The sequence below is a fragment of the Macrosteles quadrilineatus genome, unplaced genomic scaffold, assembly GCF_028750875.1.
Source record: "Macrosteles quadrilineatus isolate MER2022 unplaced genomic scaffold, UCM_ALF_1.0 Scaffold_2__2_contigs__length_208266976, whole genome shotgun sequence".
NCBI lineage: Eukaryota > Metazoa > Arthropoda > Insecta > Hemiptera > Cicadellidae > Macrosteles > Macrosteles quadrilineatus.
In genome coordinates this window covers 24,171,949-24,301,520 of record NW_026542595.1, presented here as the reverse complement: position 1 = coordinate 24,301,520, position 129,572 = coordinate 24,171,949, and the positions used below count along the sequence as shown (strand labels likewise).

The following is a 129,572-nucleotide window of genomic DNA, read 5'->3' as shown; positions in this document are numbered from 1 at the left end:
ATGTTACGTCACGACTCACACCTCTTATTACTCTAATTTTACCCACAAACCCTTTAAAAGTAGAGTTTAAGCTAGGGCCTATTTATAAGTAATGAAGGGTAACTGTGGAAGCAAAATAAAACAACTTATCATGCGATCAAATGGCATAGGTACTGAATAGCCTTATCTTGCAATAATCAGTCCTGATAGGAATGTTTTTATTTCAAGACTTTTTTAACCACTAAACATATTTGTCCACGTCTTTAATCTCATCGTTCTTACAATCATATTTTCTTCCAGTTTTACAAAATTGTCGATAACAGGTAAGACGGAATCCCAAATTCCCTTGCTATTACACCAACCATTGTAAACTGCCATAATCACTCTTCTTTTTTGGTTGTACACTGTACGTCAATGTGTTACACTTAGGCACAACATTATGTCCAATGCACACAAAATAAACACTAATATTGCAAAGTAATTTGGTTATTATGCAATATAAATGATATAAAATGAGGTTTTAACTTATATCGTCAGAGATTACATATTAGACTTTGGTATATTTTATTATTTCTTGGATTCATTATACTGTGTAGAGAGTAATGAGGAAATTTTGTATTTTGAGGGTCAAAAACAGAAAAACCATTTTTACCCCATAAAACCCTGTTCCCATGGTCCGATCATGCTGGTTCGCAAACTCATTCAAGTTTATCCCGCCTCCACCTTTAAACCAAATTTCATAAAAATCAGACAACAATTACTCAAGTTATCATGTTTACGGACGTATATAACTTATATAACTTAGCCTATGTATATAAAATACCCCCGCCACAGCAAACCTGTCGACTAAGCGAATTTCCATTTGTCTGAATTGGTTTTTCAATTAAATCAATTTAAATATCTTAACATTAGGTTTAATGAGTACCCTAGGTTTGCTGCTATAAGGAAACTAATAAAATGTATTTTTAGTATAAAATATTAATAGCTTAGTATAATAATAAAATAAATAAATTCGCCAAGTTTGATCAAAATATATCCATAAACAAGCAAACTACAACATTTTACAATATTCTTCGTAAGAATAACATGGGAATTTTAAATTTACCGGTCAACAATTTTTTTAATTTTCTCCATTACCTACCAATAATAACCGTAGGCCTACAAAAACACTTTGATATACTAAATTATTTGTTTTTTAAGCTCTTTAAAAAGGTCTAGAGAGAGAAATTGGGAGATTTTGTGTTTTGAGGATCAAAAATGAGAAAACCAATTTAGAACTCCAAATAAAAACCCCGTAAAACCCCGTTCCCATGGTCCGATCATGCTGGTTCGCAAATTCATTCAAGTTTATCCCGCCTTACACATTCAAACCAAATTTCATCAGAATCGGACATAAATTACTCAAGTCATCACATTCACGGACGAATATATATATATAGGCTACTAGGAGTGTACCCGTCCTTCGTACAGGGTTGGCGTATAAGTATAAAATTAAATGCAGTTACACTCGTGCTTTGCGTTTGCAATGGGAGAGGACAAGGTTTATGAAAATTATGTTATGGTATGCTATTATAGTACAGCACATCTAACATTGCCATAATGTTCCAAACCACTGCACCTAAACAATAAAACAGTGAAATTCTCATTCTTTTTAGCTTTTTGTTGCTAGTTGATTCAAATTAGATGTTGTGATAAATGCAAAATAAACTAATAGTGCTGCACCCTGTTTTTAAACCGTATAACTTTTTAATGCCATTTAATATCACAGAACCAACTTGTGTCTAGTTGAAACAGCTGACAAAATTCTTTTTATTCCTTTTGAATATGAATACTTACTCATAAGGTCAACATGGGAAACTCCAGAGCCACTGGGGTGGAGCCTGAAAGGAGTTTAGAGATAACAATATGTCTAGATATGTTTATGCCTATATGTTAATCGGGAATGTGAACTATCATCACCCCAAATTTCAGCCCAATCCGACCAGTATTTCTCGCGTTTACTTGTCACAAACATACATAGGCCTACATCCATACATCCAAACATTCTCACTTATTAGTACCGGTAGGATAAATCGATATATATATATATATATATCCATATATAAAAAATTTGAAAGAATGATGTTTTTGGCCTCTGGGGACATCAAAATGAAAATGTAAATCGGTCTTACCGTGCCACCTGTGACGGTAATAGCTACTTCCCTAAGTATAGGGAAATTCGCTAAAATGTACTTTATACATAGGTTAAACATCAATATGTGATGTTCCTACATATCCTCACTAAGGGAAGGGAACTAGTAGCACTTAGCCTACTGTAGAATAGTATTACGGTAATGAAGAAAAGAACACGGCACTTGTCTCTTTGAACTAGCTTGTTTGAGTCGACTAGAGTTAGTTTGGGACCTTAATTTAGAAGCAAGGCTCACAGTTTAATACAGGAAAATTAATTATTCAGTCTACTTCCATTTTACAGTAAGTATTAGCCTACAGTATTACAGTTTGTACTTAGGATGAAAAAACTGCATTTTCTGAGTCAATGATCACCAGAGATCATAACTAAGTAACCTATTCAAAACTCTTGTTGGTCACAAAAAGTTTTAAACATTTTGATTAAACAAGGCTTGAAACAGGTGCAGTAAGCCTACCAGTAAACAATAATGTGTAGGCCTAGGCCTATAGTAAGGCCTAGAATTATTATTTTTTTTTTTTTAATAGAACACTGAAAACTATTATTTTTTGTACACTTTTATTTCAAACCTGTGTGAAAACTCCGGTGAAAGCATTACTTAGGCTTGCTATAAATAGGCTTTATGAGCATAAGCTTACAAGCATTATTCAGCATGTCTTAATTGCTTACCTAACAACATGTCTACTAATCCCAGCTTCCTTGCAAGCCTCATCCACGTCCATTACACAGAATTGTTGATCTTTTGTCATTAGAACACCATGCATCAACCGAGGTTTCTTGGAGTTAAGTGGCTGCAAACTGTATTTTGATGCTTCTTCTTTCAATAATGACAGCTTGACATCGGTTGTAAGCCTATAAGGAGTTTCAATTACACAAGTTTCACCATTGGCAGGCATAAAGCATTGGAGATCAAACTCTTGCTTGATTTTATCTTTTAAAAATGTCATCTTTGATGCTTCCCCATGAACCAACATAACATTTTTCGGTTCACAGTATTGGATAAGTTGCATAATCCCTTTGGCATCAGCATGGGCTGAGAAAGACATATACTCTACATCCATTTTGACCTCAACAATTTGTCGATTTTCAAACTCAATTTTTTTTGCTCCACTCAAAACTTTGTGACCCACAGTGCCTACAACGCAAAATCCAGGCATAATAACCATATTGTTTTCATTTGGAGCCCATTTTTTGAATATCGCAAGGGACAACCCTGCATGAAGCATTCCAGGAGAGGCAAAAACAACCATAGCTCCTGGATTGTCCATGTACTGTTTGTCAAATGGTTTTATATGTTTGAAATCAAACATATTTCTCTGAACAAAAGTTTTTCTTATCTTCTGGTTTGTCCAAGTAATAAACATCTTGTAGTAATTGTTGGCTTTTTCTGTAAGACCAGCAGCAAAGAAAATTGGTATCTTCAGATTCATTCTTTCCCAATATGTTTCCAGCAATATGCAAAGTTCTTGAGCTCTACCTAAAGCAAATACTGGAATCAACACTTTTCCCCCTCTGTCTACACATTCATGAACCTTTTTCAGGAAATCACGCTCACGACAACGTTTTGAATCTCTTATGGTAGTAGCATATGTAGACTCAGTTATCAGAAGGTTTGGTCTACATTTGTCTATCCAAGCAGCTCCTAAATGTCTATCAGGGGTCATGTTATAATCACCAGTGTACACAACGGATTGAGTTCCAGACTTAATCCAAAACATTGCTGCTCCAAGGACATGTCCAGCATAGTAAGCTTTTATTTCTAAGTCTGGATCTACCATTACAGACTGGTGTAAAGTAACAGCTATCACTTTTTTCATACAATCTTTAATCATTTGAGAAGTAAAAAAATTACTCTCACCCTTCTTTTCAACCGCTACTTTTCTCATATCTTCAAGCAAGATTGGAGCTATTGCTTTTGTAGGATGTGTCATGTAAATTGGACCACTGTAACCAACCATTTCAGTCATATATGGCAAAGCCCCACAGTGATCAAGGTGAAAATGTGATATTATAACACAGTCTATAAATGAAGTTAGAGAACCTTCATTTGTAATAAAACTAAAATCAGGAAATCTTCTTTCATCATTGAAACCCATATGCATACCACAATCCAGCATTATGTTTTTCTCATTGATTTGCAGCAAGATGCAACTTCGACCAACATCTTGGCCAGCACCGAGAGGAGTGACTTTGAGTTCAGGCATGGCTATTTATCACTAGATTAAATCATGAATCTATTGATCACTAGAGAAATAAAAAATCAATATAGGCTTTATAATTAAGTGTATAGATCATCTCTCGATTTAAAATGTATGGTTGTAAATTTCCTGATCACAACACATTCTGTAACTTACCGTAAGTTACTTAAGCCTAAACACATTGATAAACCTTATTATTAATCAACAGCCATAAAATTATAATTCAAAATTTTAGTTTTTATAGATACAATGGCTGTAGTTCACTTAGCATTTTGGAATAAAATAACTTAATTAAGATAAAACAACTTAAAATAACCTCGCTTTTTGTTCACACGACGTACGAACTCAGTACACAGTACGATGCATGCACGAAGTACGGCACGGGGACGGGGGAACTCGACGTTCTGTACCCACGAGCACCTCAGCTTCCACATGCACAGGATAACAGCTATTTGTGTAATAGCTTCACTGTATATCTTTAATTGGACCTGTTTAGTAGTTGTTTCGTGTCAACGTCAACAGTTGCAGTTGCGAACTGTGCATTGTGATTTTAAGGTGTTTATTCTTTACTGTTTGTTTATTTTTGACTTGAGCTGCTTGAAAAGGTGTTTTATGATTATGAAAATTAAAGTGTTGTGAGTGAGCTGAAGCTGATTATTTGTTATTAGGTATTAACAATTAAATATTTTGCGTGCATGAATTATTTATGAAGTTTTAAATGTTCACTTAACCTATCGTTTTCGGATTCCTCAATAAAGAGTGATTTGCTAATGTTAGGTTGAGTTGCGTTTGTGTGTGAATTTGTTAGATTGGAGTTTTGGTATTGGTAGTGGTAGGTCTAGGTTTATTTTGATTAAGTTAGTTGGGCCTTTCAGTGGAGTTTAGGTCTAAGTTATTGCCATTGAAAAAGTTAAATTAATAACTTATCTATTAATAAGAGTATGCCTAAGTTAAGTTTACCTTAGAGGCTAACTTAGACCTACCACTACCAAAACTGCAATCTAACAAATTCACACACAAACAAACACCTAACCTAACCTAACAATCACTCACTTGAGTAATCCGAAAAATATAGGTTAAGTAAACATTTAAATCTTCATAATTAATTCATGCACGCAAAAAATTTAGGCTAATTGACAATACCTAATAACAAATCAGCTTCAGCACACTCACAAAACGTTAATTTTCATAATCATATAACACCTTTTCAAGCAGCTCAAGTCAAAAGTGAACAAACAGTAAAGATGAAAGAATAAACAAACACCTTTTCAAAATCACAATGCACAGTTCGCAACTGTAACTGTTGAAAAAAAAACAACTATCTAAACAGAAACAGGTCCAATAAAGATATACGGTGAAGCTATTACACAAATACCTGTTATCCCAGGAACTGTTCGAAGGCCTTCTGTGCTTGTGGAAGCTGAGGTGCTCGTGGGTACAGAACGTCGAGTGACGGGGGACGGGGCACGACGTACGACAGACGACACACTCACTCAGACACTCACTGTTTACACTCTCACTGTCACTCACTTCACCCAGTCACCCACCACACCACAGTACTATCTCAGTTTCCCCACCCGCAAACTCATGAGAACCTTTTCTGCTAAAGAGTGGGGATTGTGGGAGAGCCCCTCGCGTCGATTTAAGAAAATCTGTAAATTTATTTTATAATATTTTAGTTAGAAAATTAGCTTTTTAACTATAAAATTAATTTTAAAATATTTAATTATAAAATTAAACTGTCATAACCTTACCTAACCAACCAAACTTCCTGATAATATAAAAAGATATAAAATAAAAATCTAATGAAGGTTTACTTATGATAAACTTTTAATTATAAAATTAATTTTAAAATTTGTTATTATAATAAATCTATATACAGGGTGTTTTTTTAAAAACTTGCATCTTTATTTATGTGAAAACCGCAATAGATAGGAATATGCAGTTTGTGGGAATCATCTATTGAAGTAGGGGGCCAAATTGTTTTGAATTCAACATTACATTCACATTCCCCCCCTTTCCCCCCCTGCCCCCCACTTATTTTTTTTAAATAGCAAGGTACCCCTTGTGACATATCAAATGAAAGAGCATGAAAAAAGAAAATGTTTGATGAAAAAAAATTCAAAATCGGTTAATAAATTTGCGAGATATTTCCCCCCCCCTTCCCGGGAACTTGATTTTTTTTAATAGCAAAGTACCCCTTGTGACATATCAAATAAAAGAGCATGAAAAAAGAAAATTTTTGGTGGAAAAAAATTTAAAATGGGCTCATGAATTTGTGAGATAATCCCCCCCTTTTTCCCCTACCCATAACTTGTTTTTTTAATAGCAAGGTACCCGCCCTTGTGACATATCATATGACAAATAAATTTCACCAAAAATTTTCTTTTTTCATGCTCTTTCATTTGATATGTCACAAGGGGTACTTTGCTATAAAAAAAAATCAAGTTCCGGGGAAGGGGGGGGGAAATATCTCGCAAATTTATGAACCGATTTTTAATTTTTTTTCATCAAACATTTTCTTTTTTTATGCTCTTTCATTTGATATGTCACGAGCGGTACCTTGCTATTTAAAAAAAATAAGTTGTGGGCAGGGGGGGAAAGGGGGGGAATGTGATTGTAACGTTGAATTCAAAACAATTGGGCCCCCTACGTCAATAGATGATTCCCGCAAACTGCATATTTCTATATATTGCGGTTTTTACATAAATAAAGATGCAAGTTTTTAAAAAAACACCCTGTATAATACGCTAAGCCGATTTTTGTGAACAGAACTCCTCCAACATTTTGGGGCCGATTTTGATGATTAAAGTGTCTAAAGAATAGCCCTGATCTGTAGTATTGCAAAGTGTTTTTATTTTTTTGTAATGTTTATTAGTTCGGGCTGGATCTTCCATCAAAGTTGGGTTTTCTCACTTAAGATTAACATGGAGGAATCTAGAAATTTAATTGGAAACTTTGTCTCCACTAATTTAGGAGAACGACTGGGCGTAGAAACTTGGTAGAGGTGTCCAAAGAAAGGTCTTGGTATGTAGAGGAGTTATCAAAAGAAAGAAGGAGTAAATTCCCTTAGGGCTCTGCCCCAGAAGCCTTTAAAAGATCCCTCCACAGATTTGTTTACATTTTGGCCATGTGGATAATACTTTTTAATGAAACAGCTGTTAATTTTTAAATCTATATACTTATTTAATACGCAAGCAGGTTTTTTGTGACAATTACTCCTCCGAAACTACTGAACCGAATGACATGTTTTTGGTGTCATTGGAAAGAGAGTAACGTGAAGTTGTGCAGGAAACTTTCTTTTTAGGGAAATAATGAGAGAGTGAGGCCATGGAGCCCTTTAAAGTTTTGTATTTCTCCATAAGATTAACATTGGAAACAAAAATTGTTATGAAACTCCAGCTGTTGTCAGAAATCAAAAGTGAGAAGAAGAGCATATGTTAATTGTAAACAGTCAATAAGTTTGCTAATTTAACAGTTTGCTACAAACTTGCTGACTTGGTTGAAATTTGTTTTAAAATAACGCCTGTAATACTTAGCAATTGCTCGAATTCGAGCAACAGGGACACTAGTTGTATTTCAAACAACACACATTTATTGAGAGTTACTGAATTGTCCAAAGGAAGTATTTGCAATGTTATTTTCTTGAACTCTTAGAGAGCCTTTGAATGTTATTAGACCAACGAAAAAGGGTTGTGCATGTTTACTAGCCCTTCTCAACAACAAAATAATCCAAAGAATTAATTAATCCAAGAATTTAATCTGTGAGGATCATTTCCCAAAATTTCATTACTTTTAAAATGTTTTTTATTATTATTTATTAGTTTCATTAACTAATCGAACAGGGTTTTAATATTAATTTTGAGATTCGAGTGTCAGGATTCGATCTTTGAAGCCAACTGTTGGTTAATATGATCAAAATAAAACAGCGAATTCTGTTTACTTAGTTGAGATTACAAAATAAATAAATAAAGATAGGCTACTAAATAATGAAATGTTTACAATTAATTAAAAACAGAAATAAGAAATTCAATCATTTAATTTCTAAAATTCCGGGGGGTAAAATTCCGGGGGTAAAATTCCGGGGGGTAAAATTCCGGCCCGTACATCTTCAGTTGCCTAAACGCTAGTTATATGGACAGGGGGTAAAATTCCGGTTTTTATCGCTAATCTAATTAATCACGCTCTGACTATTTTCATTAGACTTCCAAATCCGCGGGGGTAAAATTCCGGCCGCGAACAAACTATTGGCCCCTCAAGTTACTACGTCATAGTGACGTCAGCTTTGCCCAGGGGGTAAAATTCCAGGGGGATAAAATTCCGGCGACCCGCTGTGGCGGCTGCTCACGTGGACTACTTCAGCTCCTGTTTTTAAAAGATGTGCCGATGTGCCAGTGCCTTTTCAAGCTAGTAGCTGCCTTAAGGTTTGTTGTTATGTTTTTGCACTTTATATTCTACATGTTGTTGTTATTTATACGCCATATTATTTGCTGGTTAGGTCTTTTGCATGTTATGCCTGCTTTTAACTTTCATTCTTATTTATTGCACGTATGAAACATAAATTTAATCAAATATTAAAAATAAAACATGCAGAATTGAAAACCGAAACAATATGAATTAAAATCTATATCTGTACATTTTTAAGCGGAGTCAATATTGTCATAGTCTAGTAACCAATCTTTCGTAAATACACAATTACCATTAGCTGCTTCCAAACAAAAACAGCTGTTACAACACCACTTGCGACGTTGCCAGTTCGATGGCCGCGGCCTGTAGTTAAAGGCGGCCGTGGCTGATGACACCTGTTTGCCATGTTATCTTATGGGACATCTGTCAATAAACAACACCACTTGCGACGTTGCCAATTCTACCAGGCCGTTGCCTGTAGTTAAAGGTGGCCGTGCCTAACCTCTAATCACAAACAAAGCAATAACAATATGGAGTTGACCACGGCCGCCTTTGGGCGGCCGTGGTTAAGGGCGGCCGTGCGTCGATTCAAATAGAGCAATTTTTGCCGTGAGATGAAGAAGAAGAAGCAGTCAACCGTTCACTCGTTCACTGTCCGTACCACTGAGCTATAACATTATAACTGGAGTAACCACTCTGTGTTCAAAAAACGTACCACTGTTTTTGCTGGTTTTGTTTTACGCCTCTTTCACACGACGCGGCGCGCGCCGTGCGGCGCCCGCCGGATCCGGCGTAGGGCTATGGGAGTATATGAGTCCTTTCACACTATGTCCGGCGCGCGCCGCGCGGCGAATTCGCCGCACGGCGCGCGAGTTACCGCCGGATGCACCTTGAGCCGGACGACAGCGACGCGCGGCGTCCACGCCGGACAACTCGGTGAAGGTGCATTGGTTCTTATGGGAGCTTTCACACGGTGCGGCGCGCGCCGCACGGCCCAGCACCTACGCTGCCTCATTTTAGGCAAACTACCTGACCAAGAGGGTGCAACAGTTAATTAAGAAATTATATATCGTTGTATCTGAAAATAATATATTTAAAGTTATTACAAAACATACATTTTTATGTTAATCCCATGCAAATCGACCAACTTAAAGTATTAAAACAAAAATTTTCCTTTAATAACTAGAGGAGAATATTTAGTATTAAATTAATAATTTAGTAATTTATACGTAATGAAACATTTTTTTAACTTCTAGAATACAATATTTTCAGATATGACGAATACTTATATATAATACGTGAAGGTGATTTCTACGAAATACTACTCCTCCGTTAATAATGAACCGATTTTTACAAACGATGTGTCAAAATTAAGTATTTGTTGTGTACACGCCCCCTTTCACCAATTCCTGTAGTTAAAGTCCTCGGGCTTTGCCCCTCAGGCCATCAAAATCCCAATGTATATCTTATGAAGACAAGATTTTGTTTAGTTAAACGGACGAATAATTTGTACTAATTACAACTGTTCATAGTACACACATGATACACACGAGTTTTCGTTTTCAGTTTCGATAGATGGAGTGGAGTGAGCGTTCGTTTTCAGAGTGAGTTCGTTTCCAGTTTCGATAACTGGAGTGGAGTGATTGGTTACATTATCTTTGAGTTGACTCTCACACGTCAACGGAAATAGTGACAGTTATTCGTAAAAAAACTCCTTTAATATTTTGCAATTGCCCAAATTCGAGCAACAGGTGCACTAGTTTATTATATTTAAAATTATCCTATTCATTTAATTTGAACTTTTAAGTGGAGTATTCATTTAAAAGCCACAACTGAACAAAAAATAATAAATATTTAGGAGTGCCGGACGGTGCGCGCCGCACGAAACCGTACTAGTGTGAAGACACACGCTTGTCCGGCGGCGCGCGCCGCTTCGTGTTAAAGAGGCGTTAGAGTTTCGTTTTGTTAGGTTGGCCGGGTGATCGGGTTGGTGGGACTTGTCAAATTACAGGTAAAATCAAGATGGCGTCATCCTGTTTTGTTGATATGTGGTAAACAAAAATCTCTGCCAACTCAACATTATGATTGCAATATAAGTTTATTTATTTATTTTACGAACAAGAGCAACCCATTTAAACCGATGGTCGTTATTTAATCAAATGCCATAGGCCTATTGGCCTAAACCAATATCTCCAAACCAGGAAACTTGACTAGCCTATATTTACCACATAGTTTGAAAAGAGGTAAATAAGTTGGTATTTATTTACTATCAAACAAAAACCATTTATAATATAACTTTAAATACAGAGGTTTTAACGTGCAATAACTTAAATTAGTTTTTGATACAAGTCCTTGAAATAACGGATAACATAACCCCAAATGAATAGTATGGTTAGGTTAGAATGAATTGGAATTATTTGACAGCATCCCACCAACCGATCACACGGCCAACATAACAACACGAAACACCAATACCCCCGCCGCAGCTAACCTGCTGTCTAAGCGAATTTCCAATTGGCTGAATTGCTTTTCAATTGATCTATTTAAATAAAATTAGGTTTAACGAGTACCTAGGTTTGCTGCTACATGGAAACTAATAAAGTGTATGTTTTAAGTAAAATAATAATGGCTTAGTATAAAATGAATATATTTGCCAAGTTTGATCAAAATATATCAATAAACAAGCAAACTACAACATTTTACAATATTCTCCATAAGAATAACATGGGGATTTTAAATTTACAATTTTTTTAGTTTTCTCCATAACCAATAACCGTACAAAAACACTTTGATATACTGAATTGTTTGTTTTTTTAAGCTCGTTAAGAATGTTTAGAGAAAAATTGGGAAATTTTGTGTTTTGAGGGTCAAAAGTGAGAAAACCCAATTTTTACCCCATAAAACCCCCCATAAAACCCTGTTCCCATGGTCCGATCATGCTGGATCGCGATCTCATTCAAGTTTATCCCGCCTTACACCTTCAAACCAAATTTCATCAAAATCGGATAGAAATTACTCAAGTTATCGTGTTCACGGACACACATATATATATATAAATCTATATATATATATATATATCTATATATATATATATATATATATATATATATATATATATATACATATATAAAAATTTGAACGAATGGTGTTTTTGGCCTCTGGGGACATCGAAATGGAAAAGTAAATCGGTCCCGGGCCTAAGTCTTACCATGAGACCTACGGTAATAGCTACTTCCCTATAGGGAAATTCGCTAAAAACAAACCAGCCAAAACAGTGGTACGTTTTTCTCTAACGTTTAACCAGAGAGTAGTGACTCCAGTTATAATCTATATCTCAATGGTCCGTACAGTGTCCAGTTTCCACTCAACATCTCAAAAGGACGATCGTGTCAATAGGTTGGATAGGATAAGTCAACTGTCAAACTGTCAAAAATACGAAACGATTGGACTTGCTAAAAAGTGTCAGCTGTCACTTGTCAGATCCTCCAGATGTTTGTTTGAGTCTGGTCCTCGGTGTCATGTTGTGTCTGTGAAGTTGAAGTTAAGTGTATCGCATCGCAGTTAGTTAGTGGCAATTAATTTTGTTATTTTAGCCTATTTGAAGTTTTCAACAACACTACACCACGATTTCGTTGATTTCATCACAACAAACCCTAAATAGGCCTAGGAATAGTTGTTGTGAAAAATCATTTTTACACATTTTAGTGAATTTACAATGAAACTGGTATTTTGAACTCTTCACAAGAGAGATTAAGTTATGTGGTCCTTTTTCTCAAGGGATGTTTCTAAAGATTTTCAATATGAAATTTTAGACAAATGTGTAAGTTTGAGTGATGATGTAATTTGGACTTTGCATAAGGCTAAAAAGAAGGTTTGTAAATTTTACAATTTGAACATGCTAATAAGTTAGTTTTTATTAGGCCTATGTTTTTGAAGAGTAGCCTATCTTAATTGAAATTTAGTAAACAGTAGGGATGAGGATCGATTAGGTCAACCATCGATCTTCACTATCGATGTAGCCTACCGATAACATTGATGTTTTTTCATTTTTTAATCCGCTTTTTGTTATTTTTGTTACTTTCCAGTTATGAAAAAAATTGATATCTCAATACTTGGCCAAAAACATGTAACTTTAAATAAAATGTCGGTAATCTAGGCCTAAGTACCGTCGATGTAAAAAACATCGATTATCGACAGAATAACATTGAAGTTGGTTTCGAAAACTATCTCTCGGCTCATCCCTAGTAGGTTAGACAGTAAGCTGTTGTGTTAAATTTTAGGATTAGGCAAGGCCTAGACGGCAGTTACAGTTTCCCAGAAAACCTATGATAGACCTACTGTAGGCTACATAAAAATTGCATGAAATGTCCATGTTAATGTAGGCCTAATGCAGCTTGGCCTAGACTTTTTTTTTACTTGTTTGTCAATCTCTAACTCGCTACCAGATCAAGTGAAATCTCTTCCAGATTTAAAATTATCCTGAAGAAGTGGATATTTTAATCAAACTTAGCAAATTTATTTATTTTATACCTAACTATAATTAATATTTTACTAAAAAAACACACTTCATTACCCTCCCTGTAGCAGCAAACATACTTATGTACTCATCAAACCTTATTAAAATAGATTTAGGCCTAATTGAAAATCAAATCAGGCAAATGGAAATTCGCTTAGTCAGCAGGTTTGCTGCAGCGGGGGTATTATTTATATCATATGGTATTAAATTCAATACAATATTAATATAAAACCAAATAAATATTGATATATTTATCATTATTCATCCGATAATATATCGCAGGCTCTCTGCGGAACTGTAGGCCTACCCTTCTCTTCCCGTGGCGAGGCACAGGCATAGCAACTAATAGGCCTAATCTTAAATCCAACCAATTTCTTAATTAATAGGCTTTAGAAATTGTACCCAAACCACCTAAGTTATATGTGTTCCAGTAGCTGTTTAGACGAACGTCACCTTTGAGCCAATGTTATTTGTACTGGGTATGGATTTAAGAGGATTTTTTATTTTACTTACACAGCCTTTTTCAATACAGTAGACTCCCTCTCAACCGGACTCCTCTGGACCGAGGCCAGTCGGGATAACGGATTTTACGGTTAAACCGACGTCCCCAAAATCTTGTTAAAACGGACCGTTTAAATGCATACTCTATACAGTATTTGACTTAAAATTAGGAGAGCATTGTATTTAGACACGTAATCAATGGTCTCAAATCTTTCCCACGAGAACAGTCGTTTCAGTACCGCCCACTTCCTGCCAATCTAGTCCAGTTAAACCGATGTGCTGATAAAAATTATCCGGATAAAGAGATGTCACTTCTACAGAGTGTAGTCCGGTCAAACCGATGTCCGGATAAAAGGTGTCCGGATAAGAGGGAGTTAACTGTATCCTAGATAAGTTATTCATTTTTTTTACTAGGCCTACAGAAATTAACTTAGTTTTAACTAATAGCTGGTTGAATATAAAAATACTAGGTGAACCCCGTCGAAATCGACGGTTACTTTCAAGGCTTACGTTAATTCATCTAACTGCGATAAATTGGGTGAAATATACATATTTTGAGCATATAGCAATAAGTGTAAAACAATAATGATATTAATTGCATTAGTTGCCAAATTTGGTTGATTCAATGAATAAAATATTCCCCGTACCGTACATCATCGGAGTTATTGTTAGTCTATCTGGTATCTCTTCCTTTGGAAGAACCTTTAAATAGTATTAAAATCGTATTTTGGTGGATCTTTCGTAGTTAAACACTTCCGTGATTTCATCAGTGTAAACTAATATAATTTTATTTCAAGAGAATATTATATTTTTGGGAAGACATATTCTAACTTCAATGGGAGGTATAGCCTATCCTTTACAGTGTAAGTTAGATTTTTCTTTCGTCACGTCGCGTCAGTTCTGTGCTAATGAATGAACCCTCTAGCATAGTTCTGAGAAATTGGTTGCGTGGGGTTACTGTTAAAGCTGTAATTCCTTGACAGTCAGTGGTGTCAGTTAGTTGTCTCAGCCTTATCAAATACCTGAGGTGAAGTTGGATTTTATTTTTGAACTGTTAGGGGCCTCTTAGTTTATACGGCCTTGCGGCTTCATTGGCAACAAATAATACAAATTACATAGTAATAGGACATTTCCAAAAAGCAAAAATACTGTAAATTGGCTGTTACGTAAATATTGACGTTTACATGCATTGTTAATCAACGTATCTTATAAAGGATTATGTGATCTAGTATAAAGGAATATGACCTTTCTGTCATGACAGTCTCTTTGTACCATATTTTACAGACAAAATGTTGTGTTATTTTCAATAATGTTACCGACCCAGTGTGCCAAAGTCCGTAATATAGGCAGGTGCAAATAATTTGTCAAGATGGGTTCCATTTTAGGCAAAGTCTCTAGGCCTATGTTTGGATTTTATTAGACACGATATAAGAGCAGATATTTCTAGTACATAAATATTTGATATGTTAAAATGTAGGCAAAAGTGGTGAAAAAGGCAGACACCAACCCGTACAATAGATATAAGATACAGTAGTTCAATAAGGAATGATTTAAGAATTACTGTGATAAATGGATTTTCCACTGATTTCGTTATGGAACGTTAGGCCTATATTGCAAAACATGACATGATAAAGAAGAAAATCAATTTTAAAATCAGAAAATAACATTGCAAATACTTAAGCCCCCTTCACACTGGGCCACCATGGTGGTGACACCGGTGGCGACACCGCTACGTTACATTAGCTACGTTACACGTTACGTTGGCTACGTTACATTAGCATTGATTTAAATGGGACATCTTCACACTGAGCTTTGGTGGCGCGTCTGGCTGCGCGACCAGAAATGCGGTGGCTCGGGGTTGCGATTTTCAGAGACACCAGTCTGGTGGCGCCACCACGTCGTACCATGGTTTCTTATCGGACTGTTCACATTGGAGCGACTGGCAGCGCCACCAGTCACTACCAGCGGGCAATACTCAGTATACTAGTTTACTAATCTTTTGAAGTTGTTAAGGTAACAAATATGGGGAAACGATTTTATTGATATAACAAAATGTATAGGTACTCTATTTCATTTACATCTTTTCGTCATTGCAATATATACATTGAGTCAAGGTATTACAGTGTTATTAATAAATGGTATATTAACTATGTTTTTATTTATTTTTCCACAACGTTAGTAGCAGTTTCTCTTCTGGAGATATTTTATCTTTCAGACTTCCCAGAAGCTCATCAAAACTTAAAACACTCATTCTTAAGTAAGTAGTAATTGTGAAACGTGTCAGTGTTATTTCTAAGGTCTTGGTAGTGAATGAAAAAAGTCTCTCAGGTACTTATATCTCATAAAAACGGATGAACAAAAAAATAAGTTTTTTCTTATGTTTTCACAATTTCAAAAAATATATATACCTATACTACGCTAAGCACCTGCCTCTTCGACGTCCAACTGTGAGCTTTGTGGCTGCAGCTGCACTGGTGGCTGAGCTGGTGGTCCATGCGCATTTTGACCGGCCACCAGTGTCGCCACCATGGTGGCCCAGTGTGAAGAGGCCCTTATTTGGTAGAATTCAGTAACTCTCAATAAATGTGTGTAGTCAGGTTGGGTAGCAGGAAAATATTTCAGTTCTGGCGGAGAGGCTGCAATTTTAGGTGGTTATAGTATACAAGTTTCTGAACCTAAAAACGCCCAGACCCCAATTTTTAAGGACCTTGGTCGTCCGTAATGACGTCATCAAAATGGCGGCCGTAAGAGGATGCTGGGTCCCCATGAGTTGGCTATAACGACCGAATGCCTGAACCGATTTTCATGAAATTTGGCACACAAGTGCTTGAATACATTATCTCGGCCTGGGTTGAAAATGGTCAAGTTTCATTTCAAAATGGCGTCCGTTAAAACCTAAAATAAAAAAAATCATTCAGTGTTTTGTGTTCTCAACTCCCTCCAGAGATCTGCAGCAACCTATTCACTTTCCTTGCAATCAAAGGTTGCATTACCGTCCCTGCATTTCATGGAATAGGCAAAACACCCCCATCACAGCCAGCCTGCAGATTAAGTGAGTTTCCATTTCCCTGATTTGATTTTCAATTAAATCAATTTCAATAACATTAGGTTTCATGAGTACCTAGGTTTGCTGCTACAAGGAGATTATTAAAGTGAGTTTTTATTAATATATTAATAGCTTAGTTTAAAATAAATAAATTTGCCAAGTTCCATTAAAATATAATCATAAACAAGCAAACTACAACAGTTTGTGTACTCTCCGTAATAATAACATGGGAATTTTAAATTTACAATGTTTTAAATTTTCTCCGTAACCAATTACACCTTATAATACCCCCGCCGCAGCAAACCTGCAGAATTAGCGAATTTACATTTGCCTGATTGGATTTACTCTAAAATATCTCCTTAAAAATATCACATTTATTCCCCATTTAAAAAACATTTTGTTTAACGAGTACTTAGGTTTGCTGCAACAGGGAGGGTAAAAACGTATTTTTTCATGAAATGTAATAGTTTAGTATGAAATGAATAAATTTTACAAATTTGATCAAAATATGTTCATAAACAAGCAAAATACATCAGTTTACTTATTCTCCATAAGAATAACATGGGAATTTTAAATTTAAAATGTTTTTGAATTTTCTCTGTTACCGTTAGGCACATAATGACACTTCAATATACTAAATTATTTGTTTTTTTTAGCTCCACAATATGGTTTGGAAAGAAATTGCTAAATCTTATGTTTTTTGGGTCCAAAATGGGAAAAACCAAATTTCACCCCATAAAACCCCGTTCCCATAGTTCGATCATGCTGGTTCGAATAAAAAATTAATTGGTATCTTCTACTTTTACATACATACCAACTTTCATAAAAGTTCAGTCAAAATTATCAAAAGATAAAATAATGAAATGTATAATTAAATTTACAAGTTCAACAAGCCATAACATTAATCAATTTATTTTATTTTATTTGTATTGGCCTTGTTGAACTTGTAAATTTAATTATACATTTCATTATTAATTGCCAATATCGCCAATATAAGTTATAAAGGACAAAATGTTAATGAAAAAAATATAAAATGATGGATATCTATTAACGAAGCGATTTTGTAAAAATATGTTATTCCTTATGTTCTTTTTATTTTGATCCAATGAATCAATTCGTAAACTTTGTCCCTACCTTTTTTGAACACACTGTATATGTGTGTGTCCGTTAGCAAAAATTATCCGATCTTAATGAAACTTTGCAAAAACGTGTAAACCAACGATTCTTCGAACAAGTTCGCGAACCAGCGTGGTTGGACCATGGCAACGGGGTTTTTGGGGTGATTTAAGGGGTAAAAATTGGGTTTCCTTATGTTCGAACCTCATGTTTGACCCTCAAAACATGAAATTCCCTGATTTTTCTCCAAACTATTATGAAAATCTTAATCAAACAAATAATTTAGTGAATTGAAGTGTTTTTATGAGGTTATTGGTTACGGAGTAAATTCAACATATTGTAGTTAAAACTCCTATGTTCTTATTACGGAGAGTTCATAAACTGTTGTAGTTTGCTTGTTTATGATTACATTTTTTGGAACATGGCAAATTTATTTATTTTAAACTAAGCTATTAATATATTAATAAAAACTCACTTTATTAATCTCCTTGTAGCAGCAAACCTAGGTACTCATAAACCTAATGTTATTGAAATTGATTCAATTGAAAATCAAATCAGGGAAATTGAAACTCACTTAATCTGCAGGCTGGCTGTGGTGGGGGTATTTTGCCTATTCCATTAAATGCAGAGACGGTAATTCAACCTTTGTTTGCAAGGAAAGTGAATAGGTTGCTGCAGATCTCTGGAGGGAGTTGAGAACACAAAACACTGAATGATTTTTTTTTTTATTTTAGGTTTTAACGGCCACTATTTTGACTTGATGAAACTTGACCATTTTCAACCCAGGCCGAGATAATGTATTCAAGCACTTATGTGCCAAATTTCATGAAAATCGGTTCAGGCATTCGGTCGTTATAGCCAATTCATGGGGACCCAGCATCCTCTTACGGCCACCATATTGATGACGTCATTACGGACGACCGAGGTCCTTAAAAATTGGGGTCTGGGCGGTTTTAGGTTCAGAAACTTGTATACTATAACCACCTAAAATTGCAGCCTCTCTGCCAGAACTGAAATATTCTGCCACTATATGCAGCTATACGACCCCACTAGTGTTGTTTGAAATACAATTTAAAAATGAACAGCTGTTTCATTAAAAAGCATTATTCACATCGCCAAAATGTAAACAACTCTGTAGAGGGATCTTTAAAGGCTTCTGGGTCAGAGTCCTAAGGGATTTTGCTTAGTTTTTCTTTTGATAACTCATCTACAGACCAAGACCTTTCTTTGGACACCTCTACCAAGTTTCTACACCCAGCCGTTCTCTCAAATTAGTGGGAACAAATTTTCCAATTAACAATTTAGATTCCCCCATGTTAATCTTATTGGAGAAACTCCAACTTTGATGGCCTGTGGGGCAAAGCCGGAGTATTTTTATTACAAGAATTGGTAAAAGGAGGTGTCCACACAAAAAATACTTCATTTTGACACGTCGTTTGTAAAAATCCGTCCATTATCAACGGAGGAGTAGTATTTCGTAGAAATCGCCTTCACGTATTATATATAAGGATTCTATAGAACTATCAGGTTAGTTTATTATTCTGTGATTTTGCCATTTATTATAGGAAATAAGTAAGATTCTATAACCACTGATACAAGTTGAGGCTCTGGCCCTCGAGTCTTCAAAGGAAAGGTTATGCAAATTATTTCTCTCTTTGACTTTTTGAGGAAAGAATAGGAAGATAACAATGTTTACATTTGTTTTAATAATTCATCTTGGCAGCTTTTTGTTTACAATAAATGTTTAACCGGTTAAACTTTTTTTGGATTAGAGGAAATATTGACATAACTTGTTTAGATGAACGTCACCTTTGAGCCAATAATGTTATTTGTACTGGGTATGGATTTAAGAGTATTTTTTATTTTATAGGCCTACACAGCCTTTTCAATAGATAAGTTATTAATTTTTTTTACTAGGCCTACAGAAATTCACTTAAGATATGCCTAACTTATTGTTTAGGGCTCTGGAGAGGAAGTTTCAGTCTTTGTATTTGATATCAAGAGTAGCAATGAAATCCAGCTGGAGTTAGCAAGATCTGCTGTAAAAAGACTGAAAACTCTGAGACATCCTAGTGTTCTTACATATCTTGATAGCATAGAGGTAAGTAAGTGCCTTTTAGCGAATTTCCCTATAGAGAAGCAAATTTGTATAGGGTGAGTGCACCAGTGAATGACCACCCCCTAGTGAATGACCGATTTGTATAAAAAACATCATATCAGGCTTTCTGTTTTTCCTAGTCTATCACAAACAGTTTTACAAGTAATTTTGAGGTCTTATTAATGTACACTCTTTGATTTATTAAAAAAGAAAGTGTCAATCATCATTTTGTAACATAAACAAAATTAGATGTTTCAAAGCAGTTCATTATTAAGCTTCCCACTATGGCGTCTCGCCCAAACATGGTTGGTTGTAATTTGTCATGGTTCCTTAATTATTGATTGGAACTGTAAGATATTACATGTAATTCACAGTTAACATGTTAAGGTATAATTCTGTACTCATTTAAAGATCAAAATCCTAACCAATCGTATATTTAAACAGCCAGTCAATTACTGGTTCACAAATTAGGGTAGGCTATAACCAGTGAATGACCATTTCGTTCATTAACTGGATTTTAGTCAATTTTCTTTATTGATATTGATGACAATGTTTTCTGATGGAGTAAACCATTGCTAGGAAACACAAAATCTCATAAGAAATTATGTGGATACACTACAACCAAAGTTTGAATGCGAGTTAAATCTTACAGTCAATTCCTAGATAAAAAGTGATCCTTCACTAGAACCAATATTTTAACGACCCTGATATCGTTATTTTTCACTACAGGGTTTACAGCTTCGATGCAAAAATCTAGAACGAGGGTCATTCGGTGAAAAGGAGGAGGTTTAATGCAATTTTAAAATTGTTATATAATATGCGGTCATTCACTGGTGCGGTGATTTATGTGCAAAAAATTTTATTTTTCGATACTTTTTTTAACATAATGTATTAAGTTATATCATCGGGAAGTACAGGGAAATATGGGCAATACATTTTAACGATTTCGTACAATGTAGCTTAGTAGTATATTTTCCCATGTCGTTTACAAGTAGAAAGTCAACCTTTAACGGTCATTCACTGGTGCACTCACCCTATATGTATATTTTATATATATGTATATTTTATATATATATATATATTTATATAGGATATATACATATACATAAGTGAAATAATAAAAACCAGAGGACCCTGAAATTCATTTTTTTAAACTGACACGTATTTTGGCACTAAGGCTATGATCACAGTATGAGTTATAAAAGTATGTAAACAAATAAAATAAATAAATAGGTAGCCTAGTTAATAACATATGTTTTGAATTAATAGTAACCATTTAATCAAAATCATATCTACTGGTGTACCTGTTGCTCGAATTCGAGCAATTGTGAAGCATTACAGGCGACTCACAAAGATTATGGAAATACTCACGATCTACACAACAGTTAGAATAATCAAAATCTTATCTTTTCTCAAAAAGCTGATCTTGTTTTTTAGTATTTCTACAAATGTTTCCCTCTCATAGTCGCATTAGGTTGTCTAAAATAACGATTATAAATGAAAAAAAAAATTATTTCTTTTCTTCTACTTGGTTGTGTTCTATGACATTTTTGTTTCCATTGTTTGCAAATTTCAATGATTGCTCAAGAAATGTAGCATATTGTTAATTGAGTTTTATTTTTAGCCTATATCAAATTGTCCAGTATTTCTAGCTTTTTTCCATTGTAATAATTTCACCAACCCAAGTTTCGTCTACAGATGCAATACACCAAAGAATATCACTTACGTACAATCTCCAAGAAGTGGTAAAAAAAAGCAGAAACCAAGCCATACAATAGATATAAGTTAACTCCATAAGAAATAATTTGAAGAGTTACTGTGATATTATGATTTTCCACTGATTTGGTAATAGAACATTATATTGCAAAACAAGACACGATGCAGAATAAAATCGATTTTAAAATCAGAAAAACCCATTGCAAATACTGTACTTCATTTTGAAAAATTCAATAAATCACAATTTAAATATTAACAGCTGTTTCATTAAAAAGTAGTGTAGAATTATGCATATGGTAAACAAATTTGAAGAGGCAACTTTAAAGGCTTCTGGGGCAGAGCCCCAAGGGAATTTACCTTGTTCCTCTTTTGATGGCTCATCTATAGACGAAGACCTTTCTTTAGAGACCCCTACCAAGTTTCTACGCCCAGCAGTTCTCTCAAATTGGCTGGGACAAAAACCCAGTTTTTCCTCCATAAGAACAACATGGGATGGGAATTCAAAGGCCACTGGGGCAGAGCCCCATGGGAATTTACCACGTTTCTCTTTTGATGGCTCATCTACAGACCAAGACCTTTCTTTAGACACCTCTACCGAGTTTCTACGCCCAGCCGTTCTCTCAATTTAGCTATGACAAAGAAAAACAGTTTCAAATTAATATATACACAGGCGATCCAGAAAGTAAAGAACGTTTCATTATGACGCCGCTAGGCACGCGCCGATCTCGTACATTTTGGTGCATGCACACTCGGCAACTCAGTCGGCGTCCAGCCGTGACAACGGGAGCATTTTCACGCTGCCCATTTTTTTACAATATCAACTTAAGATGAACGCTGCAATAAAAAATCCCGCCAGTTAAGGGGTGCGGTCAGTGATACGGTTTTTGTTGGAAAAACTTAAAACCGAAACTTCTCCTCAAGTTTCACGGACTTTGTGGTTTGAAATTGTCACGCAACAAAACGAAAGACCCGTTATCGGGAATCGGCGGTTTTTGCGAACCTTTTCATCAACATTAGCGACAAGTTCCATCAGTCACAATGCTCGGGCGTCCGCCCTTCGCTTCGTCATGACTCATGAGCGTCAGATCGGCCATTTTTAATCTGAATGCACCATTTTCTCAGAACTTTCAATCATTAGGTTTTTTTCCTTAAACTTCATACCCTTGGCGATAAATGTCTATCGATTTTAAGTTTAATGCCAACACAAACCGTATCACTGACCGCACCTCTTAACTGGCGGTATTTTTAATCGCAGCACACTTTTTAAGTTGAAATTGTGAAAAAAGGGGCAGCGTGAAAATTCTCCCGTTGTCACGGCTGGACGCCGACTGAGTTGCCGAGTACCAAAATGTACGAGATCGGCACACGCCTAGCGGCGTCACAACGAAACGTTCTTTACTTTCTGGATAACCCACGTAGAATACTATTACATCATGACAGGGTTTTTTTATTTCACGATTCTGAATCAACCACTTGACGGATTTTCATGATTTTTGTGTTGAAAGAAAGATAATTTTGAAAACTAGGGAATGTCGAAGCCATAATCTTAGTTTAAAGTTTCAGTTTTATAGAAAATTAAAATTTTAAAAGGTCTAGCAGCCGACGCTAACATTCTCTACACGAGCTTTTGGTAAAAAACCATTTGCTTAACGTAACAGCTGTAAACATTAAGTGTGTGTGACACAAATTCAGCATTTGGATAATAATGACATGCATAGGGTTGACTTATTTATACTATGTGTAATGCTATACTCATTGATACGTTAATTTATTCCGTAAAAGGATGACAGACTATTTAAATATACTTGGTAAAATGCTAATTTTATATTTATTCTATATTTATATTTATTCTAATTTATATTTTAGACCAGTCTTAAAAATTTTAAGTTTGTTTTAGTGCAATATAATTTGTTTTAACTAATAGCTGGTTGAATATAAAAATATTCTGTAGAACCAGTGGCGGTTCCAAGGGGGGGGGGGGCTACAGGGGCTAAAGCCCCCCCCCTTGGACCCTAGAAAAATAAATTTAATCGTACATTTCATCCTTAAAACACGCAATGCCATAAACAGACATCAGTGTAGTTTTTGCACTTGTGTTTTGACACATCTTGCTATTGTGTTGGTGTCTGTGTAGGGTGCAAAATGGTACGTTTTTGTTCTCTAGAAATCTGAATATGATCAGAGAGAAAATTGTCCACCTTATTTATAATTTTTGCTTCTTTGAATGAATGAATGAATGAATAAAGTGCTTTATTTTAAAATAAACATTCCCCTCGTAAACATAATCAAACACTTAATAAACAATGGTCTACGACCGTCTGTTTGGTTGACACACCTGGAAAACACATTTATGAAAATGAAGTTGAAACAAAATACACTTAATAACATACACAATAATGTACATACAATTTTACATCCATTTTTAAACTAAACTTTAAAAAAACCTTTTTTCATAATATTGTTTACATAACTTGTATTATTTTACTTTTAAAATTATTAGGTTTTAAAAGGTTTACGCATAATGAAATCTATAAAAATTACTATGAATATTCAATAAGACAGGCTGACAATTTATTTGACATATTTATTGTTTTGCTATAATTTATAAATTAGAAAGAGAAAAAAAACAATTTTGAATTTGGAAAAAAAAAAAAAAAAAACTTCACTTGATTTATTCGTAATTAAATTCTCTAATTAACTCCCACCTCCTTCTCCACGCCTCTCTCATAAAGTTTGCTAATTTACGCCAATCCCTACCATTTATGTATTCTATGTGTTCGTCCCAATGCATGCTTCGTTTCCCAAACCAATACTCCCTGATATCACCTAAAATTGGGCAAATAGAAACAAAATGAAAAACTGTTTCAAATTTGCGCAAATTGCATAGACTACAAAAATGATTTTTATTTGTTATCCATGGTTTGTGATTCAAATCAACCAGCTCGGCTCGGGCCTTAATGACCCATGAGATAAGATTTATATTGATGCTATCAGTGAGAAAACTCCTGGGCCCTAGGTCAAGGTCAACGGCAAGCAGTTGTTGGTGATATTGCGATGTACGCGCTCTGCCAACCATATCAATTCTCCAGCTATCTCTTTCCGCCTCAATTATCTTCACTAATCCCTCAAAAACATCTGCTGACTCGAAATTAATATCCAAACCGTGTTTTCGCCCTAGACATTTCCACTCTTTGGCCCAAAAAATACCTTTTCCAATTACAGATTTAGCAATAATTTTAGGTAAGCGTGATTCTGGCAAATTAAAAACCTTAAAAATGTATGTTGCGTTAATTTGTAGATTAAAGAAATACAACTTTTCAAAACATGTTTCTAAGTAAACAATATAGTTGGGAGTGTTATGTGGCAATCTAAACATCCTTTTAATAAACGTTTTCTGAGCATTTTCTAACTGAGAAATTTCTGAAAACCCCCAAACTTGTGCGCCGTAACACAAAATAGCTCTGAGAATAGATTCGAAACATAATATCTTAATATGCAGCGGGACTTTGTTGTTGTCTACTAGCCTTTGCCATACTGAATTAATTGCATAATTAGTTAGCCTCCTCTTCTCTATGAAATGTTTTTCCCATGACAATGTCGTTGTAAACAACATTCCCAAATATTTATAACTATCTACCACTTCAACCTGTTTGTCCTTATACCACCATCTATCATGTCCCGATAATCTACCACCTTTCCTAAAAACCATTATTTTGGATTTAGACAGATTTACTGTAAGGTTCCAAATTGCACTGTAACACTCCAAGTTTTTAATCATCATTTGTAACACTGTTGCTGTGGGGGCCAACAATACGATGTCGTCTGCATACATCAAAACATTTACTCTCTTTCCACCGAAATTACATCCACCTTCCAGCACCTCTGGCAAATCATTTACGAATAAGCTGAACAGGAGAGGACTTCCTATACATCCTTGTCTTAAACCTGTCTTTGTCTCAAACTCATCTGAAATGCCGCCCTTACACCAAACCGCTGCAGATGTGTTACAATAATAACTCCTCAAAACATCTAAAACGTGCGTTGATACGCCGATTGATGAAAGTTTTAATATAAGCGATCTTTTGCTTCTTTGTTTTCTTCCATCTTTGCTCTTCTTCGTCTCTTATTGGAATTGTTTAAAATTGCTGCTGAGATTGCCTTACAGAGTTTTTGACTTTCCCAGATCTATTAAGATGCAATCCATGCCTAGTGCGATCCTTAATATTCAATTTACTTGTTAAGAGGTATTATGTTGTCATTAGTTGTTGTTAGCTGTTGGATGTGTTTATTCACACTTCCATTGATTCCAATTATGGTCCCGTTCAGTGGCCAGTCAAATCTTTTGGGTATGCCTAGAACTAAGATGCATGTTTTCTTAGAGATCTCATTGATAAAGGTTAAGTCCAAATTCACTGATTGGTTGTTCTTAACTGTAATGTCGTTTGTACCACCGACAACCACCACATAATCTTTAGTACTGAAGTCTTTTGACAGTTTCTCAGCATCTGAGGTGATTTCTCTCAGAGGTGCGCTAGGCTTTACTCTAGATGTAACACCACAAGCACTACCCAGCTGGCCTTGAAGTAACTCTCCACACTTGCGTCCATGACTATCAGTCCACAGCAGTATTCTATGCTTTTTCTTATGAGGAACAAATAATCTTTTTTAGAGAGGCATGGGCAGTGATTCTGATCTATATGGCAGTTCCGGATTATTATCACCCACAGTGTTAAGAACGCTGAACCTGTTGGAACACTTAACAGTTTCATTTTGCATTAGTTTAGTGGCTTTAGGACCTTTATCTACTAGTACCTAGTTATTTTTTTGGGATTTGGCAGTATTTCTTGAGTACTCGGTGAAACCATATGTTGTTTCAATAAAGATTTCACCAGCTGTTCAGAATAGTATATTTCGTACCTAGGGCCGAAAATGAGGTTTTGCCGGCTCGAGATAGTTTTTAAGTTCGAGACGAAGTCGAGAACTTAAATCGATCGAGAGCCGCAAAACCATTTCGGTCCGTGGTACGAACGCTATTTTTCACCACACTATACCCTATTACCACTATTCACCACAATAATAATGCACACTGATAGTCAACACAACTACAACTTTAAGGTTATGTGAAGAAATAATTTGAGGAATCAGCAAAAATAAAAATATATAGTTGCTAGGCAACGGTGACAATAACACAATTCTATTGAAATGCTATGGATTTTGATTATGTATTTAAAATGCATTCATGTTTTAAGTAAGTAAGCGGACAGCTGATTTTGCGGCCCCGGCCTGTAAAAACCTGCTCGGTCCCCAAATTATGGACAGCTGGCATCGCCAGCAAAACCTAACTTTCGGCCACCAATTAACGTATGTAATACAGCCAAAAACATGATAGTGTGGTGAAAAAACTATTTCTGTTTGCCAAAAGAAAAGCAATTTGAGATCTTTTTGTAACTAGTTCCACAGCAGTAAAATGTGTAGGTAGTTTGAGGTTGGTTAGATTGACTATTGTATTGCCACCATAAAGTAGATGACCAATGACAAGGTCAGTAATCGCAAGAATTAAAACACCGCAGTCGTAGCTATTTTGTTGTTGGGGTGACTGCTTTACTACTAGTATATCAGCTTACTCTCCTGGAGTGTGATACAGAAAATTTTAAAACTTATTTGCAAGAGTCTGTGCAGATTTCAGATTATAATTCTTCATAGAGTCGTAGTCAAAAAACTTGGCATTATTTTTCCACATTTCAATGGTTCTGTTGTTTTATTGTTTGTTACGTCCATTGCATCTGGACTATCATTAACAGGAATGAATACTGTGAACTTGTTACTTACTTTATAATCAATCTGCAAAATTTAGCTTGAATGATGCCATTAATACCATGCTTTTGATTTACCATGTTGTTTACTAGCGAAGGATATGTTGGTTTTTTGTGGTTTATGAGTTTTGAGATTTTAATGCAACAGAAAACTGCAGTGAAAACAGTAGCCTAGCCAATATCCAAACAGAACGCTCCCGAATAGTCAAACCTTTGCTAACGTTCTTTGTTTTTTACGTGAAGTGGAAACTTTCCAATCAATAACCGTTTAGTAGGGACCATTGTGCAAGATGTAGGAGTTGATCTTTATCAACTCCTAACTCCTATTATCAATCGCTTGAGACCCAAGAAAAATGAGCAGTTTCTCGTGAGTTTGGGGTGTCCCAATCATACGTTAGTAGGCCTTACCATTTTTGTGTGTGCAGGGTCTAGAACCGAAGATCGTCCTCTATGAGTTAAATTTTACCATCAGATTCATCAGTTGGATCATCATGATTTCCTCAGCACTATTTTGGGGACAAATCAGTCTACATTTACCCAAAACGGACTTCACAAAAGCATTACCTATGTTTCTGATAATCTTCACCGTGTCTAGAGTTTTCCTATCAAGTAGGATTTAAAGTGAATTTTTGGATTGGACTCATTGGGAACAGACTTATTGGACCTTATCTTGACCTACAAATATCCTTAAAGAAATCCAGTACTTGGAATTTCTAACAGACGCGTTACCATTGCTCTTTGAAGGCTTGCCATTGGCAAGTCAGCTTGGCAGAGTTGCGTGAGCTTGGCGTCTTCAACGCACCCCCACACTATGTCGAGGTCCGAAATCAAATCAATGATACTTTAAACATGTAGATTGGAAGAGGGGGGTGAACAGTTCTTTTGCCCCAACAGAATACCAAACATTTTACTGACTTTCTTTAGAATACAATTGAAACAAAAGTTTTGATAAAAAAAAATTTTACATTTAAAGCTATTTTCAAACTATTGTATTAAGAGTTGTTACTTTGTGGTATTGTGTTTAATTTGTAGTAAATTAAACCCCCTTTCAAATGCTATCAGTTTTAATGTCTCTCATACGTGGGTTTAGTTTATAAACATAAAATTAACAGTCAAAGTTCATGTTATTTTCAGGGCCGTATTTAGCATTTTGGCGTCCCTAGGCCCAATAATTGGTCCGCCCACTAGTTTAGTTAACACGTTCGCTACTGCAATAGTTCAAAATTTTCCATTCACTTGGACCAGCGACGCACATATGCGACGGCCGGTTTCCACCCATAGACTGTCGTCACATATATGCGTCGGCTAGTCACATTAAAATAGACTGCCGCTGCATATTTGCGTCGGGTTCTAATGTTATTAAAATGCTTATATCTTTGTAGTGGTCTATTTGAAAGCACTGAATTCCCTGCAGTGGTCTACAGAGATGTCTGACGCACAACTGCGTCGCTTGGTCTGTGGATATGATGATTGGTGACGTCATATAATAGTGTGAAAAACTGGTCTTTACTTTTCTGCATCACTGTATGTATGTATGCAGTATGTATGCTGCATTATTCTATGCAGCTTTTATATTTGTTCAGTTATAAACCGTTCTTAAATACTCTTGTTTTTTTTTTTACTTACTTTCACCTCAAAATACAAAAAATGAACTGTCGCATATATGCGACGTTTAGTCTATTTCAAGAATACTATGATGATTTTCACTATTGTCACTTCGCTGTAGACCGGGCGTACAAAAGGTTATAAAAAATACAAAAAACAAGAATAAATTATTTACAAACATGATTGTAGCGTATTTCAATGTAAATGATCACTGTTTTACAGGTTTTCGCCCGTGGTCTGTGTGTACTGTTATCCAAGTGACAGCCAGTCTATATGTAAGATTCAAACGTATACCTCAGTCTGTGGCAATGACCGCGGCGTCGCATATATGTGACGCTCAGTAGCGAACGTGTTGAAGTTACTTTCCTACAAACCTTTATTAAAAATATCCCAGGCCTAGCCTACTGCTGAATACAATTTTATCATTGCAAGTTTTTTGAAGAATTTACTTGGTTCTGGCCTTAAAAAGCCGTCTTAAACACTTTTAGAAATGTTATGTAATAATGGGACTGAAACAAACTATCTAACTAACAGAGCACTCCTGCAACAAAGCATGGCTATTGCTGCTGCTGCAGTGGCTTCAAATTGCAGGCCCAAAAACATGAACTCCTTACAGTACTATTCAATTTATGTATCCACGTGATACCAGATTAAACATACTGCCTTAGTAGATTTGTCATCCTTTTGGATCAGCTGAGGAAAGACTCATTATTTTAATTATTTAAAACCTCTTTTAACCAAATAAAACCATCTAATCATTAACAATAGCTCAAAACCTGGTTCTACAGTATTACAAGAAATTAAAACACAAATCTTAAAATTAACCCTAAAATAAAATAAATTAATTTTGTCGTCACTAGTGCCAGTATCAAAAACATGAACTAGACATCAATAGCAATAGCAATCTTGTAATTTACAATGTGAGGAGAGGTCCTACATAAGTTGGTTGTCTATGGCGATAATTTAGTGGCATTTTATTTATTATTTAATTTCTATGGCGATTCTGCATCTATATAGATTATAATGATTATATTCGCAAACAAAAAAAACAAAGCAAAATCTTTTGACCAATTGTACCCATCCACAGGCCTGAGAAGAAAATGCAAGAATTTAAATGACACTTTGGAGAGTATTTAAATTAATATTTTTTTTTGTTAGTTAGATAAACTCATTGTTTTTTTTACATTCAACACAACGTACATTTTAACTTGATTCTGTAGGTTGTTGTAAGCTGATCAAAAGTTTGGTTATAATTTTCGTTTTACGAGGTGAGGGTGGTAAATAAGGTCTCAAAAATAACATTGGCACGAGCATGCACCCCTATTAAGCAGTCCGAGCAGTAGCGCCGAGCCAGCATGGTGGACGATGTGTAGGCCTATTGCTAGACACCATCCCTACAGCCATCTCCCGTGTTAAATAAGACCTCGAAGTTGATGCGTATTGTCGAAAAATATATTAACTTTACCTTTACCACAATAGTTTGTTCCAATGAACTTCAAAATCATAATGCTTTATTATCCAGGATTTTTGAAAATCAATTTGCAAAATACTTTAAGTTATGGCTTTTTATTTTTATTTCTAGAAATTGAAAAAAATCTTTCCTCTTCTGCCATGCGCCCTCTGGGAGCTTGCGCCTATAGGCCCCTAATGTGTACTTAAGTAAATTTGTTTACCAGCCTTACCTCAAAATTTACATTGACTGTTTTATTAACAGTCAATGTAAATTTTGAGGTAATAAAAAAACATGCTATTTTTTAAAAATAATTAAGGTACAGTAGAGAGTCAAAAATCCGAACCAATTGTGACCGTAGTTAGTTTAGATTACCGATTTGTTCGGATTTTCAAACATAGCCTTGAAATGCTAATAGACACATAATTAGGCCTACAGTATTAAAAATACAGTTCTAGGATACAGTACATGAAATAAAAATAATGATTTTTGTACTTGGGTATTTTCGTTACATAAATGTAATTTGTTTCTTTAAAAAAATATGTAGAGCTTATACATTGGAAACACACAAAACACAGACTGGCTCGGCGCTTTCACTCATTTCCCTGCCAGGAGCCGACTATTTGGCCCGCGAAATTGTAAAACACCTGTTGTCTCTGTGGTTATTCAATATTTTAAAACTCTCAGGAGCGGTTCGGATTTTTGACGTTCGGATTTTCATAACAACACTGTGTAGTAAACATTTTGATTTTAAATACTGTTATTTTAGGAGTATTAAATTAGGGTATAAGGGTTTTGTTAGGGTTTTATTAACCTTACATCAATCGAGACTAGTTTTATTACAGGTAATGGCCATTAATTACTAGTGTTGGATTAGTTAAGAACACAGCAACTAAGCTTTGTAGATTATTTGTTATGTCATAGGACATCTTTTAAAAGTTTCATAGTATAATTAGACCATGTTTGTTGTAGTCAGACAAAGTGCTGTATCTGGCAACTGAATATGTGGAGCCGCTGCAGCACCATTTAAATGCCCACGATGACCAGCAGCGAGAGTTGTATCTAGGATGGGGGATCTTTCAAATCACGGTACCTAATGTATTTGATTTATTATCACTTATAACACCCAAAACATGTAAGTTAGTTTATAGAAAAATTACAGATCTCTTGCTGGAGTTGCGCTTGGATAGTTCAAGACCTGTACGTGTTGCAGCGCTGGTGTCGACATGACCCGAAAATATGGCAGTGACCACCAGCAATATGGCGGGATCCGGTGATTCCTGTCTTTAGACAAAGCTGTTTCTGTCCGTAGTCACTGTCATAGGCCACGGAAAAGGCTAGCGCACGCTGCCTCGCGTAATGTCGGTAAAAACAGAGAATTGATATAACAAGTAGCTTTTTGTTTAATGTCCTTAATTTATTATTAAAGTAAATATGTGATTGCAATCCAATTAATAGTGATCATGACATTAATAATTTAATGATGGCTATTAAGTTGGTATTTATTTGGACTTCCACTTCTGTTACATACAGCATTTTCGTAAATTGGAACAATTTGCTGCCTATTGATCTAACACAATTAATAATTTTATCTTGATATTTTAACTTTATCTGCAGTCTATTAACTAAAAGTAGGTTTTCTAGATGTTTTCTTTCATTGGACAGTTAATCTAACCACAAGAATTGTTGTTTACAAGCTCGTTTGTAGCCAATTTTCCATATAAGTTAATAATAATAATAATAATTGATCTTGGTGTCGTTTGATAGGGAATTAGAAATGCTAAATAGGAAGTGTTCCTGACACATATTAATAAAATTATTCATTTTTGAGTAATTTAAGTTATACAAATTAAAACGACTTCTATTTTGAAATTTCTTATCTGACAAACTTGATTAGCGAATTTCCCTATAGGGAAGTAGCTATTAGCGTAGGTGGCACGGTAAGACCTAGACCCGGGAACGATATACTGAACTATTTAATTTTGATGCCCCTAGAAGCTAAAAACACTATTTGTTCAAATTTTTATTTTTATATATGTATATACTACCAGAGTACTCGTCCTTCGTGGCGTATAAGTATGAAATGCTTATTGCAGTTATACTCGTGCTTTGCGTTTGCTCTTTAATATTTATTTAAGTGCTGATGACCAGGTATGCCAGCCGCAACAGACGGTTTTAATGATCATTGTTGTATGTAGTGCTGAGAATATCTTTGTACTCACTTATTTTGTAAATAAAAGCACTATTTCATTCATTCATACTCGTGCTTTGCGTTTGAGAACATTTGGTTCTTAAATTTTCAGTATGCAATAGTACAACACATCTACCATAGCCATGATGTTCTACCACTGCACGTAAACAATATAAAAAAGTAAATTATCAAACATTCGCACAATGTCACATATTATTAATTTATTAAATTAAAGACATAAAAATAACTGTAAACAATACTACAAGTCTTCGCCCGAATGGTTGTCTTTTAAAATACCCCCGCCGCAGCAAACCTGTCGACTAAGCGAATTTCCATTTGTCTGAATTGATTTTCAATTAAATATATTTTAATAACATTAGGTTTAACGAGTACCTAGGTTTGCTGCTACAAGGAAACTAATAAAGTGTGTTTTTTAGTAAAATATTGATAGCTTAGTACAAAATAAATAAATTTGCCAAGTTTGATCAAAATATATCCATAAACAAGCAAACTACAACATTTGATAATATTCTCCATAAGAATAACATGGGAATTTTAAATTTACAATTTTTTAAATTTTCTCCGTTACTAATAACCGAACAAAAATACTTTTATATACTAAATTTTTTTTTTTTTAAGCTCTTTAAAAGGGTCTAAAGAGAAATTGGGAAATTTTGTTATTTGAGGGTCAAAAGTGAGAAAAACCAATTTTTACCCCATAAAACCCTCCGTAAAGCCCCGTTCCCATGGTCCAACCATGCTGGTTTGCGAACTCATTCAAGTTTTTCCCGCTTTACACCTTTAAACCAAATTTCATCAAAATCGGACAAAAATTACTCAAGTTATCGCGTTCACGACACCGCTGAACCGATTGCCACGAAACTTGGTACATAAGTGTAGAATTTCATGGAATAGGTTTATACACCATCAATTTCGTGATCTGTCCAATCGGCTCCGCCCCAGTGGCTCTGGAGTTTCCCATGTTAACCTTATGAGAAATGGAATTTATGAATCTTAACAGCTGTTTCAATTAAACAAGTTGGTTTTGTTCTATGATGTTCAATAGCATTAAAGTTACAAGGATGACCAACAGGGTGCAGCACTATTATTTCTTTTACATTTATGACAACAGCTAATTTGCAACCAAAAGGTGAGTGAGCGTAGCGAACGAACTTCAACCTGGAGGCGAGTTAGCGTAGCGAACAAGCTAACCTGAAGGCAAGTGAGCATAGCGAACGAGCTAACCTGAAGGCAAGTGAGCGCAGCGAACGAGCTCCAATCCAAAGGTGAGTGAGCGTAGCGAACGAGCTCCAACCTAAAGGTGAGTGAGCGTAGCGAACGAACTTCAACCAGGACGTGATTGAGCCATGCGAACGAGATCATCTTGAAAATTAAGAAGTTAAACGGGGCAAAGCCCGCGGGTTACAGCTAGTATATATATATTAATCTATGTATATATATATATACATGTATAAAAATTTGGTGTTTTAAAAACGAATGGTGTTTTTGGCCTCTGGGGACATCAAAATGAAAAAGTAAATCGGTCCCGGGTCTAGGTCTTACCATGCCACCTACGGTAATAGCTACTTCCCTATAGGGAAATTCGCTAAAACTCAGTGATAGCGGTTGTTTGGCAGGAAGCCGGGTCCAGGTTCGTCCAGGCTGATCGCGAAATTATCGTTGCGTACCGCTGTGTGTGTGTGTGCGTAGCTGCTAACATTAGTGTGAAGGTCTGTTGCCATGCCAACTGCCACAATGATGTAGTTCAAACATGAACCAGTAGAGAGCGGTCCAGATCAGCGGCAATGTTAACCCTAGCAGTGGCCAACCATCGTCTGGTGACGGTATGACGTTGATGCTTAGAATGGCCAATGTCGTCTGGTGACGGTATGGGCCGAAATTTTTTTAACGGTAAAAAAAACACTTACAATCAACTCAGATGAGAATAATATATATACCATTCGAAAGATCACATTCTGAACTTTCATTTGATTACATAAAACAAACCCTGTAGCAGGTATATAACAATGTCACGACGATTAGAAATCAAATGAAATTTTGGCGCGGTACGACTTTTGCAGCCGACACTTGGGAACTGGCAAAACATGTCTTGTTTGGCATTACCCTGCTCGGGTAATTTTTGTCTTGGGATGTTGCGGGTGGTACCACTGGATAGCCATTGATTTTATCTTCATTGTGGTAGTGATATTTATAACTAAATATTGATTGCACAATCGGTACGATTTTATGAAAACAGCTGTTTTCGAAATTTCTAACAAATGGCCAACAGTCGTCTGGTGACAGTATGGAAAATACGAATTATATAGGTACAGTGAAAGTTATTATTACTAGTCATATAGTATATCATTTTGAAGAGGAAGAAATTTAGATTCAGAGAGTGGCAGCCCTGCACTCAGGGTTATTTCTGTATGCTCGCATGTAGACGATGGTAGTGAGTCATTACTGCTACAGTCTGTCAGCTGTCTTGTATTGCCATTGTTTGTTTGTGTTGTTGCCGGTAATAGTTTTATCCGTGATTTATTACTAAATATGTTATTAGTTCGTAGTGTTAGTGTTAGTGAAGTGTTGTGTGTGTGTATAACAGTAATCTTCATGCATAAATATTACTGAATTGTGTGAAATAGTGTTCATAAAAGGTTGTATTTTGTTAGCATCATGTCCTAAAATGACGATTCTGACATTCAGAGATTGTTGTACCTATATAATGATATACCCAAGGTGTTATACATTTTTATAAAGGTAAATGAATACACTAACTTACAACATGTTTATAATGGTTTGGGGGTAAAAAATTTTGTAAAAAAGTTATAGCCTATACTAAATAGGCCTACTACTGTATTTTGTTAGCATCATGTCCTAAAATGACGTTTCTGACATTCAGAGATTGTTGTACCTATATAATGATATACCCAAGGTGTTATACATTTTTATAAAGGTAAATAAATACACTACAACATGTTTATATTGGTTTGGGTGTAAAAAATTTGGTAAAAAAATTATATAGGCTAGGCTACTAAATACTGTACACTCCATTTTCTCGAAATACGCAAAAAATTCAAAACGTTCTCAAATTGATACATAGCCTAATCATAGGTGAAAATAACTTTTTACCATCATACTTATGACTTTTTTGGATTCCTTATTTCATTAGCTTTACAAATATGTAGGCTACATATCATCAGCCTACATTATGTTTCACAACACAAGCAAACACTGTAGGCTATAGTTTACACTTATTTGCGGTTTTGCGGTTATTGTATTATTATGTCCCTATTACGTACCTACAAAAAAAATATTTCTAACATGTTATACATTTTTATGTAGGTAATTGAATACACTACAAGATTATTATGTTGGTTTGAAGTAAAAAAATTTGGTACAAAAGTTGTATACTAAGTACTGTGAATTTTTTTTCTCGAGAAATCGCTAAAATATAAAAACATTATTTTATATACGTATGTTTATAGGTAAAAAGTTATTTTTACCATAAACTTTATGACTTTTTTTGATTCCTTACTTCATTAGGATGATTGTTTACTTCCTTATTTCATTACTTTACAAACATGTATATATCATTATTAGTATACACATATATTATAGAACTTTTTACAACATAAACTAACACTGTACGGTTTTCAATTTTTTCGGTTCTCCGTTTGTCATTATATTTCGCCCCAAAAACTTATAAAAAAAAAATATTTTCCTAACATGTTATATATTTCTATGTAGGGAATTAGATTGTCTACAAAATGTATATAATGAATTTCCCATAAAAAAATCCGTAGAAAAAAAATACCGAGGCCGCTTTTGAAATTTCAAAAAAAAATTCAATTTTTTTATTTTTTTTCACTTTACCGTTAAAATACACTATCTAAATCATTATGATATTACTATTTCTAGATTCTCCTGTTCTTTCCGAACAAAATGAATATGAGGTTGGCTAGGTTTACTTGTACGGTTGAATTTTTACGAATTTTCAAAAAAAGGTCTGCAAAATCGCCAAAATGGGTTGGCCATTCCCCACTTCTAACATTGGCCACTCCTAGGGTTAAAAATTATTATCCAACGGTCGTTTCAGTTAGCGGTCTGTGGTGGTCTATTGTCTGTGCTATAACATAAAAAGATTACTCAGGGTTGGTACGGTTAAGGAAAACCTAGAAAAGTCAGGGAATTTTTTTGGTCAGGAAAAAGTCAGGGAATTATGACAAAATTCTGGAATTTCTCCTGAAAGACTACTTTTTTACAGATATGCTATAGTTTGCCCTAAAAATGTTTTTGTCAGGGTGATGACTAATGGCAAAAAGAACGATTTAAGCATTGATGCACATTTTTATATCGATAGTTAAGTAGTTATCGATACGGGGGAGGAATTGATATGTATATAGTTTGAAACAAGTTTTGTATTTGGGATTGATTAAATAAGTTTAATATTTACATTTTTTCTAACATTTCTTGATTTTGATTCATCGATATCTACTTATGGTATAACTGGAAATAGTATAATATCAGTCCGGAAAACGTGTAAAAGTTAGGGAATTTTACTTTCTAAATTTAGCATCAACCCTATTACTCACTGAAAATATGACTGAAGCTGGAAAAAACAATTAAATATCTCAGGGCTGCTTAAATAACTCCATCCTGTCAACTACAGTACAACCTTGCTGATCCGTCACCAAAGACACCAAGGACATGGTTGGAATGAAAAAAAGTGTAGATTAGTAATTTAAAATGTTTCTCCACACTAAAGTGTGGAATTTGAAAATAGAAATAAACTAGACACCCTGAGATTAAAGAGGAGTTCATTTATTTACGATGGCACTTCATAAAATATTTTAACAAACAGATTTTAAGCGCAACATATCTAAACTATTGTAAATGATAGTCAACAAAGCATGTCGTTGAACTAAGCCAGGAGTCTAAATCATCCAAGGTTGGATTACAGGTTGTACTGTAGCCTACAATCGTAACACCAATTTTGTGCAAGCCTAAAACCTCCTTTCGGTTTCACTCTGTTTAACACTGTTCTATTATAAAACAAATTTTAATGAATAGTTGTTATCATAGAGGGCCCTGAGTTTCCTGAACAACGATGGGAATCTCCGTCATAACAATGTTAACATCTGGGCAGTATTTGTCAACAATGCGGGAGAGTGGAAGCTGGGTGGATTTGAGTACTTAAGTTCTGACCTTGAACTCCCAGTGAAAGTTTTACCAAGTCTAGAGAAATATGATCCTCCTGAAAAAACTGACTTAGGAAAACAAAAGCTTATTACCAAGTGGTAAGTATTAAACAATTTTTATCATTATTGAACTAAAGCATGAACAACTGAATTGTTTGGTTTGAAAGATAGTTTGATTATCAATAAATAGTTAGTAATTCTTAGACGAATTACAACTCCCAAAACTAAACTTTGGCTCGGTAGCCTGTACGTCTGATTCTCAACTTAAGCATTTATATTACAAATGTAATCTTATATTATATACTGTAAAATTGTGAAAAGGCTTTTGAAAAAATGAAACAAATGTTTTTGCATAAATACAAATATATTATTACCAGTACCTCTTTTTATTTTTTAGTTCAACTGATATGTGGGGGCTTGGTTGCCTAATATGGGAAATTTACAATGGACCACTGCCAAAAAAAACATCTTTGAAAACAATAGAGAAAGTAAGTACGTAAGGTTGTAATTATTTAATTTGTTTAGGTTTCTCTCTACACTTGTGCTAATAAAGTAAACAACTTTCACAAGCTAACCTGAATTTTGTTGCTGTGAAATATATATTAAATATCAATAAAGTAGGTGTTCTTATTCAGTAAAAAATACATTTTTTTTATATTCATTAACTCACCAGAAAGTGAGTTCATCAAATTAACGGACTCCAGTCACCCATAATCACCAAGGAAATGACTGCCATGTGGGATGCCAGTGTCCGACGAGCACTGAAGAAGTTGTTAACTAATTATAAGCAAGTTTAACTAAAAGCGACACTAGCGCTCGCAGGTTAGATTTGTCGGACAACTTAAGCATCAGTGAGTTAGCAGTATAGTACCGCAAAATGTCATGACAAGCTACACCATAGCCACCTCTAATACACAAGGCCGCGACGTTCGAATTGGCAACGTCGCAATCACCCGCTGCCTGGGTCCGACACACACGCTAGACTATGGGAGTATTACCATTGTATTTCTGTTTTCCCTGCTCTGTATCAATGAATGAAAGTATGTTAATGACATATACTAGTAAATTTTAGAGTATGGTAAAATAGACAATTAGAATCAAGGTGCTTATTTATTTAGTCAAAAAATAGGCTACAACATCGCACATTATGTCTTCAACTAAAAATACAAACATAATGTTTTATATGGTTGTGTTTATCGAATTGTAAGTACAATGAACGTGGAAAAGTCTGGACTTTGCATATTTTCTTTGTCAATTTGATAATTTTAAATTAAACTCCAACTGCAAATGGATTTTTAGAGACTAACATCTAACTATTTATTTAAATAAAATGATTTTCAATTTGAAACACAGTATAAATATTCAGTTTTAGCCTACTTGAGGATTGTGGAACCATAAGTCTAGTCTACAACAAAATTTGAAATTTAATTTTCTTGTTTGAAGGCATACTGGCTGATCAATTTATTTTATTTGAATAACTATTAAGCAAAACAATCAGTTAACTATTAAACATTGTATTGTACTAGTCATAAGTCATGTTCATACGTTTACGAATATCAAAATGGAGCTGTCCGTTTTAGTATAAAATAATAAAAAAATAAATAAAATAAAACATTTGTTATTTTGTAAACAATTTCAGAAGCTAGGCTAGGCATTATGGCTTTCCACAATATTCATTGAATTTTTTAACCAAATCAACATTCAGACGAGTCAGACTATGATGCTTTCATGGTCTAGTACATATTTTTGACTATTACTTAAAAGAAACACTGGTTTATTTCTTTGAAGTACTAGTTATTTAAGTTATTTTGTTCAGCAGCAATAAAACTAAGATACGAAGGTAAATTAGGATATAGTCTAGGTACGGTATTATCACCTAAAACTCGCTTCTCGTGTCTATATTTACACCAATCATTGTCTTTTATCTTATATTGTTATACAAAAATAAGGTAATCTTCATGAAAATGTTTTACTCAAACACGAGAACTGTTTGAAGGTGTCCAATCTGACAGAGGAATAGCATGAAGCCATTGTTGCTTACGCGGCGGATCACTTGGAATCTTAAAACACTGTATGTATCCTTCAGTTTTAATTGAGCTTTCGTAATAACTCTTGCACCCAGGCATAACACATCTATCTGCCATGTCGTAGTAGCAAGTTCAATGCCATAACTAAGTATTTAAGGTAGTAGAAGCGCGATTAAGGCTGAGCGTCTGCCGCTGTAGCAAACTAAATCTGCTAGGCAGCGTGGTGGTCGCCGTTGCGAGCTTGCTGCATACTTGTATGTATCTTCCTTCTCTCTCGCACTCTGACTTACCGACCATGCCATTTTGGCAAATATGAGAAAATGAAAAAAAGTGTAATCATCTTTATAGTCCAAGCAAACTAAACAAAACAGACACAGTTTTTACAGAAATTGGACACAGTTTTTATAATTTTTTTAAAGAAAACGTTTTATGGCTATACTAGCAACAGTGCCCGTGTGGTTAAATACAATGGTCTCTAGTAAAATAATGGTTATGAAATCCATACACCACTTTACTCACTAATATTAATGGTAGAGATTAAGCACATAACATTAGATAATTATATTATGCATACTGGTAAACCAATTATTGCCATCTATAAAAATTATTGGTTTTTCTTTTCCCAAGTCGGGTTAGCTCTTTTACCCAACCGATTTTCATGGTTTTGGCCTTAAACTAAAGGTATGGACGTACCACAGATTTGCCATAAAGCATCGGCATTCATTTTGACGTATATTTTGAAAGAATTTAAATTTTATTATTTTTGTTTTTCACTTCAATTAAAGTTGTATTCCAGCAGTTCTATATGTTACCCCTATATGTTTTGGTCTAAAAACCTTTAGTAAATTACCAGCTTTCATTTGAGCAATTGATTTTTAAGATCGGACTACCTAAAACACACTGCTGAATCACAAATCAACAATAATTACAATTGTTTTAGTACTTATCTGCAATCAATGATACGTAACTCTATTTTTATTTAAGTTATTTTAATATGTCTTGGTCTTAAAATACTTCATAGGCTTTCACTTGAGATATTGATAGTTTTAAACAGTTAAGTTTAAGATACTGTATCGCTCAATCAGAAAATATAAATTTGATTATATATTGGATATGGAATTTAGTTTTAGATATATTTACTTAATTCTAATTACGTTATTCTATTTGTTTTGACCTAAGAACCTTCTGTGAAATACCAGCATCCATTTGATTTATAGATTATTAAAATCGGACGTACCTAAAGCACACAGCTAAATGACGTACAACACAAATTGTTCAAAAAATGTAGTTATTTATCATTGATTTATAGTCAAACGATCTTGCTTGCAACCTCAACAGTAACTGTCAACTATGACGGGTTTAATTAACCTAGTAAATCTTTTAAATAATCAAACTTTTATGATTATTTGCAAATTTACACAAATTATGCTTTCCTATTATGTAATAAAATCGGTTCAGTAGAACTGTAGATTTAATTGTACAAAGTTTAACAACAACATCTCTAATTCAGTATTTTCTCACCACTATAAATTGGGAGCAGGCCCACTTTTATAAACGGGCAGACTGGGCATATGCCCAGGGGCGCCGGTGGTTGGGGGGCGCCCGGGGCGCCCTGAACCATCGCCCGCACTAGGAAAAATAGGGTTTTATCAGCCGGGATTTAAAAATATGCTAAAATGGGTGATTTCAACTTGTAGTTAAGTGATTTTCCCTTATTGCAAAAGTTAATAAATACAACAAAATTGAAAATACTTGACCTTCAGATTATACCTTGTGTAGTCAGGGAAAGGCAGGCAGCAGTGTGAACCGGGCGCACTCACTATACTATCAGAGGCAGGGAGGCCTGCATGGTGGAAGGAAAATACATAGGTGTGCTATTCCCATCATATGCTGACGTCACTCAGATTGCAAACACCATTTTACCATTGAGAAAAATTATAAAAACACTAACAATCAAATCAAAACAAACATATACTTATATGGCAATACATCAGTTGATTTTTTGTTTGTAATTTGGGAGACTTCAGCAAATTATGGGAATAGCATGTTGGCCAGCTGTAGTCTACAGGCCTACGGTTCACGTGCCCCTCCTCTCCATCCCAGTCCCACCCCCATCCCCACAAGTCACAACTCTACCAACTACCGCGCGGCGCCAGTCCAGTTCCAGTACAGTACTTCTCCCTCAGTTGTAGTCAGTAGGTTGTGTTCGTGTTGTGCCTGCTGCCACAGAAAACGTACTACTATAACCCAGAATGCCAACCGCATGGTAAAAAGCATTAAGCGTTTTGAGAGAGCTTTGTCTGTCAATCCGTAGGCAGCGCCACCAGCGTTGCTATGCTATTGCATGCAATAGCATAGCAACGCTGGTGGCGCTGCCTACGGATTGACAGGCAAAGCTCGCTCATAGTACGTTTTCTGTGCTGCTGCACAGTCGCCAAATCAGTTAGGCTACAACACAACCTAAACTGTGACAGTCACTAGTCAGTGTTGACAGTCACACTACAGTTAGTGAACCAGTAATAAATATATAGAGAAGTGTTAATAAAGTAAGTAGGCCTATAATCATTGAAAAATGCATAAAAAACCTAGTGGAGCCGAGAGCCGCAAGCGGTTGGCTCAAAGAAAACAAACTCAAGAAGCAGTTTTAAAGAACGTGAAATGTATTACCCATTATTTCCATTGATACGGAATTGAAAACTCCCTCTCGAAACAAAACTGGTAAAAAAAAACACACCAATGTATAAATATATACATGCATAGGCCTACAGTAGAACCCTGGAAAAAACATACTCCAGTAGAATCTCGTTCAATACGTGTGTAATGCAATGAACTGTACTGTACTGAACAGTAATCAAATCACTGCTTAGTGCATTAAGCTATTGGCGCAGGGCAAGAGGCATTCGCATAGCAACTACTGTCAAGTTCATTGCACTCACCCCAACCCCCAACCCACCTACAGTGAATTTCGGCGAACTGATGAGTCAACCCCCCTTCCCTCTTCCCTTCTCTACACTGCTGTGGTCAAAACCTTTATAGTTATATATATATATATAAGGGGGGGCGCTGCTTTTGGGTTTGCCCAGGGCGCCACTGACCCTTAACGCGGCCCTCATTGGGAGGTTGCTTAACGTTTTTGCAAATAACTTTGAAACGGTGAGGAAATCGACCAAAGTGGAAGGTGATATTCTGAAAGAGAATAAAATTTCCTACAAATTAATATTATTTGTTTTTTGAAAATACTCAATAAAGGCAGCCTAAAGTTGGCTACAAATATAAACTTGGAAATATAAACTTGGAAAAAAATGAGTTTTAAATGTATTATTGTTTATTTTTATTTTTTCGCCTCAAATATCTAATAAAATCAAACTTTCATAATTATTTGCAAATCTACACAAATTAAGCTTTCCAACGACCCATTGAGTAACAAAATCGGTCCGGTAGAAGTCTAGATTTAGTTGTGTACAAAGTTTAAAAAATATATATCTAATTCAGTATTTTCTCACTACTATAAATTTGGAGATCACTTAGATTATTGCCAATAACTTTTAAATGGTGGGGAAATCGACCAACGTGGATGGGATATTCTGAAAGAGAATACAATTTACTACAAACAACTACTACGCATTTCTTGTAAATGCTTAATAAAGGCAGCCAAAAGCTGGCTACAAATAGAAACTTGAAAACAGAAACTTGAAAAAGCAGTTTTTAATGTATTTTTGTTATTTTTACTTTTTTACCACAAAGATTTAATAAAATCACACTTTCATAATTATTTTCAAATCTACATAATTTGGGCTTTCCAATGACCCATTAATTAACAAAATCGGTCCAGTAGAAGTCTAGATTTAGTTGTACAAAGTTTAACAAAAATATCCCTAACTCAGTATTTTCTCTTTACTATAAATTCGGAGGTTGCTTAGCTTTTTTGCAAATAACTTTTAAATGGTGAGGAAATCGACTAAAGTGGAAGGTGATATTCTGAAAGAGAATAAAATTTCCTACTAATTGATACCATACACTTCTTGGAAACACTCAAAAAAGGCCGCAAAAAGTCGCACCCAAATAAAAAGTGTGAAAAACACCGTTTTCAATGTATTTCTTATGGAAAACATGTTTTTTTTTTAATTTTCACCATAAATCATAACAAAAACAAACTTTCATAATTATTTGCAAATCTACACGACTTAAGCTTTCCAACGACCCATTAGTTAATAAAATCGGTCCAGTAGAACTCTAGATTTAGTTGTACAAAGATTTTTAAAACTGAATTATATATAGAATAGATTTTGTAGTGTTGGGTGTGCAGAGTGACGTACTAAAAGTTGGCCAAAATCGGTGCACTAGAAAACCCCTAAAATCACGATTAAAAATTGGGGCTTTTCCCAACTTTGGAAAAATTAAAAAGAAGTCACCACATGCACTTTTTATGCAAATTTTTTGAGAAATTTACTTGATATATTGGGTGGTTGGTACTTCATTTCAGTAGGGAACGCGTTTTGGGCAGCCATCTTGGATCCGCCATATTAGATATTTAAGTATAAATACTTTTAAATGTAATGACACTGTTGTGACACATCATTAAAGACTAGATTTTCACGCTGATTTCAATGCCAAAATCCGTTTTTAAATATATATTTTTTGTTTTAAAGATATATTCAAACGAAAACTCTCCCCCATACATTTCTAAGGAAGTTTCGTGCCTTGAACATTTTTAAGCTTATTTTTCTTATATCTCCAGTTCCTATTAACTCTTGCACTTCGTTCTAGCCTTAAAATATTCACTGATGTAAGCGCTTTTATTTGGGCTATCAACCATTAAAATCGGAAGAATTAGAGACAAGCTACGAACCCCAACAAAATATTAAATTTAACCTTTTAGAAATCAGTTTTTATTAGAAGATTTATATCTTGAGTTGTTAATACGTCAGCAAGATCTTTCTGGTCTCAAATTACTCAGTAAATGTTTAGATTCAATTGTATTAATCACTAAATAACATCTGACAAATTTAAAGTGAGTCATGGATGTTCATTTAATATAACAATATTTTTTCCTACAGTTACCTAACAATGTACATGTTCTCTCACTTATTTGAGAAAGCAAAGTGGCCAATTCACTCATCAGTGAGACAATGTTAACATTGTCTCACTCTAATTACTTTGTCTCACTCCAGATTTGCAACGTGAAGGCACGAAATAGTGAGCGCGTAACATGCAGTCAACGTCGTATGCGCGCGAAATACGTTGGCAGCACTGGCTGTAAATCAGCTGGTCAGCTGTTGTACTGTTGTATTTGTCACTTCACATTAAATGTTATATTAAAAGTTCACTTCTGTGCAAAAATAGGTTATGTTTCTTCACAAATTATGGTTTTATGGTAACTGTAGGAAAAGTATAATGTGCAACTCGAGTTCAAAGTACAATTGCCTCACTTGAGAAACAATTCCTCACTCGCCTACGGCTCGTGAATAAGGATTTCTCTCGAGTGAGTCAATTGCTCACTTTTCTCACTAGTTGCACAAATAACTATTATTTCGGAATTTGTCTTTAGTTAAAGACACATATCCCTAATTCTAAATAACTCCCAATAAGTAATCCATAGCTAAAATGAAAGTAAATATGTACTTTGACATTTAAGACTATAAAGATTTTTTGGAGTTATTTACATTTGGGGATATATGTATTAACTAAAGACAAATTGAAAAATAAAAGTTATTTAATGTTAAATGAAGGTCCATGACCTATTTTAAAGTGGTCCAAATAAAATTAAAGCCAAATATTTACTGAGTTATGTGAGACCAGAAAAAACTTATAACAACCCGAGATATAAATCATTTAATAAAATCAGATTTAAAAAAAGTTAAATTTAATATTGTGTTGTGGTTTGTAGCTCGTCTCTAACTACTCTGTTTTTAGTGATCAATAGCTCACATGAATGCACTTACATAACTGAATATTTTAAGGCTAAAATTAAATTAACTGCAAGGGTTATTAACAACTGGAGATATAAGAAAAATAATCTTAAAAATGTTCACAATACGAAACGTCCATAAGAAATGTATGGGGGAGAGTATTCATTTGAATATATCATTAAAACAAAAAAGATATTAAAAAGGGATTTCGGCATTAAAATCAGCATGAAAATCTAGCCATTAATGATGTGTCACAACAGTATCATTACATTTTTAACAATATTTACTTATATCTAATATGGCGGATCCAAGATGGCGGCCAACAATGCATTCCCTATCGAAATGAAGTACCTACCACCCAATAAATATATCGGCGGGGGTCTCAAGTCAATTTCTCTTAAGATGTGCATAAAAATGAATGTGGTAACAACAGTCGTAAATAATGTTGGGAAAACCCGCCATTTTCTTGCTAATGTGGTCTGGTGAACCATTGAACCCCCAGTTCTGGGACTGCTTACAAACTGACCTGCGATCATAGGGTAGTTTTGGATCACCCAAAACTGACCCGGGAGTTTGGCAGGTAGATCGCTTGACACATGATCTGATACGCGAGTCATTGAGGGAGAAAGGGTAATTCTCAAGGCAACTAGGGGAAAAATAAGTTTGAGTAATAGACTAAGTATTTCCTTATTGGTATACTAATATGATTTAGCCTATTAGCTTATTTTAGCAATTTAGTTGATTTACCTTAATATAGGTATTATATTTTAAAATCTTTCACTTAGGTAAAATGCATTGTTATTTAGTATAAACCTACGGAAATACATCTATACGCATTTCCCATTGCTCTAGGGTTCTATTGGTTGATTAGAACTCCGCCTATGTTTTAACGAATTTTGAAGGGTTGTTGTCATTTTAATCATTGTATGTCATTTAAGCTTAGCTTAGTGTGTGTTGACTGCTTTGCCCCAGGGGCGAAACATACGTTTGATTGTATATGGTGATAAGATTACACTTTGTTCATTAAACTGTTTACTTTTTGAATGTAAACTAAAATGCAAGTAAGTAAATTAATTCAATTCCAAAATGCTATTCCCATTGAATACAAAAACAATTAATTGGCAACCTTAATACAAAATTATTATTTTAACTTTTTGCCATTTGTATAAACCGTTTAATATTGAAACTTATAGAATATTTTGACATAATAGAATACACACAATAAACTAAATAAAGGCTAAATCATATTAGTGTATGCATAAGGAAATAATAAGTTTATTACTTAACTTATTTCACCCGTAGATGCCTTGAGAATTTTCCTTTCTCCCACATCAGATCATATTTTTTAATCAACCATATTATCTACCTGCCAGACTCCCGGGTCAGTTTGTATGATCCAAAACTACCCTCCGATTGAGATCAATTTGAGCACAAGCAGTCGTACCAATAGACAAAACGATTGCATCACTTACTAAACAGCCACTTGTTCCCATTATCAAATTAAATTGAAAATAAGTTAGAAGTAGTTTTGAGATGTTATCCTAAAATGAAAAATATTTTAGTTTTGTAACATAGTTTGTTCAAATAATTGTGCAATATAACAAAAAATGTAGTTCTTCACATGTGCATAAAGTGTCTTTTCAACCCTCCTCTTTGCCTCGATAGTAAACTTGAGCTTGGGGCAAAAATATTCACTGAATGAAATATACTGTTATTTGTACTTCTTTGTGCATTGTAGAAGGACCTTATTTATTCGGAGTCTTCCAACTGAACAACATTATTATCACTCGAAACTAGTTCCTGTTTTCGTACCTCTTCTTTACCCGAAATAACCTTTTTACGAGCGATTTTTGTTCTTTCACCCTTATAGTTCTTACAAGGCATTGTTATAAATTTAAATTAATTCAAATAAAACAAAGTGTCTGTATGACACCTGCCTGCCAATAACAAGTCCAAATAGTTCTACAATCTACATATATGTAAGAACTGAATTGTTTCAAGAATTATCAGATAAATTTAAATTAAATAACTTTAAAATATCATAAAACATACACTGACAGTAACAGTACTGCCACATGGTGTCATTGAAAGCAAGGAGTGGTAGAAGGATAGGACCATCGGGCACGGCAGGTGTTACTGACCGATTGCGCGGTGGTACGCGTTTGGGGGGGGGGGGGCGATAGGCGAAGGGGTGCGTGGGGGAGTGGTTGGCGCGCGCGAGTGTGGGCATCTATTAAACCGTTCTAGTGTGCGTGCCAGGTTTTCCGAGCTTTTTACATTGCTTCAAAAGTAGATTCACCGTGGCGTGCTATAAAACGTAAACATACGAGTAATATGCTAAAATGTTTAAACATAAAACATCCCCCTACATCTAAGATAGGCCTACATCTAGATGTAGGCCCCTACATCTTAAGGTACTTTTCAAAATTAAAGGTTAGGGATTTTCATATAAAAATATCTTTTATTTGTGGGTGCAGAAAAAAAAAATTGTATTTTCATTTCTTAAATTATGTCAATGGTTTTGTTGTCACTAGTACAGTTTATAATATATTTTTTCAATTTTTTGCATTACCCGTTTTTGAGATTTGTGTGTACCTTTATGGCAAAAAACCCGGCCTTTGACCTTCAATTATTCCTAAACCAATACTCCAAAAAAATTTTTATTGCTTTTAACTCATTCTAAAGGTCCAAATAAAATCATAACACCATAGTAAAAATAAATAAAATGCTCACATTATTAGACACACAGCCTGAAGTAAGTCGATACACGACTCCTCCATTCATAGTAATGGTAAGGTGATCGCGCACCAAGACTCAGATGCAAGGTTGCCAGTTGTTGCTTACCGCGGCCTTGTGTAGCTTACTATACTAGAGAAGGCTATGGCTACTCTCATAATCATGACGTGGCCTTAATGGGTTACTAAACAATAAGCTAATGACATAAGATCATCAAACCCTACCATTGTAAATCTTATGTTTGTTTTAAATTCAGATAGTGAACTGATGTTTCCTAATTTGCTAGTAAGAGCCACACTGGTTCATTTTTCTATATTGCCAGACTAGGACATTACATATTATAAAATTCTTGTAAGAATAAAAACAATTGTAAAATAATGTAGGAAAATGCTTAATTGTACACTAATTAGTTATGTTGCATATTTGTATATATCTGAAGTTGGTTAGCTTTCATGCATGACAATATTACTTACGCTTGCTATTTTCCATTTACCATAGATACCTAAAGCAGTGAGCAGCATATATTGTGAACTGGTGGGTGCTAATCCAAGCAACCGCCCCAACCCAGCTGACGTGATTACACGTGGCAGGAAAAACGGGGGATTCTTCAAAAATGAATTGGTTGACGCCTTACTTTTCCTGGAAGAAATCCAGATAAAAGATAGAAGTGAAAAGAACAGATTTTTTAATGCACTTACATCTCATCTGGATCATTTCCCTCCACATGTCTGCCAGCATAAGATACTGCCTCAGCTGATTACTGCGTTTGAGTACGGTGATGCTGGAGCTGCTGTGCTGGCTCCTATGTTCAAGGTGATACATTTATTAATTGCTTAAGAAATGTTATGGTTGCACTTTTTTCCTTCTTAAAATAAAACGCTTGACTTATTTCCTATTCAAGAAGTAATATCATTCAGAAACAACATTTTACCATGATTTTCATCAAATCATTAGAAATTTGGTTTCATTGTTTTGGCTTTTTGAAAATCATCTTTGTTTGTTCAATGATTTTACACCTATGCCTCCTCTGAAGCTGATCTGTTTATTAATCAAGATCAAATAAATTACATTAGTAGGCCTAGTCACTTTTATTTTTTTTTTGTTGGATTCAATTACACAATTAGCCACAATTTTGAATTGAAATTAACATAAATTTGATTAGTCTACCAGTTTTGTATGTTACTAAATATTTTATCTTTGGCATTTTGTCCTCACAGTTGGGTAGGTTGCTGAATGAAGCAGAATACCAGAAGAAAATAGTGCCTTGTGTGGTAAAGCTTTTTATTTCAAATGACCGAGCAACTCGGAGCAGGTTACTTCAGCAACTGGAGCACTTTATTGGTAAAATTCATCAAATAATACAAATTATTATCAACGCTCACGCAATGTAAATTTTCTAAAAAGTCTAGAAGAATTTTTTTTTAATATTACATTAAATACTGTACTTAATATACTGGGCTAAATTTATATTATACCATTGACTATACACAGAAAGTGTATATATTTCTGTGTATAGTCAATGATTATACTCTAGCTAGAGGGAAAGGATAAAAATAACTAGTGGCTTATAAGGACATAAGTCCCTAAAAAGCTCAAATGTAAAACAACTTATTGTAATTCAGGTATTTAAACAAACTCAGAATAACATCTATGTGTCAGGATAGGTATCCCTGGTACACCATATCTTTTGTGTAAAAAACAGTTTGTTGTCCGTCTTTGTTTGCTTTATTTGTTGTTGTTATTTTCAATACATAATTTGAATCACTCCAGAGGTTTAACATGAAAAGGCAGCAAACATATAATTGTTTATGAATCCAGGGGCCATCAACATGGAGTTTACTTTGTACAGAGCATAGTACACTCAGCATTGCATATAAGCTGAGCATTGAGCATACTATACTTAATTTAATAATCTACTACAATGTTTGATCGGTGGATTGCAAATAAAACATTGTTTTGGAGAGAACGGTGCACACTGTAGAGGAATTTTTAATGACATACTTTGTAAATACAGCATAAATTAGATATTGCACATTTTAAAAGTCTTTGGTTAACTGACTTAGGAAAAAAAATCCAAATCATACATGTTTGTTTGCTTGAGGTTTGAAACTTGTTTTTTTAATGACATTTATAGCTTTCTATGAATAAAAAAGCAAATAATAAACACCATGTACCATGAACAACGATCACTGTTGTCATTGATGCCCAATCAGAGCTTGTTGACTTGAATCACAATCCATGGATAATGAATACAATTTTTTTTGTAGTTTGTGCAATTTGCGCGAATTTGAAACAGTTTTTCATTTTCTTTCTATTTGCCCAATTTTAGGTGATATCAGGGAGTATTGATTTGGAAAACGAAGCATGAATTGGAAAGAACACATTAATGGTTGGGATTGGCGTAAATTAGCCAACCCCATGGATGTTCATTTTTGATTAGTCTATTATTGCTGCTAAAACTGACAAAGCAAAATTTTTCTTCTCTCATCGTTGATCTAAGGTATTTTTTTCCTATTTAGGCAAGAAAAACTCCTTTCACTCGAGCAATTAGTAGCTGGAATCGACAAGCAAATTTGCAATGCTGTGTCAACATTTGGATAAACGTCTTGAAGGGGATGGTACCTCAGGTAGTTAGCTATTCCTTGCTAAGCACAGTCTTAAAATTTATAAGCTGCAGACACACAGTGAGCTTCGAAATGACTAAACTCGACGATAAAATCATCATCAAGATCGTTTCTGTAAATCTTGACAAGATTCTTTGCATTTTCTCTTAAAATGGATTCGTCTAATTTACCTGATGATTGTACAATTTTGCTAAGAAATTGAATCCATCCTTGTAGTCACTGTATGCTTCATATATTCTTTTGAACTCTACAATGAATTGATCGATGATGACCAGAAAAGTGTTGATTTTAAAACTCTCTTCCGTCAAGATCCACTTCTTCTGCACTTCCAATAAGTTTTCTATTTCTTTTGTGGGCCCTTTTAAAGTCTTTTTCATACAATTTTCTTTCCGGATAATTTTAGAGCAAGCAACTCATAATAATCAAAATCATCTCTTGGGATGTACACAATTCAACAAGTGAGGCATAAAGTTCTGCCACTGTCAGAACAACCATTTTCGGAGATTGTATTTTTTCCCATGTCTTATGAAGTCTGTGTAAAATCGTACTCCAAAAACAGACCATGAACGCAGTTTCAAATCTTTCCAACTTTTTGCGAATTCCTCTGGCCTCGCATCTTGTGGTAGCCTTTTCCGAGTTGTCATTTTCAATGGAAGTAATAACGAACAAAACTTCATCCTAACTCTCCCTCAGACTTTGGCAAGCATCGTCTCTAGCTAAAGTTTTTTTAAGGTTTTGCCCTTGTCGAACTAAACGATGTACGGTTTACATTTTTATTGTTATCAAAAGTAATACTCTGGTATTTTGTTACAGATCACCTCCAGTCTACTACTGTGAATGATCAAATCTTTCCTCAAATAGCAAATGGATTTATGGATACTAATCCAACCATTCGAGAGCAGACAGTCAAGGTACAGTCTATGTTATGTAAATTTAATTGTACTTAAGGTGATCGATTTTTATTCTTCATGTTGGTCCCAGACCTAAAAATCACACTAGTTCTAAACATGACCTCACTTCTATTTGACAACTATCTATGTGATTTGTAAAGCTATCTCTGACACTCGCAGTTGCATAGAGCCCTCACCCTAATAGTTTCTAATTGAGTTATAACGGTGCCGACTTAAAACATTTCTGAAGTAGGTAGTTGTTAGGGTTATTACTGTAGATACATTGATTGAGTTAGTAATCTGGCAGTATCATCTCGTAACCCCGCAATTAACTCCCCAATGTTCTGTTTTTGTTGAGGGATGAACACAACGCTCACTTCCTTCATTGCGTTCGGCAAGTTGTATAAAGTTCCACAGCATGATTGCTACCTCCACTTCCTCGTCCATTTTTATAAACACCCCCCACATACTGCGTTTTCACTACACTGGTCTATGAGGGACGGACCGAATTTGTTTTCCCTCCAGGTTTTTCTCTTTTGTCTGAGACTATCGCACACTGATGCGACATTTTTGTTTTCCGACAAAACCTCTTTTGAAAAAACATTTTCTCAAAAAACTTTGTCTGACCAGTCTGCGACAGCCTTAGACAGAACCGTCTAGGCAGAACTTGATGAGAGAGGCCCACCAATTAATGATGGATGGCTTGGTGGCCAAGTTGATTCTTTGCACCCCAAGAGTTGCACTTCAAATTACTTTCAAAATAATATGAATGATTGTTTTCTTTTGTATAAGAGCCATTCTGAAACTAAGTATAATTAAATTTTAAATATCCCCTGACGACCAGCTAAAAGTCCAACAACTTAGAGTGAAGTTTGACTCTCGCTTCGGCCCCAAAACCTCTTTTTAGCGAGGTGGCGCCCTCAAACCTTGACCAAGAGGAATAGTAGGCTTAGTATTGACAATTAAAAATTGCAGAACCACTCCCATCACTGAGTTAGCGTGTAAATTGTCGCAATGTTTGCAAATGTAAATGTTTGCAAGAATGACTGCCCTTGATAGTTTACCATTTAACATATTGATAAAATTGAAGAACCTAAGAGAGCTTATGTTTGCGAAAGGTTAAATACCAGTTTGCCAACCTCGGCAACAACTATCCGAAACAACGTGATCCAGAACATTTCGAGCAAAAGGGAAGTGACTGAGGAGATTCGAGAAATGAAGGCAGATGGAGAACAATTTACTTTTGACAAGTGGACTTCAACGTCGAATTAACGATATTTGAATGTGAATGTTCATTCCCAAAATGAGTAGTGGTCTTTGGGTCTTGCTCGGCTTCGTGGTTCCGTTACTGCTAAAGCGTGCATTTCTCAACTAAAAGATTGTCTTGCTCTGCACTGCCTCAACTTGGAAAAAGATATTGTGGCAATTGTAAGAGATGGCCCCAATGTTATGGTCGAAGTTGGGAGGTCGATTGATGCTGAACACCAACACCTTGCCGTGTGCGATGTTCAATCAATTTTTACCATTTGTGGCACTGATCTATAAAAACCAAAAAATGGGTAAAAGTTTACAGGTATAGAAACTTGTGACTCGCGGTTGAAATGACTCACGGTCCGCGGTCACGGCATGATCGTCGGTATGACTCCGCGGTCACGGCATGATCGTCGGTATGACTCACGGTCACGGCGTGATCGTCGGTATGACTCCGCGGTCACGGCATGATCGTCGGTATGACTCCGCGGTCACGGCATGATCGTCGGTATGACTCACGGTCACGGCGTGATCGTCGGTATGACTCCGCGGTCACGGCATGATCGTCGGTATGACTCACGGTCACGGCATGATCGTCGGTATGACTCACGGTCATGGCATGATCGTCGGTATGACTCACGGTCACGGCATGATCGTCGGTATGACTCACGGTCACGGCATGATCGTCGGTATGACTCACGGTCACAAGTTAATTGAATATAAAATTACAAATTAATTATGATTAATTCTGCCTTTTTTAAATGTGTTAAGATAGAGACCTCTACTTTGCGTTGTTAGTTTTCTTTTATCACGACCTTCAAAATGAGGAGTCACTCGATGGATCTTAACATTTAAAATATTAAGGTATCCTCCAAAATCCCCCGTTTTGGATTTGGGAACCAAGTTGCAATTAGGCTCAAAAGGTACTTCATAACATGCCATAAAGGTGTGTAGAGTTTAGTTTTCGTAGTGTGAGCCGTTAAAAAATTTACAAGGGGTCTCTAGGTTTGGAAAGCTGTAAGTAAAATTAAACTTCTGAGAATTTCAATTGGCTGCCATTTTTTACTATATTGAGATAGCGACCTCTAGTTTCCGTCTTGCTTTTCTTTTACCAGGACCTTCAAAATGAGGGGTCACTCGATGGGTCTTACCGTTTGAAATCTTTGAGTTTCCCCCAAAATCCCCCATTTTGGGGATGTACACCAAGTGGCGGTTATGCCCAAATGTACTTCATAACATGCCATGAAGGTGTGCCGAGTTAAGTTTTTCTAGTATGGGCCGTTAAAAAATTAACAGGGGGTCTCCAGACTTTTTACTAACCCTGTATAATCAACCCCAATACACTTTCATAATGTGCTGTATACAAACACAAAGAAGAAATTAGAAACATATGTTATCAAGAACCAAAACAACTACTACAAGAATTACAATGAAAATAAAGAACTGAAATGAAGTGAGTGAATTGTTTAAGTTGTTTTCAATTATTACTTTCAAACAAAACTTTATTTAAATAACTTACGTCATCAATCCATAAATTGCTGTGGAGTACGCGTTTCAACCATCAGGTCATCCTCAGCTCCACTGTCACTAGGTTGAATTTGCTTCTATGTTGCATTATAGCAACAGCGTCGATATATTAAATAAATAGTCCAAACATATTTTACATTTATCACACAAACACGACACGTACGAAACATTTAGGTAACAAATACTGTGATAACACCGTGCGCACGGCTGGACGGGCTCAGGTTTGCGGCTACACTGACTTGGTGGTCGGTATCCTACACTGAACTTTGGACCATGACGACATCTTCAGCTGGTTATCATTCTTTTATTGTCCATCAGCCTAATAATGGTGTCATACACTGGATTCGAATCAGAATGTATTTTTTCGTTTAATATGTTTTGATTTTGCTTAAAACCCTTGTATATATTCATTTCTTCTAATCTGTCTAGCCGCTGTCCCTTTTTTACCTTTGCTATAATTTCTAAATTATTGCTTATATTTGTGTATTTATGCCCCTCTATATTTAAGTGTTCCGCATATTTTGATTTTGTACTCTGTTTTGCTCCCGTTCCTGTCCCATTATTTACTACTTCTTTGACGTGTTCTTTAAATCTTAAATCAAAAGTTCTGCCTGTTTGTCCGATATAAAATGCGTCACAGTTATCACAATTGAGCCTGTATACACCTGAATTCTTGTATTTATTCTCTCCAATGGATTTATTTGCATTCCCCAATAATCTCTGTAAATTGTTCTCTGATTTAAAAGATACGGTGACATTTTGTTTTTTGAATGTGTTCCCGATAATATGTTCCGTTTTCTTTGAGTATCTAACAGACACATGGAGCTGAGGATGACCTGATGGTTGAAACGCGTACTCCACAGCAATTTATGGATTGATGACGTAAGTTATTTAATTATTTGATAACTCAATCCGTTGTGCTACAATCTCAACATTATTAAAAACTTTATTTATTATTTACATTTAAACGAAACTTCATTTTTATCAACTTATTAAAAACAGTTGCGTTTTTATTGGTTACATGAATTTTTGTAAGATCTTGTAGTAATCTGGCAGTATCATCTCGTAACCCCGCAATTAACTCCCCAATGTTCTGTTTTTGTTGAGGGATGAACACAACGCTCACTTCCTTCATTGCGTTCGGCAAGTTATATATATATCTTTGTTTGACAAAAAATATAATACAAATCGTTTTGAGTTTTTTTTTTATATTTTGCAACAGTTATTTCTTTTGTTTACAATGTTTATTATGATCATTGTAATTTCCTATAGTCAAACTTATTAGTTTTGTTTTTCTTATTATAAGCGTGGTTTCGTTTTATTCTACAGTAGACCCTAATAACCTAATGGCCAAGGCCTAGGGGTGGGGCTTAACCGATCCTAATGGGACCGGACCTAGGTCGGATAACTCAAAAGGTCGGTTAAAACGGACAATCCCTAAAATCATAACATAATGAAGTGCTATTCATTTGGAATTATATAATCATTATTTTGAATTCATACTTGCATTATTTATAAAATAAACTACTCTTATCTCCTTTTTCGTATTGGTATAAGTCACAAATAAACACAAAACACGGTTAAGTCAAATAGGCCTTCTTTCAGTGGAATATATTATACTACTAGACAAGAGTCAATAAAAATTCCTATTTTTAGTACTGTAATGTATTAATTGATGCTTTCCAAATCCATCGTAATACAGTAAGGAACCTTTTGTCGAAATTAAAGATACAAGCAACAATTTTGTTACAAGACAAGGATGTTTATTAGCCTCTCTCACTGGAGGCTCGAGGCACAAAAACTATCTTGAAGTTGGAGTTGTTAACCCCCCTTACCTGCCTTCTCTACAAGTTGTGTTGTTTGTTTACTCCAGCGATAAGATAATCAGTTCTCAAAATTGTAACGCACTTTACGATGTTATAAATTTGCCGCACAGATAACAAATCAGATCAGATGTTCTCGCACTACAAACGATGATGACAAACTGACAATATGCTATATTTTTTGTGATCAATACAAAATAACTTATTCTTAGTCATATCCTGTGGAGATAAGCGTATGGTTCAGTTCTCATCGCCCAGCGTGGGAGCGGAAATGCCGAAAATTCTTAGAAAGTGGCGGTTAAACCGATCTGCTCTCAAAAGCAAGGTCGGTTAAAACAAACTGTATTAATTTACGATCGAAGGCGGATAATCCAATTGTCAGTTAATACGAGGTCGGTTAAGAGGGGGGTCTACTCTATTATTATTTTACCAAGTAAAATACATACTAATTTTTGAAAGGCTGTCTTTTAAATCTTGCTTTATTGAAAGATCACTAACATTTTTGTAAGATTATTTTCGTTAATATAAATAAATTAAAATTATATTGTAGTACTGTATATTGTTGAATGAATTTATTTACAGTAGAGTCCCGCAAACTCGGCACTCGATAACCCGGCAGTCTGGATAACTCAGCCATCACCTGGCTCAGAAAATTTGTGATTTTTTAGTTAAATATGTATGTACAGTATACATTTTGTTATTTCCTAAGGCACCAAGGACTTGTTTCACTATATCTGATGACTTAATACTGACTTGTAATATAAATATAAATAAAAAAGGCGGTTGAAAAGCTTCAAAACTGTATTGTTAAGCCTAGTTCCCGATAACCCGGCATTTCACAAACTCGGCACCCTTTCAGTCCACATTACGCCGAGTTTGCGGGACTCTACTGTATTACCTGATGTCCGTTTTGTTTCAGTAGTATATGATGAGACCAATGACATTATCGTTATATTTTCAATAACGTAATATTTTCATATCGTAATCTTTTTAATTCTTCCTTTATTCAATATTATTTATTTAACATCAATATTTATTTTACTGTTAATTCAATATGTCATTAATTTATTAATACTGTTTTAAGGACTATAATTACTGTTAATATGTAAAAAATTATACATTCATTTACTCAAATAGCAGTAATAGTCCAGTTGCGTCAATCCCGTAATCCCGGGACTCAAAATATTGTCCGGGATTGGATTTCCTAGTTGTGTATGAGTCAAATTGTGTTAACTGTCCTAAACATAGTTGATATTGTGTTTTACAGTCTGTGATCCATTTGGCTCCCAAGCTCAATTACAACAACTTGAATGTTGAGGTTTTAAGACATTTCTCAAGGCTACAATCCAAAGACGATCAGGTGAGTGAAAAATTTAAATATTAAATAAATACAATTTTCATCATATTGTCTGGAAAGCAGGTGTTTTTAGTTCTCTAAATCGTCAGCAAAATCATTGTTTTCAGGTATCTTCAAATAGGGAATAGAAAAAACATATGGTAAATTTTTTGGTTCGCTAACCTCAAAATTGTATCATTGTATTATGGAAACGCTACTAATCACACAATATTTAAAGTTATATTTGTAAATAACAGTAATGTAAACATTTATGACGATTTTTATAACCTCAAGTATTTTATAAATATTGAAAAGTATAAATTTAAAAAAGTAACAAATTTCAAGTATTTGGGAGTCATCCTCACCAATGATAATGATGAAGAGCTAGAAATTCAAAATAGATTAAACCTAGCACAAAAAAGTTTTTCGGCCTGTCACAAGTTACTGACTTCAAAAATAATATCCCACACCACCAAACTCAGGATTTATAAGACAATCATCAGACCAGTTCTCCTGTATGGTTCAGAAAATTGGATCTTAAGCAAGAAATCAGAAAGGAAAGCTATTGTATTTGAGAACAAGATTTTGAGGAAAGTGTACGGACCGATTTTTGAGGATGGACAATGGAGATCGAGACATAATTGGGAACTTAGAGAATTATTTAAGGATCCGGATATTGTCGCTGAGGTACGGAGCAGAAGACTGAGATGGGCAGGGCATATTCTAAGAAAAGATGACAACTCCCTATCAAAGAACATCTTGAGGAATAACCCAGAAGGTAGAAGACCCCTTGGAAGACCGAAACTTAGATGGTTCGACCAAGTGGAGAAAGACCTGAGGAAGCTAGGGAGAAGGAAGGAAGATGCAAGAAGCAGAGACCTATGGAGGCAGTGTGTTGGGGAGGCCAAGTACCATCTAGGGTACCAGTGGCCACAGCAGTAGGTAAGTAAGTAAGAAGCTTACTTCCACAGTACGATGAAAATAGTTGTTCATCACACAGAGCAAAAGTGTCTTTTTGGTACTTAATCGTATTTCCAAGCTCGGCTGCGCCTTGCTTGTAAAACACAATTGAGTACCAAAAAGAGCTACTTTCGCTCCTAAAGAAGAAAACTATCTTTCTAATGATATGTGTAGATTTTCCCTGCGATGCACACGATCTAAAAAAAAAGTTTTAAAGAAACATGATTGTCTATTAACATATAGATAACATAAATATGAATTTTAGGTGAATAAATATTTATTTTCAATCATATATTAGAAGAACCTGTATTGCTGGAAATGTCAGTGAGCTGCTTTACTTGCCTATTTCATAGAGGTGTGCGGATAGTGAAATTTCATTTCGGATCGGATTCGGATCGGATAGTTGAGGCTCGGTTCGGATCGGATCGGATATTGGGTGGTTCGGATTCGGATATTTTCGGATTCGGATAGTTCAGCGCGGTTAATAATAAGCTGCATATGCATTTTTAACATATAAAACACTGTAAAGCTGGGTAAATAAACATAAATGGCGATTTTGAATCATAAAATTTCAAATTAGCCACGTCCACAGTTTTTCTCTCTTGAAAATCACAATTCACAACATCTATTTTCAAAAGTTGGTTGCTTGAATGAAGTACACTAGCAGCCGAAATCTTCACACAACACTTAAGCTCAGCAGGACTGATGTCAAAACGTTTGGGTTTGTTTACTTGAGGTTATGTTTTATGTTGTTTCCTGGTTCTCACAAGAAAAGGATTTCTATCTCAATTTTATTTTCACATTGTATTTCCTTACGTTTTTGGAACAGATTATTGGCCTTAAGTGGCATTCTTGGGGTTTGCCAAGTTTAGAAAACATTACTAATACACTAAACTGGGCTCTAGATTTGATGTTGTGGCAAGTTAAATAGAGCAATTAGGCTTTATAACTCTGTAAAAGGTGTGTATCCCTGAATTTATAAATTTCATTCTACTTTTATTCACTGCCAAACATAATTCAGTAGAACCTTGATGAACCAAGAATTACACTAGCCTACATAACTTCATTACCCCAAGTAAAATACCAAGATAAGTTTTAAAAGTTAAAAAGTTATAAGTTTGTTAAAAATGGATTTTAAATTCAACAATTATTGCAGTCCATTATTGTTATGCAGTATGGTCCCAAGTTATTATTTTTGATTTTGAAACATCACAGTTCATTTGAAAAAATTAAAGTTGAAGCAGCCCAAGGTCAACAAGTCATGCGCGTGTGCAACAATAGTTTTTTTACAAGCTTTCTCCAGACCACTGGGGAGGGTCGGGTCTGATGGCTACGTCCAAATTCACCAACATTTTTGGGGTCGTTTCTAATGTCCAAATTCACCAACTTTCTACCTGGAGCAGGTACGATATTTCTCCCGGCGGGCGGGGAAGGAATTCCGAATAGTTTGCCCTCGCCTGCTCCGTCTCGTCTCGGCGAGAGTGTACTGCTTAGCCCTAATAGTACTGTTTAAGCTGTGATTGTTTCAGGCAGCTTTAGGTTAGGTTAGGTTAGGTTAGGTTAGGTTTGGTTAGGTTTGGTTAGGTTAGGTTAGGTTAAATTAGGTTAGGTTAGGTTACAGTACACTCTCGCCGAGACGAGACGGAGCAGGCGATGGCAAACTATTCGGAGGGAATTCCTTCCCCGCCCGCCGGGAGAAATATCGTACCTGCTAAAGGTAGAAAGTTGGTGAATTTGGACATTAGAAACGATCCCAAAAATGTTGGTGAATTTGGACCTGGCCCAATTTTAGGTGATTAGGTTCGAGCAGTGACCACAGAACTTGAAGAATGTTACGATATTTGGATTGTTTCTATTTAAGAATCCCTTTTGTTCGCATCTATGGTGTCTATCTATATGTGTGTCTATGTGTTATTGGAGTCAAGGTCATTCCCCGGACCAACCTCTTCCCCATATCCTGTAGTCCGCGAGAGAAAAGTAGGCCTTAACTTTCAAGCTAATTAACAATCACAAAACGACCATCTACCTCCCAATGCGTATATTTCAGAGCACATATCTGTTGGGTGTTAAGGTGTGGTAATGGAGCAATTAAGTTAAGTGATTTAATTAATTGCCTTTGAAATATAATTTTAAAAATATAAGTTGAGGCATAGATGAAATGTACTCCCTTAGTAGCTTTGTCATCCTTATGGAACAGCTGAAGCCAATTTTATTGTTAGTTCTGTACGTTCAACTGTAGAGGTTGTGTTTTGTTTACAATTTGTTTCTTGTTATTTCAGTCATTTAAAACCTCATTTAACCAAATAAAACGATATAATCATAAACAATAACTGGTCTCCTAGTTATATAACCAAATAGTAAAGCACAAATCATGAAAATAACCCTAAAATAATAGAAACAAAATTTTGTCCACCCCAGCGATCAGTGTGGATGTGTATGAACTAGATACAAAAAACAAGCTTCAAAATTTACAATGGGATGAGGAGTCCTCTTGTGTTGCTTAGTCTATGGTTAAGGTTAACAAAGTTAACATTTTCATAAAAATGTCTAGTGTGTTTGGATTGAAAAATGTAGTTAAATTTAAGGTAAACATACCAAATACCGAACACCTGCCAAATACCGAACGCGCTGGGTTTTGTCTCAAATAATAAGCATATGCTTCATCTGATCAACACCTACTTAAGATTAAAGCATTCGTTGGCTTTTAATCTGTCTGCAGACAAATGGGTTTGTAGATCGTCATTGGCCACTAGATCCAGTAAGCCGTGATTGGTAATGCTGTACACAGTTTTTGCAAATTTCTAAAATCTCTTGTCTGTTTCCTTAGGAAAGTGGTTGAGATTCTTAGGCTTTAAATAACTATACCGGCCAATTTGTAATAAAGTACAGTTGTTAATATGCAAATTTAAATATTTTTCTGTCATTTTAAGCCATAATAAAGACCCAGAAACTATTTTAAAATTAATTTTCTAGCCGTTCGGAATTAGGATGGCGAAATGTACACTAAGCCTAAGTTCCGAACGCATGTTCGGAATTAGGCAGCGGTACTTCCTAATTTCGGATCGTTACGTTTTTCATGATATATTTACTGATTTAGAATTATTATTAATTGCAAATACCTATATAAACCATATTAGTTATAAATAAAATCATATATTTGCCAAATTTTATAAAAGTAGAGTACTTTAAAAGAATATTTTTAGCAGAAAATGGTCTTTTTAGGCCCACTGAAGTAGGCTAGTTTTAAACTACCGAGCGTTGTTACATTTTTTGTAGGATAATTTTAGTTATAAATTAATTGTAAGTTAAATGGCAATAAAATACATAATTATAACAAGTTAAAATTATAAATTTTCCAAAAATTACGAAAATGTATGCTTTGAAACAATTTTATTAGGAGATAAATGGTTTTCATAGGCCTACTGAAGCAGTTCCGAACCGCCGAACCTTACGTTTTTAGTGTTATATATACACATTATGAACTGTAAACAGCTAACAATCGGTAATTATTACCCTTTATAATTATATCTATTTTCAAAATTCGCAAATATTTAATACTTTGGAATGTTATTCTTATCAGAAAGTAGTGTATTAGGCCTACTGAAGCAGTTCCAAACTTCCGAGAATGTTACGTTTTTTTTCTGTTATATTTACAAATTATTAACTTAGGGTAACTGTAAACAGCTAAGTAAAATCGGAAATTATTACAATCATAATAGTTAGCCTATATATTTTCAAAATTCACAAAAACGTAGTAGCTTTCTTACTTATTAAATGTTATTTGGCAAAATAACAAACCAGAGCCAACACACCCTCATCACCCCTTATGACTCAGATTCTTGGGAATGCCAATCCCAAAATACCATCTGAACTGCCATATGATTAGCCCCTCTACATTCCTACATTATATAACCATGACATCATTCTGTCCTTGTTTATATTGAAACTAGCTGTAACCCGCGGGCTTTGCCCCGTTTAACTTCTCAATTTTCAAGATTATCTCGTTCGCATGGCTCAATCACGTCCTGGTGGAAGTTTGTTCGCTACGCTCACTCACCTTTAGGTTGGAGCTCGTTCGCTGCGCTCACTTGCCTTCAGGTTAGCTCGTTCGCTACGCTAACTCGCCTCCAGGTTGAAGTTCGTTCGCTACGCTCACTCACCTTTTGGTTGCAAATTAGCTGTTGTCATAAATGTAAAAGAAATAATAGTGCTGCACCCTGTTGGTAATCCTTGTAACTTTAATGCTATTGAAAATCATAGAACAGAACCAACTTGTTTAATTGAAACAGCTGTTAAGATTCAATAATTCCATTTCTCATAAGGTTAACATGGGAAACTCCAGAGCCACTGGGGCGGAGCCCAAAAGGATTTTTGAGATAAGAATATGCCTATATGTTAATCGGGAATGTGAGCTATCATCATGCCAAATTTCAGCCCAATCCGACCAGTATTTTTCGCGTTCACTTGTCACAAACATACATCCATACATCCATACATCCATCCATCCAAACTTTCTCATTTATAATATTAGTAGGATATGCAAAAAACATACCAGAGGTCAACTCACCCCATCTCCACTTACATGACTCACATTCCAGAGAATGTCTAACCAATACCAGCTGACGTAATGAGATCATCCCCTTCACAACCATGTTTTAACTCAACTCTTGTTATTTTTATTTGTTAAATCTTGTATGAGATATAATTTAAGAACTAAATGAGAATAAAAATTGCTTTCAATACGTTTTTGGGCTTCCTGGGCGCCGGCGGAATTGCCGTTCGGTATTAGGCGGCACAAATTCGGTATTAGGAAATTCGAATTCGGTATTAGGCAGTTTCAAAATTTTTGGTATTGGTTGAAAAAAACACAATTTCTGGTAATAAATATTATTATTATTGACTTCAAACGCTGAAAATTAAATCTGGAAATATAAGCAATCATTTTAATAACAACAAATAAAGCTTACTTTATACCTATAAATATATTTTACAGATTAATTCATAACCTAACCTTAACCGTTCGGTATTTGGTATGTTTACCTTATCATATAACAAAAGAGCCTATGTAGTTTGTAAATAAATGTAATAAATACCCCCGTCGCAGCAAACCTGCACACTTAGCGAATTTCCATTTGCCTGATTGGATTTAAACTAAAATGACTCCTTAAAAATATCACATTTATTCCCTATTTAAACAGAATTAGTTTATTGAGTACTTAGGTTTGCTGCAACAGGGAGGTTAAAAAAGTTTTTTTTTTATGTAGAATATTAAAAGGTACTGTGGTTTAGTAAGAAATTAATGTATTTTCCAACTTTTATCAAAATATGTTCATAAACAAGCAAACTACAACAGTTGACTTATTCTCCATAAAAATAACATGGGAATTTTAAAATTACAATTTTTTTGAATTTTCTCCATAACAATTAGGCGCATAATAATGCTTCAATATACTAAATTATTTGTTTTTTTAAGCTCTACAAAATGGTTTAAAAAGAAATTGTGAAATTTTGTGTCTTTAGGGTCAAAAATGGGGAAAACCTTTTTTTACCCCATAAAACCCCCCATAAACCCCCGTTCCCATAGTCCGATCATGCTGGTTCGGGAACTCATTCAAGTTTATCCCGCCTTACACCTTCAAACCAAATTTTATCAAAATCGGACAAAAATTACTCAAGTTATCGTGCGGATGGACACATATATATATATATATCTATATATATAGATATATAAAAATTTGAACGAATGGTGTTTTTGGCCTCTGGGGACATCAAAATGAAAAAGTAAATCGGTCCCGGGCTTAGGTCTTACCATGAGACCTACGGTAATAGCTACTTCCCTATAGGGAAATTCGCTAAAAACTAGTCCACCCACAACTGAAACAAAAACTTGAGTTCATAAATATAACAAATTTCATACTATTTTATTGCTTAGTTTGCTGCCTTTAGCAGAGTTAAACCTATGGAATGATTACAATTATTTATTGAAAATAACATCAACCAAAAGCGCACCCAAAAAACTACAGCCAATGAATTGTAATAGTTTGTTGATTTTTCATGTGAATCGCTAGATTAATTGGTTTTATTTTTATGAAGTAAATAGTGACAGAAAGTCCAATATTTTTAGCAATCACAAAATTCTCAATTACGACCAAACGGTTCGGAATCGGACTAGGGTTTATTGCAACTTTTTTGTACCTTTTGATCATTAGAATCCACTGGTGATGTTATGGGCGTCAGTAGAAACTCACCCTGTATAAATATATTAAAAAATGTTTGCAAAACTTATGACAGCTAGCATGACCATACTACTGGACCAAATTACACGTGGGTTGTACCAAGAGAAGGGTGTTCGGTCCTGTATGTGCAGGTTTTATTTTGTATCTATATATATAATTCCGTAAGTCAAATTTTTGTAAAGAAATTGTGAGTGACTGGATGACCGTAGAAGGATGGGAGGGGTCTTATTTTAAAGGTCTTGACGTGAATTTTGAGGGAAAACTATACATTTTTCTTATTTTTTTACCATAAATTCACAACAGAATAAAACTTTTCCCATTAAAACAACATGGGGTTTAATTTGTTTACATCTTTTTAAATTAAAACAGCTGTGCCACAGATTTGAAAACAGTGATCAATACACGCATTTGGTTTACTTTTAGCCAGTCAACTATGCTATGTATACTATAATAAAACTGAAATATTGAAGAGTAGTCGGAAAAACGTCTGCATTCTTTGTTTATATTTAAATCATATACTCAAGTTTCATTTTTTCATGCTTTTACGTTATTGTCGTGTTAAAGGAATAAACGACATAGAATAAATATTCTGTATAAATAATCAAAGAGTCGAAATTAAATCTAACTTCTGTTTTGTTTTTATTTTTAAATCATATGTTCAAGTTTATTTTAAATGATGTTGTTTTCTTTATATTTCTACACATTTTAAGGTTAAGGATGTGTAAATATATACAACTAAAATAACCTATAAATGTTATTGGTTCTAAAATGGTGTATTTGCATTCCTTCGTAAGTAAATTTTTTTTAGTGCAGTGAATATACAACGTAGAGTAATCATATTCGATCATACTTTTATAAACTCACCAGGGATTCAAGATGTTTTGGTATGTAGGCTGCTGGATATATATTCTTTTCATTATAAGTACTGTAATTAATATGAACGCCAGGGGAATACCACAAAGGCGGGGAACTGTTCATAGGAATGACAGTGCGCGTAGGAGAGCAAGAGTAGATAATGACGAACTTAATCAAGATATGTTACAACCCCTTTTTAGGAGACCCATGGTAGACGAGAGAAATGTAAAGATCCATGATGCAGGATTACTGGACCAAGAGTGCATTCAATGTAGTGCTCTTCATTTTAGAGAAGAACTAACGAATAATCATTTTATGACATGTTACCATAACGGACTTATTAACCTTCCTCAGTCAAAAACTAATGTAGAACTTAAAAGTTTGTTTGAAGAGAGCCCACAACTGTAAATTCATTCGACAATGCAACAGTGCGATGGCTTTTGCTTATTTTTCAGCCAGTAAGAAAGATATTCCAGGAAAAGGACCATACTGTTTCAAAATTCAAGGACAGATTTATCGTTCAATCTCAGATTTGCTGCCTCAACATGATGAAGACCCCGTGAATGGCCAATTGTACATTATTGACACATCAACAGCAACAGAAATTCATCAAAGGCGTCGAGAAAATAGTGACTTAAAACCTGAAATATTGTCAAAACTAGCTGAAATTCTATTAGAAAATCCATTTGCACAAATTTACAAAAGAGCTTCGGAAAAAATGGTTGTACAAGGTGACAGTGAATTAGAACTTAGGTTTGTAGACAGGATAAATATGGATCGTCGTAGGTATAATAAGCCTACTGCAGATGAAATTGCAGGTGTCTTCAATTCATCTGAAGGCGAACCTCCAATGAATTTTTAAAATTCCAAACATGGAAGCTTTTATTTATCCTCATTAACCACAAGACCAAAGCTACCTTAGTAAACCAGTATTTATTCACAAACAATTATATGTTTGCTGACTTTTCATGTTAAACCACTGGAGTGATTCAAATTATTTATTGAAAATGACATCAACAAAAGCAAACAAAGAAGAACAACAAACTGGTTTTTACACAAAAGATATGGTGTAGGGATGCCTATTCTGACACATAGATGATGTTATTCGGAGTTTGTTTGAATACCGGTATTGCAAAAAGTTGTTTTACATTTGAGCTTTTTAGGGACTTATGTCCCTACAAGCCACTAGTTTTGAGTATATTTATGTTAATTGGGTCAAAAATTGAAATTTTACTGTTCTTATGGGGTTTTAACATGGGGCTAATTCTATATATCAATAGACAAGCATGTTTATCAAAAACAATTTTTCTCAGCTCCTGTGCATTGCAGGGAAAATCTACGCATTCTGTTAGAAAGATATTTGCCTGAAAGATGTGCAGAATCCCCTGCAGAATAAAAAAAATAAGATGGGCCTTGTGGGTTGCCATTTTGGTGACAAAATAACAACAAAATATAAACAGAAAATCAATACAAATGGAAGAAATTCCAATCACATGTTTTATTTACAGCAAGGGGTGACACGGAGCGAGCTCTAGTTCTTATTCTAATTGTAGAGGTAAAATTAACATTGCAACACATAGTGTTCAAGGGGAATAAACAAAATTTAATTTATGAAGTATTTTGAATTATTGAGGTTCTACACTTAGAAATCGTTTCAATAATTTATAATTTTGTTATAATATTACATGTACGACACACAACATGTATCGCACAAAAATTAAAAACTAATCTAATTAAAATTAGAATTTTAATGAAATCTTAATGTGTGTATGTTGTATACATGTGAATAAATTATTGTATTTATTTTTTATATACAGTAATTATTTTATCATCAGGTTTTAACTCACAACAACTTACTCACATGTTTAAAAACACAAGAAATTAAATCTTTAACAGTTCTCCTGAGATGTGCAGGACATTTTGCAATAGAACTTTTTATATATCTATTGGCATAATATATTTTAATTGAACTTTAAATTTTAGGGAGGAATTAGAACAAACACCACAGTATGCTTAGGGAAGATAGCTCAACACTTACATCCACAGATTCGGCAGAAGGTTCTTATATCTGCGTTTATAAGAGCCATGAGAGATCCGTTCCCTCCTGCTAGAAGTGCTGGTAAGAACTGAGACTTAATTTATTTCTTAATTATTCAGTTGTAACTTAATTATTTAGTTGTACAAACTTCATTAGATAAGATCCTATACTCTTATATGTGCAATGTTTGCTTGTATGTATGCTTGCTTGCTTTCACAAAGATCTCAAAAACGGCTTTGACGATTTCCTTCAAATGTTGTAAATAATTGATTTATGTCCTAAAAACTTGTTTCATCCAGTTAAAACTGCCAACAAAGATCTAATTATGCAAAAAAAAAAAAAAAAAAAAAAAAAATTGAAATGTAATACAATGAGCCTTATGGGTTACTACTACTTTGGCAACAAAATAAGAACAAAAGTTGTAAACATCAACAAAAGAATAGTTAGTACTCCCTAGTCGAGTTACTTGTGTTTTCTCTTAATCTCAAACAGTAATACATAGTTAAATTTGAAAACAATCGCATGGAGGAAGGCGGTTTTTTTTTGTCCTTGGACGCTAGGCACGAGCCCGGGATTGTTTTTCATATTACTTCAGGCTAGACCTAGGGGTTGCGGCATTATCACTTAGATAAAACCATTGGTGACTTGGCGGGATTTGAACCTGGGACCTCAGGGACTGAAGTCACCAGCTCGCTCCCCCGTGGAGCATGGAGAAAGGCGGTAGTCTACGTCAAGTTTAAAACAAAATAAATAAATATAACAGCCGATAATAAACAAACCTTAAACCAAAGAGGTTTTAGTTTATGACTGGAGGACAGTAAGATAGAGGACATTAGACTTACACAATGTAAATTATTGATAACTGAGATAGAATTTGTAACTAGTAATAATCAACAAAGATAAATACCCCCGCCACAGCAAACCTACAGACTAAGCAAATTTCAACTTGTCTGATTACATTTTTACTAAAATATTTCCATAAATATGACATTTTTTTCCAATTTAAATAACATTAGATATAACGAGTGCTTAGGGTTGCTGCTACAGGGAAGGTAAAAAGTGTTTTTGACCATATGTAAATAGTATTGGATGAAATAAATAAACTTGCCAAATTTAATCAACATATATCCATAAACAAGTAAACTACAACAGTTTTAATTTTCTCCATAAAAATAACAATGGCATTTTAAATTACACTTTTTTCCATTTTCTCCGTAACCCTTAGGCATACAACAGCGCTTCATTATACTAAATTATTTCTTTTTTAAGCTCTTTTTACAAAATGGTTTAGAAAGAAATTGTCAAATTTATTGTTTTTAGGGTCAAAAATGGAAAAAACCCCATTTTTACCCAATAAAACCCCCGTTCCCATGGTGTTGGATCATGCTGGTTTGCAAACTCGTTCAAACAAATGTAGGTCAACACATTTATACAGAATTTCATCAAAATCGGATAATTTTTGCTCGAATTTTAGAAACATATTTAGAATATTTGTCTTTTTATATATGTTTTTTTATTGTAGTCTAAATTAGGGGCTATGGTCCCTACAGGCCACTAGTATATATATATATATATTTTTTTTTAAATTTATGTGTTCACGTAATAGGGCTGCTGATATATTCAATATTTAAGTAAATAAGTACAACTGAGCACGAAGAAGTGACATGTTTCGGACATTAGTCCATTTTCAAACTTCAAAATACATTAAACACTTAACTGTTATTTATATTGTTTCCAACAATGTTTTTTCGTTTTGAGGTCCCCAGAGGCCAAAAACACCATCCATTCAAATTCATATATATATATATATGTTTTTGGCCTCTGGGGACCTCAAAACGAAAAAATAAATCGGTCCCGGGTCCAGGTCTTAGCATGAGACCTACGGTAATAGCAATAGAATAAGAATAAGAATATTTATTTTCTCCCAGTAATACAAGTATTACAATAATTAAAATTACAATGCACAAACGCTATAAAAAGAAATTGATATAAAATTCTATTAAAACTAAATGTCCCACGTGTCAGACTGACTAAGAAGAAAAAAAAAACACTGGCTTATTCACAACAATATTAACATAATAAAGAAACCTAAGAATTATACCTAGATGATTTTAATTTCATTCTATTTTTTGTGCAATTTATTGGGAGAGAATGTAGGGCCCCCGAGACAAAGCCTGTTTGGGGGTTCCTTCATTATAAAATAACCAAAAAAATAAATAAAAGACAGCGATCAGACAAAATAATCAGGATTGTAAATTAAAAAAATGAGATCTCTATACATGATAAGGTGCCATAATATAAACGTAATACTATAAATGATAGAACATAATAACGTAACTGAAAAAACTAAGGTTTGAAAAAATCAAACCGCGCACCGCACTCTGCCACCAGGCGGCTCGGACACAAGTGCCTTCATAGCCCATAGCATGCAATGCTTAGTCCCTGAGTGGCAGAGCTTGCCAAAGTGCGCCCTTATCTCTGTATCTATCTTAAGCTTATCTACATTGAACCTATTTTATAATTAAAAATAAATAGTCAATTTCCTCTAAACTTAACAACCATTTTTTCAATTTAGCGGCAAAAAGGTTGCCTCTATTTACATTCTTTATGTTATTAGGCAGAAGATTAAACATTTTTGGTGCTAAAAAACTGTATGATTTGGTAAAAAATGTATTGTTTGGTCGTGGTAGTAAAAACTTTTCCGCATTCCTAAGTTTATTTCGATAGGTATTGTCATTGGGAATCATATTTCCACTTTTACTGTAAAACATCTTTAAAACTTTATAAACAAAAAGATATTTTAATGGAAGAATTTTTTTTTTGATAAATAGTGGAAGAGATGATTCAAATTTGCCTTTACGTGAAATTAATCTTACTAAATGTTTTTGCTGAATGATGATTGGATTTAAGTGAGTGTGATACGCATTCCCCCAAAAGATTATCCCATATTCAATTCTGCTCTGAACCAAAGAAAAATACAGAGTACGTAACACTTGTTCACTGGTCATATCCTTAAGAAAATAAAAATACCTCAAAATACTATTGATTTTATTTTTCAATTTAGATATGTGTACTTTCCAGTTAACTTCACTATCCAAAAGGATCCCCAGATATTTTATGTTGCTTGTTTGTCTGACAATCTCACATTTATCAGTACACACATTTTGCTTACTGATACAATCAGCAGAATGATAAATGATTTCGTTTGAAAAAACAATTTCTTTCCTGAGATTGAAATTTATGAATTTTGTTTTTTCAGCACTGAGCAGCATGTGGTTGGTGGAGAACCACCACTGCAGTGCCCTGAGATCTTTGGTCATTGCCAATTCTATTGCATTCCAATTGTGTCCTGTGTAGCAAAGAGCTGTGTCGTCCGCGAAAGATGTTAATCTGCCATGAAATTGAGCATTACATAAATCATTTATGTAAATTATGAACAAAATTGCCCCAAGGACTGAACCTTGGGGAACACCACTTCTCACTACTCCCATTTCACTCATAACTGAATTAATTTTTACACATTGTTGCCGATCCATTAAGTAGCTTCTGAACCAATTTTGAGCAATACCCCTTATCCCACATTTGTACAATTTATTTAATAAAATTTCATGATCAACCGTATCAAAAGCTTTCTTGATATCTAAAAATAAACCACTCACACATTCACCCTTATTCAGTCCATCATAAATATTTTGTAGAAAATTTAAAAGAGCATGTTCTGTATTTAGATTTGATCTTAAGCCAAATTGATGAATACTAAAAAAATTAGTATAACTGGGAAAGTGTAAAAGCTTTTTCTTCATTAGCTTCTCAAAAATCTTAGAGAAACATGACAACAAAGATATTGGACGATAATTATTACACTGCAATTTTGATCCACTTTTGAAAATAGGTATCACGACTGCAGTCTTCAGTTTGGTGGGAAAAACACCACCTTGGAAACTGAAATTAATTAAAAATAAAAGAACATCCAAAATCTGTTCTGAAACCTCTTTTATTAAATTTGCACTGACACCATCTATTCCTGGACTTTTGTTGTTTTTCAAGCTATTAATTACAGACACAAGTTCATCACGTCTTACTTCATCTATAAAAAAAGATTTAACTTCACTTTTTCAAGGAAAAATTTTATTATACTCCAGTGAGAGGAAATAATCAGGTACAGAATTATTTAATTTCAGATTTTCAACCAAACCTATAAAAAAATCATTAAATTCATTCGATACAACTTTTGGGTCCTCAACAGTAATACTACCTATTTCTAATTGTAATTTATTTTCTTGGCTCTTTGATTGACCCGTTAGCTCATTTAAAACCCTCCAAGTTGCTTTTGAATTACCCTGACAATTTTGAAATCTTTGCTTATAGTAATTGTCTTTCAGGGCCTTTATTTCCTTTTGTAAATTATTTCTATACATTTTGTAATAGTTCCTCAACCTCTCATTATTTGGATGCTTTCGGACTTGGCTAAAAATATTATTTCTTCTCTTGATTTTTAAACAAATGTACTGACTCATCCAAGGTTTTAGAAACTTTAATTTATTATTTCCGTTACTATTTACTACTACTTTGCATTCAGATTTATAATTAAGAAAAATATTTGAAAATGAGTCAAAAGCTGACGACACATCAGTTTGACTGTATACATTAGCCCAGTCCTCTCTACCCAGACACTGTCTGAGCAGACCAAAGTCCGTGCGGTATCTCGTGGTGGACGGAGAGGACACGGCTAGTCCACCTCCCCCCCTCCCACCACTCACCACCTGCACGTCCACTCGGCACATGGCATGGTCTGTGTGGCCGGCATGAATAACCGACGCATACACAGATATCATGTTTTTACTTGATACCCGCACATAGCACACATAGCGGTGGACAATACAAGTTGCAGAAATATCCGTAACTCTTGTCGGCTCCCTTATAAGACACTCCAAACCATTAACAGCCATTAATGAGATATAACTGTCAATGGAGAAAGTTGTATTCTCTTCAATTATATTAATATTTAAATCTCCGACCCAAAATAAATTTTTACTTTTTTGTAAAACCTTATGCTTATTGAATATTTGTTTAAATTCATTTACAAAAGTATCTATTGTTTCATTTAATAATCTGTATATTGCAATTAAATGAAAAGTCATATCTGAAAAGTTAAAGGATAAAAATACTACATCAGCTGAGCTGCATTCCAAATCAATATAGTTTACATTAAACATTAACTTTTTAGTTTACTGCAACTCCACCTGATCTATATTCATCATTGCATTTTATAAACAAATCATAGTTTGGAATTTTATAAAGGTCTATTTCATCAGAGTAAATCCAAATTTCAGTTAATATTATCAGATCTGGCATTAAATTATTAACAGTTAGGTCAGTCAAAAATAAATCAAAATTTCTCCTTAAACTTCTAATGTTTTGATGTAATATTGAAAACATTTCAGTCATCTGTTACATCTATACTATTATAAAAAAGAGGTGGTTGCTGTATGTGTGTATGTGTGTATGGGAAAAGTAAACTCGAAAAATACTGGTCGGATTGGGCTGAAATTTGGCATGATGATAGCTCACATTCCCGATTAACATATAGGCATATTCTTATTTCAAAAATCCTTTCGGGCTCCGCCCCAGTGGCTCTGGAGTTTCCCATGTTAACCTTATGAGAAATGGAATTATTGAATCTTAACAGCTGTTTCAATTAAACAAGTTGGTTCTGTTCTATGATGTTCAATAGCATTAAAGTTACAAGGATTACCAACAGGGTGCAGCACTATTATTTCTTTTACATTTATGACAACAGCTAATTTGCAACCATAAGGTGAGTGAGCGTAGCGAACGAACTTCAACCTGGAGGCGAGTTAGCGTAGCGAACGAGCTAACCTGAAGGCAAGTGAGCGCAGCGAACGAGCTCCAACCTAAAGGTGAGTGAGCGTAGCGAACGAGCTCCAACCTAAAGGGGAGTGAGCGTAGCGAACGAGCTCCAACCAGGACGTGATTGAGCCATGCGAACGAGATAATCTTGAAAATTAAGAAGTTAAACGGGGCAAAGCCCGCGGGTTACAGCTAGTTTTAATATAAAGAAAACATATTTAAATAAAAAAAAAACGTAGTTACGTCTAGTTATTTATTCTATCTGCTGTATATTATTTTGTTTCATATTATAACACATATAAAACTACAAACTTTCAGGAATAAAACTAATTAGAAAAATTATTTCCGTGACAAATTCAAATTTTATAGAAGTTGCAATTATTTATCACATATAAAAAAAAAAAAATTCATTTTACTATCAGAAACAAAATCCAGTTCGACTTACAGCTTATCCAAGTCAGTCTGACACCTAAAGTGAATCACAGCCGCCGACTCTTCTTTTCGCAGGAAGATCTTGCCTCCCCTCACCCACAGGTACTTGTAGTGTTTGTCCCGCTTGACCTGCCTCGCCGCCGCGAACAGCCTCCATCTGGCAGGTGACAGCGCCTCATTTATGTAGACTGGCTGGTCCATCGCAAGGTTTAGGTGTCTCGTAGATAGTGTGTTCTTTATCCGCCGTTTACGAAGCATTTCTTCTTAGTCAGATCGCCTGATGAACTTGACAATAATTCCGGGTGGTTTATTGTTAGGCCCCAAGTCCTTTCCCAAACGATGGCATGCATCGATCATTGTATCTGCGATATTTAGATCTAGAGCCTTTCCCACCTCCTTAACAACTCCAAGGACATCTTCACCTTTCTGATAAGGGATTCCATGGATTTCAAGTGTGTTCGCCCGCGAATACTGTTCCATGTCTTCGACTTTTTGCTCTAATTCTAGTACTTTTTTATTCAAACTTTTGTTTTCCTGAATAAGTTCATTAATTAACGTTAAGCTGTTTTCAATCGTTGTCCTTTGTTCCATATTAATTTTGATATTATCCTCCAATTTTTCATTTAGCGCCTCATATGATTTATTAAAATTTACCTCTTGAGTTTTCTGGTTGTCAGCTATCTCAGTAATTTTTGTCATTAGATCATGTAAGGTGAGCTTACCCTCTTCAGCCTCAGCTTCAAATCTCATGCTCTTCCGGCGTGTTTCTCCGCAGGGTTGACACCTCCAGGGAATGCCATCAGCGGTGATGCACTCGACGTCGGCCTTGGCCATTTTCATGCAAGCGGCGTGAAACTCGCGTTTGCAGTCACTGCAGCACACCTTTAACTGTTTCGATGTTATCGTTTTTACACAAAAACCACAGCTTGACATCTTAAAGTCAAAAAATAGCTGAAATATCAATAAAAAATAGAAAAAGCGAAATTAAAATCCCGCAAAATGTCTAGGAAACTCACTACTACTGGCACGCGTTTAAACGCGAATATTAGAATCGTTATCAAGATCGGAGCACTGTCACAGAACGATGCGTCTTATCTGAGCGCTGACTCATAGCTTATTCCCTATATGAGAATTTCGCTAAAAATGTGTTTTATTTTCATTTATAACAAGACCATTTGCACAAAACTATTGCTAAGCCTCAGTTCACGTTCTTTCAGAAATGTGAGAAAGATCATTTGTGTTTTATTTATTTATTTACAGAATGTCATTACATCATAAAATGACAGGACATTTGTCAATCAATGCGATATAATACTTAAAGCTAAATAGTAAAAAATCAAAAGGAAATAATTATAACACTTAACAATCCCAATTTCCACTTAAAAATTCATTTAAAGAATAAAATGTTTTAGTCAATAACCAGTCTTTACATTTTTGTTTCAACTTTTTTGGATTTGCGATGTTTTTTAAATGATCAGGATTCAAGTTATACAATTTTGGACCAATATATTAAGGTGATGCTTCAAATAGCGATAATCTATGGCTAGTGGGCTTAGTTAGGTTCTTATGTGTAGTGTTATAACTATGGTTTGTGTGACCCTCCCTGAAAATGGACAAACTGTTGATTACCCAAAATAATGCTTCTAAAATATACAGGTCATAAAATGTCAAAATGCTAAAAGCCTGAAAGATGACTTTGTATGGACTTCTTCGGGGTACTTTAGCTATGATTTTAAGTGCTTTCTTTTGAAGCCTAAAAATCTTCTTACCATGGCAAGAATTTCCCCAGACAATCATTCCGTATGACATTAAAGATGAAAAATATGAATGATAAACTGTTAATTGAGTTTTAGTAGATTTGTAACTTGAGAAATTGTTTTGAGAGAAAAAATTGCTGAAGAAAGTTTTTTCCGTAGTTTGTCAATGTGAGGAAGCCAGTCAAGATTTTTGTTTATATGAATACCCCAAAAAATGAATATTAACACCTACACTAAGAAAAGATGTATCATCAGCAAACATAGTTGTTGAGGAAAGTGATACATTAGCTGGTAGTCATTTATTGATAAAAGAAACAATAATAAGCCCAAAATCGAGCCCTGAGGCACACCTGTTTTCACTTCCACGCAGGTTGATCGCTCACCCTCTGCATCGACAAACTGTGTCCTTTCACACAAATAGGATTGAAAAAATTTCAAAGTCAAACTTTGAACACCGTAATAAGTTTACTTAATAGAATATAATCTTATATATTAAAACGTGACAGGGTTTTTTTATTTCACGATTCTAAATCAACCACTTGACGGATTTTCTTGATTTTTGTGTTGAAAGAAAGATAATTTTGAGAACTAGGGAATGTCGAAGCCATAATTTTAGTTTAGGGTTCCAGTATTTTAGAAATTAAGTTTACAATTTTAAAAAGTCTAGCAGCCGACCCTAACATTCTACACACTAGCTTTTGGTATAAAACCATTTGCTCGACGTGAAAAGCTCAACAGCTGTAAACATTAAGCAAGTGTGACACAAATTCAGCATTTGGATAATAATGACATGCAATAGGTTGACTTATTTATACTATGTGTAATGCTATACTCATTGATACGTTAATTTATTAGGAAAGAGGATGACAAACTGTTTAAATATACATGGTAAAATGCTAGATATTCTAATTTATTTTTTAAAGCAATCTCTAAAATTTTATGTTTGTTTTAGTGCAATATAATTTGTTCTAACAGCTGGTTGAATATAAAAATATTCTTTAGAACTATCAGGTTAGTTTATTATTCTGTGATTTTGCCATTGATTATAGGAAATAAGTAAGATTCTATAACCACTGATGTATACAAAGTGTTTTCAAAGGAAAGCTTATGCAAATTATTTGTCTGTTCGACTGTTTGAGGGAAAAAATAGAAAAAAAACATTGTTTACATGTTTTAATTCATCTTTGCAGCTTTTTGTTTTCAGTAAATGTTTAACCACTTGAACTTTGCTTGGATTAGAAATGGACATATTGATATAACTTCAGTTTTTAGTTGAACACTCAATTCCCATACGTAGGACGGGCCAACAGCCAGGGTGTCTACCAACCGGGAAATCCGGGAAAACCGGGAATTGTACTTAAATTTTTACTGGCCATGAAATGTACAGGAATTGTCCTTAAATGCCAGACAATGTCCTTAAATTTTTAATGGGCCATAATTTTATTGATCGCTAGTTGGTTAGGAGCACATAAAATGTTTATCAGATGTTTGTTTACATTTTCATAATTTATTACTAGAGTAATTATGCAATAAAAATCCCATTAACAATCTCAAACCCATTAATATTTTATCACACGACAATCAAGTGTCAAGTCAAGTACTTCCAAGAACTGTTGACTCAGCAGCTAGCTCATAAAAGTTGTATCACTTTTATTCCTTTACAACTTCTTTTTTTATTACTAGGGTAATTATTATTAGATCCCAAACCTATTTCATCGTGAAAATAATAGCTTTATAATGGCTGTTAAATTTCACTTCTTGTACTTTCGGCTTGAAGATTCAATTTGCCGAGGCCAGTGCCTAGTGCCATAAAACTGTTTATGGTTTCATATTAAACATGTAAATAATCTACAGTCTTATTTTGTAAGTCAACCCCTTTTTTATGGACATTTTATCTTTCAATTGACAACCACAAGCATTGTTGTTTGCATTAATGTTTTATCACTATGTAGGCCTGCTTTGTTTCAAATTATGTCATTGCATTTTCTGTATCTTTGTCTTATATTGTTGGCTATTCAGGTTTCAATGTTTTTTGTTTCCCATATATTTATTTATTGAGTTGTATGCTTTAAGCAATCAAAATCTTATGTGAACTAGAATGATGATAGTAACTTTGCTGCTATTATAACCTCATTGTTTGTTACTCAGTTTATATAGGCCCTCCTAAATAATTAGGTCTAGGCCTGGGTATTTTGATTCTTGAAAGAGCTGTAAAATATATTAAGAAAATGTAATTGAGCCTATAAGATAAACAACTAATGATTGCTATGTGTGGACATTAACTTTACAAATGAAAATACAATAATCTTACTCTGTGCTTATTGCTTATTAATAGCCGCTTACCATACCTTGATTTTGTACTAAGAATTGAGTAACAATATGCATTAAAGATTTTTTTTCAAAAGTAGTCGAGAACCTAACGTTGTGCCAGGGCGAATCATGCCAAATTAATCCGCCTGGATCGGATAAGCTATGTTATGAAGTTTACGTGACGGATGGAGATATTTGTCGCTATCGCAGGAGACAATGATTGCGTTTATCTGTTACACTATAAAAGCTTTACCTAAAGTATAGGTAGGCCTATGTTTGTTTACTTTCAATAAATTTCTATTTTGTAATTTTTAACTCTTATCTATTATTACTTTTCTCTCTGGTACAACTACAGTGAATAACAAGATTAATACAGTTTGACAAATCAGGAAACTTATTCGGTAGGCCTAATGACACCGACAAAGGTTACGGCAAAGTGTCCTTAAATGTACGGGAATTGTCCATGAATTTTTTATCCAGAATGTAGTAGACACCCTGAACAGCTCGTGATAAATTAAATCAAAAGTCTTGCTCAGATCACACAAGTGATCTGAGCAATGCACTTGTCCTCAAATGCCTTTCACTCTGGACAACATTGAGTCTATAGCATCTAAAATTGAAAATTTTTTTCCGAAAACCAAACTGAGTTTCACTTATAATTTGATTATTTGCTACAAAGGAACACATTTGATCATAAACAACACATTCAATAATCTTTCCAAACAAAAATACTAAAGATACGGGACGGTAATTACTCACATCTGATTTCTTCCCCTTTTTGAAGACTGGGACAACCCTCGAACATTTTGGAGATTTTGTATAAAACCCTCTTTTAGACAAAGGTTGATACGGATTGTGAGTGGTGACAGAATTGCACTGTTTACTGACTTGAGAACTGTGTTGGACAAACCATTGGCATCTTTACTTTTTGATGATTTTAACTTGGACACATAAAACAGCACTGATCACATAATCTTCAGACACTGGATCCCACTCGTTCAATGAACTTCTTTGATGGAACTCTGTGTTATGTAGCAGATCCGCAGAAGACACCATAGATGGTGGGATGGTCGCCTTGGCTGCCTGCACCGACTCGATGAAATATCTGTTGGTTGCTCAGCCGAAATACCAGTGTGCTCCCTTGACATTAATGATTATGTAAATTTACGAATTAGGGACCATGCTGCCTGACATTTATTGTTGGAATTTTCTATAAATTTCATATTAGCAACCATTTTAGCTTGTTTCACTGCATTTTTGTAAAATTTTCTTAAAAATGTTGTAGGATAATAGAGCTTGATTGGTTTTTAATGAATTCTATACTGTTTGATAAGCCATGACAGTATTTTTCATGGCCTTCAATTCAGGAGTGTATCAATGAATGTTCAGTTTGATTTGAACTCTGCTTTCTTTGTAAGAGTTTTCATAGGTCAGCAATAGTTGAAGGCATCACAAAAATTGTCAAAAAAGGTTTGAAACGTTTGATCTCCAGTCCCCTTAAGGTCTGAAAGTAAGTTAATCCAATAAATTTCCGACAAACAATTATTCAAATCATTCAACCTTGCCACACATGTGTTTCTGAATGATACAGTCTTAGTAAGCCTACTTTTAGCGAATTTCCCTATAGGGAAGGAGCTATTACCGTAGGTCTCATGGTAAGACCTAGGCCCGGGACCGATTTACTTTATCATTTTGATGTCCCCAGAGGCCAAAAACGCTATTCTTCAAATATGTATATATGTATTATCTATATATATATATATATGTATATATATATATATATGTCCGTAAAGACGATTACTTGTGTAATGTTTGTCCGATTTTGATAAAATTTGTTTTGAAAGTGTAAGGCGGGATAAACTTGAATGAGTTCGTGAACCAGTATGATCGGACCATGGGAAGGGGGTTTAATGGGGTTTTTTTGGGATAAAAATGGGTTTTTCTCATTTTTAGCGAATTTCCCATAGAGGGAATAAGCTATTACCGTAGGTCTCATGGTAAGACCTAGACCCGGGACCGATTTACTTTTTTGTTTTGAGGTCCACAGAGGCCACAAACATCCTCCGTTCAAATTCATATATATATATATATATAGATATACATCCCGCTATCTATTATATGGCTGCAATCATTTCATTCAAAACTCAAACATTTATACGGAAACAATACTTTCTCCATATACTACTATGTGGGGAAAGTACAAACTAAACTGTTTAATGACTTGTATATACAGTCTAGAGTACAGAGTCTATATTGACGTTGTTCAATGTTCAGGTGTATTGGCCTTGGCTGCTACTCAGCAATACTTCTTGTTGTCTGAAGTAGCCACTAGGATACTACCTGCTTTGTGCCATCTCACCACTGATACTGAGAAGACTGTGCGTGACAATGTCTTTCGTACTATCAAAGGATTCCTCGGTAAATTGGAAAAAGTTTCAGAGGATCCAAATCTCCGTGAATCCATGGGTAACTATTATTATAAGTTCAACATTTTTTCTTCATTTGTCATAGCCTCTATATCAAATGCTTTTTTAGAATACACATTTTTTTAAAATATTTTTTGGACTCCATAAAATAGATGTAAATGTTTATAATCTTCTATATATTAATAGGCAAGCATGTTTCTTTAAAACCTTTTTTCTCAGCTCGTGTGCATCGTAGGGAAAATCTACGCATACTGTTAGAGAGATATTTTTCTGTAGGTGTGCAGAATCATTTTATAAATTAAAATAGGCTCAAAAATAAGAACAAAAATTGAATTCGAAATTTTAAAATATTAACATGGCTCTTATGGGTTGCCATGCTGGTGACGAAATAACAACGAAAAATAAACATAAAATCAAAACAAATGGAAGAAATTCCAATCACATGTTTTATTTACAGCTTGGGGTGAAAATAGAGAAGTCTGTACCTTTGACTTACTACTACCATAGTCAAAGCTACTACTATAGCCATTCCATCCCATGTCAAAGTTGTTACCAGTTTTTAAATTAAATTCTTTGTACCTAGTTGATGTGAGCCACCACCAGATTGCGCTGATCTAAATTACTAATTTCTGTCGAATAAACAATGTTTTTTTAAAGTCAACTTTTGGAATGACTTATTATGAGCTATAGCAACTGTTATGACCCATCCACTTTATCATCAACAATAAATAAGGTAGAAATTAGAATTTTAGACACGCATTCTGTATGGCTCACACAATTACAATGTTTTATAATAAAAAAATTACGACAGCTGGTCCATATAGATGGGATGTACTTCAGTATCCAATAGTCAATGCGTGTACATTAAATATTTTTGGTCGAGTTTTCGACCACTGGACTAGTTTATATTTAAATCATATGCAGCTAAAGCCAGTGGCGGCGGAACCAGGGGGTCAGGGGGGTCAAGGGTCAGGGGTTCATATAAAAAATTTAAAGATATAAAGCATTCCGTACTGTATACGTTTATTTTTTCGGCCCAAGAAGAAAAGTATAAGTAGGCCTAATAACAGTTACTGAAGATAAGTACAAAGATAAACAATTTAGTTATTAATAATAATCTATTACATTTATTATGAAGGGGCTTAATACTCACAAAACCTTATAAACGTAATAATTAATTTAATTGATGTTCATGATCGTATTGGAATTTTGGAGAGTTAACTAACAGGTAACACTTGAATTTCGCACTGAGTATTCGTCATAGTCAAAGTACGGTATTTTCGCCTAAAATATGATAATTATGGAGTAGTACGATATTTTACTCCTGGATAGTTGGCAACTCTTCATGCCGTATGCGCAGGGAGGTTGCGCAACACACCTCCTAAAACGGGACCTTGTCGCTGTCAGTTCTATCGGTGTAAGTGATGTTTTTATGATGTCATGAGTGGTTTGTTCTTCAATTTTACAATTTATCTGCAGCAATGAAGAGACAGAAAATCACGAACTATTTTAATAAGAAAACTAAGGTTGACACATCGTTAAGTGAAAATGGCTGTGGTGAAAAACAGTGTGATACTGTGGTGCAAAGTAGCCCGAGTGTTAGTGTTAGTCCTAGAGCCAGTGACTCTGCTCCAGCTTCAACTTCAACACAATCTACGTTTGAAAGAGATGAAGGTAATGAACCATTTCAACCCTTGACTATTAAATACCCAACGAAAGTTATAAGTGGAGTAAATCGATCGTTTAAACCAGAGTGGTATAAAAAATGGTCGTGGTTACACTGGAATTCTGAATCTGAATCAGTAAAATGCTTTGTTTGTATGAAAGCAAAGAAGCTTAACCTAAAGGTTATATCCAAAACGAAAGTAGACGAAACATTCATTATCAGTGGATTTTCAAATTGGAAAAAAGCTTCTGAGAAGTTTTCTTCTCATGAAAGCAGTGAATGCCATAAAGCGTCAGTTGCATCCATAATGTCCTTCAACCAAACTCCCATTACGGCACAGTTGTCTAATCAAATAAATAATCAGATGATAGCTGCACAAAAAGCCCTTATTAGCATTGTATCTTCAATTAAGTATTTAGCCAGCCGTACCATGGCACTAAGAGGTCACGGAGACAATGAAGGAAACTTCTATGAACTTTTGCAGTTGAGAGCAAATGACATTCCCGAACTGAAAGAATGGCTTCAACGAAAAAGAGCGTGGCTTACTCATGACAACCAGAATGAAATCCTGGAGCTCTTGGCCTTAGAGGTGATGCGGAAACTCAATAATAGCATAAAAGAAGATGAATATTTTTCCTTAATAGTAGATGGGACAACAGATGTGTCGACAAAAGAACAAGTTTCCTTATGTATAAGACATGTCAATGGTGACTTTGAGGTTTCTGAAGACTTTATTGGTTTATATGAGACATCTTCGACAACTGGGGAAACTCTGACCAAAATAATACAAGATGTACTGTTGAGGCTAGACCTGAACATAGACAACTGTCGTGGACAGTGTTATGATGGGGCTGGAAATATGAAGGGCCACATGAAAGGTACTCAGGTTCATACATACACTGCTTCAATCATGCGTTGAATTTAGCTGTTATCGATGCTACTGGGGCTGTACCTGAATTCGGAAATGTTCTACAAAATGTACATGAACTTGGCAAGTATTTCAATAAATCTGCTAAAAGGACAGATATCATGCTTCACCATAAATCAGATGACAATCTTGCCTTGACTAAAAATACTAAGCTAAAACCTCTGTCCTACAAGATGGACAGTGAGACTGAAGTCTCTACAAGCTGTTAACTCACAATATGAGACTGTTCTAAGTGCTTTGGAAAGCATCAAAACTGAAGATCCTGATCCTACTGCCAATGGTTTACATTCATTTTTTGAGAAAACTCTCACACTGTTTCATTTAGAACTCGGTGTTTTGATTTTTGAAATAACAGACGAGCTTGCTAAAAAACTGCAAATAAGTGACATTAGTATAACCTATGCCTTCGCCCAAGTTGACAGAGTTAAACAACGTTTAACAAAGTTGAGAACCGATGAGAAGTTTAACGAACTATGGGAGAAAGTGAAGAAACGAGGTTCAGATATGGATTTACTCCCGGTCACTCTTCCACGTGTTCGAGCGCCTCCAAAACGACTAGAACAGAAAAGTGATGCTTCCCCACCAGTGACGTTCTCCGGTCCAGAGACTTATTTGAGGAAACAGTACTTCGACGTTTTGGACAACTTAAAGTCAGACGTTGATTATAGATTTCAACATCCCGGAGGCAAAATATACAGAGACATTGAAACTGTTTTAATGAAAGCAGTAAACGGGAAGACAGAAGAAGTAAAAATTGAAGTGGACAATATATGTGACCATTTTAGAACTGACTTGGACAAGAAAAAGCTTACAAGCCAATTAAACAGTCTACAAGATTTACCAAAAAAGAAGGAAGTTAAAAGTGTACGTGATTTAGTTGTGACTTTAAATAGTGAGCCTCAAGAAAACAAACAATTTTTGTCTGAAGTAGTAAAGGTTGTCAAGTTACTGCTTGTCTTACCAGCGTCTGCAGCAACTGCAGAAAGAACCTTTTCTTGTCTTCGTCGCTTGAAAACGTGGCTGCGTTCCACGATGACGCAGAAGAGATTGAACCATCTTGCCATCTTATCCGTCCATAGGGACATTGCAAAATCTATTGATGATAAGCACATTGCAAGAATGTTTGTCAATAGAGTTGAAAGTCGCTGTGCAGTTTTCGGGAATTTCAAAGACTGAAGTTCAAGTTAGGGCCTACTGAAGTTTCATCAGCATAAGTTTAAAAATCTAGTAAACTTGTAGTAGGCTAATATCTTGAGATTCTCGTGTGGGATTTTACTTATTTTAGCAATAATTCATCAAAAAGGTTTTGTATTTCTTAGTAATTTTATGTTGTGCCAATACAATGTTTGTAATGTTTTTTGTGTAAACCATTATTTATCCCCAGTGGACACACTTACTTGGTTAAACCCTACCGTCTTACTTTTGTGATTAACTATAATCAAGCAGCCAATTTTAATTTAACTTATTATTAATTCAGTTTTGAGGGGGAGGGGCAGAGCCTGCTGAAATTACGCGAACACATAAATCCCTAGGGCCTAGAGCTTGTAAACATGGATTGAAACATTAGATGTCTTTGGAATACTCTGAGAGTGAGAAGCAAAACATAACTTTCAGTAATGTTGCATCGAAATTTACCGTTACTGAGTGATTCATAAATATAATTGTAAAATTTACTCTTCTCTGTCGTCTGCAGCAACTCATTGCTGGCAGCTTTAGTAAAATCTGGGCACCAGTACTTCATTTTATGTTTGTTTGAGATGTATGTGTATTATTTATTATAATGTTTTTACAATGAACAGAGTAGCGTCTTTGTTAAATTGTAAATTTTCTTTGTTACTGCTTGAAGAAAAATGTTCTTCAGGTAGCCTAAAAACACGTTTTAAGGCTTTTATTTTTCAAAATTTTCCCGGACCCCCCTTACCCCCTGGGGGGTATTCCATACCCCCCAGACCCCCCCCCCCATTGTGGACCTCCACCATAGGTTTCTGACCCCCTAACAAAAATTTGTTTCCGCCGCCCCTGGCTAAAGCTAAACAATTTTACTTTGTTTTTACTCAGTAGAACTTAAAAAGTAACTAATAATACAAACAAAAGAAAAATTACTGAGATGACTAGTAGAATATAGAATCTATATATATTAATAGGCCAGCATGTTTCTTTATACCTTTTTTTTTTAGCTAGTGTACATCGCAGGGAAAATCTACACATATTGTTTGAAAGATATTTTCCTGTAGATGTGCAGAATCCCTTTATAAATTAAAATAGGTTTAAAAATAAATAAACAAATGAATTTTAAATTAAAAAAAATTAATATGGGCCTTGTGGGTTGCCATGCTGGTGAGGAAATGACAACAAAATATAAACAGAAAATCAAAACAAATGGAAGAAATGCATTTCACATATTTTATTTAAAGTGTGGAGTCTGTACATTACATATTTTTGGTTGAGTTTCCGACCACTGGACGACCTCTAGTAAAAGTAAAAAGGCTAACCAGCTGCATGAATTTTGACTAGCCAATCACTTCATGTGGCACTTCTGCCACATCTCTTATTCTCATTCTGTCCTGTAGGGCCTAGACCAATGAAAGATACTGACAATACTTTACAGTTTGGAGTCTAAAACCATCATAAAATAGTGACAGCATGGAAGTTAGGGCTCTTTGGCATGTCTCTACAGTAATGTCTCGATTATCTAAACTTCAGTATTATATGACCCTTCTTGCTTGAGTCAGTGAAATTGTGAACACAGTTTTCCATCACCTGTATACTTCTCTTCCACCATTTACGTTCTAGTCTCAGTGCGATCGGAAACCTGTGGTTAAGTGGAGGAGTATCGCTTTATTTTATATTTTAGTTACAGTAGTTGTGTTTTTACTTTATCAATTATTTATTGTCATTTAAGGCCTTAATCAGGAAGAAAGTGTGTGTTTTAATATTTTGTAATCCTCTTCCTTGTGTTGCCCAGAGGCTGACGTCCATGCCGCTACTCCTAGTCTGTCCAATGCTGCAGCTACCTGGGCTGGATGGGCCGTCACAGCTGTCACAGCTAAGTTCTACAGAAGTCAGTCTGACACTGTCAAGTCTAGTCCACATTCCACCAAGCTGCTGAACAAACCAGCCTCTTTAGGTATTACCTTATATTATTATGGTTATTTTTAGAATGCTAATTTAGTAAGTTCTTCATACCTATAATTTTTCCTTTTTTTAATTTGAAAAATAGGGAAGAAAAAGTGATAGCAAGTTTTATTATCTCAGTCGTTTTTTTTTTCTTTTTGTGTTTTAAAATCTAGAATCAAAATAAGGATGACACATTAACCACGCCTCAATGAATACTCCACTTAAAAAGTTTAAGGATTCGTTACATCCTAAAGTAATATATTTAAGGTCATCATTAAACAGAAATTCTCATGTTTGTCCCAAGCAAATCGGCCCCTTTAAGTATTAAAACAAACTTTTCCCCTTGGCAAAATCATGAAAATCTTCTGCGGCCATGTAGACATCATCATTGACATCCGCGGTCATGGAAACGTCATCGTCCGCAATCGTGGACATGATCACTAACATTTCCTGCGGCCGTGTAGACGTCATCATCGACTTCTGCAGTAACATAGACGTCACTGTCGTCAGCGATTGCGGCAAAATCATTAAAAACTTCCACAGCTGTGCAGACATCATCATTGACTGGAGTTGTTGCTCACCAAAATAAGTATGCCACTCCACAAACCACATAATAAAAAACTGTCACATCATTCCTAGGGTTAAAATTCCAATGTTTTTCTTATGGAGAATATTGTAAAATGTTAAGTATAATGTTTGCTTGTTTATCAACAGTTAAAGAATACAAAATTTGATTGTATTCATTGTTTTCCTTCTCTACAACATGGTGCAGCGAGTCAGTGGAAAACGGTTGGTAAACATGTTGTTGCTCAAAACAATAATCAAGAGATTAGTTTTGAAAGTAAAAACCCTTTTGCTGTCCTACAAAAAAGTAATGAAGAAAATACTGACACTAATCAATCAAGCAATTTTTGTAGGCCAAAAGATAAAACAAATTGTCAACAACAAAAAAGCAGTGAAAATAAAGCACGAACGAATAAGTCAAAACTCATCATTTTTGCAGACAGCCACGGAAGAAACTTAGGCCACCTCATTGAACAAAGAACTAATTTCAATGTTTGCTCTTTTGTGAAACCAAACGCTACGTTCAGTAATGTGGTTGAATGTGCGAGAGAGAGGATCAGTGGCTTTGGAAAGGAGGATTATCTTTTGGTCATTGGAGGCACTAATGACGTGGAATCCCATAACCCTGAGCTTCTAAATAAAGTGAAAAATGTCATTGAGATATCTAATCATACGAATTTAATGATTGCTTCCCTGCCATGGAGACATGACAAGCCAGAACTGGACGTTAAAATTGGAAAAATTAATAAAGATTTGGAGGACATTGTGGCTTTGCACTCAAATGTTTCCCTACTGCCCCTTCATCTTTTACCCCGACACCTATTTACATCTCATGGACTGCACTTCAGCAACAGGGGTAAAATCAAGCTGGCTGAAAAGTTTAAAAAGATAGTTAGAGCCAACGAAGCAGCAGAAGAGAAGTCTACTCTGAATTTTGACAACAAGAAAATTAATATTGTTGAAACAAACATGAGAATCATGATAGACAAAATGAGGGATGACCGGTCAGTGGGTTTTGCCCACACCATTTCTGGGGATTTTGCAGATCCCAAACATATGTCTGCTGGAGTTGCTGTTACCTTCAGAAATAAATTTGGAAGACCTCAGTCAAATGACTACATTTCTGACAGATTGACTAAACAATGTGATAATGGAGCAACAATCTTCAGTCTGGTGACAAAGGAAGTGTATTGGGGAAAACCATCGAGGCTGGAGTATGACAATGCATTTATACAGCTGACGGAACAATTCAAATCAAGTGGACTTAAGACTCTTGTGTGTTCTCCGATGGGTTGCGTAAGAGACCTAATCCAACCAGACCATTTCATACAAAACCTTGTCGAATTTCAACGTGCGACTCAGGCCACTATCATCGTTGTTTCATATTTTCAAAGGTCTACCAGAATCCTGAGGAATGGACTCTCGCATAGGGACTTCTTGAGAGCACTGGAAAAATCAGTTGAGAAGTGGACTACTACTCCTAAAACAGAGCAGTCATTGTCAGGTGGTTCTTCTACAAGTCAGCAGCCAACACCGGAAGCTGATACTTCAAGTCACCTCCATCAACAGCCTTTCTCAACAAGATCATCCAGCCCTGTTGGTCAACCACAGTCAACTACACCAGACACCACTATGAGGTCACAGCAGATATCCTCTCCATCCAGTGTGCAACAAAAAAACTTGGGCAAACCAAATTGTGAGTCCAACTTAGATTTAAAAAAGACGTCTTTCTGTGTTATCTGTAAGAACCATCATATTTCTTTCTTTTCAAATGACTCAGTACACAATACTAATTTTTCATGGCCAGTTTGTAGTGCAGCCAAAACTGATAATAAATTTAATTGGTTAATGCATTTGAATATTGAAGGTGGCATAGTAAACAAAAAGAATGATTTAGAAATAATACTATCTGATTCTAACATTTCAGTGGTTTGCTTGAACGAGCACTGGCTAAAAAATGATAATATTTTAATCTTGAATAGTATTCCTAACTATACTTTAGGACACTTTTATTGCAGGAAGGAAGGAATTCGTGGTGGTTCTTGCATACTATTAAGAGAAAATTTAGTATATAAAGTAAGAAACGATTTATGTGCCTTAAACGAAGATTATGTTTTTGAAATTTCTTGTATTGAAATTGTTACTCTAAATATTATTGTTGTTGCTATTTACAGAACACCAAATGTTGATAACTTTAAACATTTTCTTAGAAAGTTGGAAGGGTTATTAAAACTTCTGGTTAAAGCTACATGTATTAAAAATGTATATATTGCGGCTGACTTTAATGTTGATGTACTGGATACTTCTAGCCACCCACAGAAAAAGTTAGAGTTCATTTCTATTTTGGAGCAATATGGTTTTAAAATAAATTTTTCCTCTCCAACAAGAATTACCAAGTCCACAAAATCCTGCATTGATAATATTTTATCACCAAAAATTAATCATCATCTGTCTGTATCAACAACAATGAATTTAGAATTAGGGATCTCTGATCACAGAGCATTATTTTTAAATATATTTAGTAAAACTGATAAAAATATAATAAATGGTAACAAATGTAAAAAAAGAATTTTCTCAGAAGAAAATACAGCAAAATTTATATATAATGTGAAAGAAACTCTCTGGAATGTATCTGTAAACAATTCTTTTGAAAATAACTGTTTAAATTTCTTTGGCACTTTTCAAAATTTATTTGAAGAGGCATTTCCTATGAAGTTTTATCATACCAAAGCGCATAATAAAAAAAAGTCTTGGATAACAACCGGTATTAAAATATCTAGTATTAGAAAAAGGGAACTAAGCAGACTAGTAAAGAAATCAAATGATAATAATTTCATTAATTATGTTAAAAGGTATAAGTTAACTTTCAACAAGGTATGCAATGAAGCTAAAAAATTGTATAATGGTAAAATCATAAAAGAATCATGTAACAAGAGTAAGGCTGCTTGGCTTATCATTAAATCTGAACTCGGTTGTAAAAAAAGTGACTTAAACTTTCCTGATATTAAGGTTAATGACAATCATCTAAAAAATGGCAAGGAAATTTCTGAATTCTTTAATAAAAAATTTAAAAATATCACAAAAGAAATTGGCATAATACCTCATGAAGAGGATGCACTAAAAATGACAAGGCATTCATTGGCAGGAAATCAACCTAACCAATTTGAATTTAGTTTTGTAAGTACAGAAGAAGTTATTAATAATATAAAATCTCTCAAAAGTAAAAAATCTGCGGGCTGGGACGGTATTCCTATCGATCTGATGAAAACTGTCTCTAATTTCATAGCTGAACCTTTATCTATAATTATTAATCAGTCTTTAAAAAAAAACTTTTCCAGACCATTTAAAATATGCAGAGCTCAAACCTCTCTTCAAGAAGGGCGAGAGACAAAATCCGGACAATTATCGACCAGTTTCCCTTTTACCATCATTTTCAAAAGTGTTTGAAAAATTAGCATCCAAACAAATCTCAAACTTTCTCGAGAATAACAATATCTTGGCTAATGAACAATTTGGTTTCAGAAAGCGCTTAAGCACAATGAAAGCTTTATCAGATTTTATTAGTGAGGTTTCATGGGCTTTGGATGGGTCACAGAGCACAATGGGAGTGTTTTGTGACCTATCCAAGGCATTTGACTGTGTCAACCATGATATACTTTTAAAAAAGCTAAAAATTTATAACTTTTCAAAAGAATCTGTTTTATGGTTGACTTCATACTTGACAAATCGATTTCAAAGAACAGTAATTTTTTTAAATAATGAAAAATCAATATCAGAATGGGAAAAAATTACAGTTGGTGTTCCCCAAGGGTCAATTCTCGGACCTTTACTCTTTATTTTATATATAAATGACTTGCCTAAAAATGTTTCCAACAACCTTGTTTTATATGCCGACGATACAACTGCAGTTGTCAAATCTAAAAATGATTCAGAACTATCTCTCAAAGTTAAACAAGCCCTATCGGAATTGGAACGGTGGTTCAATATTAACGGTTTAAAAATGAATCAAGATAAAACCCAATTGGTAAAGTTTTGTACTGCTCAGGCAAGAGAGTTTAGTGACCAAAATTTATGTGTTCAAGATGATGCAAAATTTCTCGGATTGTACGTAGACTCAAATTTAAATTGGAACAAAAGCATTGAAAATTTGATTAGTAGACTGAATTCGGCATGTTATCAAATGATATGTTTAAGAAACACAATTGACTTAAAAACTCGTTTGATGTTATATTATGCATACTTCTATTCAATTCTTCAATATGGAATTGAATTCTGGGGCTTTGCATCAAACATTGATTTAATTTTTAAGATACAGAAAAGGTTTTTAAGAATAATGATATTTGCTCCTTGGAGAACATCATGTAAACCTATTTTTAAAGAATTAGGGATAATGACTGTTCCGAGTTTAACCATTTTTAAAACACTTTTGATGGTGGAGGGAAATTTTGTAAAATTATCTAGTGAAAATGTCAAGCATAAGTACGATACTAGGTTTAAATTTAATTTTCAATATCCGCGGCACCGTCTTTCATTAGTAGAAAAAACTCCGACGTACATGGGCAAAAAGTTTTTTAATAAATTGTCTCAAGAGCTCAAAAACAAAATACAGTCTAAGCATTTCAAGAGCAGCCTTACTAATTTTCTTTTAAGGAAAACATATTATAGTATAGCCCTCCGAGTGTCACGCGTCATAAAAACGACGCACAACACACTTTGTGTAGGGTCACGCGTCGCTTTTAAGACGCACAAACATCGTTTACGGCGAAGGCTCTATGACTGACTGAATCGGATTGAACTGGATCGAGTTAGGTATCGTTCTTTCCGTAATATTCTAAGCTTTCTCCAGAGGTCTGTCTCTAAGCGCTATTCATTTTAGTTCCGAAAATATTGTAGCAGACAGCTGACGTGCGTGTATTTGTAAACAGCTAGGTTCCCCCGGACCGATGACTGATGTGTTTTATTACGTTTATCATTGTTTTAGTGTTAAAAATCAAAAGTAGTGATATACGTGGTGCATTATAAGAAGATTTAAGTGGTTTTGAAGTGCTGGTTGATGATCCTGAAGAAGTAGGTAGTGATATTGATGTAAATTATCAGCCACATTCCTAGCTATGGTTAGGCTATGCATTCTTAGCTAAACTCTATGTACTGAAATCCGTTTTTCGCTCATAACTTATTTATTTGATAACTTACCTCGCTATATGATTATATATTTGTAATCCTCATTAAATTTAGAACAAAGTGGCTATTTTCAAATATTTATAGGCCTATAATTTATACAATTTCATTGAGCGCGAACTTATTTTTTTTTTGAAAATTTTTGAAATTATATTTTTTTTTACCTAAAAATTTTTTTTTGAAAAAATGTTCCTTATGTTTTATATATAATATTGAAGCCCATGATTTTCCAAACAAAATGGTATATAGAACATTAGAATTAACATTGTTTTAAGCTTCTCAGATCCGTTTTAATAAAACCTTGCAAAGGGGCCAAAAATAGGTGGACATTAAGGCCTAAACTATGGACACTCGGAGGGATAGATGAGTATTTATGTGATCAAGATGTGTAATTATTTGGTATTTTAAATGCAATGTTTAAGTTTATCTATTTTGTCTACAACAATTATTTCTATTTTCATAGCGTTAGTTTATTTTATTCTTTTATAACTCCTTAGTTTTAAGGTATTTGTATACTGTATTGACAATGTCACCTGTTTTATAGCATTGCTATATTTTGTAAACGTTATGTGACAATAAAGATTTATTTATTTATTTTATTTATGGATATATTTTTATCAAACTTGAAAAATTTATTTTATACTAAGCTATTAATATTTTACTAAAAATAGATTTACATAATTCAAAATCCAATCATGTAAAGGAAATTTGCTTAGTCTGCAGGTTTGCTGCGGCGGGAGTATTTGTTTTATGTAATTCTTATCGGGAAAAAATTGTCATTAAGAGGACCTCGAGCCCTTCAGGGTAAGAATTTTTAAATTCTAAAACCTTATTGCAAAACTACAAATTGAGACAAATATTTTGACACCTCAAATGTTGAAATTGGTCCACAAATAAGGGAGGAGTAGTGTTCACAAAAAACGGCTTAATGTAGTATAGATTATCTATACAGGGTGGCTGAAAAGTAACTTACACCCCCCCCCTTAACTTTTCAACCATTTGAGTATTTTAAATCTTTTTGCGGCAACCTTCATAGATATGAGGGGCTACAATATTATAGTAAATTTAGAAAATTTTAACCTTAGTAGTGGAGGTAGGGGGTAGCTCATAATTTTCAAATGACAAGTATAGTCTAGTTTGGTATAATTTTACAGTTCTTGACAAAACATAAAAATTGACATAAAGAAAACCAAAATCGGCCCACTAATAAAAAAATGGCGCCCTAAAACGTTTCAAATCCAAATAACCATGAGGGTGGCTGAAAATTAACTTGCACCCCCTTTAACTTTTTTTAACTACTTGTATTTGAGACATTTGAAATCGGTATGCAGCAACTTGTTTGGATATGAAGGGCTACAATAATTTTGGTCAGTTTTGAAAATTTTGCCCTTAGGGGTAACGGGGATAGGGGGTAGCTCAAAATTTTCAAATTGCAAGTGTATAGTCAAGTTTGGTATAATTTTGCAGGTCTTGACAAAACATAACAATTAACATAAATAAAATAGAAATCGGACCATTAATAACAAAATGGCAGTTCAAAATTACTTTTAATAACCATTGTCTTAATCATTTTTAGCTTCCTTTTTAGGGAAATAATTAGAGAGTGAGGCCCTGGAGCCCTTTAAAGTTTCATATTTTCCCATAAGATTAAAATGGAAAACAAAAATTGTTATGAAACTCCAGCTGTTGTCAGAAATTAAAAGTGAGAAGAAGAACATATGTTAATTGCAATCAGTCAATAAGTTTGCTAACTTTACAGTTTGCTACAAACATTTACTGACTTGGTTGAAATGAAATATTTACTATTTGAATTTCGGTTGGCGTAAATATTACAATGGAAAAAAGCGAGAGAGCCTGTACAATTTGATATACTAAAAAGAAATCTGAAATAACACTGTGCTGCATTTCTTAGTAATCATTGAAAGAGCCGATTTGCAAACTATGGAAACATAGGAAAGTCATAGAACACCACCAAGGCAAGGATAAGAAATAGAAAAAAAAATGTTTTTTTTATCCATAACCGTTATTATGGACTACCTAATGTGGCTATGAGTAGGGTATTTGTAGAAAACACTAAAAACTAGACCAGCTTTTGAAAAATGATAAGATATTTACAAGAAATGTTGATTATATTGATCTATTATGTACATCTTGAGTATTTCCATAATCTTTGAGTCGATTCTTTTAAAGTCATCAGAATTTATGACTGTTAAACACCTGTAATACTTAACAATTGCTCGAATTTGAGCAACAGGGACACTAGTATAAATAGATTCACAAAATTTATCATAACACAATTCTCAGTATGTTTTGTTTCATATAGTCTAAAGTGAAATGACACACAGTCTGGTTTTCTAGAGCAGCCAAGCAGCAGCAGTATATCAACAACAACGTCGAGTGTTACTTCTATGACGTCCCTGGAGCAGGAGGTTAGCAAGGGAGGAGAGAGTGTGTCTGACTACGAGGAACACTGGGACACTGACAACTGGGGAGACATGGAGGTAACAAACTGTCATACAAAACATCAGACTAGAAAAAATAGTTGTTTTTTGTGTCTACACTAGTAGCTTTTTGAAAGATGATAATACAAACAAAGGGGAAAGCAATCCAAACCCAGCATAAGTTTTTGGATGTGTCAGGAAACAAATCCGACCCTTTCAAAAACCAAAGTTTGAGGTGCTAACATTAGGCTAGCAACCCTTTCAAAAGTGTTTGTATTGCTTCAGTAAAATACTTCACTGGCTTAGGCACTAAAAAAATACTTGGCATACTTTAATTTTGTTACTTTAGTATATGTTTGTAAGGCCATAAGAAAACTGTAAAATTGAGTATTTAGCATCTCTGAGTTTGTCATTCATGTAATATCAATAATATATTTTTCCCTACAGTGTTATACATGTTTATACAGTTCCCCTTTTGAGGTTATCTGACCTAGGAGAGTCAGTTCAGAGAAGGTGGTAATATGTTTTTAAACACTGTTGTTCTGTAGGCTGGCAAGTCGGGGGGAAGCCACTCTGAAGTGCGAGGCACTGATGGCTGGGATACTGAGGAGTGGGGTAGTCTAGAAGAAGAACCAGAAGTTGAAGAGGTAATCAGAGTTCCATCATCCAAAATTTAAGAAGTTAGTGTTACCAACTGTGCCGTGTGTACTTGCCCAATGGGCTGGATCCAGTTTTGATGGATCCGATTTGGAATAAGTGAAATGAAATGTGTTTATTGTCCTTTGAATTTGAATGTAATACGGGGTGACCCAAAAAAACAGGGACAATTTTAAAATGTTATTACTCAGCTGTTATAGCAGCTGAAGAGTTCTTGTTGCGGTAAATTAATGTTTATTTGATGCCATTTGGTGTATCGTTACTATGGATCATCAATGGTTGCCGCAACATTGTGCCTTTGTCATAGAGACCTTTTTAAAGAATAATGTGTCTATCATTTCCACTCAACGTCAGTTTTGTGTTCACTTCAACGTTGGCCGTAATGGTGCAACCCCAAACCGAAAACTACTCAAAGATGGGTAAGCAATTTCCTGAACATGGCTTCTGTACTCAAAATTAAACCTATGCAAATTTAAATTTAAATGCAATGTTCTGAAAACGGATGACTAATGACGCTCAACTTAGCACGCAGCACACTCGTGCGAACCATTTCAATGTTTCCGGCGTTCAAACAGTCCGAGAACTCCCACAGGTTTGATTTAGAGTGCAGAAGCCATGTTCTGGAAATTACTTACCCAACTTTGAATAGTTTTTCGGTTTGGGGTTGCACCATTACCGCCAACGTTAAGTGAACTCGAAATTGACATTGAGTAAAAATGATGAATGAGATGATGAATGAACAAATTATTCTTCAAAAAAGTCTCTAGGACAAAGGAACAATGTTGCGGTAACCATTGATGATCCATACTAGTAACTATACACTAAATGGCATCAAATAAACATTAATTTGCCGCATCAATGAACTCTCCAGCCTTTATAACAGCTGAGTAATAACTTTTTTAAATTGTCCCTGTTTTTTTGGGCCACCCCGTATTTACACTCCATGGGGGATGGATTCATACTCAAAAGTCCATTGCAGTAGTAAAATATACCTCGATGGAATAGAAACACTTCCTACTCAGCCTTTGTTTTAATTTAACTCTAAAAGGTTCAAGAAGGAGTTCTTTAATGTCGAGGGGCAATCTATTGTAGAGCTTATGTGCCAATACTGGAAAGCAGTCTTTGGTCTTTGAGAGCCTACACCTCGGAACATCAACATTCCTTGCAGAGCGCTGGTTGTAATTGTGGAGTTGGTCTTGTGTAATTAGAGGGAGCCGAAGCTATAGTTAACTAGACAAAATTAGACATGTTACAATACATATTTTAAATATTACAATTGAATAATCTTATTCTGAAGAAAAATTCCTGTCATTTAGAATAATGGAAGTGATTAAACCTCATAAACTAACAAAATCCAACAGTAGGCCTACTTTGGTCAATTTGCTAACTCTACTTAAAAATTAATACCAGGCATTTTCTCAACAAACCAGGCAAGAATCCGAACAGAATTCTAAAGCTAATTTGGCCATCATACAAAACGAAATTCTCCCAAAACTCACCATCCAAAACAAAACTTCAGAATCTCAGCAAGCTGAAATACAAAATTTAAATCAAAATCTAATAAAATGTGAACAAGAAGTGGAAACCCTCAAACAGAGCAAAACATTTGAAAACTTCCAAGACCCAATCAAAATTATATGCAATGGAAATGAAGAGAAAGACCGACAACTACCAAAATTCAACGGCCCAAGTGGCAACCCAAAAGAATATCTTAATAAATTGAAAAGATATTACGACAGAGGACTTGAGCGAAACAATAATTATGACCCGATTGAATATCTCAAAGACCTGCTAGAGACTTCATTCGAAGGTCCCGCCTCAAGATGGCTACAACTCGTTAAGACCGACTTAAGTTCCTGGAAACAATTTTCCAACAAATTCGAAGCTAAATACTGGTCAAGAGAAGTACAACGCAGCTTAAGAGCCAAAATTGAATCAGAAAAATACCGGTCAAATGGTACCCTCAGCCGCAGCGAATACCTTACAGAACGTGTAATTTCACTCCAATCTATGAGCCCTTGCCTGACCGAAGAAGAAATCGTGACACTGATGGCAGAGAGATTTGACTCCATCATACAAGACTGCATCAATGTACAAAACATCACCACCGTACGTGCCTTAGAAAGACTTCTACAACATGAAGATCTCAAAGACGGACCAAATAAGACACGCACCAACAACCAGAATCACAACAGCTCATCCAACAACCGACCGACAACTCCAAATCAACAACCACACACCTATCATCAAAACGGCCGCTACGAGAATCAGAGAGCATACCAACCCAAGATACCTTCATATCACAACAATCCATACAACAACAATCACCAATACAGAAGTTATCCAAACCATCAAAATTACCGTCCTAACCACAATCATCCTACTTACGACCGAAACCATGAAAACAAACCATATCAACGAGACAAATATCCTCCACGTAACGGTGACAACAACCAACGGACCTACAGAAACCACCCAACCCAAGAACAAGCTCAGCTTTGCGCAGTAATGAGACAAAATAACTACGTGCCAAGTGCTCATCCAAACAACCAATCATCACACAGTTACGAGCCACAGACTCATCCTGCACCAAATATACAGGAAAACGGTTCGGCGCTGTAAGCGACAACCGAGAGGGTCAATTATCATTAGTTAACTCTAAAATTACAGCGCCTATTCATGAAAGTCTCGGTAATGAAATAAATCATCTTCAATCACAAAGTATAATGTGTGATAAGAACTTCTTATTAGAAAATGATTCAGAAAATAATCAATCTCTAAATTTCACTCAAATAAGTTGCCCAGAAATTAGCATCAAACTTAGTAATATTAGAGTAAACGCATTAGTCGACACTGGTTCATCAGTAACTTGTATATCAGAATCCTGGTTCAGTGAAAATAAATCCAAAATTTCACCATTTGAAGAATTTCCAGTTAATAACACAGTAATCAAAACTGCTACAAATGAGCGATCTAAACGAGTCTCTCGAATTATTTACGTTCCCACCACAATTGCAGAACACACCTTGCCATTGGAATATCTTATTGTACCAAATCTAATAAAACCTATAATACTAGGAGTAGATGTTTTGTCTAATCTTAAAATGGATCTGAATTTCAACACAAATGAAATAGACATGCAGATAAATAATCACAATGTTACTTTGAAGTTTTGTATGTGCAACCAAGAGGGACAAATATGTCACTTAATAATTAATGATAGCCATAGGCCAAATAATGAATATTTTAATGATGAAACGTTTGATGTATATCACGATGATCCAATATATAATAAATTTAATAGCACAATAAATAACTTCAAAAATAGAAAAACAGATCCAATCGAAGATGAAACATTAACCCAAGAAGAAATAGATAATTCCCTAGCAACAAATACGCACATAACCGCAGAAGAACGTGAAACATTAAGCAGTTTATTAAATAAATACCAGCTAAAGAAGATGAAGATGTTTTATACGGCCCCTACCATATATCAGCCCTCAAGAAATATTTGGAACCAACCCGAGCAATAGAAGCTGTGATCGACGAGATAGATAATGATGACCCTACCTTTGAAGACATTCTATATCAATAAAATTCATCATGTATTTCATCCATCAATAGACTTTTGTGCATCATCATCTCCAACCAAATTGTGCCATGGACCTTAATCGCGAGTGCGTGACCCCTTAAATTGTGTTTTCCATAAACTGATACCCAGGTGATAAAGTTTATAGACAATACTCACTTACTAATAAACTGTGATCTCCTTAATAACAAAGAAACAATAAAGTTATTTCATATTGAACAGTATGGAACAACATCCATAATATCCCTTTCTTCCCATGCCAGGCCATGAACACTCTATTCTATTTTCCCCATTTTAATGTTATTGTCCTACACATTTGTTAACTTAGATTATAATTTTGTTGTATTATCACCCAATGTTCTATCATCCAGAAAATCAATCATTTAATGTTATTCATACCTGTCTTTAAGTATCATTCATATTAATGATTCATGATTCCATTTCATATTTTGTCGAAATCTGTATTTCATTTCATAGCATACAGATTTCTGTGGGGATAATTTGTAATATTACATGTCATTCATTCATCATTAACATTAATTTATCTATTATTTTGTATATTTTCTCCCATAATGTCTGTTATGCCCCTGATTATGTATTATCAGTTATTTAATATGTTTCTCCTTAAAATTACTGTGGCAAGTGTCATTTATGTAAATTAACCAGCTGTACATCATTTCAACAATGGACATGGACTTCCTGAGCTTCTACCATTGCCTCTGCCCAGATCCTGCCAACTCTTCACAGTGTGAACATCATTTTATTGGACATTGTGTTTGATTTAAATTAAATTCATAATCCCAAAGTATAATCTAAATTTTAAATTTCTTATCATCCAAATGTATTCGGGACAAGTGCCTTAAAGAGTACCAAATTTTAAGAAGACAGACACTCCAAATTTGGTAACCATCATCCATCTTATTTGACTAAGGACAAATTTAATCTTCATTGGACATTTAATCAGCATAGCCTAATAGGCCCAATTAACTTAACTCATCAAGATATACATATTTCAAATTGAACTTTTATTCAAAATTTAATCTTCAAATTCTATTTTATTTCATTAAATTCAGTGAAATCATTTGGAATCTTTCTTTGGACATTAACATTATTATATTAATAGCATCACGAACCTAGTATTTCAGAATAATAACTAAATTAAACTATCTACATTTTAAAGAAGCCTAATATATCATTCGAATTTGAACTATAGTTACCAACAACATTTTAACCAGGATATGTTTATGGAAAAAGTAAAATATTAAAAATAAAAGTATATTTTGGATAGTAAATTTAATATAGTTACTCCTTGTTTGAAGTTAATATTGTTGATTACGGGAAGTTTATATTGTTTTAGGATACATTGTGAACATTTCCTTTAAATAAGTTTGTACCTTAATATATATAACTTTCTTATCTTGTTTTGTGTTTCAGAGTGAAGACACATGGGACTCAGTTGTGTTTGGTGCAAGCAACATCAGCCTTGGAGACAAACTGTCACCTGATGGGGCTTTTCCACCTTCACGTCAAACTAAGGTAACAATTTTTATCATTCAATTCTGAGGTCATACTATATAGCATCAATATACATTTCTCATTGGTAGGGGTCTGCGGGTCAGACTTTTTTGGTTCGGGTCGGGTCGGGTCGGGCCGATAATTTTGGTCCTCGGGTTTCGGGCCAAAATCGGGTCGGGCCAAAAATTATTAATTACCAGATTTTTTTTCTTTTTTTAACTCCTATCTGTGTTTATAATATTACTTAAAAATAACATATGAAAAACGATTGTATTTATGTATATTATTTCATGTTCATAACTTATTTACAGCTTAGGAGTTGCCTCAACTGCAAGAAAGAAGAAAATAATTTTTTTTATCAAACCATTCTTTCCCATTTTCATAACTGTTGAAATATCTAAACAGCTATATTACAACAAGTTTGTAATGGAACTTAATATAAAAGGATCATAAACAAATCAATTAACCTTATCTCAAGTTTAGGGCCTGTGGACTGGCTTAAAGACTGCAAGCAAGAAGAAAATAAAAATTCTATGTTTCCACCATGCAATATGAATCATTCATTCCCTGCCTCCTAACCTCCTAAGTATAAAAACCTCACACTTACAATAGCATTATTAGTTACATCATCATAAATAAAGAATTATTTATTATTGGCATTACTAGGCCTACAGCTTTACATAGGAATTATTTTTTATAGGGCCTAAAATAGTAATAGACTAAGCAACATGACAAGTGGAGAACTCATTGAAGAAAAGATTGTGTGTAAACTAATTCACTTTAAAAACTCTAAAACAGTAAATAACACACATACATTGTTTATGGTATAGTTAGTTATAGTAAAGACTGTAAAAATTGCATATATCATGTCATACACAGTTATAGACCTACGGTATTGCAAGAGATTAAAATCCTAAAACAACTGATTTTAGCTAATAAATGAAAAGAATTAAAAAATCCATAAACTCAAGTCAAACAATATCACAATTATTAAGTACCTGAAAAGGAACTCTTAATATATAGAAAATTATATTAAATCAAGAGAAAAGAAAGTTAAATGCTAATTTGGCAACATAAGCAGACAGCAGAGACATTATAGTGTCCTAATTAGCAACACAACTCAATGTTTTTATACTGTAAGTCGATGTTTTTGAAACTGTAGAGGGTCTTTTTCTTGGAAGGAAGGGGGAAGGGTAGTAGAATGTAAACAAAAAACCATGAATCACTCTCACAGCCGGGCCCGGGGACACTCAAGGTTACAGACCCTCCCCCTCCCCTCCCCGCCCCTCTTACACAACCAGAGCCAGGCCCGGGGACACTCAAGGTCATAGACCCTCCCCCTCCCCCACCCCTATTACACCACCCGATTGTTCCAATTGCTGACAAAATGCAAGTAACAAAACAAGGAAGTAGAGACAAAAAGATATATTTTCTTTATTCAAAAATATAAAACTGTTACAGATAATTTCCAAAGAAATTAATTCATGGTAGTTTGTGTCTTGTAAATATTGTATTGGATCTTAGAAATATCTTTTTTGAAACCCAATCTAACTTAAGAAAAAAATAATTTTACTGATAAAAACTTTCATAAATTTATAAAATATTTAGGCCTAACCTCTTTGTAGACTTGCTGATACTTGATACTTAAAAAAAAAATTGAATGGTGACCATACAATGCCGAACCAGACGATCAGAAGTGTTGTTTTGTTTTGTTACTGAATGACAAAAAGGACACAGGAAAATAAAAGAACAAGATACAGATCTGTACACTATATCAGATATTTCTTTTGTTTATAATTTATTATGTAAATAAAATACTAAAATATATTTTAAACTAGGTATGGAATAAACAATAAATAATTAAACTGGTACCTCTGGATAAATAGTCTTTCTTTTGACTTCGTTTTCTTTGCACTGTTGCGTCACGGCTTTTGTTTTGTCAGTAGACGACTGGCTCTGGCTAGTGACAGTACGGCGTTTGCTCTGTTGTGTCTTTGTTCTTAAACGTGAGCAAACTTAATATTTAATTATAATTTTAACGTTTTAATTCCTCTGTAATAATATATATAAGAGTGTTTCTTTGAAAATTACTTATTATAACTTTGAAAATAATAATTTTTTTTTTTGGCCCGACCCGATCTTGGCTCGAAAAAATCTCTGACCCGACCCGGTCTCTCAGGCCTTCCGCTGGCCCGACCCGACCCGAAAAAATCGGGGACCCGCAGACCCCTACTCATTGGCTGTGTTATTGCTTTGTGGAAAATTAACTTTTGTGTGAAAAAAAATCCATTGTATGTTGTGCTGAGGATGTACAATGTGCCCTTCAACTAGAAATTATTGAGTAAGAATCAATTTAGAGATACAATAAACAGCTGAGTCATTGACAACAGTTATTTGTGTAACTAGTGTGCAAAGTGGCACTTTGCACTTGTGTTACACAGATTTATTTCAAGAAGAGCAATTTGCAAGGACATTTATTCGGACAATGGAACCAACTTTGTACAGCATACTGAGAAATACAAGAACTACGTACGTAGATTACTCCAAGATCAATCTCACCAGGACAAAATAAAAAATTAATCTTCCATCCACAACATCAATTGGCACTTCATACCACCCAACTCGCCCCACTTTGGAGGATTATGGGAAGCAGGTGTCAAATCTGTAAAGCATCACCTGAAATGAGTTGTAAGGAATGCTAATTTAACCTATGAACAGCTATACACGGTAATAACAATAGTAGAAGCTTGCCTTAAATCACGCCCCCTTACACCCTTACCTGATAACCCGTTAGATCCAACCCCTCTAACACCTGGTCATTTCCTTACTGGGGAGGCACTCACTGCACTCCCAGAACCAGACCTCAGTCACTTGAAGGTCAATCGACTATCACAGTGGCAACGGACGCAGCAGATCCTCCAGCACTTTTGGGGCCGCTGGTCCATTGAATACCTGTCGCTGCTCCAACAACGCAACAAGTGGGCAGCGGATAGCAACCACAGTCTTCAACCTGGACAAGTTGTTGTAGTCAAGGATGACACACTTCCTCCATTGAAGTGGGTGACAGCAATCATCGTAGACACTCATCCGGGTACTGACGGAAGATCGAGGGTGGCGACAATAAAGACGTCGTCATCAGATTTACAAGCGGGCCATAAAAAAAACTTTGTCCGCTACCGTGTGACAGGTGACCTTTGTATAAAGAACAAGAGTGTAAATCAGCATTTGCATTTTTGTTTGTTTGTTTACACTTTATAAGTTGTATATTATATACAATATATACATATAAGTTGTATTCTGATTATTTTTAACCATGTATGTTCATACAACAATCTATTTAAAACCACTCGGTATATGTTTTCATATATTTGTTTTAAAAATGTATAATTTCAAACTTTTTATTTTGATGGTTTAGTTATAAATATTTCATAATTTGTTGAAGTTTTTCTCAAAGGTTCAACGGAGGGGAGTATGTTTAGAGCTCCTGCCAAATTGTACGTAACTTTCTACAAACCCCTTCCCTTCCCACGTCTGGGCTTGGGGATGTTTGATGAGGGTAAGAGTCAGTGTTTAAACGAAACTCATGCGGCAGGGACGCACACAGCGTCCTCCGTTAGCATTTTTCTAGTAAATCACTTATTTAGGCCTATACAGTCCGCTAAAATCGTATTTGTTACGCGTTTTTCAATTTATTCAAACTCATTGTGTATTCTCAACTTTCAACATCATCTCTGTATTTTTTCAGTGTTTTAACATTAAATTCAGCATAACCAGTGAACCCAGTGTTTTCATTTGAAATTTCCACAAATAACTGTTAACTCATTAAATTAATTTCATTACCATCTACTCAGCCATCAGTGCAACCACATAAACACTACGGTTATAGCTTATTCCCCATATGGGAAATTCGCTAATAAGATACATTTTTATGATCTTGCTTAAGAGTCGGCAGGAGTCAATAATTTTGCATTGTTGTGGCACGTCAGATGCCAGGCTAAACAGTGGTTGTCCTAGTTGCCGATCAGCACAAACGTACGTCCACGTTGAAGCATATTAACCCTAAATCTGGCGTTGGTTGATTATCGACCACTAAAACGCGAGTCCTCAGTGGCGCTGGTCGATTATCGACCAAGACGACATGGGTCGTGTTTTTCTATTATTAAATTATGAAAACCGGTTTAAATCACAATGAATCTTAGACCATTAGAAAGATGAGATTTAGAGGATTCACTTTTATGTGTTAAACATTATTGAGCGAGTATTATATAGCGAGAAACGTAGTTTGAAAAACTAGAGGGTTCAAAATAGATTTTGGCGGTGGAAAGTTTTGGTCACCTGACTACAAAAACAGCTGTTTTTGGCGATTGACAATTAAATTCTATACAATATTATTATATACTCTGTGTGGTGAGTGCACCTGACTGTTCACAACCAGCTGGACAATGATTTGTTTTTTTTTAATAGTTTAAATTTTGTTTTTGTTTACTCTAAAGTTTCCATAGTTACCAAATGAGTTCATTCCTGGTTTTTATAATTCATACACTTATGTTTTTATCATGCTTATTAAATTCTATTTTCTACCAGTTTCTTGAATAATTTTATCATAAAAGTAACAAAAATAGTTAAAGAAGAACCTACTTCTTCACTCTGAAACTAAAATAAATTCCCTACAATTCCCTTTGAAGGTTGATTGTAAAAATTGTATTTGGTTTTGAAAATGTCATAAAAATTATGTTTCCTGTTTTCCATAAAAAATCTTCAAAATTTTACATTCTGATGTAAATTACTCAGAAATGTTAGAATTCAACTATATATCTTACTAATATTATAAATGTGAAAGTTTGTATGTTTGTTTGTTTATTTGTTTGTTTGTTTTTTTGAAGTTCAATCACGCATTAACTACTGGACAGATTGGGCTGAAATTTGGCATGATGATAGCTCACATTCCCGATTAACATATAGGCATATTCTTATCTCAAAAATAGCCAGAGCGTGATTAATTAGACTAGCAATAAAAACCGGAATTTTACCCCCAGTCCATATAACTAGCGTTTAGACAACTGAAGATGTACAGGCCGGATTTTTACCCCCGGAATTTTACCCCCGGATTTTTACCCCCCGGAACTTTACCCCCTGGCCGATTTTAGAAATTGAATGATTGATTTTCTTATTTCTGCTTTTAATTAATTGTAAACATTTCATTATTTAGTCGCCTACCTTTATTTATTTATTTTGTGATCTCAACTAAGTAAACAGAATTTGCTGTTTAATTTTGATGTTCGGGATTTGCGTTTGGGGCCAACTGTTGGTTAATAAGTATGTAAAATAAACTGAGTAGCTCATTTAAATGATAATTGGGTGAACATTTCTTCGTAAAGAAACAATAAGGCATATTTTGTTATTGTTACAATACAAACGAAAATCATTGTTTTACCACGGTTGTATAATAAATTGTTAAAGAAATCTTCAAATCAATTACCATTCTGATGTTTGTTTATACGTGATATTAATCAACAGTTGGCTTCAAAAATCGAATCCTGATACTCAAATCTCAAAATTAAAATCAAAAACCTGTTCGGTTAGTTGATGTTACAAATAAATTAAGATAGGCTACTTAATAATAAAATGTTTACTATTAAATTAAAACAGAATGAAGATAATTAATCATTCTCACTAATTTATACATCTGGCCAGGGGGTAAAATTCTGGGGGTAAAAATCCGGGGGGTAAAATTCCGGGGGTTAAAATCCAGGTGTACACTCTAGGTTTTTATAATTTGGTGTGTTCTGATTAAATTCACAACTGTGTAAATATATGTTTAATTCCGAGTTTAATCCATCGAGCAGATGTCGCGAAACTCAAAAGTTCGCGGCCGGAATTTTACTCCCTGGTTTGTGACGTCACGTTTGCCCAGGGGGTAAAATTCCAAGGGGAAAAAATCTGCTACCCCCATGAAAACAGCTAATTTGAACCAAGCAGCAACCAAAAACTGTGATACGCAATGAGAATTGTCAAAGTAGGATTGTTTACAGTTATGTTTATGTTTTTAATTTCATGAATAATTTGTGATATTTTGCGAATGTTTGATAATTTGTTTTCTCTATTGTTTAGGTGAAGTGGTAGAACATTATGGCTATGGTAGATGTGTAATACTATAGTATACCGTAAATTAAAAAAGAAAATTTTATCAAACTGTATCCTCCCCCATTGCAAACGCAAAGCTTGAGTATAACTGCAATAAGCATTTTATACTCATATGCCAACCCCGTACAAAGGACGGGTACTCTGCTAGTAACTATATATTTTCAGAAAGATCTTTTTAGCAAATTTCCCATATAGGGAATAAGCTATTACCGTAGTACTCATGGTAAGACCTGGACCCGGGACCGATTTAATTTTTCATTTTGAGGTCCCTAGAGGCCAAAAACACCATCCGTTCAAATGGGACGATGTCGAAGTTGGACAACGTTAAACGTGGACTACGATAAAAACAGACACCGCCTCAATCAGACAACGATAAAAGCAGACAACGATGAACCTGGACACATTCAAATGTGTCCAAGCTTAACGTTGCACGCAAACGACGAACCTGGACACATTTTTTAAGTTGTCCAGGGGTGAGGTTTCACGACACGACGAAACTGGACACATTGAAAAGGTGTCCCAGTTTAACGCTGCGCGCAAACGACGAACCCAGACACTCTTAGTTTTTGAACAGACTGTACATCAGGCTTATCAAATTTTCAGTCTCACTCGGTTGGTAAACTCTGAATGAGCTTCCTAATACAGAAATGCCGTGAATACACCTTTTTGGATACAAGGCTTCTTTCTAACACACTGTTACTAATACACTGTGTTGTAGTGACTCATAGTCCGCAAAACACATTGCACATTATAAATTCGGATATTTAATTGCATGTTTATTTGGTCGTTGTAAATGTTTGTTGGATATTAATAAAAAAATAAAGCCTATGGGACCTGTATACACCGTATCCCAAATGAATGGATCAAATCTACAGCTTAATATACGTGTTGCTAAGGGTCGTAGAAAAGTTAATTAAGGCTCATTTTAAAGCTGTCATGTTTAAGTGATTTTAGTGCCCTTCAATAGTAATTAGCTGTCCATCGTTTTTGCCACGTTTGAATGTTCAAAACATACATTTGAAATATGGAGCTCCAGCTGAAAGCAAAATTTGTTAATGGTTTATAGAAACAAAATATGTGGAGTGTTTTTGTCTGGGGGTTTGTCCTTGGTTTTTCAATGATTAAACGTATCAGGCGTCAACCTCTAACATGGATAAACTAACAAAATGAAGCAAACAGATGCCTTAGAATTTTAACGTTTTCGTGGCGTAACAGCTGCAATAGAGCAGTCAAATTGTTATGGATTATTTTATTATGTGTAAATGGATCCTGCTCGACTAAACCTGTTTCACAATGTGCAGTCTATCGTACCCTACGATCACATATCGTACCTACATAGGTTGAAATAATAATACTGATTCGTTTGAGGATTATTTGAACCAAGCAGCAAATAGCGGTGATACACAATGACAACATATCATGCGTGTATTTGAGATCGTTGGTGAATCCACTACGGATAATACTTTGCAAAACCGTTACGGAACTATAACTACCCCCGCCACAACGAACCTGCAGACTAAAAGCTACTTTACTTTTGTCTGACTGTGTTGTCAATAAAATATCTCCTTAAAAATGTAATATTTATTCCCTATTTCTATAACATTCGTTTAACTTTTATGTATACTGCTACAGGGAAGGCTGTAAGGTGTGTTTATAGTTGAATGTTGACAGTATAGTATAAATAAATACATTTTCCAAATTTGATCAAAATTTGTTTATAAACAAGCAAACAACAACAGTTCACTTATTCTCCATAAGAGTACTCTCTTAGGGCTCTGCCCTGCCTGCCTTAAACGTTTCTACGCTATTCTTATGAATACGCTTAATATTGGAATTGTCAAATGTATAACAGATAACGTAATTTATTTAATTATATCGTATAAATTTATACGTACAGTAAATTGAAAATGACCAGGCTGCTGATCTATTGAAATTGTGTTTATTTATTCGTTGGTTCTTTTCATCCAGTAGATCTATGGAACATAATAATTATTCTCTCTCGTTGCGAAGCACGGATATGGCTGCTTGTTTTACATATGGGTACAATGTATATAATAAAAGAGAATGTTTGTTTATTTCAAGCTGATAAACTCGGATACCACTTGAATATTTGCAAGAAAACTTGGTAGGCCTACTTAACGTGTTCGTTTTTATGGATATTCCATTTTACGATAGTTTCAAATTTTAGTTTCAGCACAGTTATAAAACACTAATTCAACTATTTTTGAAGAAGTTAAAAAAAATACTGCATGCTTCAGGGAAATTAAGGACAGCTGATGTAAAATTTGGATGATCAATGGTTTGAGTGTATATGATATTATGAGGCATTACAAAGTCCACCGGGGTTACCTAGTACTTTATGGATGACATCTGCATAATGGTTAACGTGATTTGATTAAATAAATAAAATAAATAAATAAATCTTTATTGTCACATAACGTTTACAAAATATAGCAATGCTATAAAACAGGTGACATTGTCAATACAGTATACAAATACCTTAAAACTAAGGAGTTATAAAAGAATAAAATAAACTAACGCTATGAAAATAGAAATAATTGTTGTAGACGAAATAGATAAACTTAAACATTGCATTTAAAATACCTAGGGATGGACGAGATTGGATTTTTAGTTTGAGACGAGACGAGACGAGATTTTTTATTTCTCATAAAATTTCGAGACGAGATTGAGACGAGATTTCTCTTCTCATACACAACGGGAAATGCACGTTCGAAATTTTTACCTGATTTTGTAACATTGTTAGATGACTGTTTAAATACTAAAATAATGATAATAGGCAAGAATATTTACAATCTTTCATTAAATAACATCAGCATAACATTTTTTTATTAATCACGCCTAACTTATTAAAAATGCCTACGATTAGGAAACATGGTGATATCAGTTAGGATAGAGTTCAACTTATCCTAAAATAAAATAAATCATAAAATAAAAGCAATATTAATTTTTATAAAATAGTTACTTGTTTTGACTTTTTTATAGTAATAAAACATTCCTCACACTGCTTACACTTAACAAAACTTCTCAAATGTTATTAAAGTAATATTATTAAAATAATGAAAGTAATATTTACATTAAAAGAATTAAAGTAATATTTACATTAAAAGAATTAATTAAATAAGAACGCCTTCGAAAAGGAAACGCAACTACAACACGCTCCTGTATTGCGGGTATTGCATTGACTTTCTGCAGGCGTTTTTAATTTTTTTCTTTTTTTTTATTCTCGTCTCGATAAAAATCTCGGCCAAAAAGTAATCTCGTCTCGTGTAACGAGATTGAAAATTTCCCGAAAATTTCCCGAAAATTTCCCGAAATTTTGAGACTTGACCATCCCTAAAAATACCAAATAATTACACATCTTGATCACATACATAAAAACTCATCTATACTATAATATGTTTTCCTTAAAAGAAAATTAGTAAGGCTGCTCTTGAAATGCTTAGACTGTATTCTGTTTTTGAGCTCTTGAGACAATTTATTAAAAAACTTTTTGCCCATGTATGTCGGAGTTTTTTCTACTAATGAAAGACGGTGCCGCGGATATTGAAAATTATATTTAAACCTAGTATCGTACTTATGCTTGACATTTTCACTAGATAATTTTTCAAAATTTCCCTCCACCATCAAAAGTGTTTTACAAATGGTTAAACTCGGAACAGTCATTATCCCTAATTCTTTAAAAATAGGTTTACATGATGTTCTCCAAGGAGCAAATATCATTATTCTTAAAAACCTTTTCTGTATCTTAAAAATTAAATCAATGTTTGATGCAAAGCCCCAGAATTCAATTCCATACTGAAGAATTGAATAGAAGTATAATGTAACATCAAACGAGTTTTTAAGACAATTGTGTTTCTTAAACATATCATTTGATAACATGCCGAATTCAGTCTACTAATCAAATTTTCAATGCTTTTGTTCCAATTTAAATTTGAGTCTACGTACAATCCGAGAAATTTTGCATCATCTTGAACACATAAATTTTGGTCACTAAACTCTCTTGCCTGAGCAGTACAAAACTTTACCAATTGGGTTTTATCTTGATTCATTTTTAAACCGTTAATATTGAACCACCGTTCCAATTCCGATAGGGCTTGTTTAACTTTGAGAGATAGTTCTGAATCATTTTTAGATTTGACAACTGCAGTTGTATCGTCTGCATATAAAACAAGGTTGTTGGAAACATTTTTAGGCAAGTCATTTATATATAAAATAAAGAGTAAAGGTCCGAGAATTGACCCTTGGGGAACACCAACTGTAATTCTTTCCCATTCTGATATTGATTTTTCATTATTTTTAAAAATTACTGTTCTTTGAAATCAATTTGTCAAGTATGAAGTCAACCATAAAACAGATTCTTTCGAAAAGTTATAAATTTTTAGCTTTTTTAAAAGTATATCATGGTTGACACAGTCAAATGCCTTGGATAAATCACAAAACACTCCCATTGTGCTCTGTGACCCATCCAAAGCCCATGAAACCTCACTAATAAAATCTGATAAAGCTTTCATTGTGCTTAAGCGCTTTCTAAAACCAAATTGTTCATTACCAATATATTGTTATTCTCGAGAAAGTTTGAGATTTGTTTGGATGCTAATTTTTCAAACACTTTTGAAAATGATGGTAAAAGGGAAACTGGTCGATAATTGTCCGGATTTTGTCTCTCGCCCTTCTTGAAGAGAGGTTTGAGCTCTGCATATTTTAAATGGTCTGGAAAAGTTTTTTTTTTTAAAGACTGATTAATAATAATAGATAAAGGTTCAGCTATGAAATTAGAGACAGTTTTCATCAGATCGATAGGAATACCGTCCCAGCCCGCAGATTTTTTACTTTTGAGAGATTTTATATTATTAATAACTTCTTCTGTACTTACAAAACTAAATTCAAATTGGTTAGGTTGATTTCCTGCCAATGAATGCCTTGTCATTTTTAGTGCATCCTCTTCATGAGGTATTATGCCAATTTCTTTTGTGATATTTTTTAATTTTTTATTAAAGAATTCAGAAATTTCCTTGCCATTTTTTAGATGATTGTCATTAACCTTAATATCAGGAAAGTTTAAGTCACTTTTTTTACAACCGAGTTCAGATTTAATGATAAGCCAAGCAGCCTTACTCTTGTTACATGATTCTTTTATAAATTTAGCATTATACAATTTTTTAGCTTCATTGCATACCTTGTTGAAAGTTAACTTATACCTTTTAACATAATTAATGAAATTATTATCATTTGATTTCTTTACTAGTCTGCTTAGTTCCCTTTTTCTAATACTAGATATTTTAATACCGGTTGTTATCCAAGACTTTTTTTTATTATGCGGTTTGGTATTATAAAACTTCATAGGAAATGCCTCTTCAAATAAATTTTGAAAAGTGCCAAAGAAATTTAAACAGTTATTTTCAAAAGAATTATTTACAGAATACATTCCAGAAAGTTTCTTTCATATTATATATAAATTTTGCTGTATTTTCTTCTGAGAAAATTCTTTTTTTACATTTGTTACCATTTATTATATTTTTATCAGTTTTACTAAATATATTTAAAAATAATGCTCTGTGATCAGAGATCCCTAATTCTAAATTCATTGTTGTTGATACAGACAGATGATGATTAATTTTTGGTGATAAAATATTATCAATACAGGATTTTGTGGACTTGGTAATTCTTGTTGGAGAGGAAAAATTTATTTTAAAACCATGTTGCTCCAAAATAGAAATGAACTCTAACTTTTTCTGTGGGTGGCTAGAAGTATCCAGTACATCAACATTAAAGTCAGCCGCAATATATACATTTTTAGTACATGTAGCTTTAACCAGAAGTTTTAATAAACCTTTCCAACTTTCTAAGAAAATGTTTAAAGTTATCAATATTAGGTGTTCTGTAAATAGCAACAACAATAATATTTAGAGTAACAATTTGAATACATTAAATACATAAGAAATTTCAAAAACATAATCTTCGTTTAAGGCACATAAATCATTTCTTACTTTATATACTAAATTTTCTCTTAATAGTATGCAAGAACCACCACGAATTCCTTCCTTCCTGCAATAAAAGTGTCCTAAAGTATAGTTAGGAATACTATTCAAGATTAAAATATTATCATTTTTTAGCCAGTGCTCGTTCAAGCAAACCACTGAAATGTTAGAATCAGATAGTATTATTTCTAAATCATTCTTTTTGTTTACTATGCCACCTTCAATATTCAAATGCATTAACCAATTAAATTTATTATCAGTTTTGGCTGCACTACAAACTGGCCATGAAAAATTAGTATTGTGTACTGAGTCATTTGAAAAGAAAGAAATATGATGGTTCTTACAGATAACACAGAAAGACGTCTTTTTTAAATCTAAGTTGGACTCACAATTTGGTTTGCCATCAAGTTTTTTTGTTGCACACTGGATGGAGAGGATAGCTGCTGTGACCTCATAGTGGTGTCTGGTGTAGTTGACTGTGGTTGACCAACAGGGCTGGATGATCTTGTTGAGAAAGGCTGTTGAAGGAGGTGACTTGAAGTGTCAGCTTCCGGTGTTGGCTGCTGACTTGTAGAAGAACCACCTGACAATGACTGCTCTGTTTTAGGAGTAGTAGTCCACTTCTCAACTGATTTTTCCAGTGCTCTCAAGAAGTCCCTATGCGAGAGTCCATTCCTCAGGATTCTGGTAGACCTTTGAAAATATGAAACAACGATGATAGTGGCCTGAGTCGCACATTGAAATTCAACAAGGTTTTGTATGAAATGGTCTGGTTGGATTAGGTCTCTTACGCAACCCATCGGAGAACACACAAGAGTCTTAAGTCCACTTGATTTGAATTGTTCCGTCAGCTGTATAAATGCATTGTCATACTCCAGCCTCGATGGTTTTCCCCAATACACTTCCTTTGTCACCAGACTGAAGATTGTTGCTCCATTATCACATTGTTTAGTCAATCTGTCAGAAATGTAGTCATTTGACTGAGGTCTTCCAAATTTATTTCTGAAGGTAACAGCAACTCCAGCAGACATATGTTTGGGATCTGCAAAATCCCCAGAAATGGTGTGGGCAAAACCCACTGACCGGTCATCTCTCATTTTGTCTATCATGATTCTCATGTTTGTTTCAACAATATTAATTTTCTTGTTGTCAAAATTCAGAGTAGACTTATATAGATTGTTTATATAAATAACAAAATAAACTGTATATGTAACATTACCGAAACATTCAAAACAAATTAAGTTGATGTTATGTGCGGTAAACAAATACATTAATGTACCATTATTTTCATATGGTCCATTGTCTCATATCTTAGCAATGCAAGCGAGAGAAATTTCTTGCTTGCATTCAAACACAAACACATCTTTGGGATCGGCTTCAATGCAAAACTGTTTAGCACTATCACACTCAAAATATACTATACAGGGTGAATAAAAAGTCAAGACCCCCCCCTCTAATATTTTTCCTAGTAAATATACAGAGATATCCTTTTGGTGGTCGAGCAATCTTAGCAGGAAGTTTCATTTTATCATTTTGAAATTTTTGAGTGTCCCCCCAAAAGAGGGGATTTGGGGGGAAACTCAAATATTTTAAATGTAAACCCCCTTCAAGTAACACTTCATTTTGAAGTGTTTACAAAAACTTAAAGAATGGTGAAAACTAGAGGTCGCTATCTCTTCTCTATCCAAAATGGTAGCCCGTCAAATGTTGTGGAAAATCAACGGTAAAATTGTTAATATTGGCTGCCATTTTGAATAGAGAAGAGATAGCGAGCTCTGGTTTTCACCATTCTTTAAGTTTGTTTAAACACTTCAAAATGAGGTGTCAGTTGATAGGGGTTTCTATTGAAACATTTTTAGTTGTCCCCCGAATCCCCCCTTTTGGGGGACACTCAAAATTTTTAAATGTAAACCCCCTTCAAGTGACACCTCATTTTGAAGTGTTTATAAAAACTTAAAGAATGGTGAAAACCAGAGCTCGCTATCTCTTCTTTATCCAAAATGGCAGCCAATATTAACAATTTTACTGTTGATTTTCCACAACATTTGACGGGCTACCATTTTGGATAGAGAAGAGATAGCGACCTCTAGTTTTCACCATTCTTTAAGTTTTTGTTAACACTTCAAAATGATGTGTTACTTGAAGGGGGTTTACATTTAAAATATTTGAGTTTACCCCCAAACCCCCCTTTTTGGGGGGACACTCAAAAATTTCAAAATGATAAAATGAAATTTCCTGCTAAGATTGCTCGACCACCAAAAGGATATCTCTGTATATTTACTTGGAAAAATATTAGAGGGGGGGGTCTTGACTTTCTATTCACCCTGTATAAACATAGTTTTTTTTTTTTTTTTTTTTTTTTTTTTATGGGGAGGAGGTGAAAATGCATTTACCCACACTGAGGTGCTCAATGGCCACTCAGTAGTGCCGGACTCCCGCGGGCTCATTGTCCCCGGACTACCGGCTAAAAAACCCCCTCGTCTCCTAGGACACTAGCCTGGAACTGTTTCGCACATTACTTCGGGCTAGGCCTTTTATACTACGCCCCTAGGGCTTTCCTTCTGGTTTCCTCAGAAAACTAAGGCCGATCGAGGTCGACCTTCTTATCCCGAAGTATGGCTTCAACGAACTGCTTTACACAGTTCCAGTTTCCTTCCCCCTGTATCATAGCTCCAACGATGTTGTCGGGAGTAATGTCGACGCCGATCTCGGAGATCAAGGAGGCTCGGCGGACATGCCACCTGTCGCAGAAGAAGAAGGTATGCTCAGCCGTGTCTGCAATGCCTGGACAGTACATACAGTCTGAGCTGGCAGCCTTCCCCATTCTGTGCAAAAAGGCCCGAAAGTACCCGTGACCCGAAAAAAATTGAGTCAAGTAGTACCCAACCTCACCATGCTCCCGTTCCACCCATGGTCGGATGCTAGGAATGAGCCTGGCGGTCCAACGTCCCCGAGACTCGGCTTCCCATTCACGCTGCCAGCGGTCGAAACTGCGGTTGCGTTCTTCTCTGGCAGCAGTCTCTCTGTCTACTTCAGGTCTTCTGCGGTAGATCGCCTGTCGCTCCCTCGCGAGATGAAAGACGGGGATGACGCTGGCAATCACCATGACTGCAGGCTCGGAAACCGTGCGGTAAGCGGAAGCAACTCGCAAGGCACCTCGACGCTGAACACGGGAGAGCCTGTCACGGATGACACGCCTCTCCAGCACGTGGGCCCAGATTTCAGCGCCGTATAAACATAGTAGAGAGGACAGACATTCGTATGATGATCACTGATCAAATAATACTGACAAATATATATATAAATAAAATTATAGTTTTCTCTGAATTATATATTTTTTTTGTTATTTTTTACGTGTTATTATACATTAAAGAATCCTAAACAAGTCTTATCTCAATTTCTGTCTGTCTGTCTATCACGGCCCAGAAGGCATTTTACGCGGCCATCTCCGGAAAAACGAGAGTACATATCAAGATTCAAATCATTTTAATGTATTCACAGGATTGGCGTGAGTGTCTTTGGCCATTAAAATATGGCATCACTACTTTGTAAATATAATGACGGACGTTTAAAAACCAAATGTTGCGCGTTTCTCCCCAGTACCCCATGTTTTCCCTAATGTTTATCACATATGTCATCCATGAAATAACGAACAACTGTTAGTTTGAATCAAGGTTATTTTTTCTAGCTGTCACTGATAGGTTTTCATTATGTTGTTAACAAATACCGCAACAATTTCCGATCACGTTTTGAAAGAAAATCCAAACCGAGTGAGATTAAAAAAATTGTCCTTACATAACGGATTTAATTAATCGCAAGTGCAATAATGTGTAACCGCAAATGAAGTTAAATAACTTGGCATCATCCAGGTCAGGAACCGGAGATTCTTTGTGTATCAAATTGTTCTTGAGTTTTGATAACCGGAAAAAAGACCTTGAATCAGTGTTGTTTAGGACTGGGAAACTTACATTTTTTAAATCATTGTCGCCAATAGCTTACAAAAATTAGGTTTCCACTCATTGACGGCGCTTAGTAATTTTATATGTACTTTGCTATGGTTAAACCGTAGCAAATTCCCTACCTAATTAAATTCTGCATTTTTGGGTGTATGTCTGTTTGTGACGCATTAATGTCTTTATTACTCAGTGTTTCACGAAAAAGTCAAGAGCACTTTTGTTAATGAAAATTTCAAATAGGATAAAGTGTTCAATGGTGAGGTGGAGGTAGTATTTTAACCAGTGAATTCAACTGACTACACTATCGCCGTGCGTAGAACGGGCACATAGCTAGTTTTAAATAAAGATGATTTACACGTAAAACAAGGTATATGTTTAATAGGTTAACTAGAGTTCCAGATTAATAGTTTAATTTACCTTAAACATGATTGTTTTATTTAAGTTAGACATATTTTTAATGAGATTCAGTATAAAAACTTACCTCTTAACACTCGTATAAATAAATATGCTCCAGACTCAAGAGCATAAAGTAAAGACCATGGCATTTTTTGTTTCGCAAATCCTTAAAATCATCATTAGAAAATACATTATACAGCATAAAACCACATCTTAGAGTGTTCGGAGTGTTTATTTGCAGTTTTATGTATACACAAAAACTTATTTCTAACAGTAGATTTATTATCAGTGGAATTCATTAGTTTTGAATGAAAGTAACCTTTTTTGGCCTAACACAAAACTGTATGATGCGTCTAATTGGTAGAGGAAATCCGATGTTAAATATAGGCCAATAAACTATAAAATATGAGATTAACCTTTATAACATCAAGTCTTAGGCCTATAATATGGTGCAACTTTAAAAATGATAATACTGTAATGATACCATTTTTAAATGCAGAATTTTTATGTAGGTAATTTTTACCGTGTCAATAATGCGAGTTTATTTAGGCTTACAATGGTGAACGAACTACGAATGACTTGTTTTTGTGCAGGGTAGCACACAAAATGTGTGAAAATGTGCAAATAGCACCGATACTTTTTAAATAAACCTGAACTACTATTTATTTTTTATTAAGTCTCGTTTGAAGATAGAAGCTACGTTTCATATTAGTTATGTATGGACAACATATTAAATTTTTACCTGCTAATAAATAGAAAGTCTGGTCTTAATACACATATTCCAATCAAAAATAATTTTATGTAAAATGAAAAGAGGCTTGAAAACCAAACAGATATTTTGAAATAGTTGCCCGAAACTATATCAGGATTGACAACGTAAGACGTATATGTAATCTTATTAATACTGTCATGATTATTTAATTCATATTTAATCTATAATATCCAGAAAATTAAAAAATAATATTAAGCTATGAAAACAGAAAAAGTATAGTTAAAACTGATCTGAAAGATATGGCGATTGGCGACGAACATGGACAACGCAAAACAAAGCCTGAGGGATGCATTTTCTTGATCCTAAAGGCGGTTCCAGACATGCGCCAGTCGCCAAGCACAAAATATTAACGTTCAGCGCTTTAGTTGTCTTGCTATTCACCGATTAAAAAGTAGACTTATACTACACACGTGTTGTTTTCCGAGCAAGTGTTAGTTTTCCGTCCGTAGGGTATAGAAAATATTCGTTTACTTTTATGTATGCAAAAATACCGACAATGCGCAACACTACGTCACAGTAGTGGATAGTTGTACGAAAATGTAACCGTAAAATCTGAAAACAGCCAGCTTTATTACCTAAAACATATTAGTGGGGTCGTATAGTTGCATAAAGTGGCAGAATATTTCAGTTCTGGCGGGGAGGCTGCAATTTTAGGTGGTTAAAGTATACAAATTTCTGAACCTAAAACCGCCCAGACCCCAATTTTAAGGACCTCGGTCGTCCGTAATGACGTCATCAAGATGGCGGCCATGAGAGGATGCTGGGTTACCATGAATTGGCTATAATGACCGAATACCTGAACCGATTTTTATGAAATTTGACACACAAGTGCTTGAATACATTATCTTGGCCTAGGTTGTCCATGGTCGAGTTTGATCAAGTCGTTTCAAAATGGCGGCCGTTAAAAGCTAAAATTAAAAAACATCTTTCAGTGTTTTGTGTTCTCAACTCCCTCCAGAGATCTGCAGCAACCTATTCACTTTCCTTGCAATCAAAGGTTGCACTACCGTCTCTGCATTTCATGGAATAGGCAAAATACCCCCACCACAGCAAACCTGCAGATTAAGTGAGTTTCCATTTCCCTGATTTGATTTTTAATTACATCAATTTCAATAACATTAGGTTTCATCAGTACCTAGGTTTGCTGCTACAGGGAGATTAATAAAGTGAGTTTTTATTAATAAATTAATATTAATAGCTTAGTTTAAAATAAATAAATTTGCCAAGTTTCACTAAAATATAATCATAAACAAGCAAACTACAACAGTTTATGTACTCTCCGTAATAATAACATAGGAGTTTTAAATTAACAATGTTTTGAATTTTCTCCGTAACCAATTACCTTATAAAACACTTCAATTCACTAAATTATTTGTTTGACTAAGATCTTCAAAATAGTATTTCATGTTTTGAGGGTCAAACATGAGGGTCAAACTTAAGAAAACCTAATTTTTACCCTTTAAATCACCCCAAAAACCCCGTTGCCATGGTCCGATCATGCTGGTTCGCGAACTTTTTCGAAGAAACGTAGGTTTACATGTTTTTACCAAATTTCATTAAGATCGGATAATTTTTGCTAACGGACACACACATATACAGTGTGTTCAAATAGGTAGGGACAAAAATTACGAATTGATTCATTGGATCAAAATAAGATGAAAATGAGGAATTTTTTTTTTACAAAATTGCTTTGTTAACATATATCCAACATTTATATGTTTATTAACGTTTTATCCTTTATAACTTATATTGGAGATATTGGCAATTAATAATATAATGTATAATTAAATTTACAAGTTGAACAAGGCCAATATAAATAAAATTATTATATATTGGCCTTGTTGAACATGTAAATTTAATTATAAGCACATTACCGAGCATAACACTTTATTTGAATCTTAAATATATTTTCCGTGTAAATTGCTTTTCCGATTTTTAAAACGTTTGTTTTAGAGGTTGAAAAAAATCACAGTTTAAGTCAATGTATTAATGTTGTTTGACAAAATAATAACAATTAAAATTAAAAAGTGGATAGCAAATCACATTTATGGTTTCTATGGCTTTAAATAAGATATTTTGCAGCTTTTAGCAAATTTCCCATATAGGGAATAAGCCACTACCGTAGGTCTCATGGTAAGACCTGGACCCGGGACCGATTTATTTTTTTCGTTTTGAGGTCCACAGAGGCTAAAAACACCATTCGTTCAAATTCATATCTATCTTCTATATATATAATACGCTAAGCATTTTTGGACCGATTTTAATTATTAAAGTGTCAAAAAAAATGGCCCTGATCTGTAATTTTGTGCATTTTATGAAATTTGTATTCGTTTGGGCAGGATCTTCCATTAAAGTTGAGTTTTCTCCCATGAGATTAACATGGGGGAATCTAAATATTTAATTGGAAACTTTGTCTCCACTATTTTGAGAGGGCACAGAAACTTGGTAGAGGTGTCCGAAGAAAGGTCTTAGTCTGTAGATGATTTATCAAAAGAAAAACGTAAATTCCCTTAGGACTCTGCCCCAGAAGCCTTTAAAGATCCCTCCACAGATGTGTTTACATTTTGGCAATGTGGATAATACTTTTTAATGAAACAGCTGTTAATTTTAAAATTGTATTTTAAACAACACACATTTATTAAGAGGTACTGAATTGTCCAAAAGAAGTGTTTGCAATGTTATTTTCTGATTTTAAAATTGATTTTCTTCTGTATCATGTCATGTTTTGCAAAACATTCCATTACGAACAGTGGAAAATCCTTTTATCACAGTAACTCTTACAATTATTTTCTATCGAACTATCTTCTATCTGTTTTACGGGTTGGTGTCTGCCTTTTTCACAACTTTTGCTTATATTTTAGCATATTATTCTAGATAGATCATAGGTTCATGAGATTATTGTCAAACATGTTTTCAATCATTGGAAAAATCTTCGATTGTGTAATACAATACATACAAAATAATACAAGTGCAGAAGGGCACGGTGCCCATTTGAGCCGTGTCCATATTTTGTTAAATTAATAGTAGTTTACAGCAACTGGATAAAACATTTTACAATATTTATGTAGAAATATGTGCATGATTTAGAAAGTCATTAAGCTGGAAAACTGCAATATACTGCAGACTTTTCAGAGAGGTTACTTCGATGTATTCATTCAGCTTAGTGAAAACGTAATATAGATATGTATACAAATAAGAACTTGAACTATTAGAGGGCCTTTGAATGTTATTAGACTAACGAAAAGGGTTGTGCATGTTTACTAGCACTACTCAGCAACAAAAACTATTTAATTTATCTCTAAAAAATACAAGAAAGTGCACTGAGCAGCAGTTTAAAAAAATCTATGTAACTTACCCATAGTTACAAAATGCTCAAACTCGCATTGTGACATTTATAATTCGGCTTATATTTCTCCAACAGATAATTCATCCGCAGAAGTTAAATAATACAGTGTCTAATAACATCCAAACACAGAAACCTTGTCTAAAACCTAAAAGTGTACCTATCTTGACAAATTATTTGCAGTGGCCTATATTACGGACGGTAGCCCACTGGGTTGGTAACATTATTGAAAATAACACGACATTTTAGCTGTAAAAAATGGCACAATGAGTAAATACAATTGAGCAGCTACTGTCATGACAGAAAGGTCATATTCCTTTTAAACTAGATCACATCATTCTTTATAAGATACATTGATTAAAAATGCATTTAAACGTCAATATTTACGTAACAGCCAATTTACAGTATTTTTGGCTTTTTGGAAATGTCACATTGCTATGTCATTTGCATTATATGTTGCCAATGAAGCCGCACGACCAAAACGAGGACGCCCCTAACAGTTCAAGAATAAAAGCCAACTTCACTTCTAGTATATTCCACTACACCTAACATTTCGTAGAGAGATTATATTTAAAACTTTATGTAATTGATAAGGCTGAGACAACTAACTGTCATCCCCATGTCAAGGAATTCCAGCTTTAACAGTAACCCCACAACTAATTTCTTAAAACTATGATAGAGAGTTATTCATTGGCACAGAAGTACGATATGAAGTGACGCGACGAGACTTAGAAAAAATAAAACTTACACTGTAATGGATATACCTCCCTTTGAAGTTAGAACGTGTCTTCCCTACAAACAGATATTTTTTTCAAATAAATCATAGATTAATCTGCATTACACTGATGAAATCACGGAAGTGTTTAACTACAAAAGATCCACCAATACAATTTTAATATTATTTATTAAATAGTCAATTATCAAAGTCAAATAAAAGTCAGTTTCTTCATAGACTAACCAACACAAGTAGACTTCTCATCCCATTGTAAATTTTGAAGCACGTTTTTCGTGCCTAGTTCATGTACGGTGACACTGGGCGCTAGTGTCACCTAAAAGTGCAGTGGCCTAGAAATTTTGTTTCTATTATTTTAGGGTTAATTTATTGATTTGTGCTTTACTGTTTGGTTATATAACTAGGGGACAAGTTATTGTTTATGATTAGATCGTATTATTTGGTTAAACAAGGTTTTAAATTACACTAATAACGGGGAAACAAATTGTAAACAAAACACGACCTCTACATAAACCGTACAGAACTAACAATAAAATTGTCTTCAGCTGTTCCATAAGGATGAGAAATCTACTAAGGGAGTATGTTTTATCTATGGTTTCTTTTAGTACAACATTTCAATAACTGTTTATTTACTATTCTTTAACAATATTAAATCATGTGATATTCAATCTTCACAAATAAGTTATAGCAGAAAAGATTAATCAATGAATATAACATAATTATATATATGAAATTAGTCACTAACATCTTTCCCCCCTCCTCAGCTAAAATGGCAATTTTTGTCGTCGGCCGCCGAAAAGTACCTTTTGGTGTTGTGATGTCAACAACTCTTACTTGTCCATCTCGACCTGGGTACAGGGCAGATATTCTTCCAAGAGGCCAGGTGTTACGTGCATTGTCTTCGTCTACGATTATTGCCTATATTTCTGAATAATATATTTTATAATGACTTATTCCACGGCCGGGCACCTTTAACTCCATGCCGCGGCCTGGTAGAATTGGTAATGTCGCAAATAGGGTTCTTTAGTGTCAGACGTCCCTTAAGATAACATGGCAGACAGGTGACATCAGCTCATTAATTCTCACTTTATTTATTTAAACTTAGTTTTATGAACATATATTTATTAAAATATTGAAAATAAAACTTACAGAATTGAAAACCAAAACAATATGAATTGAAAATCTTTATCTGTACATTTAAAGCGGAGTCAATATTTTCAGAGTCCAGTAACCAAGCTTTCGTATATACACAAATACCATTAGCTGCTTCCAAACAAAACAGCTGTTACAACCCTACTTGCGACGTTGCCACTTCGAAAGCCGCGGCCTGGAGTTAAAGGCGGCCGTGCTTATTCCCTGTTAAATATTATTACAGCTTTTCACAAATATCAGATCAAACTCAGTATACCCTTACTGTTCTAATATCTGTGCAGTATTTAGTATGTTTGGACCAGCTGTGTGGAAATGGGAAATCAAAATTAATTCATTTGACAGTCTGCTTGTTTACATTTAAACTATGTGGGATTGAATTTTGTTACCATGGAGACCAATCAATATTTACTTTTAAATCTCTCACCTCGGAATTTTGAAAGCTCGGGGGGCAGAGTCCTAGGTCAATATCGAAGGGGGAATAGTCCTATATGTATCCTCGGAGCGGTAGCTTTATTTTAGCCCAATTTGAGCCCAATTGTTTCAATAGTTTTTGAGTTCAGCTCATACAAACACACAGACACACATACAGACACCACCTCTTCTTTATAATATTACTAGCAGAGTACCCGTCCTTCGTACGGGGTTGGCATATAAGTATCAAATGCTTATAGCAGTTATGAGTGAGGACATGGTTTAAGAAATTTCGGTTCTTTTTGAAGTTCGTTCGCTACGCTCACTCACCTTTAGGTTGGAGCTCGTTCGCTGCGCTCACTTTCCTTCAGGTTAGCTCGTTCGCTACGCTCACTTGCCTTCAGGTTAGCTCGTTCGCTACGCTCACTCGCCTCCAGGTTGAAGTTCGTTCGCTACGCTCACTCACCTTTTGCTGTTGTCATAATTGGAAAAGAAATAATTGTGCTAGTGCTGCACCCTGTTGGTAATCCTTGTAACTTTTAATGCTATTGAACATCATAGAACATAACCAACTTGTTTAATTGAAACAGCTGTTAAGATTCATTAATTCCATTTCTCATAAGGTTAACATGGGAAACTCCAGAGCCACTGGGGCGGAGCCCCGAAGGATTTTTTGGGATAAAAATATGCCTATATGTTAATCAGGAATGTGAGCTATCATCATGCCAAATTTCAGCCCGATCCGACCAGTAGTTTTTGAGATTAGCTCATACAAACACACACACAGACACCACCTCTTCTTTATAATAGTATAGATAGATAGATAGATACATTGAACATCATAGAACCAACTTGTTTTACTGAAACAGCTATTAAGATTCATTAATTCCTTTTAAATATGAATACTCATAAGGTTAACATGGGAAACTCTCGAGCCACTGAGGCAGAGCCCAAAAGTTCGATCAGAATAAAAACTACTTAGTTGTCCTATTTAATGCCTAAAGAATCAGTTTACCAAATTTCAGCTTCCTAGTTAAATGGGAATTAGGATAATTAGTTGTCAGTCTGTGATTGCTTTGCATTTTATAGAGGTATATATACAGTGTGTTTCAAAATGACTCACCCGGTTTTAACGCTTTATAACTTTTACACTATTAAACTTACCGCTATAAAATACCCATCAAACGAAAAAGCAACTCAAAGAGTTTATGCCTACCAAAGACACATTATTTAATAAAATCGATCCAGCAGAACTGTAGATTTAATTGTACAAAGTTAAAAAGTTATCTCCAACTTTTTTTAGCACTAGAAATTTGGAGGTTACTTGACGTTTTTGCAAATAACTTTTAAATGGTGAGGAAATCTACCAAAGTGGAAGGTAATATTCCAAAAGAGAATAAAATTTCCTACAATCCACTATTATGCATTTTTTGAAAATACTCAAGAAAGGTACCAAAAATTGCTTAAAAATGAAAAAAAATTGAAAATCCCCGTCTTTAATGTAGACAATAGACATAGCAAACATTAAATTTCACACTTTTTTATTTTAAGGCAAATTTAGGCTACATTTATTGAGTATTTTCAAGAAATGCATAATAGTAGATTGTAGAAAATTTTATTCTCTTTCGGAATATTACCTTCCACTTTCATCGATTTCCTCACCATTTAAAAGTTATTTGCAAAAACGTCAAGTAACATCCAAATTTCTAGTGTTAAAAAAAGTTGGAGATTACTTTTTAACTTTGTACAATTAAATCTACAGTTCTGCTGGATCGATTTTATTAAATAATGTGTCTTTGGTAGGCATAAACTCTTTGAGTTGCTTTTTCGTTTGATGGGTATTTTATAGCGGTAAGTTTAATAGTATAAAAGTTATAAAGCGTTGAAACCGGGTGAGTCATTTTGAAACACCCGGTATTTATAAGTAACAAACATACTTTTGTTCTTTCAGGCTGAACCCGGACCAGGCATTTTATCTGAAGAGAACCGTCTTAAGAGAGAGGAGAAAAAGCTTCAAAGACAAAAAGAGTTGGAGGCCCGGAGAGCTCAGAGACAGTCAGCTGGTCCCATGAAACTTGGGTCCAAAAAACACAATGTATTACCAGAAGATATGTTGCTTCAATAAACATGTGACCTTGGCATTCTGTACAGATACTTTTAATTTTGTAAATTTAACAAATCAGCTTTGCAATCTCAGAAGTTAATACACAATAATTTTAAGTCCAGTTGTAGATCGTGTAGATCGTTTTACAGTCAATCCAAGATTATCACTGTCATTAACTGGACTAAATGTATTCACTTTTATTTTTATTTTGACTTAAGCTTTTAACATATAATTTTAACGAATTTCCCTGTAGGAAATACGCCGGGACCGATATACTTTTTCATTTTGACGTCTCCAGAGACCATAAACACAATTTGTTCAAATTTTATATGTATACGTCCGTGAACGCGATAACTTGAGTAATTTTTGTCTAATTTTGATGAAATTTGGTTTGAAGGAGTAAGGCAAGATAAACTTGAATGAGTTCGCTAACCAGTATGATCTGACCATGGGAACCAGGTTTTACCCCGGTTTTTTGGGGTTAAAATTAGTTTTTCTGATTTTTGACCCTCAAATTGAATTTCTCTCTAGACCAAAAAAAAACAATTTAGTACCTTGAAGTTTTTTTGTACGGTTATTGGTTACGGAGAAAATTTAAAAAATTTTAAATTTAAAATTCCCATTTTATTGTTATAGAGAATATTGTAAAATGTTATATACTATATATATATAACATATACTAAAAAACTAACTTTATTATCCTCCCTGTAGCAGCAAACCTAGGTACTCGTTAAACCTAATGTTATTTAAATAGATTTAATTTAAAATCAATTCAGGCAAATGGAAATTTGCTTAGTCTGCAGGTTTGCTGCGGCGGTGGTATTTTATTTTAACCTAGATATTCCTACAAATACAAACACCAATAATATTTTGTAATTGTCAGTGTACTGCATGCGTGTGACATAAACTTATTGTCAACCTAATAGCTTAACATTGCTTAAAATTTGAAACGCCGATTCTCACTAAGCGGAGGTTTCTCCCAGGTTCCACAATAATGTACAACATGTAAATAAAAAGGTCCATTTTATAATCAAACATTTATACAATACATACAGATATATTTTAAACACAAATATAATTATAATAAAGAAGATTCTAATTTTGGGAATATAAGGTATAAATTAGCTATTGTGAACCCGGAGGAAACCTATGCTTAGCTTCCGATGGAGGGTTTAGGTGTGTATTTGGCTCAATTTAGCTGTATTTGTAGGAGTTATTACTGTGGCCAAATATTTATAGGGTATCTTTTTATTTTAAGGCAACAAAAAGCCTGTTTATGTTGGTAGTGTGAATATATATAAAAAATATTATCAACTGACAATATGACATGTCCCACCTGGGGTATATTTTACAAATAAACATCAGTTCCCAGGTTATTAACTACTCGTATTTGGTGCTGGAAAACCAAGAACCCATAGAGGTCAAGATATCAGAGTACAAAATGGAGATGGGAAATTGAGCTTGTGTTAGGAGGCCAAGATCTACAAGATTGTAGTGATTTAAGCGTTTCTGCTGGTGTCGCTCTTGCCACGACGCTCCTGTTGCCCAAGTGTAGGAAGGAGCTTTACTTGCATAAACATCAACTTTTTTGCTGTATGGAACTGGAAAGGATAAAATATGTTGTAGTTCACAATGTATTTCTTTCCCTTCAGTAGCATCAGTATCGGTATAAATAGTCTGCAAGAACCAAAATACTGGATTTAATGATTGTATTAGTGTTAACTTAAGCTATTGCCGTAGGTCTCATGGTAAGATCTGGACCGATTAACTTTTTCATTTCAATGTTCCCAGAGCCCAAAACCACTGTTTTTGTTTTATTTTTTCTGGGGAATTTACTTATGTGTGTCGGTTGGCACGATAACTCGAGCAAAAATCCTCTGATGAAATGTTGTAAATGCATGTAAACCTACGTTTCTTCTATGGAGTTTGTGAACCATCATGATTGAATTATGGGAACAGGGGTTTTATAATTAGGGGTTTTATACAGTAAAAATAGGTTTTCCCCATTTTCAAACCTAAAAATCATGTAAAATACAGTAGGACCTTAATATCTCGAATGTGAAGGGGGTATTATAAAAAATTGAGTTATCAAATTTTTCATAAAGATTAGAGTTATTAAGGGGTTAAATGTTTAAAACCTTCGACTTATAAAGGTACTTTTAACATTATAGTTCATGGGGATTTCAAGGGGGGGAAAATTCAAGATATCAAGGAATTCGAGACATCCAAGGTTCGAGTAATTGAGGTTCTACTGTATTGTATTTTCTTTCCAAACCATTTTTAGAGCTTAAAAAACAAGTAATTCAGTATATTGAAGCGTTGTTGTAGACTTAACCGTTACAGATTTATTTATTTATTTCATACTAAGCTATTAACATTTCACTAAAAACACAATTAGTGCTGTTATCTATACACTTTAACTTTCTTTTTAGGAGCAAGCGAGATGAAGCAAATTAGTTGAGCCAAATACACAGTGGGCACAAATTCTTCAGTTAATTTTTTGGGTTGACTTTCATAAGCAGGACTCCAAAAAATCCAATGATATAATCGATATATCGAAAATTCAATATTTTTATCTGGTATTTTGGAGTCATGCTTATGAAAGTCTACCTGCATGCTTTACTTTCAAGAAAAGTCAGTTACATTCCTCTGTCACAAAAACTTCAAAATCTGTTGTAGTTAAACATTTTTTGTACTTATTAAATTCTTAGGATAACCAACAGATTTTACTTTCAATTAAATATAAAACAACATATATACTGATAAAAATATTACCAAGTCATGTGTACATAATTTAATTTATTTAAGAATAAATAAATTCATATATACAATAGTTGTATTATTTATCATCTTTTCCTTTCCTAGATTTTTTCGCGAATTTCCCACATATGGAGTAAGCTATTATCATATCTAGAGACAGCTGGTTTATTAATTGTGTTTAATTTGTTAACACATGTTAACGCTAATGATTATTGTTTGTTATTTTTTTAGAGAATTTCCCATATAGTAAATAATTACCGTAGTTCTCATGGACCCGGGACCGATTTATTTTTTCGTTTTGATGTCACCAGAGGCCAAAAACACCATCCGTTCAAATTCATATATATATATATATATGTCCGTTACCACGATAACACAAGCAAAAACAATCCGATTTTGATTAAATTTGGTACAAACATGTAAACCTACATTTATTCTAACGAGTTCTTGAACCAGCATGATCAGACCACGGGAACGGGGTTTTATGGGGTACAAATAGGTTTTTCTCATTTTGACCCTCAAAACACAAAATTTCCCAATTTCTCTCTAGACCATTTTGAAGAGCTTAAAAAACAAATAATTTAGTATATTGATGTGTTTTTGTATAATTATTGAATATGGATAAAATCCCAAAAATTGTAAATTTAAAATTCCCATGTTAATCTTATGTAGAATAAGTACACTGTTGTAGTTTGCTTGTTTATGGATATATTATGGTCAAACTTGGGAAATCTATTTATTTTATAATAAGCTAACAAAGTTTTACTAAAAAAATACTTATACCCTCCCTGTAGCAGCAAACCTAGGTACTTGTTAAACCTATCCTATAATACAAGCTAAGTCTGTTTGTCTGTCTGTCTGTCTGTAATATATATCTTTGGCTACACAACTCATTTGAAAATTTAAAAATTGAACTTTGGCCTTATGGGTTGCTAAGTAACTATGTTTTTTACTAATAATTTTTTTTTTTTTATGAAGGAAAAAGTTATCAAAATACTTGTAACATGTGTTTACAACAAGTCATCCACAGTATACTAGGATAGCAAAAAACAAAATACAGTACAAAGGGAAAAACATCAAAGGGAAAAACATCAGTTGTAACTATTGAGCAAAG

At 34.5% G+C, this 129,572-nt stretch overlaps 2 protein-coding genes across 3 annotated transcripts in view; one reads left to right on the top strand and one right to left on the bottom strand.

The window, feature by feature from the left end:
* Window positions 1-4,675, bottom strand: part of LOC128986980 (integrator complex subunit 11) — a 55,562-nt gene extending 50,887 nt beyond the window's left edge. The window contains exon 1 of the mRNA XM_054407619.1: window positions 2,837-4,675. Within this exon, the coding sequence (XP_054263594.1) occupies window positions 2,837-4,371 (1,535 nt within the window). The 5' untranslated portion in view covers window positions 4,372-4,675. The remainder of the gene's footprint in view (window positions 1-2,836) is intronic.
* Window positions 4,676-12,191: 7,516 nt separating this feature from the next.
* On the top strand, window positions 12,192-128,502 carry LOC128987876 (N-terminal kinase-like protein). Of its 2 annotated transcripts, XM_054408942.1 has the most exons (16): window positions 12,194-12,643; window positions 19,912-20,052; window positions 31,606-31,722; window positions 37,910-38,124; window positions 38,423-38,513; window positions 49,196-49,510; window positions 49,915-50,038; window positions 52,135-52,232; window positions 58,080-58,172; window positions 68,183-68,318; window positions 80,882-81,073; window positions 86,593-86,754; window positions 94,845-94,987; window positions 95,476-95,574; window positions 100,608-100,709; window positions 125,546-128,502. In XM_054408942.1, the coding sequence occupies exons 1-16, from the start codon at window positions 12,530-12,532 to the stop codon at window positions 125,717-125,719; spliced, it is 2,316 nt and encodes a 771-aa protein (XP_054264917.1). In that variant the 5' UTR covers window positions 12,194-12,529; the 3' UTR covers window positions 125,720-128,502. The 2 variants fall into 2 exon arrangements, with proteins under 2 accessions (XP_054264918.1, XP_054264917.1); XM_054408943.1 differs by lacking the exon at window positions 95,476-95,574 and having other exon boundaries at window positions 12,192-12,643.
* Window positions 128,503-129,572: the final 1,070 nt, after the last annotated feature.

Excerpts from the sequence above, each read along its gene's own strand:
- LOC128987876 (XM_054408942.1), top strand. The coding sequence starts at position 12,530 with ATGTGGTCCTTTTTCTCAAGGGATGTTTCTAAAGATTTTCAATATGAA. Across the intron at positions 38,514-49,195 it reads CTTTGAAAACAATAGAGAAA|ATACCTAAAGCAGTGAGCAG; the intron begins GTAAGTACGTAA and ends CATTTACCATAG. Across the intron at positions 95,575-100,607 it reads AAGAACCAGAAGTTGAAGAG|AGTGAAGACACATGGGACTC; the intron begins GTAATCAGAGTT and ends TTTGTGTTTCAG.